At 43.2% G+C, this 144,179-nt stretch overlaps 2 protein-coding genes across 2 annotated transcripts; both read left to right on the plus strand.

The window, feature by feature from the left end:
- Positions 1-6,795: 6,795 nt before the first annotated feature.
- On the plus strand, positions 6,796-14,177 carry EPCAM (epithelial cell adhesion molecule). Its single transcript, XM_072140310.1, has 9 exons — positions 6,796-7,194; positions 9,801-9,911; positions 10,738-10,978; positions 11,435-11,497; positions 11,590-11,653; positions 11,890-11,997; positions 12,574-12,771; positions 12,965-13,006; positions 13,770-14,177. Exons 1-9 carry the CDS (start codon positions 7,119-7,121, stop codon positions 13,800-13,802), a joined length of 936 nt encoding a protein of 311 aa, XP_071996411.1. The 5' UTR covers positions 6,796-7,118; the 3' UTR covers positions 13,803-14,177.
- An 8,013-nt stretch (positions 14,178-22,190) lies between these two features.
- Positions 22,191-100,666, plus strand: MSH2 (mutS homolog 2). Its single transcript, XM_072140311.1, has 16 exons — positions 22,191-22,510; positions 24,036-24,190; positions 25,865-26,143; positions 26,971-27,117; positions 27,540-27,689; positions 32,936-33,069; positions 45,025-45,224; positions 55,235-55,344; positions 68,281-68,404; positions 70,814-70,964; positions 84,591-84,688; positions 88,349-88,594; positions 91,471-91,675; positions 95,484-95,731; positions 99,629-99,801; positions 100,362-100,666. The coding sequence occupies exons 1-16, from the start codon at positions 22,303-22,305 to the stop codon at positions 100,533-100,535; spliced, it is 2,802 nt and encodes a 933-aa protein (XP_071996412.1). The 5' UTR covers positions 22,191-22,302; the 3' UTR covers positions 100,536-100,666.
- Positions 100,667-144,179: the final 43,513 nt, after the last annotated feature.

Genomic DNA, 144,179 nt, shown 5'->3' on the forward strand with positions numbered 1-144,179 from the left:
TCGTGCCAGTATTGCAGCTCAGCTGTATTAAAATGTATGGAGCTTAGTTGTAATACCACACACCACCCATGATCAGGAGAGGAGCTGTTTTTGGAAGAAAGCAGACATGTTTTTCAATTGCTGGACAACAACCTTTAAAGGACATCTACCACCAGGATGAAGGATTGTAAACCAAGCACACCTACATACTGGTGTGCGCCCACTCTGGCAGGATCTGCTCTTCTTTTAGCTTTTTATGCCCTGCTTTTTTACAAAAAAAGGATTTGTAAATTATGCAAATGAGCCTGAGGGGCTCCAGGCTCCATAGGTGTTAATAGAGCCTGGAGCCACCCAGGCTCATTTGAATAATTTTTAAAGTCTTTTATTCTTAAACACGAGGGCATAAGAAGCTTAAAGAAGAGCAGATCCTGCCAGGGGTGGCGCACACCAGTATGTAGGTGAGCTTTGTTTACAATCCTTCATCCTGGTGGTAGATGTCCTTTAAAGGGAATCTACTACCAGGATGAATGATTCGAAACCAAATACACTTACATGCTGCTAAATGACCCCTCTGGCAGGATCTGCTTTTCTTTTAGTTTCTTATGCTCTTGTTTAAAAAAAAAGAAAAACTTTAAACATTATGCAAATGAACCTGAGGGGCTCTGAGCTCCATAGCTGTTAATTGAGCCCAGAGCCCCTCAGGCTCATTTAAGGATACTTTACACATACATGGTTATAAATTTTTATTACCACTGTTAGATATGTTTTCCACATTAGCAGTAAAAGCAGGTAATAAAATTTTTCAATCAGGAGATAACAAGGAGCAAACAGTTTTCCGATATTTAAAGGGGTATTCTCGTCTGGGCATTCACATTCAGTTTGATAAATCTGCCATATATAAACATTTCTTCAATTAGATGTTATTAAAAAAAATGTTCCTGTGTGAAGATAATTTCTCATAAATGTTGTCATATGGTCCCTTAGAAACAAGATGGCTTCCTCGGATACGGCCACCTCTGCTGGAGGCATTGCGCAAATAAACAAAAAGTTTTTATATATGAAATGTCCCGGAGTTACTGCAGGTCCCACAGCCGTCCTGTAGTAATGATCGCTGAATCCAGGAGGTCAGGAAGTGCTCAATAGTGCATGTCTGGCCACTGCTGCCAGAGTGTGAGGTGGTCGTAACCGAGGAAGCTATCTCATTTCTAAGGGACAACATGGCTATGTTTATGGGAAATTATCTTCACACAGGAACATTTTTTTTAATAACATCCAATTGAAGAAATGTTTATATATGGAAGATTAGTGAAACTGAATGTGAATGCCCAGACGAGAATACCCCTTTAATAACTGAATTAACTCTTCTGCAAATCTTTTTCAGGTTGCATGAAGAACAGGTTAAAGATTGCTGTGAAACGGATTAAAATTTGGTGACAAAATTTAGTTTTTCCCTCTGCATCCCTCAAACTGTTAATAAATTGGATTTATAGGGGGAGATTTATCAGAAGTGTCTGAGAGCAACCAATCAGAGCGCAGGTTTCATTTTATAAACAGCTGTTGGAAAATTAAAGCTGAGCTCTGATTGGTTGCCATGGGCAACTAGAACAGTTCTGCTCTCGGACACTTCTGATAAATCTCCCTTATTGTAATTTAGAGGGTTAAAGGGTACATAATATTTCCCTTCCCGCTGATTATTTATTATATGGTATATAATATAGCACTGAGATATCTGTACATTCACCATTCAAGCCCAATTCAGATGACTTACTTTATAACTTCCTTTTCACCATAACCAGTAGTAAAAACTGATGACTTAAAGGTGTTTTCCAGATCCCCAGGCAACTTTCACACTCATGACCTATAATCAGGGAAAAGCACATTGTGCTACACAGCAATCCAACAGTCTCATAGTTAAATGGATCATTGGGCCATCTCTGGTAAAGCCCATATAGTAGAATAGTGATGCAAGTGACATTTGTGCCAACATCTTCACATAGGAGACTTGGGATCCACACTCCTGTGATCGGTTTTGGGACCCTCGACCAGGGACGTAACTAGAAGTGGATGGGCCCCATAGCAGATTTTTGCATGGGCCCCCCCTTCACCATAAATTTTTTTTTACGTATTTGTAAACACATTTATACACTCATATACACATACATAAAGTTATATACACATTTATACACTCATATACACATACATAAAGTTATATACACATTTATACACTCTTACACACGTGTATGAACTCATACGCACACATTTATGTACATATACAGTATATACTTATACGCTCATACTTACATTATATACAAACTCATTGGGGCTTATTTATCAGGGCCCTGAAATAATCGCAGTTGCTAGCGTATCGCTAGCACTTGTAATTATTTTCTCCTGATCGCCACCTCCATGCCGGGAGGGGTGTGAAGGAGGGTGCAGCCAGCGGGGGAGTATTCCCTGGCCGCGCTTATTTCTGGTAGGACCTTCCATAGATATAACACATGGCGCAGCCACCCACTGGATACATCAAGGGGCCTAAGCCTTGGCGCGGCGGGGGTTATCATATGCCAGAACACCAGTGTATGATAAATAACCCCCATAAAGTATATACACACACACACATTATATACACATTTATACACACCTACAGTATATACACATCATATACACACATAGAGGGTTATTTATCACGGCACAGCCTGGCTTTGGCCTTGATGTGTCCGGTGGTGTCCTGCTGCGAGGCTGGGTGTAGAAATTATATAAAAATTTGCCAGCTGTAGCGGGTGAGCAGGCGCTGGGACAGGAACACCCCACATCAGACCACCACCCCCTCTCCATGCCCCTGCGCACCCCACTGGCGTGAAGGCGACCAATTGGGAAAATGCACAAAGAAGTCCGATGCGCATAAAATTAATCAACTATGTTCCCTCCTCTTCTTCACGTGAGGCGGACAGGGGGTTGGGAGCGGGGGATGCATGGGGGAGCCCAAGTACCGGGCAGCATAAAATGAATAAACTACGCTCCCTTCTCCTCTCCCTGCCCTCAGGGATCTCATCTTTGAGAACACATCAGGCTTAGGGCTATGTGAGCTACAGAAGCAGAGATACTTATAGATAAATAAATAGTTGGAAATGCAAGCTCTAGATAAAGATACAATTCTCGCCTATTTTTTAACTCCCTGTATATCCAGTTCTGTAGTTCACAGAACCATAAGCCTTAAGAAGTCTGAGATATGGGATTCTTATCTTTAATATGACACAAAAAGCATATTTCAGGAACCAAAGGCAGGGGCTTCTGGAATGACACTTCCCCTGCAACCACTAAACTTTTCCAATATACATTCTATATCAGTGATGGCTAACCTATGACACGCGTGTCACTGCTGACACACGTAGCCATTTTCACTGACACGCGGCTGCCTGAGAGTTAAGTTTCATCCTACATGATCAGGTGCAGTAGCCGGGAGGCTGAGAGATTGCACTGAGCTCCCAGCACTCCCCCCTACTCCTCCTCCCCCGGGCCGGCCCCTCCCCATGTGTGAGCTGTGCCTAGTGTCTCCAGTCAGCACAGGTATCAGCACGGGGCACAGCAGGAGAGGTGACCTGGCCGTAAACCAGGGAGACTCCTCTGCAGCTCCTGATAGTTGTGGTGGGGGTAGGATGGCAGCACAGTCAGAGGCCACATCGCTGCTGCCTTGTGTGATGTCCCAGCAGCTGCCACCTCTACACTGACCATCTCCACAGCAGGGACCAGGGAGGACAACCACTCTCATCATACAGTAAGTAAGGTCAGTGCACTGTATGATAGTAGACAGTCATCAAGGCTTGTGTGTCAGTTTTGTGACGTACAAGCCCTGAAATAATCACAACACCTTGCAAATCGCCAGACATTGCGATTATTTTGCTCCTCACGCCTTCTCCATGCCAAGAAGGCATGAAGGAGATGCGGACAGCGGCGCCTGCACCCTCGCTATAACCTGTGAACTTTCATGACTGAAAGTTTGCAGGTTACTAATCTTTTCCACACCTGTCTGATTGTAACCGATCTATTACAATGTGCGAATTACATATAATAATAGATGACCTGGAAAATCCCCATATACTGGAATACTGTTGTATGGCAGTACATGGTTGGATCAATCAGACAACCTAGGGTTAAAGTACCCTAGAAGTTAAATAATTATACATATTTGTTATTTAAACTATAAATATCATAAAATTATGTTTTTTGTCAATGTGACACACCACCTGAGTTATGCTCGGTTTTTTGGCAAATTTTGACACACCAAGCTCAAAAGGTTGCCCATCACTGACCTATATCAATTCCTCCCTGTCTCTGGTGCTCCCCAATTAAATGATTCATCGCACAATGCAGCTGTGATGGATACAGAAAATCGCTTGGTCTGGATCCAAAGTAGGTATGTTCCAGAAAAAAAATATTAAAAATCCACACTGACAATAGATATAAAACTAGAAACTTTATTTAATCCATATGATTAAAAATGTGACATCACTTATGAAAGTACATGGTAACGCGTTTTGGACAAAAACATAGACTTAGATCTCTGCTTGCTGTCATTCTATAGAAAGCTTCTATGTTTACTACAAGTGGACAGAAATCTGACCATGGTCACACAGGTGCACAGCTCATTAGTGTCATAGACAGTAATCAGAGCCGTGTGTTATAACGAGCCGTGCACCTGTGTGACCATGGTGAGATTTCTGTCCTCTGGCAGTAAGCATAGGAACGTTCTATGGAAGGACAGCAAGCAGAGATCTAGAAATTTGTAAGGAATTGATACAGAAAGTATATAGGATAATTGTATAACATTTATAATACAAATAATAATATTGATTTGTTGAAATGGTAATACTCCTTTAAAGGGGTGTTCTCCTCATTGTGTTCGGGGTTGGCAGGCAGCCTGCATAGTGTATAATGGGGAAAAAAATTGGTCACTAAAAAAATGGTTTTTGAGGGCACATTCACACATGACATTTGCGTAGCATTTACATTGTATTTCAAAATGCATCTCATAGTCACATACTCTACATGTGATCACTTATTAGAGTAAGGTTGGATTTACATTGCGTTTACACTGAACACATGTGACAGACGTGACAGAGTCTGGAGACGCCGTGGAGAGCGATCTGCTGCCTTCAACATCCTTCAGCATGACCGGTTTGGCAGTGGGTCAGTAATGGTGTGGGGGCTGCACAGCCCTCCATGTGCTCGTCTGACTGCCATTGGGTACCAAGATTAGATCCCCAAACCCCCTGTGCATTTGGCCCTGGGTTTCTCCTAATGCAGGACAATGCTAGACCACATGTGGCTGGAGTGTGTCAGCAGCTCCTGCAAGATGAAGGCATTGAAGCTATGGACTGGCCGCTCATTCCCCAGACCTGAATCGGATTGAGCACATCAGGGACATCATGTCTCACTCCATCCACCAACGTCATGTTGGTTGCACCACAAACTGCCCAGGAGTTAAAGGGAACCAGTCACCAGGGACCTCATTTTTACTATAGACAGCTTGTAGAAGCATAACACAGGTGCATTGCACATCTGCCTTTCTACTTTCTCTAAGCAATTACATTGGATGCATTTCAAAAAACAACTTGTGACTTGTCTGTGCTGCTCACTGCTCAGCTCTCAGCCCCCAACTTTGTGCTCCTGGACAGCTCCTCCCTCCTGCTCCTTCCCAGAGCTACCAGTGTGGTGAGCTGACATCAGTGGGAGAGGGAGGAGCTGTCCTGGAGCACAAAGGTGGGGCATCCAAACCAAATCCCAATCCCTAGGACTAGACAGAGGATTCTGTCAGGGCGCATTCATACAATGCGTTGTGTCGCCCTGTGCATTGCGTTTTTGACACATTTCACTGGCTTCAGCCTTGATTACATGATAAGGTTTCATTGCGTCTTAGCAGATGCAGTGGAAACGCAATGTAACCTTAGCATGTAATCAAGGCTGAAGCCAGTGGAACGGTCAAAAACGCAACGCACAGCGTGACGCAGTGCATCGCGTGAATGCGCCCTCAGGGTGCAAGGTGAGTTATAACACACAATTATATTGTAATGCAAATGCTCAGAAAAAGCAGAATGGAATATTTGCAATGCAGCTGTAATGGGCTCCTGCGGTCTTTAGTAAAAATGAGGTCCCTGACAGGTGACAGGTTCCTTTTAAGTCCAGGCCTGGGAGGAGATCCCTCAGGAGACCATCCGCAACCTCATCAGGAGCATGCCTAAGGGCGCATTCACATGTTCCGCTAGCGTCGCGTTCATAACTCGATGCTAGCGCACAGGGGGCGGGGCTTGGGCCGATCGCATATGCGTTTCCAGAGAAGCGCATGCCCCCTGTGCGTTAGCGTTGCATTATGAACCCGGAACGTGTGAACGCGCCCTAGGCGTTGTAGGGAGTGTCATTTTATGGACAAAGTATTCAATGAGAATATTTCATTCATTCAGATCCAGGAAGTGTTATTTTAGTGTTCCCTTTATTTTTTGCAGTGTATATATAACACATATAAAACAACACACAAACCATATTAACCCTTTGCATAGTTTACATTAGTGATGGTGTACGTACAGGTGAGTAATAAGTTTCAGCATCCTGTGGGGAGAACCTAGAGACAGTTTCCCTCTAGGTGGGAGGACCATGACATCACACTGAGCAGGCAGTGTATCCCTATGAGACAGGCAGAGGACTTCCCACCTTCCTGCCCAGGTGAGTCACCACTCCTAGTTTCATCCAGGTGATCTGTAACGTCACTGCTTTCCTCTATATAACTCACCTGCAGGAGGACTTAGGGCTCGCATTGATCTTTGTGGGGATCAGTTCTCTTAGCTGCTGGGTCTTACATCTGGATCCCAAAATCTGATCTCCCACCTACAGCACAAGTTCTAAGGATCGGTATTGGACCCACAGGGCACAGGTTTCGGTGGAGGAGGGGGTTGCAGGAGAGTATCCAGGTGTAACCAGAGAACAGTTACCAGCAAGTTTCGTCCTTGTTTGTGATTCAGGGAGGGACCTGTCTGACCGGTCTGACCTGGTATAAGTAGGAGGAGAAGGAAGTAGCTTAGGTGAAGACTCTTGAACTAGAGGATCAGACCTTACGGGACACTGACAAGGCAAAGGTGTTCAGAAAGATGAAGACTTCCACTGTGTTAAGTCTTGGAGCTGTCCTGCTCTGCTGTATCCTCGTCACACAGGCTCAAACCCCAGGTAAGTCGCTTTTTATGGACTATTTCTGAGAATTTCAGTTTGATTATGGAAAATTGTCTTTTTTTTGCCCTTGTATAGTGGTGAGGACTGGTGTATTGAGGATGTATTGACTTTGAGCCGCGTAGAACGTTGCAGGGATACAATGTATCAACATTCTAAATAAACAACACAATGTAACAAATGGTACGCTAATAATACAAGTGAGACTTTTTAATAAGATCTGGAGATTGGTCCACTATAAAGGCTCATGCCAAAGCTGAACCTGCTGGGTGTTGTAGTGCTTCTGCTTCTTCAGAATTGTTCTGTTTATTTGAAAGACTTTATAGTCTTTCAATCATGGGCTCCTTGGCCATTTGATCTACAAAAGTGCCGCTGCTACTTTTATACAATGGTCTAGAACCCTGAAAAAAGCACAGAAATCCAGCCCCATATTTTACTGTGAATTGTGGCCAATAACATTACGCAGCAGTCTGCGACTACAGGCTATTCTGCTGTCGGAAACGTTAAGCATGCTGGGGTCTGTAGTTACTACCAGATTACTTTTATTACTTACTTTATTACTATTATCTGATTGCTGGCTTGTATTCTTGTGAAGTCAACCTCCTTCAAATTAAAGGGAAAGTTCTCTTATTTTATCCTTTTATTGCAAGCCCAATGCTCACCCTGCCTCTATAATCAGAGATAAGCCATGTGTGATATGGAGGTGTATATGTAAGCAGTGTATCTGCTGATAAGATATCAGCTCTGCACCGTTAGCTCCTCCATAGTCTGCCTGTATATTATCAGTATAGACGGTGTATAATGTATTGCCGCACATGAAGGTTGCTTCCCGCTCACACTGCACTGTATGAGGTGCGGCTCCATGTCAAGATGGCGCCTTATCCTGCTGGTTGGGAGGGGGGGGGGTCTGGTGGCCCTGTCTCCCTCCCTACACCTGTGTGACGTTATAGGGAGTGGCAGTGACTGTACCTGAGGCTGTAGTATGGTGCAGACTTGTCTTTTGTTGTGATAGGGGGAGGGGATTTTACTGTCTGCTGTCACCATACACAGTTATGTATTAGGGCCAAGATCAGAAAATCTGGGAAAGATATTGATTGTCAGATGAAATATGGGGACATGGATGTTTTTTGGTTCTCTTACAATGTTTAAGACTAATGTCAGAAAATGGAATTTGTACAGATCTTGCTGTGTTCACGGTGGATTAAGATTTCCAGTAACATTTGGTGGCGATTGATCTATTAATTATTTTTATTTTTTGAGTAGTGAAGATGTTGATGGAAAATTGGGGTCCTGCTTGTGGGATATGGGGCTCCTTCCTCTGTATCAGTACCTAATGGGTTGTGTTTGACAGATCTTCACTAAACTTAGGAATTTCAATGTATTTGTTGTGATGGTGCCCACATACTCAGCGGGTTTTGGACAATGTCCCCTCTTAACTCCTGCCCCAGAATATTATGGTTCTATAGGGTAATATTTATATCTGATCTATGAAATGTATGGGACTTGCCTGCCATCTTTAGTATTACGAGGTGTGCACAAATACTTACAGCAGCAAACCTAAGGGGGGAGGACTTTATCCAGTAAGATTTGTTTGGTACGTAGTCTTTTCTGTCACTGGTGCATCTCTATGGGTGTTGGCAATTGTCTTTTAAGATCTCTTGTTGGGTGGGTGTCAATCTGTTCGATAATGGATAATGATTACGGTATCTTTTTATATAGCGCAATAAAATTCTGTTGCGCTTTACAAATCATAGGGCACATATACAAATAAGATACTACATGACAAACAGTCATATGGAACAATACGAGTGGAGGGCCCTGCTCACAAGAGCTTACAGTCTGAGGATGAGGGGGTGACACAAGAGCTTACAGTCTGAGAAAGAGGTGGTGATATGAGGGTGAGACGTGACACAAGAGCTTACAGTCTATGAGGATGAGGGGGGACGGCACAAGGTATAATGGCCCAGACATTCTTTATAAGGGAACAAAATAAAATAATTTGATACATAAAAATTCTGCTTGAACCAGCAGTGCTGATATCTTTCCAGTCTTCACTATGTTGCTTCTTCATTGAATTTCTCTCCTAGTGTGCCTGGAGACCTGAACGTCAGGACACCCCCTCATATTATATTTTTATTGTATCTGAGCTGTATACTCTGAAAATCTTACATGCTGTGACTACTGGCAGGGTCATGGGGTTACCCTTACTTACCTTTACTTTTGGAAAGGCTCCAATACAGGTACTCTCACAGCGGCAGGGGTGTTAAAGTATTAGAAAATTGCACATCCTTGTTCCAAGCTTCATAGCTGGTAGATCTTTGTATTGGAGCCATTACCGTAACGCTGATCCTAGATGGGAAAAATTAAGAATGCTGAACTTCACAAGTGTATTTCCTGAATGGAATTGCAGGTGTGAGTACAGTATAGAACAGGAGTCCTATTGGGAGGTATTAAATTGGAGTCTAGGAAATGCAGGCACAATACACAAATGTGATACTAATGGGGAAACCAGTATGTAATTTAAAGTTGTATTTGGAAAAAGGGAAGGGAATATCATAATTTGGTGCTTTATTGAATTTTACAGTATTGTGCATTTTCTTATGTAGGCTGCAAATGCAACACTCTCTTCGATGGGCAATGTAACGCTGCTGGTGGCCAGCCCTGCACATGTACCATGCAAATAGGCCCGGATACCAAACAGGTCAACTGTAATAAGTGTAAGTATCATTGTCTTTCCAAATAACCAGATGTTGTTTAAAATGCTGCTACCATCATGCGCACCATCCCGGCTTCGCAAATATATTCACACCCTGTTTAGTTATGTACCAGTAAACTAGCTCTAGGAACTGGGAGAGGTTACACAAGCTTTACCAGTTTAAAGCGTTCACCTAGTTAAAGACAAACCTCTCTGCCCCTGTGACCTCTGGTGAAGCTCTCTGGATGTTATTATAATCCCAGATGCCAATGATCAGCTGTAAGGTGTCTGTAATGAAGCTTTATTGATAATCCTCGGTCCCATTACAGCAAAAAATTTTGAAACTACAATTGTCACTGGGGCAAAAAAATTTGTCTGGATCTACAATTATAAAGTATACAGTTTCGACTTGCATACAAATTCAACTTGAGAACAAACCTATGGAACTAATCTTGTACGTAACCCGGGGACTGTCTGTATTGTGATAAAGTAACAATACATTATATTCTGTCACTGATTTCTCCTTTTATGACATTAAGGTCCCATTTCTCTTCCTAGCCCCTCTTGATATGCAAAAATGCCTTCAGCCAATCACTGACTGACTTTTAGCCATTGGTGTGACACGTGGTCACTACTTATGTGTGTCGAGATGGAAAGTCTTCTCATAACCAGTACTGAGCTACATAATAATTGCCAACTATAGTCTCCAATTTCCTCAATTTATACATTTTTTTTTTTTCTAATTATTGTCTCTAAGCATTGTTTGAGGTATGTGTTTCTATGCCTGTAAATTATATATAAAATATAATATATATATATAATTTTTTTTTTTTTTTTTTTTTCTGCAGTGATTTCAAAATGTTTGTTAATGAAGAAAGAAAGCCTTCCTGCAAAAATTGGAAGAAGAGTAAAGCCAGAAGGTGCTCTCATTGACAATGATGGCCTCTACAACCCTGATTGTGACAATGGTACCTTTAAGGCAAGACAGTGCAACAACACAGATACCTGCTGGTGCGTCAACTCCGCTGGTGTCAGAAGAACTGAGAAGGGAGACAAAAACAAGATGTGTCCTGAACTTGTAAGAACTAAGTAAGTATTCACCTCTTAACAGAACTTTATGGTGCATTTCCCAAAGCTGTTACAAACCTGACACATTTTGATTAGGAAATCGACCATTCCTTATAATTTTCATAAGATAATACTACTTGGACAACTGGGTGTTGCCTCTTTTGAAGTGTCCCCGGAGTCTTCAGCTCAGGCACTCACAATGGACACTTCTCCTTGACAATGAAGATTGAATTGCATAGATTAGGGCAGCACGGTGGCTCAGTGGTTAGCACTACAGCCTTGCAGTGCTGGGGTTCTGGGTTTAAGTCCCATCCAGGTTAACATCTGCAGAGTTTGTATGTATGTATGTATAATTTTGCAAGCTTTGTACAGCGCTGAGTAATCCAACAACCTCTGCCGGTAATGGAAGAGCAGAAAGCTATAAAACACTACAAACTAAAACTGTCCAAACTCAAGACTCTTATGTTTGCCTTACAGCTGGGTCATCGTCCAAATGAAGCGTAATAACACAGACCAGGTTTCCGAAGCAGATCTAAAACAGTAAGTTGGATATTGTATCTCCACTATTCATTATAATGAGCTGCATTTATTGAGCATTAAACTTTTATATTTTTTTTAATTCTGAAAAACAGGGCACTAAGGACCACAATCACATCCCGCTATGGCCTGCCTGACAAATACATTGATAACATTGAGGTAAGATGGTTTTCCTATTGATACTACGTGATGGTAATAGGCCTGTAAATGTTGACAAATTTGCATAAATTAATGGTGCATGTAATTACAAAATACTTAAAGAAAAATGTCTTCTCGCTCCACTTGTGTATGCTTTATTCTTTGCAATAGATCAGAAGACATTACATGTGTACCTACTGCTTTTGGAAGGTCATGTAAACCAGAATTATAATGGAGATTTTTTTTTTTTTTTCTAGTTTGAGGAGGATTATATCTTTATCGACTTGAAGCAAAATTCATCACAGAAAGCTGCAAACCCAGATGATGTGGACATTGTAGATGTTGCGTACTACATGGAAAAAGATGTAAGTGCATTTTGCTTCTGTATCTAAAGCCGGTTCCTCCCCAAAAGCAAGTTTGGCCCCGAGAAACTTTGGATTTACTGGAATGAACCTCAAATTGATGAATTCAGTAATCATTAGGTTTTATCCGGGAAATCCTGCAAATGCAAAGATTTGGACTGAACCAGCTCGAGGGCAACAGGCTTAAAGGGTGTTCCAATTTCGGCAAATAAATGTTTGTATAATGAAAGTTCAGAATTTTCCAATATACTTTCTGTATGAATTTGTAACAATTTTATAGATCTCTGCTTGTTGTCCTTGTATAGAAAGCTTCTGTGTTTACTTCCTGTGGACAGAAATATATATTATATTTTTGTCCACGGGAAGTAAACCTAAAAGCTTTATATAGCAGGACAGCAAGCAGAGATCTAGAAGACCATGATGAATTTATGCAGAAAGTATATTGGAAAATTAAAATATTATACAAACAATAGCATTAAATTGCTGAATTGAAAATGTGCCTTTAAGGATGAATGTATGGTCCAGGCAGTGTTGGAGTGGCATGAGATGTGCTAAATGTAGGTGCTCTCTCTCTCCTAGGTCAAGGGAATGAACCTCATGCATGCTGACAACCCGTTTAAGATCCCAATCAATTCCAAGAACTTCCTGGTGAAGGAGCCTCTTATCATGTACATAGACGAGAAGCCTCATGAGCTTTCCATGAAACGTCTGACCGCCGGAGTGATCGCGGTCATCGTTGTAGTGGTTGTTGCTATTGTTGCAGGAATAGTGGTCTTGGTGAGTCATTTGTTTACTGCCTGGGGAATTTATCATGTGCCGTTAATGGGGAGGGTGGGTAATGGTCCAAAACCCACCAAAAAACTACAGCAAATATCATGGCAAAAAGATCTACTGGTTGAGTTAATGGCTGGAGTTTGGGGAAATTTTTAGTTTTGTGCAGGATTAAATCCATGTGTCTGTTTCTTATCAGGTCCTAACAAGAAGAAAGAGGGGCAAATATGAAAAGACTGAGGTAAGACTTTGGCCTGTACAAAATGTAGCATCCATCTCTAACCAAGATTAAGAAAATCTGTAGCAGTCAGATGACTGGGGTGATGTTAACTATTACCCAAATCTAAAGTGGTGTAGTACAACTTGGAGAGTTGTCCCATAAATGAAGCTTTTCACCTAATGGCTGGAGAAGTCTGAGGCAACCCTCCATTATGTATTTGTCTAGTCCACCAGAGGATTCTCCAGTGGACCCAGGTTCTAAGTCAGACAGAAGATGACCCATTATGAAAGTTTATTTGCTAGGAGTTATTCTTGTTGCCCCCAACCCCTTTCTGGTGAGCCCAAAGAACCCCAGTCACACTGTCTCCATATCTGTTTAATGAGTGGTGAACCTGTGACAGATTCCTACGCAATGGAGACTTGGATCCTCTACTTCAGAGAATGTAGGATGCTCACAATATAATACCATGTCTAGCTTTTGCAATATAGAAAGAAAAGTGCTCATCATTGGGGTTCCCGGTCCATTTTGGACTCCCATGCACAATGTCATCACTTCTAGTCTTCCTGATGGCAACTGAGTTCCCCCCAGAGATCTGCTAGAACAAGTCCCACAGAAGTCTGAGCTTAGAAGTCTCCCATCTGCATATGTGGCCTCTTTGCTGCAGTTCCTTTACATTTGCATGAAGTTCTATGAGTTGCCAGTTTTGGAGAATTGGATGGAAATGTCACGATTTGGGATGTTGGGTTCTTTGTGATATTTGAACATTCTTTGTTTTGTTTGGCAGATGACTGAAATGCAGCAACAACTCAGGTCATAAATGTGTCCTAAAGAACTTTGGAAAAACTCTACAGAGGCCCAGTGGTGTCAATACTAATGTTTTGGATCCATCATGAAGTTGTACTGACCATACGATGGGATGACCATGTCCATGATCACCAAGCATATTCAACTCCGTAAAGTTTAGCTATTTATCTTGGCGATTCCTACACAGAACCTTGTACCCAACATTCATAGTTTTTGTCATCTTTGAGCCATCGTCAGTGAGTTAGTGGATGGTTTTTGTTTTTTAAAACTTTTTGTTTTCCATGTCCTAAAAATGGGGCAATTCACATGGACTCAGGTTTTATTGTTTAACTACTTGCAGGGGCAGGTCGGCCTAAGGTTTTGTAAAAAAGGGAGGGTGGGGGAGGGTTTATGGTTTTGCTTGGAAACAAACATTATTTTTTATGTAAATATCCTTTTGAGTGAATTTTTATAATGTAAACAGGATGAAATAAACAATGGAAAAACACCATTATTTTGTAGTCTGACTTTATTATAGCAACGCAGTAAGGATTATTCAGTTATATAACACTTGGTGCCCTAATTTAGGGGGCGTTGTTAGGGACATAAAAGATCTGGGGCACCCCAATGTATATGTACCTAATTTTCAGTAGTGTCTATAATGCCCCCCTCACGTGTGGATGAGCCAATAACTACCTAACTTTTACAACCAGTGACTGAAGGTGATGTATCCTTGGATTGTAGTTGTTCTCGGATCTTCTCCGTTGTGCCCAGCATCACCCGCCGGACTCCTCATCCAGCCATGTGCCTTCAAAGTCCTTACTTCGTGGTTCACTACCGGAGTTATCCTGCTAAAACCTGAAATTGTACATAAATACAACACAATTCAACATCAATACTACTGCAGATTAAAAAAAAAAGTTGTTCTCCTTATGGAGAGTTTTCCAATTAGGACTCCTGATAGTAGTGTGGGAATTCTGGGTGAGAAAAGGAAAAGCAATGCCTCTTTTAGAAACTGTCTGAAAGGCAGCCCCTTACCACGGAGGATGACTTGAAAGAAGCCTAATGATTTTTATTTTTACATGCTCCTCTTAATCTTGATCCCGGTGCTGTCAGTCGCTGAGTTCACCTAGAAAATAAAAAGCTAAAATTGGCTGCATAGAATGTGGGGACAGGATGTCCGGTGCTCCAAGAGCATGGGAGAGGGAGGTGTTGGGTGGGCAAAATTAGCAGGCCAGAGCGCCTGACATCTTGTCCTCTCACTCCGTGCTGCGAATTATAAGTTGGTTTTCTGGGTGATCCTGATGTAACAAGACTAGTGCTGGGATCAACATCAAGAGAAGAGGTGGGTGGGGTTTTTTTTTTTTTTTTTTTTGGTAGATTTCCTTTTAATACAGTTATTTTGGATCTCCTAGAAATCATTATTATCCCCCCCACACAGCAGCCAAGTGACTGTGCTGTAGTAGTTAGTCACAATATCCTAATATTACAGCAGTAATAACAATGTCCCTGGTAGCCAGTAGTAATATTACTCCCAAAATGAATTAGCCAAAAGAAAATCTCCCAATAGTAATAGAGCCCTCACTGTAGACGGATTGGTGCCTTTTACTCCTTCCCACACCGCACACTGATGACCTAATTGGGTGCATCACATGTTAACCCCTTCCCGACATTTGACGTAATAGTACTGCATCGCGGGAGGTGCGTTCCCGCAAAATGCAGTACTATTACGTCAAGCTTCTGGCCCCGGCTCCTGAACGGAGCCGGGGCCAGAAGCTGCGGGTGTCGGCTATATGTTATAGCTGACACCCGCCTCTAACACCCGCGATCGGAGATTTCTCCGATCGCGGGTGTTAACCCCTAACACGCCGCGGTCGCGCTGACCGCGGTGTGTTAGAGGCATTTAAAGTTCTTTAAATGTGAATCGGACCCCCCCGCGGCGCTTACCGGGGGGGTCCGCTCCTCCGATCGCAGCCCCGGGACTGCCGGTGCCCGGGGCTGTGCGATCCTCCTCTCGGTGCCGGGTCCGTGCCTCCTGGCAGGACCCGGCTGTAAGACACTGGGCATGCGCAGCATGCTCAGTGTCTTACATTACACAGTGCAATACATCTGTATTGCACTGTGTAACCTGTAAAATAGCTTGAACAAGTGATCAGAAGATCACTTGTTCAAGCTAAGATGTCAGTATATGTAAAAAAAGTAAAAATAAATAAATAAAGGTTTTTTACAGTAAAAATAAATAATAAAAGAAAGTGAAAGTCCCCCCAAACACCACATTTCCCTTTACACAAGTAATAAAGTATAAAAAACACTAAATCACGAATAAACCCCACTTATTTGGTATCGCCGCGTCCGTAACAATCTGTACAATAAATCCTAATCATAATTGGACCCACTCGGTGAACGTGGTAAAAAAAAAAAACCAAAAACTTGCCAAAAATTTAAACTTTTTATCAAATTGCTTTACAAAAAATGTTCTAAAAAGTGATCCGAAAAAGTTACAAGCACCAAAATGATACCAATAAAAAGAGCAACTTGTCACGCAAAAAATAAGCTTACAACCTGTTCCGTAAACCAAAAAATACTATAATTATGCCACTATAAAAATGGCAATACTAAAACAAATGCAATTTTTTCTATTCTAGTTTTCCTTCAATAAAATTGGAAAATAAAAATAAAACTATATAAATGAGGTATCACCGTAATCGTAGTGATCCGTAGAATAAAGATAATATATTATTGTTATGCTACAGTGAACAACCCCCCAAAAAAATGCTAAAAATCCAAAACAAGAATTGATGATTTTATTTTCCTCCACACGTAAAAAGTTAATAAAATTTCTTCAATAAGCTAAAAACCCACTAAAATTAAGTTTTTTTTTACAGTGCATCTCGTCTCGCAAAAAATAAGCCCTTATTTGTCTAAATTGCTTAAAAAATAAATAAAGATTGTATAGCCTATTCCCAACGAGCGTTGTTATAGAACGGTGCGGAGGGTAGTGACTTTCCAACACCGGTCAGGGTAAGACGGCGGCTGTTCACTGATCGGGGTAAGACGGTGGTTGTTCCTGACAGCCATCCATCCTGCCCCATGGACCAGAAGGGTTACGTCCCCCCCACACACCCCCAGTTTATTATCGCTGCTACTGGCTTATCAATTCAGACCAGCCGATAGCAGCGAATTTACTTATGACGTCAGTAATACCGGTCACTATTTCTATAGACACGGTGATCGGGGCAGGGTGGCGGCTGTTCCTGGCAGCCACCAATTTTGCCTTGCGGTCCAGAGGGGTTTTGTTGCCCCCCTCTGTCCATGTTTGCCGCTATTTGCTGGTCGATTTGGTCCAGCCTAAAGCAGCAATATTCGTCACAATGGGCATCGCTAGGGTGAATAAAAGCAACACTTGGTGATAATTTCCCTACTAAAACGAAGATTTGGTACAAAAGTGCGGGCCGTGTACATTGTACAGATTATGGTGTACAACTCTTACGAGCTGTTCCAATGTGCATGTCCTGCCGTATCATTTCTCCGTTTTCAAGAGGAAGATATTAGGAAACTAATATTGGGACAAGAAGGACGGGGCCCCAGTACCTCTGGTTTAGATGTTCCTGTGTTTTGCCAGGACAGCATTTTCCCGGTGAATTCTGCTGCTTCTAATGGTAGGACTCAATAAAGAGTCTGTTCCAAAAGAGAAGTTAGGATGGACACTACATACTACTAAGAGACCTGCGACACCTCCAGAGTGACAAAAGTTTAGTTGGTCCCCTGGTATATTCTACCTCCTTATACACTAGACAGTCACAATTCACGCCCAACCTATTGTGAATTAATTTCGGTAAAATTAATAATTGTAACAACTGTTGGGTCACGTTGCTCTCTATACCCCTCCATTATTTCATAAGGGGCGCCACATAACGGGCACTGAACTTTCCAGAAATAATTGCAATTTCCATCTTGGACTCCGTTGCACATCATATTTGGAAACCACCTACATGTTCAAATGCTCATTTCACCACGTGTATTACCCTACACCACATATTACACCTTGCTATATTCCCCAAGGGGTGTACAACAACAATTATGGTCACTTTTCGGGTTTTCCTCTGTTTTGGTACCACTACGGCTCTCCAAATGTATCCCGACACATGTGAAGGATTTCTTACAAATTTGGCCTCTAAAAGACAAACATCCCTCTTTTCCTCTACTGTGCGCCCATAAAGCATTTTATATGCACATGTGGGGTACTTCTACACTCGGGAGAAATAGTTTTACACCTTTTTTGGGGTTATTTAATATATTATCCCTTGTGGCTTACATAAATTAGGGGTAAAGTGACATTTATAGGAAAATTTTCACCTTTTTAATGATTCGGGCCTAATTGGATCATTCACCTGTACGGGCAAATACATATATAACACATTGCAAAATTCTCTAAGGGGTGTGCATTCAAAGATTAGGGTCACTTTTCGGATTCTTATCTGTTTTATACCACTAGGGTTCTCCAAATGCATGTCAAACATTTCTGTCAAATTTGGCTTCTAAAAGGCAAACATTCCCCTTTCCTTTTACTGTGCGCCCATACAACATTTTATATACACATGTGGGGTACTTCTACACTTGAGAGAAATAGGTTTACACATTTTGAGGGGTTATTACATTTTTTTATCCCTTGTGGCTATATAAAATTAGGAGTAAAATGACCTTTATAAGAAAATGTTCACCTTTTATCTATTTAAGTCCTAATTAAATCAAACACCTTTACGGACAAATACACATATTACACCTTGCTAAATTCTCTAAGGGGTGTGCTTTCCAAAATGGTGACACTTGTTGGGGTTCCCCTCTGTTTTGGTACCACTACGGCTCTCTAAATGCATCCTGACACATGTAAAGGATGTCTGTCAAATTTGGCTTCTAAAAGGCCAACGCCCCTCTTTCCCTTCTGAGCTTCACTGCGTACCCATACAACATTTTATTTGCATGTGTGGGGCAATTTTATACTCGGGAGAAATGCTAGTACACATTTTTTGGGGTTGTTTCATCTTTAATGCCTTATGGGATACAAAAATTAGCCGTAAAAGTGACTTTTTTGGGAAAATGTTCACCTTTTTCCTTTTAGGGACCTAATTGAAGCAAACACCTGTAGGGGAAAATACACATATTACACCTTGCTAAATTCTCCAAAGGGTGCACTTTCCAAAATGGTGACACTTGTTGGGGTTCCCCTCTGTTTTGGTACCACTAGGGCTCTCCAAATGCATCCTGACACATGTAAAGGATGATTGTCAAATCTGGCTTCTAAAAGGCCAAAGACCCACTTTCCCTTCTGAGCCCTACTGTGCACCCATACAACACTTTATATGCAAAAGTGGTGCAGTTCTGTGCTTAGGAGAAATAGTTTTACACATTTATGGGGTTGTTTCATCTTTTATCCCTTGTGGCTTACAAAAATTTGGGGTAAAAGTGACTTTTTTGAGAAAATTTTCACCTTTTTTCCCTTTTGGGGCCTATTTGAATCAAACACCTATTGGGGAAAATACACAAATTACACGTTGCTAAACTCTCCAAGGGGTGTACTTTCCAAAATGGTGTCTCGTGTTGGGGCTTTCCTCTGTTTTGGTACCACTATGGCTCTCCAAATGCATCCTGACACATGTAAACTTTTTCAGCCATATTTGCCCTGCAAAAACGAAACAACGCTCTTTCCATTCCAAGTGCCCCCCTGTGCCCGTACAGCAGGGTACAGTGACAAAATGGGTATTGGCATACTCAAGAGGAATTGCCCTCAACATTGTAAAATGCATTTTCCTTTTTAACCCATTGTGAAGGTGCAAATTTTAGTGTTAAATGAATCTATAGTAAGATAAAATTACATTTCTCTAATTTCACTTTTATTTATCTTTCACGCTCATGAAACGCTCAAAGGGTTAACAAAATTCCCAAAGGTTGTTTTGAATATTTTGAGGGGTGTAGTTTCTAAAATGGTGTCATTTGTGGGGGGTTTCTGTCATGTGGGCCTTATAAAGTCACTTCTAACTAAATTGACCCTCCAAAAGTAGGTTTTGATGATTTTCGTAAAAATCTGAAAAATTGCACCTAAAGTTATAAGCCTCCTAACATCCAAAATAAAGGAAAAGATGTTTGAAAAATGATGCCAAGTTAAAGCAGACATATGGAAAATGTTAGTTATCAAGTTATTTTAGTGCTATGACCAACTTTCCAAAAAGTAGAAAATTTTGAATTTGGAAAACATTGTTTTTTTCAAAATTTTTGCCAAATTTCCATTTATTTCATAAATAAATACTAAATATATTTATTAAATTTCTCAACCAGCATGAAGTACAATGTGTCACGAAAAAACAATCTCAAAATCAACTGGATATGTTAAAGCGTTCCAAAGTTATAACCACTTAAATAGACACATGTCAGATTTTAAAAAATGGTCCGTGTCAGGAAGGTGAAAAGTGGCTTCAGCGTTAAGGGGTTAAAGGACATCTACCATCAGATTACCTGCCCGTAATCTCGCCTCACCTCATCCTTTGCCCGTTTCCAGCAAGCTTCTTTTATCTTTTATAATGGCCGATTTTCGTCAAAAATGTAATTTTTACAATATGCAAAAAATCTTGCGGTGCTTTCAGGGCACCTAGAGGCTCTGCTGCAAACTAAATTATGCATACCCCAATGTCTCCTGGCACCGCCTACAGACTGCTATGAAATCTCGTGCTCTCCTTGCACTGCCAACAGGTGAGAACCCGTGGCTGGCTCTTCTTCCTCTATCTGTCAAGGTGTTATCGTGCATGCGCAAGATTTTAAGAGATCTGGTAACGTCAGCGTCTCTCATAGCGGTCCAGTCTCATAACATGACACAATCGGCGGTTAGGTGTAAAACAAGCTTGCTGGCAACAGGCACAGGATGGGTGATACACATTTACCATCATCTAATAATGTCCTTTTAAGAATACCTACCATCACTGGTGTTCCTAATAAGGTAGATCCGCTAGTAGGTTCATGCTGAAAGCCCCTTCCCTATAGTATATTTTGCTAATAAATTACATAAGCTTTTTACCAAGTTATACATATTTGCGTATGTAAAATTAGCGGCAGAGACTACTGGGTCGTGGAGTAGCCGCACTGCGGAGTGAGGGTCTATGCCGTCTACCAGATTCCAGCTGCGAGCACTCGTCTGGATAGTTTTTTAACCCGAGGCGGTGCAGCTAAACACAGCGCATGCGCATAGCTGTGCTCCTAGAAGCCGGAACTACTGCACTGCTTCCTGCAGCTGTGCGCTGAAGAGAAACTAGTAAGAAGCATCGACTGGGCCGCGAAGTAACCTTTACTCCCTCTCCACGTTGCGGCTACTCCACACCCCAGTACTTTCTGCTGCAAATTTACATAAAACGAATAATTTAAAAAAAAATCAAATTACACTTACAGTATGTTCTGTTAATCAATTAAATAAGGAAGGGGCTTTCAGCATGAACCTACCAGTACAGCTACCTTATTAGGTGGATCCGGGGTGGTAGGTTTCCTTTAAAGGCCTTTTCATGCCTATGACCTGTGATGCAAGGACCCCGACACAAGGTGATATGATGATGCCATCACTGCGCCATCCGGGAATTGTGGAAGGTGATACCTTCCACAGGGTAGCGGCAGGATAGCTTCCTACCTCTCAGGCCTACTGCATCCTGTGAGGAGGGAAGCCAGTTTGGGGTGGGAGACAGATCGCTGCCTAGCTTTACGGCAGCTAGAATATTAAAAATTGGCATGTAGAAGTGTTAAAGGAAACCTACCACTTAAGTGGTAGTTTTTTCACTACCACCGTTAATATAACGCCGGATTCTGAAGTGCCGGAGAGACGGTGACGTCACAGAGTTTTTCGGCACACTCGCACCTTCGCACGGGGAAACAGGCCGTGCTAACTTGCGCAGGCGTGAGTGCGGTGCGCCGAGATATAAGTTATATTAACATCAAAATCTTTCATACTGCCTTTATTATACTAATGAAAATATGTTCCGGCACCAGCTCACCCTGAGCTGGTGCCATGTATCTGTGTGAAAAACTACCACTTTTAAGTAATAGTTTTCCTTTAAGGAGATTGCACTGGTTTCGGACGCCATCTTGTGTGAATTTGAAATTCACCCTGCAATGGATTGGGGGGCGGGGTGGTTGTCAGAGCCCATCCCTGGGAACCAAGCCTTTTTTTTTTGTGTTAGTTATTAAGATGATAATAATTTTTATTTATATAGTGCACACAGATTTTGCAGCGCTGCACAAAGCATATCAAATTGGTCAAGATATTACATAATTATAAAAATTTGGTATCTCTGATGCTTATATCTGAAATTTGTATGCGAGAACCTCCACCAAGAACCATCTGTGTGGTTGAAATAAGCATGCCCGTATTCAAGATGGCTGCTGCCCACATCCAAAATGGCGCTTTCTCAGTCTGCGTAGGAGCGCAATGACGCCGCTCTTCCTGTGTTCTGTCACGCTGTGTGTTGCTGCTGTCCTGTGTGTTGGCGGGAGATTCCAGCATGGCCGTGCAGCCGAAAGAGAAGCTGTCTATGGACAGCGGGGCGGAGAGCGGCTTCATCAGCTTCTACAACTCCATGCCGGACAAGCCCGACACCACCGTGCGAGTATTTGACAGGAACGATTACTACACAGTGCACGGCAGCGATGCCTTATTTGCCGCTAAGGAAGTGTTCAAGACCAATGGGGTCGTCAAGTACTTGGGATCAGGTGGAGACTATCTCAATGCTCTAAACACCGTCAGGACTACAACTCCCAGCATGCCTCAGTAGGCACACGCCGCGCGGGGATTCTGGGAGTTGTAGTTTTATTTAGGAAATCAGTGTTGTGTGTGATGCTTCTTTCTGCAGATAGACTGCCCCTTCATCTGGGTTTAGCAGTTATCTTTGGCCCTAAATATCTGTGGCGGGCACAGTTTTATAATGATGAGGTCTGTAGAGTCTCACTGCAGTTAAAGGGGCATTCCATCTCCATATGGTTTATGGCTGCTCCATAGGGAAAGTGAATGGCGCTGATGGAGACCAGCAACACAGTGCCACAGTGGTCCCCCAACAAATACAAAGTGATGGGATGGGAAAATATAACCTCTTGAGATCGCTGATACACATGAGCATGTGTATTACCCTGTTGTCTTCGGAAAAAAAGCGTGCATTATCTTTTGCCATACGTATAGCCCAGCCGTGGGGGGAAGCGTTCGGTTGACCATTCATCTTGCTGCTCCATTCAATACCATGGGAGTGTTTAAGATTGCTGAGCACATCGCTCTGGTATCTCCAACGCTATTATTCGCTGTCTCGTTGAGTGCTGGAGATACCTGATGTGTTCTGCAATTTATGACACTCCCATAATACTGAATGGAGCAGCAGGACACAGACTCGACCTACTGCTTCATCAATTGGTGAGAACGGGACCCCAGTTCCCCTGTGATAGTTGAGGGTCCCAGGAATCAGACCCCCAACGATTATACTGTTATCCCATGTGGATAGAGGTAAATCAATCAAACTTGTAACAAAACTCCTTTAAGGGTGCGTTCACACCTTCAGTTTTTTTAGATGCAGTTTCCGATCTCCAAACCAGGAGTGGAGTGAAAAAAAGAGGCGGCGCGGCACCTCCCAAATATATGGTCTCACCCATTATCATCTAGATCTGCTTTTAGCATTAAAAACTGCATCTGAAAAACTGAATGTGTGAATGCACTCTAAAATTCCCATTCACCGTCATCTATCGGGGGTGGGGGGGATTTACAGAAAGAATCACAAATATAGGTGGTCCCCTACTTACTTGGGGTTCCAGACAGACCCCAGACTGCAATGATCAGCTGTAAGGTGTCTGTAATGAAGCTTTATTGATAATCCTTGGTCCCATCATAGCAAAAAATTTTGAAACTCCAATTGTCACTGGGGCAAAAAAAATTTTTCTCTGGATTTACAATTATAAAATATACAGTTCCGACTTGCATACAAATTCAACTTAAGAACAAACCTATGGGCCCTATCTTGCATGTAACCCGGGGACTGCCTGTATTTGATTATATTAATTCTACAATGAGTCTTATTTGCACTCCTAGACCTGGTTATACATTTTCTGATATTGGAGATAGGTCCCAATTCACACAGCAAAAAAAATGCAGCAGCGCAGTACAGTGAGATGTTAACAAATCCTAAGTGTCAATTTTGGGGAAAAGAATAAATCTGTACGTGTTCTAAGTGTATTTCCATTATTTTGCTGAATTTAGGAAGCAAGAAGCTGGAGAGTGTGGTCCTCAGTAAGATGAACTTTGAGTCAGTGGTGCGGGATCTTCTCCTGGTGCGACAATATCGTGTAGAGGTTTATAAGAACAAATCCGGAGGCAAATCCTCTAAGGACAATGACTGGCATTTGGCATTTAAGGTACAGACTTCCGTTTTTGATAATTTACTAGTTCTTGGCAGAAGACAGTGATTTGCTGATGTTCAGGGAGTGTCCATATATGGAAAGTTGCATCACTGGGACAAACACAAGGAATATGTTCAGCAGAGGCCGGGTATGGATGTTGTACAATGGTTTCTCATAGGCTTTCATGGACTCCATTTACCAGATCTCATTTTTTTTTACAGCAGCGAGCGGGATGAAAAATCATTGTCTATTCTTTAATCCTATGTCTCGTGCTGTGTATACTGACTGGATGGAGGATAAAACAATGTATAGTATTTGTCTAATGACATCAGGTGCTTTCCTTTCCGACGCCGGTTCTGTTTTGAAATTGAGTATAGTCTAAGGCAGTGATGGAGAACCTTTTGGGGACTTTTTGGAAACTACAAGCAAAAGCCACATATTTTTCACAAAGTGCCAAATGCCAATTTAAAGTAACTATAGTAACTCACAGGTTTCAAACGTATTGGCGTCCTGAGGACATTAATACAGTAGAAAGAAGAAGAAATTCTGATTATTATTGTAGTTTCCCTCTAACATCCCTTAACAGGATCAATCACAAGTCCAGAGAAGTGTCTACAATGATAATCCAGCTCTGTCAGCACCTCCTCGCTCCTTCTGCACTTCTAGTCACTTTAAAATAGCGCTGAACGTGGCATATCCTGCGCTGCCTGTGACTGCAGGAGAAGGTATTGAGTCCTAAATGGTGACCTGGGTGCCCACAGAGAGGGCTCAGAGTGCCACCTGTGCCATAGGTTCACCACCACTGGTCTAAGGTTTAAGGTTAATGTGGACTGTGCCTCACAAACTGAATACACTAGCGTACAGTAGAGTAGAGTGTGGTGACGCAGGGACCCCCCCCCCCCTCTCTCTTTGTTTACCTATTCATATGACCCCTCTTGGCTCCTGTAGCAGCAGATGGGTTAGTGCCCTTACCATATCCTTTCTGCATAAAGAATACCTCTCGCCCCTCCTGGCATGTCTGTTTTGGTAAATTGTTGTGCTCTCTAGGGCAAATTAATTTGCAAGTAAACTTTTTTCCAAGAGCCGTGTTGTAACTTTTCGTTTCTCTTTTTACTGTATGAATGAATTGCCTGGAGCTGTTTCCATACATAAGGACTCTGTAGAGACACACCTTGATTGGGCTAAAAATGTATTGCTGGTCTGGCACCACCCAACAATGATAATAATAGCTACACACCAAAAATAGTCAATATTAAAAAAAAACCCAGAAGTCAGAAATATATTGTATATAGATAGATATATATCTTTACTAATGAACGAAAAATAACAAAAACACATAAACCTACAAAGCTAAACACCTGCGCAATAAACCCAAAAGTGAAACCAAATGAAAATGCATAAGTTGTTGTCATATGTGGATTGTAATTGTAATATAAGTGACTTCCTCGTGGACACACCCCTTATTGGTAACACCCACTTGGCAATGTACATTTCATTCGGAGCCTATATTTGGCAAAAACCAAAATATCAAATGTTATATATCAATAGGGTTCCCTTCTCCCTATTGATATATAACTTTTGATATTTGGTGCCAATCAACATCAGGGTTGGGCGATATCTGTTCCATATCTAGAATTAATATTTTTGTAAATTTTTTTTAAGATCACATTTTATCCCTTCTTTTTTCAGGCCTCACCCGGAAACCTCACCCAGTTTGAGGAGATTCTGTTCGGTAACACTGATATGTCCTCTGCCGTGGGAGTTGTGGGTGTCCGGTTGGTCAGCTCTGAGGGGCAGAGGTTGGTTGGGGTCGGCTTTGTGGATTCCACATTTAGGAGACTCGGAGTGTGTGAGTTTCCTGATAACGACCAGTTCTCCAATCTGGAAGCTTTACTGGTTCAGATCGGACCCAAGGAGTGTGTGATGCCTGGAGGAGATGCTGGCGGAGATATGGGGAAAATAAGACAGGTGGGTCCATAGTGTCTGCTAGGAACGGGATGTTAAAATAAAAATCTATGGTTTATAGCTGTATTCAACCTTAAAGGGGTTGGCCACTTTACCTCATGTATTTTGTAATGTGTGGGGGGACAGGATATTAGGTAATTTACCAATATACATCTAGCAATAGTTCTGCTCCGCTTTCTTGATATGTTAAGTGAAACCTCCTGTCTTTTACCTCATCAGCCAGACATTCCTGTCCATAAAATGGCCGCAGGTGGAGGGTCATGTGATCTCTATCTGTCCATGAGCAATCCCCCTGCCAGGACCTTACTCTTATATTCATGAATACTATCATAAGGTCTTGGCAGGGGGATTACTCATTGACCATTAGAGATCACATGACCCTCCATCTGCCGCCATTATATAGTCAGAAATCTCCGTCTGAAGAGGTAAAAGACAGGAGGCTTCACTTTACGTACCAAGAAAGTGGAACAGATCTATTATTAGATGTATATTGGTAAATTGCCTTATATATTACTTGCTCCATTAGTATCTGTGCTCCTGTACTGTGTTTTAAAATTAACTTTAATCTTTATGTAAATCAGTTGGGAAGGGGAAAACAGTTTAACAGCCTGTGAAGCTACAGCATAGAACCATTCTATCAGTTTCCAGGGGTGACCACTAGATTAATAAAGGAGTTCTTCTACCATTTCCATCCTATGAGTGATCCTATGAATAAATCATACTTCTCCAGTATGTTTGGTGCAGTTCCGACGCTAAGGAAGGGGGGGGGGGGAGGATTATGTTTTATTTCTATGTACTAATATTTGTATTTTTATACTTGGTCATCACAGATTGTTCAGCGAGGAGGGATCCTTATCACCGATCGCAAAAAGTCAGAGTTTACCACAAAGGATTCTGTCCAAGACCTCAACCGGCTGCTGAAAGCCAAAAAAGGAGAGCAGATCACTAGCGCAGCTTTACCAGAGATGGAGAAGCAGGTATGTCCGCACCTTAAAGGAGGTGCTCATCCAAGTGACCTTCACCCCCGTGCTCAGGGAGGGGGTCGGTGTCTGACCATTGTGTTCAGGAGAAGAGGGGGCTACAAAGGGAGAAGTGTTACAAATACCTGTCCATCTTTGTAACATAATTGTCATAAAAGTACAAGTAAGGAATGGAGAGTTTAGGACGGAACAGTCGTAGGGTTACACCAGGTCAAGACGCTGTTCCGTGTAAGTGGTATCCATCTGGTGGTGTTGGGATCAATCCAGAACATCGGTAATTGTCTTCTGGTGATTGGTTTGTGTCGATAGATCCCTTTACCATCTATAGATCCCAGGCAATCTGTAAATGTAGAATGGAGGACACCCAAGGGATAAAGGTGGTCCGATTTCTTATGTACTAATATTCTATTTAATCTCAGGTTGCGATTTCAGCCCTGTCCGCTGTCATGAAGTATCTGGAGCTGTTATCCGATGAGTCTAATTTCGGACAGTTTGAGATCACCAGCTTTGACCTGAATCAGTACATGAGATTAGATAACGCTGCAGTCGGAGCATTGAACCTCTTTCCGGTAAGTGTCACTTTAGATAGGAAATGCTGGAATGTGATCTAGAATCTGGCCAATAGCTCTCCATGCAAGCCATAAGCTTAAACGCATCCAAACACTTGTTTGACCTGTATTAATAATGGTAATTTCTTTTATATAGCATACAGATTACATAGTGCTACACATAGTGTTTACATAGTTGCCAAATCGGTCCCTGTCCCCAATTGGGCTAATCAACCTACCAGTTTGTTTTGGAGTGTTGGAGGAAACCGGAGGATCCGGAGGAAACCCACGCAAACACAGAGAGAACATACAAACTCTTTGCAGATGTTGACCCTGGGACTTGAACCCAGTTCCCCAGCGCTGCAAGGCTGAAGTGCTCACCACTGAGCCACCGTCACACATACAGACACTGATATCTGCCATAGATATGTGTTCACATTAGATGAGTCAGTCATTGTGTCAATTTTGGGGGGAATTCACCCACTGTGTGTAGGGGACTGTATTTATAAGGTAGCTGTGGGAAACTGCTTGTTTGTTGGTTTTCACCCCCGACTCCGCTAGACACTTGCATCCTCTGCACTGATGAGCTGTGCACTTGTCCTCAACATAGAGAACAAAAGGATGGGGCCTATGAAATATTATTACACTTTCCCGATCTCCCCCCAACAGGAGCTAATTAGGGGGTCCACATATGCAGCAGATCTTCCTCCATTTGGTTGCTTTACATCTTCTCTGTATCGCCAGGTGTAACATAAGCCCCTGGTTTAGTGCCTTCTCTTATTCCCTTTATCCCGGTGCAGATGAGCGAGGAGTGTCTGTATACATTACTATTACTAGGAATTCTCTTATCATTTCAGACTTTTTATTATCCTCTTCTTTGCTTCATGTACAGTTCACACATTCAGAAGTTTTTTTTTTTGTTTATTTTTATAATTTTGTTTATTGCTAACAAACAGCAAATCAGATCATTAGCTTCTTAATTCTAGAATGAATGGATGCCAGGGCATTTCCTCCGGGTCCTCCGGTTTCCTCCCACACTCCAAAACATACTGATAGGTTGATTAGATTGTGAGCCCCATTGGGGACAGGGACTGATCTGGGAAGTTCTGTGCAGCGCTGTGTAATCTGTGTGCACTATATATATAAAGGAATGATTGTAGAACAAAATAAAGGCCATTGTGTGCCCACTGCACTGCGACTGGGCCCCCTAGACCTCTAGGGGGGCTGTTATATGGCCACAAATTGTGCGTCTGTATCATGGGCCCTCGTGGGTGCGTGCATGGGGCCTAATACTGTGTTTTGCACTGGTAGTAATGGTGGTGTGTACGTTGTATATGACTCCTCTGGTACATAGGTTGTATCCTGCACTCGCTGCGGGTATAGTCCTGCCTTGTCATGTTTGTATAAGAGCATGTACATAAAGGAATGCTTTGTACCGCGCTCCCCTGTGTAGCAGAGCTCCGGCACAAGTACGAGCAGGCCTGTCTGTTATGTGGGCGGTATAGCCCTTATGTTGAGGAATGCCCGCCACTTCTTCTCTTCTTACTAGATCTTACACGAAGATTTTATGTTCTCTCTTGTTTTATTGTAAAGTAAGAGAGACAGAGTTTTTTTTCGTTTGATTTTTTTGTGAACAAACATTGGAGCCTCACCTTTGTTTACCCGGTTAAATCTAATATTGTATATGTGATGAAGCTGGGGGGCGGGGGCGTGATGTCATAACGCCTGCAGATACAAGAAACTGATAGTGTGGGGAGACGGAAGGAGAAGACTTATAAGGAATGAGAGTGGAAAGCGGAAGGTGACCAAATCCATCCATCATCCGGGGCTGCATCAACAAACTGCTCAAGGAATGAAGGATAGAATGAAGGATAGAATGAAGGATAGAATGAAGGATAGAATGAAGGATAGAATGAAGGATAGAATGAAGGATAGAATGAAGGATAGAATGAAGGATAGAATGAAGGATAGAATGAAGGATAGAATGAAGGATAGAATGAAGGATAGAATGAAGGATAGAATGAAGGATAGAATGAAGGATAGAATGAAGGATAGAATGAAGGATAGAATGAAGGATAGAATGAAGGATAGAATGAAGGATAGAATGAAGGATAGAATGAAGGATAGAATGAAGGATAGAATGAAGGATAGAATGAAGGATAGAATGAAGGATAGAATGAAGGATAGAATGAAGGATAGAATGAAGGATAGAATGAAGGATAGAATGAAGGATAGAATGAAGGATAGAATGAAGGATAGAATGAAGGATAGAATGAAGGATAGAATTCACAATATCACACACTCATGGCTGTAGACACCTCTATCTCTGGGGGTCAGGACATGTGTTCACTGATTTTTCTGCAGTTGTCCCCTAAATATAATGTGTGGACAAAGGGGTTGTAAAGGAGCAATGCACTGCTTACAAGTGAGACACACCCCTTTAAATGTATGTCTTGTGTGTTACCCTAGTAAGAAGGCGGCTTGCATTTTTCTTTTTTTTTTCACACTTTTTTTTTTTTCTTTTTTTTTTTCTTTTTTTTCTTAAGAGTTGAAACATGTTCAGACACGGCGAGTGTCTATTCCAGCCAAATGGATTCCTAAAGCGATAAGAGAGCAGGAGGCGGATACTAGGACATGCGGGAAGTTATTTCTCTGCTCTGGAATTCACCCTCTGCTGAGATTTTACAGTTTTGGGCAATTACGGGTGAAATCAAAGCGGACATGAGCTGCCGGGATCTATGAAAAATGGGGTGGATTTATTTAAAGGGAACCTGTCACAAGGAGACCCACTCCCCAGTCCCCACAGAGCATAGTACATACACTGCCAAAGTGTTTTTGTATAAAAAAATAGGTTTTACAGAAAAAAAGATATGTTATATTGTACCTTTCATTAGCATGTGCTGTGTGACTAGGCAGTTGCCAAATGGGAGGGGCTGGAAAGGAGCAGTTCCCCCCCACCCTTGGGAAACATGTGACCTTTTCAAATATATGAATAACTCCCCACACTCGGGATTGGCTGTAGAGGAGCAGGGGGCGTCGCTAAGCCCAGTGATGGGTGTTTTCATATATTTGAAAAGGTCACATGGAGGAGCTGTTCCCCAAGGGTGGGGGGGGGGGACTGCTCCTTTCCAGCCCCTCCCATTTGGCAACTGCCTAGTCACACAGCAGATGCTAATGAAAGGTACAATATAACAAATCTTTTTTTCTGTAAAACCAATTTTTTATACAAAAACACTTTGGCAGTGTATGTACTATGCTCTGTGGGGACTGGGGGAGTGCGAAAAAGGGGTCTCCTGGTGACAGGTTCCCTTTAAGTAAAGTGTAAAATTGCAAAGTGGATGTGATGTTCTGAATACAGCGTCGCCCTATGTAGACTCTTTGGCACATGTAGGTTGGTCTATTCTATGGTTGACCCATTCCCCCCCCCCTCTTTGAACATTAGATTTACCTTTCACCATCTTATTTTATTTAACCCCTTAACAACCTGGCCCTTTTTAGTTTTTTCACCTCCATTTTTCACTCCCCACCTTCAAAAATCTATAACTTTTTTTTAATTTTTCCACCTAAAGAGCTGTGTGATAGCTTATTTTCTGCGTAGCAAATTGCACTTCATAGTGATGGTATTGAATATTCCATGCCGGGTACTGGGAAGCGGGAAAAAAAATTCCAAATGCAGTGAAAAATGGTGAAAAAAGCATGTGCGCCGTATTCTTGTGGGCTTGGATTTTACGGCTTTCACTGTGCGCCCCAAATGACAGGTCTTCTGTATTCTTTGGGTCGGTGCGATCATAGGGATAGCAAATTTGTATAGGTTTTATGTTTTCATACATTTACAAAAATGAAAACCTCCTGTACAATCATTTTTTAATTTTTTTTTTGATTTTGCCATCTTCTGGCACTTATAACTTTTTCGTACTTTGGTGAACGGAGCTGTGGGAGGTGTCATTTTTTGCGACTTTTGATGTGTGGCCGGCGGTCTCTCTCAGGTGACCCATGGTCAACATCTGCAAAGAGTTTGTATGTTCTCTCTGTGTTTGCGTGGGTTTCTTCCGGTTCCTCTGTTTTCCTCTCACACTCCAAAACATACTGTTTGATTAGATTCTGAGCCCCATTAGGGACAGGGACTGATCTGGAAAGCTCTGTGCAGCGCTGTGTAATCTGTGTGCACTATATAAATTATTATTTAAAGAATTTTTTTTATTTTTTTTTATTACCCCTGCTTTGTGATGGGTCAAAGTCCCAGCAATTCAGACCAGTATCCTGTGGATAAGGCATAACTTCAATAGCTGGTACAACCCCTTGATTGGATATGAAAGGGATACTGTGCTAAAGGAAACCATTTATTTTCTCACTCATCAGTAACCCTGAAAAAACATTTTGTTTTTTTCTCCATATATTTAAAAAATCTAAATTGGGGCAGGAAAAATAACGTTTAGTCTTCAGGTGTAATATCCGTCCCATGTCTGTTGTATGTTACGTGAATTCTACATAAAATATTCATGCTACATAATCTGTTGTGTAACCTCCAGGCTCTCACGTGAGGCCTCATCGTCCTGGTCTATTCAGAAGCAGTAAGGTTTAAAGGGGAGCTCTATCCACAAACAAGCAAAGTAGCTGCAGTAGCAATGCTCCTGTGTGGTGGGTGACATCACCATTGCTGCAGCACAGTCTTTCCTGATCTCATTGACTTTGTAGGTCCCTTTTATATGGGATGAGGAGTAGGGTAAAGTTTAGGTACTTGTGTTTTGAGGAGGTGCGTTGCTGTTCTTTGTCCTGTTCATGATTGTATTGATAGAGGATAAACTTACTCTTCATCACAATACAGTATTGTATCATTCAGTCTGTCTACTACTAAAGGAAATCTATCACCAGGATGAAGGATTGTAAACCAAGAACACTGACATACTGGTGTGTGCCCCCTCCTTTAGGATCTGCTCTTCTTTTAGCTTCTTAAGCCCCTTTTTTTTGTTTTTTTTACAGGATAAGGTTTTGAAAATTATGCAAATTAGCCCGAGGGGCTGCAGGTTCCATTGACATTTATTTAGTCTGGGCTCATTTACATAATGTTTAAAACTTTTTTTTTTTTTTAACAACAAGGGCTTAAGAAGCTTAAAGAAGAGCAGATCCTGCCAGAGGGGAGCGCACACCAGTATGTCAGTGTGCTTGGTTTACGATCTTTCATCCTGGTGTTATATGTCCTTTAAGTAACTGTTACTTTTGTGGGGTTTTAAAAGTTTTGATAGATTCTGTGTATTGTCTCCCCCAAGGGCTCTGCCGAGGACACTACTGGGACGCAGTCACTGGCCGGATTGTTAAATAAGTGTAAGACCCCCCAGGGACAAAGACTGGTGAACCAATGGATCAAACAACCCCTGATGGACAAGAACCGAATTGAAGAAAGGTAAATGAGAAGTCGGGTGAGCAATGCGTGCATCTGGCATCATCCTCTAAAGTTTTTATCATGTATTTCCAGAATCAATGAATAGTTTTATTTCCTGTTAGACGGATTATTAAACCATAGCTAAGAATAATTTTATTTTAATCACATCAATCAGGGAAACTTTGCCTCTTTCTTCCATTACCAATAATAAAAGGTAATTTACGTTTCCCCCGGTGTAGCCAGTAAGTAATCTGGTAATTGGCTGACTGGTGAAGGGGGTGGAGCCACACATTATAGCACCCATGTGCTTGTACATCAGCCTCTTAGCAGTAATGGGGAGACTGATGGAGAACATCTCTTTCAGTCTGTGCAACTTTTTCTTCATTAGGCCCCACTCTGTGACAACTTAGATTGTATCAGTCACCTTCAACTCCTCTGCAGCCCCCTCCCTCTCCTGCAGACTCTTACTGATACAGTACCTATACTGCAGGGACAAGGTACTATAGTAACCAAAGAAAGGAGCATCTGAAGTGACACGTCCCCTCCAGCCTCTAAACTTAACTCAACTCAGGCAAAATATGACTCTTCTCGTTGACAATAGTGTCCGTCAATGTGAGACCTAGTGAAAAGTGCATTCTTAAAGGGGATGTGTTTCAAATAGGGAGAAAAGAAACATCTACTTTACGATCATTGATGTATATATGAGGGAAGGGTTAAAGTCCAGGGAGGTGTTGGCTTTGGAGCTTGTTTTATTTGTGACTCGGCTTTATCGGCTCTTGGCTTCCTAGCCATCCTGCTTGGCTTCACACCCAGAAGCTTTGAGGTGTGCAGAAATTACCTAAAGGCCCTAGAGAAAAAAAATGAAAGCCCTGAGACGCCAATTGTTGCTTTGAAGCTTAGCCGGGTCATAGCGTTGCTTTGCATGTTGTTTAAAATTTTAATTTGTCTTCCGGCAGTTTTGCCTTGCAAATATAATCCCTGGACTGACGGACAGAAACTCAGCGAGATTCTGTAATTTCATAAACTTGTCATACCCCCCTGTTCTAGAATTAGAGTTACCTACTCGTTATTTGGTTAGGCTCCCCCTCCCTGTACAATGACCTCTATATAGATAACACTGACCCATCATTACATCACTACTGACAATAGATGATGTCACAGCTTATCTCCTCCTCCCTGTACAATGACCTCTATATAGATAACACTGACCCATCATTACATCACTACTGACAATAGATGATGTCACAGCTTATCTCCTCCCCCTCCCTGTACTATGACCTCTATATAGAGAACAATGACCCATCATTACATCACTACTAACAATAGATGATGTCACAGCTTATCTCCTCCCCCTCCCTGCACAATGACCTCTATATAGATAACACTGACCCATCATTACATCACTACTGACAATAGATGATGTCACAGCTTATCCCCTCCTCCCTGCACAATGACCTCTATATAGATAACACTGACCCATCATTACATCACTACTGACAATAGATGATGTCACAGCTTATCTCCTCCCCCTCCCTGTACAATGACCTCTATATAGATAACACTGACCCATCATTACATCACTACTGACAATAGATGATGTCACAGCTTATCCCCTCCCTGCACAATGACCTCTATATAGATAACACTGACCCATCATTACATCACTACTGACTATAGATGATGTCACAGCTTATCTCCTCCCCCTCCCTGTACAATGACCTCTATATAGATAACACTGACCCATCATTACATCACTACTGACAATAGATGATGTCACAGCTTATCTCCTCCCCCTCCCTGTACAATGACCTCTATATAGATAACACTGACCCATCATTACATGACTACTGACAATAGATGTCACAGCTTATCCCCTCCCCCTCCCTGCACAATGACCTCTATATAGATAACACTGACCCATCATTACATCACTACTGACAATAGATGTCACAGCTTATCCCCTCCCCCTCCCTGCACAATGACCTCTATATAGATAACACTGACCCATCATTACATCACTACTGACAATAGATGATGTCACAGCTTATCTCCTCCCCCTCCCTGTACAATGACCTCTATATAGATAACACTGACCCATCATTACATGACTACTGACAATAGATGTCACAGCTTATCTCCTCTCCCTCCCTGTACAATGTCCGCTATATAGATAAAACTGACCCATCATTACATCACTACTGACAATAGATGTCACAGCTTATCCCCTCCCCCTCCCTGTACAATGTCCTCTATATAGATAACACTGACCCATCATTACATCACTACTGACAATAGATGATGTCACAGCTTATCTCCTCCTCCTCCCTGTACAATGTCCTCTATATAGAGAACACTGACCCATCATTACATCACTACTGACAATAGATGATGTCACAGCTTATCTCCTTCTCCCTGTACAATGTCCTCTATATAGATAACAATGACCCATCATTACATCACTACTGACAATAATGATGTCACAGCTTATCTCCTCCTCCTCCCTGTACAATGTCCTCTATATAGATAACAATGACCCATCATTACATCACTACTGACAATAGATGATGTCACAGCTTATCTCCTCCTCCTCCCTGTACAATGACCTCTATATAGATAACACTGACCCATCATTACATCACTACTGACAATAGATGATGTCACAGCTTATCTCCTCCTCCTCCCTGTACAATGACCTCTATATAGATAACACTGACCCATCATTACATCACTACTGGCAATAGATGATGTCACAGCTTATCCCCTCCCCCTCCCTGCACAATGACCTCTATATAGATAACACTGACCCATCATTACATCACTACTGACTATAGATGATGTCACAGCTTATCTCCTCCCCCTCCCTGTACAATGACCTCTATATAGATAACACTGACCCATCATTACATCACTACTGACAATAGATGATGTCACAGCTTATCTCCTCCTCCCTGTACAATGACCTCTATATAGATAACACTGACCCATCATTACATCACTACTGACAATAGATGATGTCACAGCTTATCTCCTCCCTGTACAATGACCTCTACATAGATAACACTGACCCATCATTACATATCTACTGACAATAGATGATGTCACAGCTTATCCCCTCCCCCTCCCTGTACAATGACCTCTATATAGATAACACTGACCCATCATTACATCACTACTGACAATAGAGAAGTAGCTGAAGTATTACCTCTATTGTCACCCAATCTGACCACGTTGTTAAGAGCCAGAGGTCTCTAGAGAATGAAATGAGAGCCGCTTCTTTATTTTTTGTTAGGTGTCTCCCTCTAGTGGTACATTACAAGTTTATATGCGTCTTTATTGTTATTATATAACTTTTTTTTTTTTTCTGGGGACCTGGAGGAGGCGGAAACCTTTGCCTGGCCTTTAGGAAGGATGAGTGGTCTGAATAAACACCTATCTTTAAGTCTACAGCTATTGGCCCTGCCAGGATTGTCTAGGCTCATCACTGCCTCTGACCCCTGCCCCTCCATGCCTAGGCTCATTATAGCAAGAGAACGGGTTCGGGAAGGCACTGAAAGCACAGAACTCCGAAATACTTCCTCCTTTAATCAGGGTTTGGCATCACTGGCTCCCTCCTTGTCTTGTGGTGACATGATGTAATTGCAGGCTGCTCATAACAAAACTATGGGTTATAAGGAAGAAACCTGGAAGCAGGGAAGGTTGCGTCTACTAGGGAGTTATTCTTATGTGTTTTAATGTTTCCCTGGGTTTCTTCCGGCCCTTGCGGCGTCCATCCAGCTATCCCCAAAGCAGCTACCACATTGAGGACCTTCTGTCATCTTGTAACGCCTCCTCTTTTATTGGCTACCTTTTGCAGACTCAACGGCAGGGGGTGGGGGTTAGGGGGATGTATCATACACTGGCTCATCATGTGAACCCGGTGTGCCAGATATTTATCTAGCTATTGGACAGTTTTGCGTCAGGTCCTGCCGGTTGTACATATGTGCTATAGCCGGCGCCAGTTCCAGTAATGCCCAGTGCCAGTCCACATCACTGCTGGAAATGGGCTCTAAAAACCCTGAAAAACCGCTATATTTTTCTCCCTCCCTGAGTTGCTCTGAGGTCTTTGATGCGCTGAACACAGAAAAAAACTGCAGAATCTGCTCTGCGAGCCTCATAATGTCCGAGAAAAATGAGAGGACACATAAAATATAATTCCACCATAAAGCACGCATTCCGGAAATGTTAGATATCAAGCTCTTTGGGTATTTTAACGACCTGCCTGGAAAGCAGAACATTTCAAACTTTGAAAATGAAGAATTTTTCTCGAAATTTTGCCAAATTTTCTTTTTTTTTTTCCCCCAGAACGAAGCGCAAAAAGTTTTACAACTAAAATGAAAGTATAATTGCCTGGAAATGTTAAAGCGTTCTTAAGTTACAACCAATTATAGTGACGCATATCAGATTTGATAAATAGTCTGGTCATTGCTGAACACAAGCTCCGGTGATAAGGGGTTAAAATCTGGCCGACAGCCATTGATATCAGATTTTTCGTCGGCAATGCCCATGATAGCCAGAGGATCCACTCCTACGTAGTATGTGAGATACGTAGCATGAGAATCCTTATTATTCGCCTTGTAGTGTAGATCTGCCGTGTCCTTATCAGGTGTCATAGTTTTCTCCCCTGGGGTTAATTTCTATGATCTGGTTTCGCGCCTCGCTGTGAATGACATGGGTGCGGCAGTTTCACTGTGTGAATATGGCCGGGTAATAAACTTATATGGTACTACAGATAAAAGGAAAGAGGAAAAAGTACATGTTAAATTGTATTCTATCTGTCTATCTATCTCATATCTATCTTTCTGCTGTATCAGGAGGTGGCACTTGGAGTTATGTAAAGGTCCGGGGATATATCCTGATCACTGAGCTCATGACATGTAATATCTTTTTGTCTTCAAGGTAGATACACTATCCGTGTTCTATAAAGATACTTGTGTATTGTACAGGTTGTTTCATAAGTAACTTAAAGAGGACCTGTCACCCTCAAAAACTGCACTAGGAGCTGCTTACTAAGGTAAGAAGCTTCTAGTGCTAAAACAGATGCAGCAATGTTACACTGCTAGCGTTATCGAAAACGCTAACAAACACTGCTGCGCTGTACACTACAAGCGCCGGACCGCTCTCAATGTGGTCTGGCGTATTCATGAGGTGCTGCCTCTTCTCCGGACCGCCCCGGCTCGCTCCATAGGCCACCGGTGACTGCTGCCCCTGCCTGTAGTCACCGCCTCTAATCCCGCCCCCTCATGAATACGCCAGATCGCTTTGAGAGCGGTCCGGCGTTTGTATACGGCCGATATACGTCCCCCATACGCTTCTATGGGCTCACGGCACCGTACAGGAGCGGTACGGTGTAGCACACGTGCGGCACCGTACCGCTCCGTAGCCCGTAGAAAGATAGGACATGTCCTATCTTTCTACATAATACGGCATTGTGCGCTGTATATTCCATTGGAGAGGGGCGGGGTGAGCTGCGCTCATCCCCTGCTCCTCTCTGAAGCGCCGATGTATGCCCGCCTTACTATGGTACGGCGGGCATACATTGTGTGCGTGTAGCCTACCAATGTAACACTGCTGCATCTGTTTTAGGGTGACAGGTCCTCTTTAATGTAATCACAAATGCATCGCCTCTATGGGCTCACAGGCTGAACGCTTTTCATACATACCAGGTGTGACACCCACCAACACCCGTGATCAGTGCTGGTGGGTTTTAACTGCCACAGCAAAGCAGTGTAAGGTATGAGTGTTCAGATCTCCTAGGGTTTAAGTACCCTAAGGGGCCTAAAACCAACATATAAGGCCCCATTCGCACATGGAGGCACAAATTGTGTCCAGATCACGGCTGCAATTCTATGGCACCTTGTCGCAGTGCGGTGAGCACACAGTGCGGCACCATTATCGAGCCGGGTGGCCGCATGTCTTTATATTTCAACTGATTTGCGTTGTGGCTGCTGGGCTCACAATGGAGAGGGGAGAGGTGAGAGGTGAGGAGCGTTCCCTTCCCTTCTCTGGTCCACGCTAACACAGGGCCGTGTCTAAGGGAAAAAAAATCAAAAGAATAAACTTGTAAAGGTTCAAATCAAACCCCATTCCCTAGAATGCAAAGAAAATTAAACAAGTTATCCCCCAAAATGCCCCCATAAATATATAAAAGTGGCAGTGAACCCCGTTGTGGGAGACAAAACTTTCCATACTGTACGAATTGATGGTTATTCGCCATTACACAATCAATCCTGATCAAACAGTCGTAGCGTCCCCAACATGCGAGCAAAGAAAACATCAGCTCGTTCCAGAAAAAGACGTCTTACACCGGAGCATCCATGGAAGTCTGAAAAAGTTATTGGCGTCAGAATCTGGCAAAGCACAGATTATTTTGTTTCGAACCAAAAAAAAATATGTTGAAGCCTAATAAAGCCTATAGATAACGTGGTATCTTCATGACCGTACCAACCCAAAGAATATAGGGGTGGTGTCCTTTGACGCACACAGAGAAAGTTGAAAAAACGAGACTGTAAGAAAACGGTGAAAGTGTTTTTTTTTGGATTTGGAATTTTTTTTTTTCCCAATCTTTCCAGTACATCTCATGGAATGTCAATCCTGATACTAGGAAGTACAATTTGTTATAAAAAGGCAAAAGGGGAAGAGTGGAACTTTTGTAACAAACTTTACCTAACACGATGTAATAACAAGTCCATGTAAGACGCCTTGTAATATATGGCAGAAATATCAGATTACACAGAAGGAAGTAGAATCCAGAGGCGCAGACTCAGTCTGCTGGAGCTAATATTAAGTTTCTATCTCGCCCCAAGTGCTTTACACTCATCAATGCAGCTCTGTATTTCTCTTTAGTGTGTTATGTGACACTGCTGATGCATTTGAGAGGGTATTCTTGGGCAAATTCTCCTTACTTTCTGTGTGCAGTTTTATGAAGGTTTCATAGCAGGAGGACTGCAGCCACCAGCTTCAAGATGAAGTAATATTCGATCTAGAAAAACTTGGGGAAAAAATGCATATCAAATGCAGAATACAAGTCATATTTCAATTACATATCAATCAATAAAGCTGTATTGTATATATGCCTAGAACTAGGCTTATGTCTCGTGAACACACACTGGGCTCCTAATTTTTATATAAGACTTGTTCAACTGTTGGATATGATCAATGTCTAGTTCTGTGTGTATCTAGTACACAGCCTCTCTGCACATAATGTACAGACTAGGCCTTTGGTAGCAGTGTAAGTGAGGCACCACTAGATGTCACCGCAGGCACATGGAGCAGGACGAGCGTGGTCTATAGTAAAGTATATTTAAGACCTAAACCCCCACATTCCCAGGTCTTTCATTATGTTACATTCTTCACTTGTTTAATGCTAATTGATTGAGTGAATTGCTGGAATACATTAGTTTATTGCCTATAGATGTAGCATTGTGCTGTAAGAAGCTGCGTACAACTCAGCGATATGGTAGGACGGTCGCTCGACCTCACTGTATTAGGGAAAATGGGGCTTAGTGGGGGGGGATGTCTCAGTGGTTGGACCTCCATCAGTTGTATAGTTAACTCTTAAGCGTTACGTGGGACAGCTCCATTTTAAAGGCTCAGATATTGATTTTTAAGATTTTGACACCTGAAGGTGGCGCTAGAGATCCAGTGATCTTCTTACTGGTGAATATTTTGGATACCAGGAGATGGGAGAAAACAGGTGGAGGTTCCTGTGGTGCATTGTAGACAAAATAGTCCTAACAATGCAGGTGAGCCGATGACTTCTCTGCCAGATGAAGAAGATAAAATCTCTAAAATATTCTTTATATCGAGACCCTTGACCTTTCCCGCTCATGTATCTGACTCGTCTCTGTAAACACAATCCAAGGGTCATCAAAATCGGGAAAAGAATTGTGTCTGTATATATGTCTATCCATGTAGATTAGGGGCCTGTATCCCTGGAATCCCAGATTATCGACAAAATAGGGGGCACCTGTATTGAGATGTATTGTGCTGTATTCCAAGTCTGTGAGACTGATGCTAACGGTGAAGTACAGCGCATAGTCGTTATCGCTCCCATGTATATTGAGGCTGTGTTCACATCCGGTGGTTGAAGTGCATTTTTAATCACAATTCAAACGCACTGATCGTAGATACATTTTAGAGCTGATTGTGAACCGGCAGTTTGTGTATTAACGGGTTAATGAGGCAAAACATACTACAGGTTACTCCCCAAACACAAGCGATCAGATCTAAACTGACCTGTACTATGGACTAGCTCCGCCTTGATGTCTGAACGCGCCTCGAATCAGCAAAAAATCCACTGCTGCTGTGTACTAAAACTACTAACTCAGTCATTGCTAATAATCAAGCTATAATGGAAGAGGGAAGAAAATTCTACCAACCTGACTGTGTACTTATGGTCTCTAAGATTAAATACATAGATTAATAACACTGTCCTCCCAGCAGGCTAGCTGTGTGTCATATCATGCTGTGCTGAGGCATCATAGGATTTTTAGCAAAGTCCCTGGAAATACAAAAGTTTTTACTAGTTGGTCATTTGGGGGGGGGGGGTTAGGTTAAAATTGTGGCATAAATTCACATTTTAGCAGATATTAATAAGAGATGTTGTGTGATATCTTCGGAGGAGGGGAGCAGTGATGGAACGGTGCGATTTTGCAGGAGTCTTGCTAAAACTCGTTTTCTTGGGCAGACGCTGGCTGGTTTGCGACTTTATGGGTTACCAGTGGCTACGGGAGCTGGCACCCTTACTGCTTACATATAGCATAGACCAGTGGTGGCGAACCTATGGCACGGGTGCCAGAGGTGGCACTCAGAGCCATTTCTGTGGGCACTCAGGACATCACCCCAGGACAGAGTTCACCAAATAGGACCAAATCTTGCAGCAGTCCCAGGCAACCAAAGCCTCACTTCATTGCCTTTTTGGAACTGCGGGAAAAGTGAGTATGTGTTGACAGAAGTGCATTATCTTTGGAGGTCCTCCTGCTGGACCCTACATTCTTTCTCTACAGAGAGACCCTGGAGAGAAGCTACGATGATAGTCTGAATTTGCCACCTTCTTTCAACTGTATTGGTGGCCTCAGGGGGCCAATACGATTGAAAGATGTGGAAGAATAAGTTACTGCTTAAAATGCCATGATGGCACTTCACGGTAAATAAGTGGATTTTGGTTGCAGTTTGGGCACTCTGTCTCCAAAAGGTTCACCATCACTGGCATAGACCATACAGACTGTCCCCGGGGTATGTACAAGATAGGTTTGTATGTAAGTCGGAACTGTATATTTTATAATTGTAGTTCCAGACAAAATGTATTTTTTTTTTTTTTTGGCCCCAGTGACAATTGGAGTTTTAACATTTTTTGCTGTAATGGGACCAAGGATTATCAATAAAGCTTCATTACAGACACCTTACAGCTGATCACTGCAGTCTGGGACTATAGTAACATCCTGAGAGTTCACAGGGGTCATCTGTAAGTCGGGTTTCCTTAAATAGGGGACCACCAGTACTTACCTCTCCAGGGGCAGCAGTATAACATTACAGATTCTGAACTGTAGTTGCACTTTTATAGCCCTTGGTTCTTTACTGCTGCTTTTTTGTAGCACATTCCCTGTGGCCCTATGCCAATACCAGGGAATGTATAGGATCCTCTATGATTCCCCATTATGCACATTCACGCTCTATTACCCTATAAATAAGTGAGGGCTCCAGGCGTCTGCAGGATGATGGACGGGGAGGTGAGGCGCGAGGCTCCTTACTGTAATATCCATGGTGTGTTGTGACTGCAGTCCTCGCGCTTCCCCTCTCTGCATTGCAGTGCGGAGCCTCTGTGTAGGAAGAGATGACAGAATCAGGGCTGGTTACTGGATTACAGCCTCGGCCCCCCACCTCCTAATACTATACGTGTTTGTATGCCCCCTATACTAAACGGATTAGATTATAGACAAAAGCTATAAAACAATCCAGTACAGATTAAACCATCCGCAAGCAACTCTGTGCTGTAGAACTACAAGGCTCAGCATAACCCGGCACTACAAGACAATGAACATGTATGTATCACCACCCCTGATCCTACCGGAGTTTCATCCTGGAACATCTGTGCATTGAGCTGCTGTTCTGTTAATCCTCCTGAATGTTTAGGAATACATTGATAATTGGGTGTTAAAAGGACTCTTTCACCCATTAAACTAGCAGCTCCCTAAGGTGGGGTATGAAATGTCCCTTTTAGAATTCCATCTTTTGTGCAAAATCTCTTCCTATTTAAAAAAAATAAAATAAATAAATTCCTTAGCTAAGACGAGTCACATTTGCCTCAGATGAGTCAAGTTTAGAGGTTGCAGGGGGTTTGCCGCTTCAGACGTCCTTATCTTAAGTTCTATAGCACCTAGAAACGGCTCTTGGTAAAACATTTAAGATAAGAGTTTCATCTTTCAGATCTCATCAGGATTGTGATTCTGTGATCTACAGACTGCAGCTCACAATTCTCAATTATGTATTAAACTGCTTGTATTTATTTATTTATTTTTTATCTACAAAGCCAGAATCCGGTGTTATCTGAAATATGGGATTCTTATCTTTTAATAAGACACCAGCAATATTTTTCTAGGTACTTTAGAACTGAAGATGGGTTTGTCTGAAACAGTCCTTTGACAGCCTCTAAACTTGACCCATCTCAGGCAAAATATGGCTCTTCTCTGCTCATTTTCACATTACTTTGGAGGATAATTTTTTTTTTTAAATGGGTAAATGGGTGAGATTTTACATAAAAGATGAGATTCTTGTCTTTAACACAACGCCAGCATGTTTCTAGGTGCTATAGATGGAGGCATCTGAGGTGACTCTCCCCTTAAAGCCTCTCAACTTGATTCATCTTAAGCAAATATGACTCTTTACTGCTCATTTTCAGAGGAGATTATTCTTAGATGCATTTTGACATTTCACATAACAGGAAATTCTAGAACGGACATATCATCCCCTACCTGAGGGCGGCTGCTAGTTCAATGGGGGTAAAATCCGGGGACCGTCCTTTTTAACCTTCGACCTTGTCAGTGGATTTAGTAATTTCTTAGAAGAATAATGGAGGCAAAGTGTAAAATTTTACTGAAAAGAAGCTCCTGGTTATGAGTTCATTAAAATCACATTACTTAAAGGGGTTTTAAAGTCTCCCTGGGTGCTGCACCTGTAGGTGTCTTCACTGTAGAAATGGAGGAGATATTGTTGTCATTGGTAACCGTCATTGTATAGATATAGAATATCCTTCTCATTGCATATAACCATAAACTCCTGGAAAACCACATTACCATTGAGCTGTAGCATAGCGCCCCCAGAGGGTCTCCTGCGCCACTGATCTGAGACTGATGATATTTTCTATGAACTGATGACCCCTTTAAAAAAAAAAAAAGTTCACAGTGCAGGACATTTGTAATTGACTCATCTCATCTCAGACCTATGTGAGAGGCTGTAAGGGGAGAGTCACTTCAGATGCTCCGATCTTCCGCTCTATAGCACCTAGAAACATGCTGGTGTCGTGTTAAAGACGAGAATCTCATCTTTTATGTAAAATCTCACCCATTTACCTATAAAAAAAAAAAAAAAAAAATCTCCAAACTAATGTGAAAATGAGCAGAGAAGAGTCATATTTTGGCTGAGATGAGTCAAGATGAGATCTGGGGTCTGTAGGTAGAATAGGGAACCCTGATATTCCATCCACTCTTATCATAAGAGTTTATGGACCTGATGTGATTATTATAGGACGTTCTTCCGATAACCGTCTGCCATAGACCGGTCATTATTCAGAGCAAAGTGAATTATTAGTCCATCTGTTCCGCAGCCGCGTTATCGATTATGACGGCGACCTACGTAATTGTTAATGCGATTTATGTGCGTAATGTTACCTGCCTTGTACAACCAGGAATTTTAAAATCTAAACATTATCTTAATTCATAGGTTGAACTTGGTGGAAGCCTTTGTGACTGATGGAGAACAAAGACAATGTCTGCAGGAAGATTTACTCCGTCGCTTTCCAGATCTCAACCGGCTCGCCAAAAAGTTCCAGAGACAGAACGCAAACCTGCAAGATTGTTACAGACTGTATCAGGCCGTGAACCAGCTGCCCAGCGTCATCCAGGCCCTGGAGAAATATGAAGGTGGGAGTTATCATGCGAATGACACAGCTGCCCCTACTGGAGGATAGTGGTATTACATAATGATTACATAGTTTTTAAAGTGTTTTTTTTCTAACTTTTTAAGTTGGGGCGGTGGGGGGTAACAATCAGATAAGTGCTGGGACCCCCCACTAGTGATAAATCAATCCACGTTATCCAGATTACTTTTTTGACCAATGGGTGGAGATGAAGGGGCTGGCTCTAAGCTATTTCCGGTACGATCATAGACCGGGAATGAGAGTGCCGGAGATACCTTAGCGTTCTGCTCAGTAATTTGTGACTCTCATATGATTTAATGGAGCAGAGGAACACGTGTTCAATCTGACAGTCCTCATGTTAGTGAGTACAGGACCCCCATTCTCATGATCCTGGAGGTCCCAGCTGTCCGATCCTCACCGGGATGTAATTTCCGATCCTGAAATTAAGAAAGTCTTCAACTTCACTACTCACCCACAGGAATATATAGCTTTGTGTAGGGCGTTATAGGAGTCCACTGTCACGGCACTGTGCACAATCATGTCTGGGCATCCATGGATTCCAGGGGCAGAGGGGTTAATAGACGTGCATGGAAGATGCTATGTGCATCCTCTGCATGTCTGTGTGTACAGATCCCTATGGATCTAATGAGCTCTTACCATCCCTGCTACATGTCATCTTTATGTAAAACCAGGAGAGAAGAGATGTGTGCGACCTGCTAAAAGTCAGAAAATGTTAACTAACCCTAACCTCCCAATCCCCCCTTTTAAAAATCAATTAAATGAAAATATGCTTATGCAACGGAGCCTGTGGCATCTGCGACCTCCGCAGCTGCCTGTTCTTGGTGGGGCGTGCGACCCCTGGCGCTGCCTGGTCTGTGTTCGGCCTGCGATCTCTGCTTCTGCCTGATGTGGGTGGGGCCTGCGACCTCTGCCGGTTCCTGATGTGGGTAGGGCCTGTGGCCGCCGCCGCTACCTGATGTGGGTGGGGCCTGTGGCCGCCGCCGCTGCCTGAGCTGGGTGGGGCCTGCGACGTTTGCTGCTGCCTGCTTTGGGTGGGGCCTTCAGCATCCGCCGCAGCTGCCTGCTCTGGGTGGGGCCTTCAGCATCCGCCGCTTCCTGATTTGGGTGGGGCCTGCGACTGTTGCCTGATTTGGGTGGGTGGTGTTGAGTGTTGAATGTCATACTCCTCTCCGGCTAAAAATACTCCTCCGTAATGGTAAGAGGAATATTTTTTACCCTCCTGCAAAAAATGTTGTGCCACCTCTGTTCGCCAAGTTGGGACTATGTGTCTTTACAAGCTCCTGAACACTCGCAGGCGTCTTGTTAGCGGATCTTAAGCTTCTATTGATTTTAATGAAAGTTAATGCTCCGGCAGCGGCGGCGGTGACTGGCACTTTGACAGCTCGTTTCTCCGTTCTGCAGATCTCAGACGTAGAAGACACTGGAGGCACTAAAAATCGGGTCATAAATACTTAAGGTGATGGGGAATTTTAAAAAATAAAACATTGTTTCATTTACTGAGGGTAAAACGCCCATTATTTTTATAGGAAGGAGCTACTCATAAAATCCATCAATATGTTAATATTTAAGTAGTTCTGCTACGGATCATAGTCAATGTGTCCTCTACTGAGCCGCCTTATGTCTTTAAAGAAGATTTTCATTTTGGGGTTCTTGGATACGTAGTTATGATCTATAGAAACAAATCCTCAATATCGTATTGGTGGGGTTGGTTTGACAACCAGGAAGATGATAGTGCCTGGATCTATGAGTAAGTGTTCCTGTTTTATCATGGTACATTTTTCCTTTAAAGGAAATCTACCGTTTGTTTTTATGCATTGTGAACCAAACATACCTTGAGTATGCTGTAGCGACACTGATGCAGAAACATATCTTGTTTAACCCCTGAATTGAGTGGTTTTATTATAAAATTTAAATTATGATAATGAGTCTCTGTCACTCCTGTGGCTGCCTCTTTGCTCTCCTCACCCTAATTATGCACTGCTCCAGCCTTTTCCTGCCCAGCATAAGCCGAGAATACCTCATCACTATGTTGTCCCTGACAGGCAGAAGTAATCAATCGCTGCACCATCCCCCAGCTGCTGTGTAGAAGTCAACCAGCTCAGGTTGATTAGTCCTGTCTGGACAGTGCAGGAAGCTCCATGTAATGTGTTTATGTAGCTTTCCCATGGTCCTGAATTTTATTTATTTTTTTTTATAACCAAAACCACTCGAATCAGGGATTAAACAAGATCTGTTTCTGCATCTGTGTACTTACAATATTCACAAGGTATGTTTGGTTCACAATGCACAAAAACAAATGGTAATTTCATTTAAAGTTGATGTGTTGAAAGCAACAAAAGAGAGGTCACGTGGATCTGATTGACCTCGAGAAAAGCCAAATTGTGATGTCTGCAAGATTTGGGCAGAACATCTCCTCGAAAAAGATCAATGAGTGGACAGTGTGGACTTGGCTGCAGAACAACTGTGTCTGGTGAGGTTCAACAAAAGTTATTGTAGCACAATAATTATTTTGAGAACGTTTCGGTGAAGTTCACATCCTGCTCCGGCACATCTGTTGGTACGAGGAGACTCGCTCCATATAGTGTTATGGCTGATGGGTAAGTGATACATGTTGGGTAATGTGTGGCTGTTCTCTATGGTGTTTATTACTCGCTGAGTGATATTATCTCCCATTTAGAGGAGTTACAGCCCTGAGAAGTGGCAGCGCTCACCATCCATCATACTCTACAGCGACGTGGACTCAGCCATCGCTAAATTGAGTTGTTGGACCGGGCAAACGTCCAAGCAAAATGTCATTTGTTTTCAGATTTCGTCCTTGATCCAACTAATTCCAATTTTTTTTTTTTTCCTTTTTTGTAAAAAATAATTTTCCAATAGCTGCGTTTTCTGTAACCTTGAGCTGCAGTTCTCTCTTGGAAGCGACGCATGAGCAGGCGAGCGATAACATTAGCAATTCTCCCGCTGTATCCGATGGCTCATTTCCTACATTCAGGTTTTAATTTATTTCCACTAACCTTTCCGTCTATCGCACTAATATTAGAGATGGCGGTGACCCTGAATCTCTGAGGTGTAGAGAATTCCCTTCCTTCAGTTTTGTTCTTTTCAGCAAAAAAAAAAAAAAAAATGTAGTCGGGTTGAAGTTACGGGGATCGTAGGAAAGATGCAACGTAATGGGGTGTTATAGGCTCTGAATACATAAACGTTCCTATATATGGAACTCTACCTACACATATGCATGGTATATATTTATATATAATTATATATGTATGTGTGTATTTGTATATATATGTATAATATAGGATAGATAGGCAACACGGTGGCTCAGTGGTTAGCATTACAGCCTTGAACCCAGGCCCCAAGCGCTGCAAGTCCCATCCAGGTCAACATCTGCAAAGAGTTTGTATGTTCTCTCCGTGTTTGCTTGGGTTTCCTCCGGGTCCTCCCGTTTCCTCCCACACTCCAAAACATAATGGTAGGTAGATTAGATTGTGAGCCCCATGGGGACAGGGACTGATTTGGCTAGTTCTGTGCAGCGCTGTGTAATCTGTGTGCGCTATATAAATAAAGAATTATTATTATTTATTATTATTACCGATATATCCTTCTCCTGTTTTTTTCCTCCTCTTTTTAGCTACCAAGAATAGCTCTCTATGGGTGCTGGACTTGTACCTATCAGATACCAATGTCCTATCCTTCATATAGGGTATTAGTGTTTTGAGGCCAGAAAACCCATTTAATTTGGGTTTGGATAAAGGGGACATGGGTTCAAATGAATGCGTTTGGTCATGTGATCTACTTTAGTATGAGGATGACCTAACACATTAGATGTATGATGACCCAAACCACCACCCATCCGACCGTATGGCCCCGATTCTCCATGAGATTGGGTATGTTTGAGGTCTACTTGCCCTGTGTTTAGTTCTTGAGGAGGTAAGTCGCTGGCAGAGTGTTTTCTCCCATCTCCCTATTAGTAGCATGTTTACAGTTGACCAAACCAAACACCGACTTCATTGGGAGGATTGGAAGGAAGCTCTTGGCCTATTGGTTGAAGAAGTTTTTGGTTGTAATGTCTGCACAAGGATAGGACTTTCCATGAACCTGTCCAGGGTGTGGTGATCCATCACTATGGAGACCAGGATTGGCTTTTGTGGGAGGATCTCTAGATGGGTTTGGCCTGAATAATTTTTGGATCTACTTAATCCTAGTATGGTATGATAGCCTATTAAGTCAATTAAGGTAGACTCTCTTTTTGAGAAGTCATGTAAAGGCATTTCAGTAACCTGTCATACACCCACCACACAAATGAATCTTGATGGGTTATGTGATGCCACAGAACGAGGATTTGCTTTTTGTGCACCCCCCTTAATTGTGCAGTTGTCCATTGGGCAAAATTTTCCCGCCCTAATTTTCTTAAATGGGTCATTTATAATGACGGGGTCTTCAGTTTGCTATGAATCTGCTTAAATAATATTGGTTGAAGTTTTCATCCCTCACTTGGGAGTCTTGGGGCTTCTAGTAGGACAGTTTCTAAGCAACCGCAGCTTCCTTCCTTGTTTCCTTACAAACCGTGAAAGCTGCCAATAATAAGAACGTTGTTTATGGGGTTTTTTGTACAGTTTTTAGAATAACAGATTTGTAGTGTTTTGTTTAGTGTGTGTAGGTTTCTAGCCCTGAGCTATGTCACCAGAGATGACTAAATGTCCATAATGATTTGAAGGCTCAAAGGAGAATAGGATTGTTCTGCGACTCTTAGAAGAACATGGACTGCTTTTGGTTTAATTATTTTTATAAATTTTGCACAGGTTATGTGACGAATATATTCATGATATAAATCGGACATTTTTCTTCTCAACCATCGTTTTTGCATGCATTGCAGATTGCTCAGTGCCTCTGAGTGAAATCTATCATAAGAGGCTGCAGGACTGCTAGTCAATCACTGCATGTGGGCGGGGTAATTGGGACCCTCACTGTCAATCACTGTGTGGGCGGAGTAATCAGTACTGCCAATCATGATTTATGGGCCAGGAGTCACTGTCAATCACTATGTGGGCGGAGTAATACAGACTCGCTAGCAATCACTGTGGGCGGAGTAATAAGGACACTACCAATCACTTTGTCTGGCCAGCGTAATCGGGAACCTCACTGTCAATCACTATGTGGGTTTAAGTAATTACTCGCTGAAGTAATGGTGTGTAGGAGGGGTAATCTGGACCCTCACTGGTAATCACTGTGTGTGGGTGGGGTAATCATGACTCTTGGCCAATCATGATTTGTGGGCAGAGTGACTGTTAGCGCCCTGATGACTCTGCCTATAAATCAAGATTGGCAGAAGGTCCCGATTACCCTGCCCACACACAGTTATTACCAGTCAGGGTCCTGATTACCCCGCCCACACACAGTTATTACCAGTCAGGGTCCTGATTACCCCGCCCACACACAGTTATTACCAGTCAGGGTCCTGATTATCCCGCCCACACACAGTTATTACCAGTCAGGGTCCTGATTACCCCGCCCACACACAGTTATTACCAGTCAGGGTCCTGATTACCCCGCCCACACACAGTTATTACCAGTCAGGGTCCTGATTACCCCGCCCACACACAGTTATTACCAGTCAGGGTCCTGATTACCCCGCCCACACACAGTTATTACCAGTCAGGGTCCTGATTACCCCGCCCACACACAGTTATTACCAGTCAGGGTCCTGATTACCCCGCCCACACACAGTTATTACCAGTCAGGGTCCTGATTAATCACTGTGTGTGGGCGGGGTAATCGGGACCGGCACTGGTAATTGCTGTACAGGCAGTCCCCGGGTTACGTACAAGATGGGGTCCGGAGGTTTGTTCTTAAGTTGAATTTGTATGTAGGTCGAAACTGTATATTTTATAATTGTAGATCCAGACAAAAAAATTTTTTGGCCCCAGTGACAATTGAAGTTTAAAAATCTTTTGCTGAAATGGGACCAAGGATTATCAATAAAGCTTCATTACAGACACCTTACAGCTGATTATTGCAATGTGGGACTATAGTACAGCATTCAGAAAGCTTCACCAGAAGTCAGAGGGGTCTGTCTGTAACTATGGGTTGTCTGTAAGTTGGGTGTCCTTAAGTAGGGGAGCGCCTGTATATGGGAGCGTTAATCAGGACTCTAAAAAATAATCCGATAGTCCAGCCAGATTCCCAAAATATGTTCAAAGTTTATTCAGTGCAATATTTACATCCACAGTGTAATTCCTATATCTTCACCTATTCAGGACTCTCACAGTCAATCACTTTGTGTGGGCGGGGTAATTGGGACCGTCTCTGCTAATCACTGTATATGGGAGGGTTATTCGGGACTCTCACTGCCAGTCACTGTGTGCGGGCTGGGTAACCAGGACTCTCTGTTGGGGCAGCAAAAAATATCCAGGTTCTAATATTCTAAAAAAGCATCAGTTACACTTGGCTTTCCCCGACCTGGACCATTTTATTTGCATGATGCCATCTACTTTCATGGCCACTGGATACTCGCAATCTGTAGACCCCAGCTGATTGGACATTATTGACATGTTTTTTTTTTTAAATCTTTTCAGAAACATCTTTGACAATCCCCTTAAATGACATTGCGTCGGCTCTGAGCTGATGAAAGGTTTAGCAGAACATTTGATGTAGGGTTTATCGAGTCTATTATGTGGCTCTTCTTGAATTATAGTGTTGGCTACCGGTCCATAAGCAGCGTTGACCCTACAATTAGATATTGTGTCTTTCTTCAGGTTTGTGGTTTCGTAAGGTAATAAGCGCTGTTGTCTTAGCTAGAGACCATTGTCTCGTCTGTGTAATTTTCTCCTCGTGCCGTCTGCCAGCTCCGATCTGCGCAGTGCGGGCTCCGGATATCGCCTCATCATACCCAAGTGATGTCTCCTTCCCAGGTACCTGTTAGACTTTGCACTGAGCCATTTACTCTGCACATTATGGAATTGCCTCCTTTTTGCTAAATGAGCTGCTGAGTAAGTAATCGCTTATAAAGCATCTCATCTGGAGAACGGCGTCCCCCGCAGTGCAGACTGATGGCTGCAGCAGATTACACATAAGTAAGCTCGACTGGGTCAGCCTTACCTGATTGCTTATGTGGGCGACATCCATCCACCCCATTGCGGCGGCTTTTCTGAGTGGGCATAATTCAGGTTATTTATCTGCATATACTACCTGGGTGGTGGTCCCTCATCCGTCTAACTAGCAGGGTGATTTATTACAGATTACTAGGCTGCGGCATAACACTGCTGCAGTCCTGGATGTAGGGAGAGCGATATATCTCAATGTCCACACCGTTTGTGGATGATTCTATGGATATCATACATATTTTATACCCACAGCTATAACACATCTATTATAGATATGAGGCTTTCGGCTTTATGGTAGGTTTTATATGATATATACGCCAGGTTTTAGTTACCTAATTTTTATTTTTCTTTATTGCAAAATCTTTTCTCTTGTTAAATGGTAGACATGACATCTTTTATTTTATAGGGAGGGAACCTTAGACCTTCTCTGCTACCAAACCCTGCCTACAGCTTTGTATGGTCAAAAGATTTCTTCAGTTTTCAGTCACAGACCACTAGAAGAAGTTGTGTTGATCTCGCCTTACATGTTGTTTGCTTTTCCCTTGGGCGGCCTCTGCGCCGGGCCCCCGCTCTTCCCCCTTGGGCGGCCTCTGCGCCGGGCCCCCGCTCTTCCCCCTTGGGCGGCCTCTGCGCCGGGCCCCCGCTCTTCCCCCTTGGGCGGCCTCTGCGCCGGGCCCCCGCTCTTCCCCCTTCAGAGCTCTGTCCATAATGTCCCCTTCTCTCTCTTTTTCTGCAGCGAGCCAGGACTGGTCACTCATTTTTCTTGCTTTGCACTGGAGGGCATTGCTTCCTGTAAGCATCATGTTTTCTACCTGCTTCTCTTCTGTGGATATTGACGTCTTGGCGAGGATTACAATCCCTTCTCCGCTTTGTAGGTGTCGGAGCTGTCGGCTCAAGTATCTTCTTGAATGCAGTTAAATGAGATTTTTTTTCGGTGCCATTCAGCCTGCGCCGGTGTGTACACAAGCCCCTTGTCAGGCACGGTGTCTCCTTTCATACACTAACACCTTCCTCAAGTACCCGTGTTTCTTCTCGAGAGCATCTTGACGCTGATGGTTTCTTTCACCCTCCGTTTGCTTTTCATGGCGTTCTTCGCAGCTTCTCAATGTGTATCCTACGTATAAATATTTAATACCATGATCATCATTATCCAGGATTGTGCTTGTAAAACAAAAGGCGATCCACAGCCTTAGTCTTCGCAGTTCTCACTCCATTGGTCACTTCATTATTAAGCCGGGTGCCTAGAGGAAAACATCTGTTTGGGGGACACCAAAGAGTCTGCGTTATGTTTACTGGATTCATCGATTACTATGGTTCATGTAGGTTTTATGAGTAGAAAATATTGATTTATTGATGTAGAATTGGGAGTATGGAGGGAATGAGCTTACTGCCTCATTCTGTATAGGCGGCTGCTGTACAATCGGCGTTGCTTACGGTGTACGGGGCTGGATGTTGGTGCGTGTTGCTGTGCCATTGGGATGACCTTTCCCCTTCAGCCCAGTGTTTCTTCTCTACCTGCTGTGAACAATAGTCATTTACTTCTCTACAGCCGACCCCGAGAAAAGAAGCTACTTACTCTGAAAACCATCTGGCACGTTTACTAGTTTATCACTGAGCTGTACATCAGGGAACCTGTCACCAGGAATGTAATTTTTAGCTGGTGACAGGTTCCAATAGCCTATGCTATGCCGATTTTAAAATGCTTTTTGTTAGCATTCTGATTCCTTTCAGTAGTTTAAATTTTCACATTAGCTGGCTCCCTGCCAGCAGCATGTGGCGAGTCCCTGGGAAAGGTGGGGGACAGCTGCAGCCTGTGTGTGCCAGTGACTGTCCCTCATGCTTTCTTCCTCTCCTCCACACCCTCCCTCCCTAAATGCACAGGAATTGAAGTGGGGAGGGATTTGCATGAGTGAAGATGAGACTGAGACACAGGTGCACACAGACTGCAGCGGCCCGTCCCCCGGGACTCACCACACACTACTGTCAGGGAGCCAGGTAATAAAAGCTCTATAATTTACTGAAATGATTCAGAAGGCTGATAAAGGCATCGGCATAATCACCGTAGCATAGGCTATTGGCCATCCTAAATTTATCTTTGGGAGATGCAGAAAGTGGTGTCAACACATAGACTTGAGTTATTAGGAGGAGTTCTTGTAAATTAAGGGGGCAAAGATAACAGAAGGTTATGTAATGTACTTTATTAAATAACTCTGTCCTAAGGTGTTTCTTCCTCTGCCTTGATAAAGTTTCTAATAAATTAAAGGAAACTTTTCATCAAGTACAGTTACAATAAAGCTTGCCCCCCCTTCACACTGTGCCTGTGCAGGTGTCCCAGCTTAAATCTGCCTTCTCCCACCAGTACCTTCTCCCATACCCAAACAATGGGCTGTCCCTCAAAAGAGGGAGATGTGGTTCATGGGAAGAGAAAAAATGACTCTTCTTTTCAGAATATGACTCTTGTCTATTCATTTGCATATCCAAAAAATGGTTGTAATTAAGGTACAGGGCCTCTGTGGCAGATACTTATTGGTGATATGAGGAGGACTCTTAACAGTTTACCAGCAGGTATTACTGGTGTGGTGGGGCAACATTTTGGTGACAGCTCTTCTTTAGGGTGGGTGGCGCAGGGCCTGAAGGGTGGGTGAAATGGGCCCATTTTCCTTTTATTCTGTAGGTAAAATAATTAACTTTGAGCCTTTTATCTGTCTGAAGCCTCAGAAGGGTTTCGTATACACTGCTCACTACAGGACAAAGAAGCAGAAATAACGAGAAGCTGCTTTGCTATTTTCATTTCTGACATGAAGGAAAAAGTTTAAAAGATTTAGTTATATAAATATATTTTAAAAAAAAATCTGTATTTATTAACATGAATTATGTTTCATCTTTCCAGGAACTCACCAGATGCTGCTGTTGGCCGTGTTTGTCACTCCTCTCACGGATCTTTCGTCAGATTTTTCCAAATTCCAAGAAATGATTGAGACCACAATGGACCTGGAGCAGGTATGTCACTCATCCATATTGTATATAGGCTGCTCATGACGAACCTGGTTCCTGATTTAACATCTGGGAGAAATTTTCTGTCTAGAGTCATCTCATCAGATCTATTGTGAGGGACTCGGGGCATCTGACATGTTTCCTGCATGTGTGTAACAGTACATTGACGTGGCTGCTGTCAGCCTTCATTACCCATGTGATATCCTGAATATATTAGACCTGCTACTTGTGTAGCTCTGTGCAGTCTGTAGCATTTAGATTATTATTACTATTAAGTTTCAAAGGTTTAAAATTTAAAGCACAACTCAATTTTTATCCAAATCAAATGACTAAAAAAAAATCTGGTGGTTTGTTGCCACAATTGTCTTTCTTTTTCTAATGTAAACTTCTATGAGGCTTCAAGTAACTATACAACTTGTTGGGGCTTGATAGATGCCTTATTGAATAGTGCAGATGATGGTAACAAACTTTTTAATATACTGTATTAAAGAAAAGTGTATGTGTCCATTTTTCCCCCCTGCCTTTCTTCCTTAGTAGTGCATAAAATAGTCTTTCTCTCCCATACACCACTGATAGCTGATAAGATTCTAATAACTTTTTACAATCCCTGGATAGTGTAATATCCTCAGAGAGCTGAATAATCAAGGGAAATATTATCCAGGTATAGAAAGAGTTTAACTTATGCTGTGTATAGACTTCCAGAGAGAGTGTTCATATTTTATTTTTTACTGTAGCTTTAACAATGGACCTCTCCGCTTCGGTTCCACCTAGAAACACAATCCTGATATTACGTTAACTCCTTAACGCTCACTGACGGTTATATGCATCAGGGAGCTCTTAAGGAGGTATGAAGAGGGCTCACAGGGTTAACTCTCTTTATACAAACCTGGGGTATGATGCATATTGCAGCAAACGCCCATCGCTAACAACCACATCCATTGCGGGTGTGAACCCCTTGATTGCCGCTGGCAAAGACCACAGCGTCGTTTAAAAGACTCCATTTTATGGGAGCCACCATCTTGGTCGAGATCGCCACTCCCCGGGATGTCATTGAGGGGTCATGGCAATCAGTTGCCATGACAGACGGTTTCTGCAGATTTGTTACAATGTGCCAGCGGCAAATAGTAATGACTCCTGTGCAAAAACGTCATATACTGCAATACAGTAATATTGCAGTATATGGTAGGAACATTCAGACCATTGATGGTTAAAGTACCCTAAAGGGTCTAAAAAATAGTAAAAATAAAATTAAAATCTGTTAAATTCAATAAACTGAGCCCACAAGACAGTAATGAAATGTGGGGTATTTTTTTCTGCCTATTTCAACACATTTGGGAATTTTTTCCAGCTTCCCAGTACACGGCACGGAATAATAACGTCATTGAGAAGTAAAATTTGTTACGCAAAAAATTAGCCCCCAACACAGCTCAATACACAAAAAAAAATGAAGAAAAAATGAAAAAGTTATAGCTTTTTGATAATGGGAAGCAAAAAAAGACAAAACGCTCTGATGTGAAGGGGTTAAAGGGGGATATATGTATGTGTGTATGTATGTGTGTGTGTGTGTGTGTGTGTTAATCACAAATCTGTCGTCTTAGTATATAACGCAGCGCTGTCCTGAAATGAACAGTGAAAGTTACAAGCTGCTGACGCCGAGACATTGCCTACGACCCTTTTTGAGGAGATCGAAATTAGAATTGATCAGTTCCAGGCTGATATCTTGTGACTTATGGCGATGAGATTCTTTAAGGCAGTAATTCTTTCCTCCTATATTCCGTCAGCTCTAGTGATTGCTTCTTTATCAGTGCCGGAAAGGTTACTGAAAGTTTATCACCTCTGACACCCAAAACATACGGGTCTAATCGAGTCTCTGCAGGATAAGCAACTTTTAGTGTAAAGCATATGAAAAGGTTAAAAAAAAAAAAAAAGATGCCCACGTGTAGCTATTTAGCACTTGGATTGTGTCTTTTTACGGAGCAATTTAATTGCAGCAAATGCAACTGCGACTGGACGGCCTTTGGCAATGTATTAAAAAACCCAGTAAATTGGGAAAAACAGTCCATTTATACAATGTAATTGTATTCGCCGTCATCGCCGTGTGCGGTTCTTTATGGTCCGCTGTCTCATTACAAGGGATGAGCTCCACTGCAGGGGAAGCCTTTACCTGTATCTTTAGTAAGAAATTGTGCGTCTGTCAGAGAAGAGCGAGCGGTAAGTAATGTGTTTGGAAATCTGTAGCTGTAGGTCATCGGGAGTTGTGTGAAAACAATAGTTTGTCCTGTCCTGAGCATCTCAATAAGCGCGATCTTCTCTTTGTGTGTTATTCCAAGGACACTATGCACTGGGTGTACGGGATCTGGCCCCGATCCACCGTCCTCCGTAGTCTCTGCTGTCTACGGGAACATACAGTCTATAATAGTGTCACCTTTACTTGTATCTATGGAAAAACTCATCTACAACGTAATATATCATAAAGGCATATTAACGCCAAAACAAAAAAATATTTCCCATTTTTAAATGACCTCATTTTTGTTAGTAATAATGGGCTATAGTAGGGGTCGGGATCCTATGGCTCACAAGCTAGATGTGGCTGTTTTGATGACTACATCCGGATTGCAGACCCCCTCTAATAGCGATCGGCACAATGTGAGTCTAAGACGCACACAGCGCTGATCACCAGACCCAGGCAGCCATGTTTTATCCGCCTGCATCCTTTGTGCGACCCAGGCACTGCCTCCTCCGCTGTTGTTTTTTAGGCATCTGTCGTCCCTATCTACTTGGGGGACCATGTGCGCTGGCTGCGTATATACTTGTGGACCATGTGCTGAGCTGGCTACCAATCTACTTGGGGGACCATGTGCGGTGGCTACCTATCTACTTGGGGGATCATGTGCGGTGGCTACCTATCTACTTGGGGACCGTGTGCCGTGGCTACCCATCTGCTGGGGGACCGGGACCATGTGCCGTGGCTACCCATCTGCTGGGGGACCGGGACCATGTGCCGTGGCTACCCATCTGCTGGGGGACCGGGACCATGTGCCGTGGCTACCCATCTGCTGGGGGACCGGGACCATGTGCCGTGGCTACCCATCTGCTGGGGGACCGGGACCATGTGCCGTGGCTACCCATCTGCTGGGGGACCGGGACCATGTGCCGTGGCTACCCATCTGCTGGGGGACCGGGACCATGTGCCGTGGCTACCCATCTGCTGGGGGACCGGGACCATGTGCCGTGGCTACCCATCTGCTGGGGGACCGGGACCATGTGCCGTGGCTACCCATCTGCTGGGGGACCGGGACCATGTGCCGTGGCTACCCATCTGCTGGGGGACCGGGACCATGTGCCGTGGCTACCCATCTGCTGGGGGACCGGGACCATGTGCCGTGGCTACCCATCTGCTGGGGGACCGGGACCATGTGCCGTGGCTACCCATCTGCTGGGGGACCGGGACCATGTGCCGTGGCTACCCATCTGCTGGGGGACCGGGACCATGTGCCGTGGCTACCCATCTGCTGGGGGACCGGGACCATGTGCCGTGGCTACCCATCTGCTGGGGGACCGGGACCATGTGCCGTGGCTACCCATCTGCTGGGGGACCGGGACCATGTGCCGTGGCTACCCATCTGCTGGGGGACCGGGACCATGTGCCGTGGCTACCCATCTGCTGGGGGACCGGGACCATGTGCCGTGGCTACCCATCTGCTGGGGGACCGGGACCATGTGCCGTGGCTACCCATCTGCTGGGGGACCGGGACCATGTGCCGTGGCTACCCATCTGCTGGGGGACCGGGACCATGTGCCGTGGCTACCCATCTGCTGGGGGACCGGGACCATGTGCCGTGGCTACCCATCTGCTGGGGGACCGGGACCATGTGCCGTGGCTACCCATCTGCTGGGGGACCGGGACCATGTGCCGTGGCTACCCATCTGCTGGGGGACCGGGACCATGTGCCGTGGCTACCCATCTGCTGGGGGACCGGGACCATGTGCCGTGGCTACCCATCTGCTGGGGGACCGGGACCATGTGCCGTGGCTACCCATCTGCTGGGGGACCGGGACCATGTGCCGTGGCTACCCATCTGCTGGGGGACCGGGACCATGTGCCGTGGCTACCCATCTGCTGGGGGACCGGGACCATGTGCCGTGGCTACCCATCTGCTGGGGGACCGGGACCATGTGCCGTGGCTACCCATCTGCTGGGGGACCGGGACCATGTGCCGTGGCTACCCATCTGCTGGGGGACCGGGACCATGTGCCGTGGCTACCCATCTGCTGGGGGACCGGGACCATGTGCCGTGGCTACCCATCTGCTGGGGGACCGGGACCATGTGCCGTGGCTACCCATCTGCTGGGGGACCGGGACCATGTGCCGTGGCTACCCATCTGCTGGGGGACCGGGACCATGTGCCGTGGCTACCCATCTGCTGGGGGACCGGGACCATGTGCCGTGGCTACCCATCTGCTGGGGGACCGGGACCATGTGCCGTGGCTACCCATCTGCTGGGGGACCGGGACCATGTGCCGTGGCTACCCATCTGCTGGGGGACCGGGACCATGTGCCGTGGCTACCCATCTGCTGGGGGACCGGGACCATGTGCCGTGGCTACCCATCTGCTGGGGGACCGGGACCATAGGCATATTATATGTCTCTCACTCAATTAGATTTTACAACATGTGAAGTTCAGAGCTTTCTCAGCCGTCAGTCAGACTATATTTCATTACCCCCCTCCTGCACAGGCTTTTCCCTGCTCCTCATTTCCTGACCAGTGTGAATGGAGCAGACCTGTCATGCTTGTTAGGCCACCATAGAGGCATGTATTTGTTTTAATGTTTTGTAAGCTTATGTGAAATGAGCCTTACCAGACTTGCAGGTCCTTTCTGCTAGTTCCTGGAGAGCCCTTAAGGACATGAAGATATGTGTAATTTGGGTGAGGTTTCTCCTAATATAAATGGGGGGCCATTACCTTTGTTTATGTTCCATCGCAGCTCATGCAGGCACTGAGATAAGCAGCTGAATCTTATAGCATTGACCGGAAGGGTATAAAATGTATCACACAATGAGAAATCTACACTAAACATTGTTGAATCTCTTCAAACGCCCTAATATTCAGAATTTGACGTCATAAGATATTGCTAAATGATATTTCCCTTAATCCTTCATTCTTTGTTACAAAATGTGACGTTTTTCGCTTAAAGGTTTTTTGTTATATATTATTAGGTATATTACTATATTAGGTATGTTACAACATTATTAGGTATATTGCTACATATTCTGTGTGCGCTATATAAATATTTATAGGTATATTACTACATTATTAGGTATATTACTACATTGTTAGGTATATTACTACATTATTAGGTATATTACTACATTATTAGGTATATTACTACATTATTAGGTATATTACTACATTATTAGGTATATTACTACATTTTTAGGTATATTACTACATTATTAGGTGTATTACTATATTATTAGGTGTATTACTATATTATTAGGTATATTACTACATTTTTAGGTATATTACTATATTATTAGGTATATTACTACATTGTTAGGTATATTACTATATTATTAGGTATATTACTACATTGTTAGGTATATTACTATATTATTAGGTATATTACTACATTGTTAGGTATATTACTACATTGTTAGGTATATTACTATATTATTAGGTATATTACTACATTATTAGGTATATTACTATATTATTAGGTATATTACTATATTATTAGGTATATTACTACATTGTTAGGTATATTACTACATTGTTAGGTATATTACTACATTGTTAGGTATATTACTATATTATTAGGTATATTACTACATTGTTAGGTACATTACTACCTTATTAGGTACATTACTACATTATTAGGTACATTACTACATTATTAGGTACATTACTACATTATTAGGTACATTACTACATTATTAGGTGTATTACTATATTATTAGCTATATTACTTTGCAAAAAAACCCCAAAAATCTGACATGATGGTTACTGGGTTGGTGCGGGACCTCTCATACATCGCATGTTTTCCTGATACAGACTGTCCCCAGGTTACATACTAGATTGGGTCTGTAGGTTTGTTCTTAAGTTGAATTTGTATGTAAGTCGGAACTGTATATTTTATGATTGTAATCAGAGCCAGAACTTTTTGGGTCTCTGTGACAATTGGATTTAAAAAATGTTGGATTGTCATAAGACTCAGGATGAACACTAAAGCTTCATTACAGACACCTGTGATAACTGTTACAGCTGATTATTGTAGCCTAGGACTAAAGTACAGTAAATTACCAACATCCAGAGGTCCGTTTGTAACTAGGGGTCGTATGTAAGTCGAGTGTTCTTAAGTAGGGGACCGCCTGTATTTGTTGGGTTTTATTACATTGAATGATTCCTATATCTGCCCCTGTGTGAGGGAGGTCTGCTCCTAGTTGTAGTTAGTCTTCAGGATTTGATTACCCGACCTCTTATGGCAGGAAAGTGTCACCTTTGCCTTTAAGGTAATGAATTGGTCTTATTACCTTCCTGATCCCCCGTGCAGTCAGTTTCGGAAGCTAATTGGTCCCTGACCAGAGCCGGGTTCAGATGTTCACTGCTTGTAATTGGAAAGGATATTGATTAGTATTATCTATGTTTCTATTTCCTCCCATCATTCAATTCTCTGTGGGCAGAATGTTTTATTTTTGGTTTAATTTGTGAAAATATTGGATTTTTACATTGGGTTATGTGTTTTTTTTTTTCCCTCCGTTTCATTGTGTTGTGGGTTTCTTTGTTTGTGTAATGTTCGGTCGTATGGGGGGGGGGGAACAAAAAACAAATAAGTAATACAAAAATAAAATATTCCTAGGCAGTTAGGAAGTTACAGTAAAAATAATTACCAAAGGTGTAACCGTCATTTCAAAGGATTTTTGATATTGTATGGGGGGGAGGGTTGTATATACCGGCAGTCCCTGGGTTACGTACAGGATAGGTTCTGTAGGTTTTTTTTTTTCTTAAGTTGAATTTGTATGCAAGTCAGAACTGTATATTTTATCATTGTATCCAGGCGCCGTGACTGTGGTAATTTTATATTTGTTATCCATGGCCTCCGTCCTTCTGAAAACAAGTTATGCTAATAAACCAGAAGGGCTATGGCTGTATTACAGAAGCCCTCTGTGCTCTGGCTTCACGAGCTGATACACTGTGCAGCAGCACTTCTCAGTCTCGCCCTCCCCCCTGCTCTTCCTGTTATCTCAGCATCAATGAGCTCACAATTGGATGGAGGGAAGTGCTTCTTTAGTATGTAACAGCCTGGTGGGGCTCTGGTAACATGCCCACAGCCTTTTTGTTTTTGCTCCTCATTTCTAGAGACCATTATCTACATTATAATCTGTTCTCTCTCAAAACTGCCGTCATGTAATGAATGGGATGTTTTTTCCGCCAGATTTAACAAGCCGCCTTTTAAAAGTTGCGACCTTCATTACACGGTGCGGGTGAACGTTCTCTGACCTGAAGGATTGACGTGGCTGCGTTTTTTTTTTTTTTTTTTGTTTTTTTTTATTTATGATTTGGAAATTGAAAATCTGGACAGATTGAATTTTTTTTTTTCCCCCCCTGGAACATCAGCTTGTTATGTGTACATGTTTCCATTCAAGCGAAGGACATCTCATTTAAAGGGATTTTTGTGCTCTCCTCTGTCGAGATCCGTAGTTTCTAGAAGGCCGTTATCTAGAAAAGATCAGTGCTCCGTAAAGTGGCTTTTGCCCAAGTGACTTCTGGAATGTTTTGTAGCCATTTCTAATGTGTTTGTTATGTCATGATCCTGCATGCACCTGAAACCTAATCTAGGGACACGTTGAATGTCAAATATGTCAAAATAGCTGGGACGTGAGCTTAAAGGAAACCTACCATTTCAAAATGGTCATTTTAACCATTTAGGTTTACGTTAAAGGACAGATTACTTAATGGCAGATGCTTACTACTCCGCTCTCCATCCCGTCCTCATCTTCTGCTATCTTTTTAGTAAGCTTGAAAAAGCCGCATTTTGTAGAAAAAAAAACTTTCTCTGTGGAGCACCTCTTGGCATCCGCCTCGAAGTAATTTATCTCCCCTGCCAATCCGGTCGGACTGGCACACTTAAACAAAAGTAACATCTCCGTCTCTCCTACGGCAATTCCCGTGCTATGTGTGATCATAACATTCCCTCTTTTACCAGCCCCTTTAGCTTTCTTGTAAAGCAGCTGCCTTGACATCAAGCATGACCTACAAGAGACCTTACAAGGTAGCTAAAAGAGGCGTGGTTTTCCTTATCCCCATCCTAGAAAATTGAGCATATTTTCCCAGAATCCCCTAGTGGAGCACCCATGGCTATAAGACCCCACATGCCTACATGGCAGTCTTAACGCCAGTCTCCGTAAGCAGATCTCTTTCTTCCCGACCCTAGTCACAAGCCTGTCACTCAGCCAAACCAGTTCCCTACGCTGTACTAAAGAGACCCAACCGGGTCGAAACGGCGCTGTCTACAGTTGGGAATCTCTTCATTCTGGAATAGATACCCTGATTTGTTCTTAAAGGGAACCTGTCACCTGGGACTTCATTTTCACTAAAGACAGGTTACAAAAGCCCATGACACCTGCACTGCACATTTGCCTTTCTGCTTTATTTAAGCATTTGCATTACAATATAATTGTGTTATAACTTACCTTGCATCCTGACAAAATCCTCTGTGTAGTTCCAGGGGTTGAACTTTGATTTTCATGCATTTTAAAACTTAACATATGGCTTGTCTGTGCTGCAGACTGCTCAACTCTCAGCCCCCACCTTTGTGCTCCTCTACAGCTCCTCCCTCTCCCACTGATGTCATCTCACCTGGCTGTGAGCTATGTAAAGGAGCATGAGGGAGGAGCTGTACAGGAGCACAAAGGTGGGGGTTGAGAGTTGAGCAGTCTGCAGCACAGACAAGCCATATGTTGCGTTTTAAAATGCATGAAAATCAAAGCTCAACCCCTGGAACTACACAGATGATTCTGTCAGGGTGCAAGGTAAGTTATAACACACAATTATTTTGTAATGCAAATGCTTAAAGAAGGGAGGCATATTTGCACTGCAGGTGTCATGGGCTTCTGTATCCTGTCTTTAGTGAAAATAAGGTCCCTGGTGACAGATTCCCTTTAATCTTGCATCATGTCATTAAGCCTTGGGTCATGCTTGATGTCAAGGGAGCTGCCTTACAAGGTAGCTAAAAGAGGCGTGTTTTCCTTATCCCATCCTGGAAAACCTTGCATATTTTCTCTGGCTTCATGTCATCAGATACATGTATGGGGTACAGTTTGCTATTGTAAAGAGGCTAAAGGACCTGATGTCACTCTGGTCACATGAACTGTGACCAGTAAGAAGGCATGTGTTCAGTATTAGATGGGAGGGGTCAGCTGGGCAGGACCCTCCCACCCCTCTTAAAGAGATACCAACCCTTAAAGGGATATTACACTCATGACTTCTGGCTTTATATCTATTGCTTAATCCATGGAGTTGGTACCGGATGTACTGGTACTTACGGAGATAATAGGCTTCAATATCTTATCGAATGCAATCTCCACGTCTTCAATGTTTCCCCGCGTGTTTATCTATAGACCCAATCTCTCTCTTTGTCAGTGAAGCGTTTGATATCTAATAAAAGGAGATTCCGCACAATGAAATACGGCGTCTTGTACAGAGTAATTTTTCATTTTTATGATTGCTTACTAATAACACAGTCAAAAATAACTTTTTTTTTTTATTATTATTTAGAATTTTTTTTTTTTTGGGCCATTAACAAAACTTAATGTAGAGTGAAGAATCTCTCTCTCCTTTTGAAGCGTGTAAAGCGTTAAGGGCTTTGGATGTGAATTAGGAAGCGGCGGCTCTACGCAGAACGTTTTATTAAGTGACTTTGAAATATGGGACTTGATTTCCGCTGCTCTTGTGGATATTCTAATGTTCCTCTTTATTAGCGCTTGCTACGTAGGTTAAATACATAGTTTTGGCTTGCGGGGAAGAGATAAGAGATTCATTGGAATGTAAAGCAGAGTCGTAATTCCCCGTCTATAAGTCACTTTCATCATAAATATGCAGCGTATGGAAGTTCTCTGTTGGCCGTGTTAGATACTCGTAGAATTATAATAGGAAATTCTCTACTTTTACTATTTATTCTCCTTCTTTTGCTGTGGTTGAGGTTCTGTTCTATAAAATCGGGCACACGCATTTTCAAGTCCTTTAAATTTTCTCAAGCAGTTCAGACAGGAAAGGGTGCAGTAGTACTGCAATAGGGATCTATATATTTAAGGATTGTCCCGCTTAGAAAATATATACTGGGGTGACTGCTTATATTTTACCACAGTAACATCTTTTCTATGTTATGTGTGTGTGTGTGTGTATATATATGTGTGTATGTGTATATATATATATATATATATATATAAATATTTTTTATTTTATTTTTTTTAAATAGACATACTATTAAGATTAGTATGTTCGATTCTACATAGTGTCCTATCTGCCGGCAGCATGTTATAGGTTATAGAGCAGAAGGAGCTGAACACATTGTACATGATGTCATGTTATAGAGCAGGAGGAGCTGAGCAGATTGTGTATAGTGCTCTATCTGCAGGCAGCATTTTATAGAGCAGGAAGTGCAGAGTAGATTGTACATAGTGTCCTATCTGCAGGCAGCATGTTATAGAGCAGGAGGAGCTGAGCAGATTGTACATAGTGTCCTATCTGCAGACAGCATGTTATAGAGCAGGAGGAGCTGAGCAGATTGTACATAGTGTCCTATCTGAAGGCAGCATGTTATAGAGCAGGAGGAGCTGAGCAGATTGCACATAGTGTCCTATCTGAAGGCAGCATGTTATAGAGCAGGAGGAGCTGAGCAGATTGTACATAGTGTCCTATCTGAAGGCAGCATATTATAGAGCAGGAGGAGCTGAGCAGATTGTACATAGTGTCCTATCTGAAGGCAGCATATTATAGAGCAGGAGGAGCTGAGCAGATTGTACATAGTGTCCTATCTGAAGGCAGCATGTTATAGAGCAGGGGAGCTGGGCAGATTATATATAGTTGAATGTCTGGCATACACCATGACACCAAAACAATAGGCCTCCTCCTGAAATCTGACAGCCGCCACACGTTTCCACCTCTTTTTGGACTTGAGCAGGCATCCAGCTCCAGCCTGTTCTCCTTCCACATGAAACATTGTGTAGTGTCCCTCATGCCAAGGCCTTGATCTGTAGAAGCTGCAGCGCTGCACAATGCCTCGGCGCCGGTGAGATGTCTCCTTTATTTCGGTAAAGTTGATGTTAATGTCTCGTTACCTCAGGAGATCTGTGATGTCTCGGTGCGGTAGGAGGCGGCAGGAGTCTGTGGAAACTAATACAACACTAAATGTCATTTGTTTCCAGATGATAATTTAGGATTCTGATAAAACGTCTTCCTGAGAATAAAGGGAATGTAGAAGCCGCATAATTTTACATAATCTGAGCCTGGAATGTGCGCACAAGGCTCTTATTTCCTTTCCCCTTCCCCCGCCCCAGTTAGAAAAAGGTTTTTGGCTGAAAGTTTTTATAGATAATTATTAAAAAATGTTTTGATAGCTTTAACTTGGGCCCAGACTTTAGGGCTATGTCCTTTTTTTTCTTCATTTTATTCAATACTTGTAACTTACATAAAAGGACAGTTCTGAATTGTCAAAACTGGAGAATCACTTGATTCACGGATTTGGGTTTGGTGAGAGTCCCTCATGTCTGGTGCCGGTGGTCACTGTAGGGGTCCCTCCTTACTATTGCCGGTGTCTACAACTGGAATTCGTCATGACGGCTACTGCAAGGGGGCCCACCTTAATATGCCAGGTGTCTGCAATGAGGGGGTTCCCTCTTATGGTGCCGGCAGCTTCAGTGAGGGGCCCCCCTGACTGGTATTGGCGCCCACTGCGAGGGTGACCCTCCTTACTATCTACGACGGGGTTCCTCTCATGTTGCCCACTGCATCATGCCTCCTTACCATCACAATGAGGGGGTTCCCCCACTCTATGGCACTGACAGCCACACCGAGGGGGTTCCCCCTTACTTTCGCTGGTGGCCACGGTGAGGGGTCCCCCTGACTGGTGCCCCAGAGTAAGTATATTTAATTTGTAAATACATTTTTTGATTCCCACACCCCATAACTTTTTTTCTTTTGATTCTCTTAAATTCACTTTCATCTTGATAGTGTATCAGTCCTAAAGCCGCAATTTTAACTTGATCCCTTGTGATATTCACCACAATATTTTGATGGTCGTTAAAAATCCCTTCACCCTCCTGTCTTTTTCTTGCTCAATATTCTCAAAAAATGGTTTAAATTTAAAAAAATAAATAAATATTGTATCGTTCTCCCATTCTTTCAACATCCCATAAATTTTTATATTTTCGATGTATTTATATATTGTTCACAAGAACACAGCCGGCAACTTCCTTATGACAGCGATCCGCCGCTGCAGGAGCGGTGACCTAGGGCCCAGGCCCAGTGTATACTGTATAATCCATTATTTACAAGCTGTCCGCAGAATTCTGTGGTGGTTTTTCCCAATTGGCGCCGCCGGGTTTTACACTAAATCACCATCTACTCAGTGTACCACTACTGCCAGGGTGACCTCCCGCCAACACCAGCTTTTATCATATAGATGGGGCGAGGTGGGAAACCATGGACGGGCAGAGGGCAGGAAGAGATAGAACTGTATGTTCATGCATTGTTGCAATTTGAAATTGACACATTTAAAAAAAAATTGAAGATGATGATAATATATGCATATATATGTTTGTATATACGTGTATATATCTTAAACGAATATTTTGTTTAAGAAATCGTTTATTTTGAGTACTTTATTATGTTAATATTAATATTGAGTTCTACTTGTTCTTTGGATATAATATTTTTACCCTAGGTAGAAAATCATGAATTTCTTGTGAAAGCTTCCTTTGACCCAAACTTGACCGAACTGAGAGAAAAGATGGACGAGCTTGAGAAAAACATGCAATCTACTCTGAACAGTGCGGCCAGAGAGCTTGGTGAGTAGTGTGTGCGCAGGAAGCGGTGAGGTCTTTCTAGAAACGGCTGCGTTTTTAGGGTGCATTCACACGCGGTCCCTGAGGACGGCCATGTGAATGAACCCTTAGTCTGTGGCTGTTTCTGGGGTTGCGTTATACCTGAAGAGCTATCATTTCAGGATGGAAGGCTCCTCCCGTTGAGACTCCCACCAAGAACTAATTATTTATCCTCTAGATCAGTGGTGGCAAACTTAGAGCGTGGGTGCCAGAGATGTCACTTGGTGACCTCTATGTGGGCACCAAGCTCATTACCCCAGGACTGAATTCACTAGACAGGACTCAAGGCCTTCTGATGTAAGCCAAGGAAGCCCAGGACTTGCCATGCAAACTGCTATTTTAAAGCGGTACATATTTGGCTGCCTGGGACAACCAGAGGAGGGAGAAGGTTAGGAGAGCTGGCTTATCATTGGAGCTCCCACTCAGGGTCCCAGGATTATTCTCATTCTGGAGACCCTGGATGGAAGCTACAGTGATAATCTGAATTTCTTCCCCTTGTTGCTACTGTATTGTTGACCTTGGGATGCCAATACGGCTAAAAGCTGTGACAGAGCAAGGATCAGCAAGTTATAGCTTAAAATAGCATGTTGCTTCTTTGCGAGAAGTGGGTTTTGGTTAGTAGTTTGGGCCAAGGTTTGCCATCACTGCTCTAGATTAAAGGACTTTGAAAAACTTTAGGGCCAGTTCACACTTTTGTCTGGCCTCTAGTGAGCCAAAAAACACAGAACTGATGCATTATAATACTATTATTTTTATGATGCCTTCTCTTTGGAATTTTCCAAACCTGGATTTGTCTCACAATAATAAATGAAATGACGTGTGATATGACCACACAATATGCGGCTATACCCAATCGCAGTATGGTCAGCACACTGTGCGACAGGCAGGTACATGAACGCCTGGCCCGTCAGATTTACTATAGTCTCTGCTGGAAAACCAGTGGAGACTATGGCAAAAAACATAGCCAGTTCAAACCGTATCTACTAAAAGGTGGAGCCTTTTAGTAGATACAGGTTCTGGAACACCGGTAGGGGAAACGCCAGTCTTAATGAATTCCCCCAGTGTCTCACCGCATCGTGACCGGGGCGGCCGCGGTGCAGATTATAGGACCTGTCTTTCAATGTGACTGGAGTGGTGAGGTGTGCTCACTCAACCTCCCTCCTCAAACCTGGTCTGGGCCAGTACACAGTTGTGTGAATGAGGCCTAAGTATGTAGTAGCAAAATCTACAAAAAAGAGCCATCCAACTTTCGGGAAAAAAAACATTGAAAACATTCCGTTTGTTACATTTTGAGTAAAATCACATAAAGTGCACCATTACACTACAGACGCGTTTCGAACCAGGAGTGAGAACTGAATGGAGACTCATGCGCATTGTGTGATTTTTACCCGAGATGGAATAAACTGAACGTCTTAAGTGTTTTTTTTTTCTTTCCCCGAGTGCTGGATCTGCTGTTTTGGTTTGTTGATTACGGTTTCCGTCCCGACACGGGATGGAGCTCCGTGCACCGAGCTGCTACGATGGGAGGACGGTTTCATAAGCTATGGCTGCCGTGAGTGAGCTGACTGCTCAGATTTGTTTCAATTTGCATGTGATTTCATTTCTTTCCCACTTAAAAGTATATATTGGGCAAATCAAAGAATAACTGAGCTGGAGAGCTGAGCTTTTTTTTAGAAATTATTTTTTTAAATCTGCAGCTTAAGCAAGGCTACTTTGTGTCTAGATACATAGAGCGGCTGATGGTCCAGGAGGGTAAGATTTGGGATTCATATAACGAGCACTCTGGAGGGCAAGGAGATGGCATTCAATTGATTATCACTGCCGGCGGGCGCTACACTTAATTGATGGCCTTGTAATACAATGGGCGTGGAGGACCATCACCCCAAGCCACCCCCTCCCGATCATATCCCTTTAATTACTATAAATCTTCCGGCTCGTACATTGACTCCAGCTTCACCCCCGAGCTCTGTCATTGCCAGCTGCTCGGTAGCTCTTCACAATTCACCACTTTATTTAGTTTAATTATGGATTTCAGAGTCTTCTCACTAATGTGGATTAATAGAGGCTACAAGTCTGTGCACATCAGCGGCTCCTGACAGCGCAGGCATCGCCCGCTAGACGGTAAAATAACATCCCTTCTCATTGCACATTTGGCTGTGACTTCTCAATACCTTATACCGTATTCCCCGGAGACCTGCGCTGCGGAGCATCAGTCCTGTCAGATGATCTGTTTAATTGGCTGCGTATAAGGGCAAAAGTAAATGGATGCTGAAAACTTAGAATTGAAATGACAAAAATGTGTGTTCTGGTGGAGGTAGAAACTGGTGGTGATATCAGTGTGACAGCTTCCACTATGTGTCTTCCAACATGTAGGTCTGGATCCAGGGAAAAGCATAAAATTGGAATCCAACGCACAGCTTGGTCACTATTTCCGAGTGACCTGCAAAGAAGAAAAGGCTTTGAGGAACAACAAGAAGTTCACCACCATTGATATCCAGAAGAACGGAGTGAGGTTCTCCAACAGGTATTGTCCTCTGTCCTCTCGGTTCTGGCCATACTGATGTCACAGCTTCTGTGTACGTGTCTAAAGGGTCCGTTGTCGTAGACGCCCTGGAGATGCGATTACCTTCTGTCTATTTATAAGGCTATGAGTACGATTGAGCTTGTTAAACACCAAACCAGGGGGTGTAGCACAGCCCAAGTTTGTGCAAGCCTAATGCACGAAAAACAATATCAAACCAAGCACGATTGAGCTTGTGCTTTTATCGGGGACGCAAGTAGTGGACTCGTGCTCCATTATTTGTGACCCCACTCACATCCTGATAGAAAAGGACCGAGGCAGGAATAGACCCTGCTCCATACGTTGTTGTTCCGGACAGACTATGAGCCCATAGAAAGACAGTGGACATGTCCTACCTGTCCCAAAACAACAACGCTGCTTGAAGCCCAAGGCCGGCGGCACACGTGGCGTTTTGAACTAGTTTTTGGGACGTTTTTAAGAAGTCCTTAAAAAAAAACGGATGTGTTTTTTAAAAACGCGTGAGTTTTTTGAAATTGCATCCATTTTTGACCCGTTTTAAGTAAGATAATTGGTAAAACCGGTCAACGCATGTGGACTGCTTACATGTGCCGTTAGGGGCCTTAGGGGTGGATTAGTTGTTGGCTTTTCACAAAATTGGATTTTAATACAAACCTCATCCAACATGTAATGGTTATAATTACATTATATTGATAATTTGACCCTTTCAGGTGCTTGACCTCCTCTAATACTACCAGCTGTTACCTGTTTTGACCATGGAAGGTGCAACTTGCTAGATACTTTCTTTTTGGCCCCTTGCCCTTGAGGGTGCAGTCACACGACGTGTTTACCGCATGCGTTCAAAACCGCATTGGAATAGCTGAAGAGTGATTTGCCTAATTAAACGGCTGTTAACACGTGTGTTTACAAAATGCTACTGTTAACAAGTTGTTAACATGTATGTTAACATTGCGGTTACCGCATGCGTTTGTTAACGCACTGTTAACGCAAGTGTTAACAGCTGTTTAATTAGGCAAATCACTCCAGCTATTCCAATTCCAAACAGGTTCAAAACGCTCCCTGTGCCATCACCCTTAGGGTGGTGACACACATGGCATTTTTAGGCCGTTTTGGGGCCTTTTTTTGTTGCGTTTTCAGATCGGAATTTGGAATTAAAAAGCCATGTGTGTCACCACCCTTACAAGAGTAAGGGGCGTTACAAGAGTCGTGTTCCAAAGTTTGCAGTGGATACAGCAGGAAAACAAATGATGCGGTTTCTTATTAACTTAATGACGTCGCTACAAAGGCGGATTGCACAGTGGAGTCTCGCTGCGTCAGCTAATAGAAGGTGCAAAGTACAACTAGACATAAACTAATACGTAAACGACAAGTCTGACACTACTCCAGTATCAGACTCGTACGAATTTTGTGCGGCATTAGACTGTCTAGTCTTACTCTGAACTGAACATTGCGACACTTTCGATAAAACTGCCCCCCATGACCAGACAGAATAAAGCCCCCATTGCTATATCCAAGCAAGAGCTCAACTGTGCAATCCGCCTTTGTAGCCAAGTCATTAAGTTAATAAGAAACCGGATCATTCGTTTTCCTGCTGTATGCACTGCATAACACGACTCTTGTAACGCCCCTTCCTCTCACATTCTCTTTTAGGGCGCGGTCGGACGTTGGTTTCGTTTTGGTTGCTTTTTCATTGTGTATTGAAACGCATTAAAACCGCTTAGGAGAGGTCATTTGCCTAATTACATTACTGTTAACATTAGTATTTGCGAAACACAGTATAAACACATACGTTAACAATATGTTGACAAAATGTCGTTAACACGTGTTTACGATACACGATGTTAAATGTGATGTCATTTAGGCAAATCACCTCTCCTCGGCTGTTGTAATGCGTTTCAAAATGTGATCAAAACTCCACGTGTGCCTTTAGGGCAGGGGTCAGGAACCTTTTTGGCTGAGAGAGCCATAAGCGCCAAATATTTAAAAATATAATTCTGCGAGAGCCGTACCATATGTTTAAAGGGTCACTGACAGAACAATCGCTCCAGCAATCATTAGGACAACAAGGAGTGTTCCTCCCTGCTGTACTAAGTCACAACTGGAACAAAACAATGGTAATTCCCTTTAAAATAAAAAATAGATAATTTACATTTGCGCTTGTGATGCAGGACATCTCGCCCAGCACTCTTCCTACTTCTGCGCACGCCTGAAAGCTGCATCTCTCATCAGGTGGGAAGAAGCCAGATCCAGTCATGCCCATTAAAAAGAAGAAGCCAGAGTCCTGTAAGAGATGTCAAGCATCACAAGCTCCAATGTAAATTATCTAGTTTTTTATTTTACAGGGAAATACCATTGTTTTTGTCCAGTGGTGGCTTAGCACAGCAGGGAGGAACACTGTTACGCACAAGCCTCAGCTGCTGCAGAACCTCCTCATACATGCAAAGACGGTAGGAGTAAGACCTGTCATCTTTGCATCCCACACTGTCACTTACGATGGACAGTGGCGAGATAAGTACCATTCACCCCACTGTTATCAGATGTTATCACCCCACTGCAAAATTCACATGTGCATGTGGCCTAATACTGCACACACATAAACACACAGTACAATACATGTCACACACCGCACACACATAAACACACAGTACAATACATGTCACACCGCACACACATAAACACACAGTACAATACATGTCACACACTGACACCGCACACACATAAACACACAGTACAATACATGTCACACACCGCACACACATAAACACACAGTACAATACATGTCACACACCGCACACACATAAACACACAGTACAATACATGTCACACACCGCACACACATAAACACACAGTACAATACATGTCACACACCGCACACACATAAACACACAGTACAATACATGTCACACACCGCACACACATAAACACACAGTACAATACATGTCACACACCGCACACACATAAACACACAGTACAATACATGTCACACACCGCACACACATAAACACACAGTACAATACATGTCACACACCGCACACACATAAACACACAGTACAATACATGTCACACACCACACTAAACACACACACACAGTACAATACATGTCACACACCACACTAAACACACACACACAGTACAATACATGTCACACACCACACTGCACACACACACAGTACAATACATGTCACACACTGACACTGCACACACACACACAGTACAATACATGTCACACACCACACTGCACACACACACAGTACAATACATGTCACACACCGCACACACACCGCACACACAGTACAATACATGTCACACACCGCACACACATAAACACATAGTACAATACATGTCACACCGCACACACATAAACACACAGTACAATACATGTCACACCGCACACACATAAACACACAGTACAATACATGTCACACACCGCACACACATAAACACACAGTACAATACATGTCACACACCGCACACACATAAACACACAGTACAATACATGTCACACACCGCACACACATAAACACACAGTACAATACATGTCACACACCGCACACACACCAAACACACAGTACAATACATGTCACACACCGCACACACATAAACACATAGTACAATACATGTCACACCGCACACACATAAACACACAGTACAATACATGTCACACACCGCACACACATAAACACACAGTACAATACATGTCACACACCGCACACACATAAACACACAGTACAATACATGTCACACCGCACACACATAAACACACAGTACAATACATGTCACACCGCACACACATAAACACACAGTACAATACATGTCACACCGCACACACATAAACACACAGTACAATACATGTCACACCGCACACACATAAACACACAGTACAATACATGTCACACCGCACACACATAAACACACAGTACAATACATGTCACACCGCACACACATAAACACACAGTACAATACATGTCACACACCGCACACACATAAACACACAGTACAATACATGTCACACACCGCACACACATAAACACACAGTACAATACATGTCACACACCGCACACACATAAACACACAGTACAATACATGTCACACACCGCACACACATAAACACACAGTACAATACATGTCACACACCGCACACACATAAACACACAGTACAATACATGTCACACACTGACACTGCACACTCACACACAGTACAATACATGTCACACACTGACACTGCACACACACACACACAGTACAATACATGTCACACACTGACACTGCACACACACACACACACACAGTACAATACATGTCACACACCACACTGCACACACACACAGTACAATACATGTCACACACCACACTGCACACACACACACACAGTACAATACATGTCACACACTGACACTGCACACATAAACACACAGTACAATACATGTCACACACCACACTGCACAAACACACAGTACAATACATGTCACACACTGCACACATAAACACACAGTACAATACATGTCACACACTGACACTGCACACATAAACACATAGTACAATACATGTCACACACTGACACTGCACACATAAACACACAGTACAATACATGTCACACACCACACTGCACAAACACACAGTACAATACATGTCACACACTGCACACATAAACACACAGTACAATACATGTCACACACTGACACTGCACACATAAACACATAGTACAATACATGTCACACACTGACACTGCACACATAAACACACAGTACAATACATGTCACACACTGACACTGCACACACACAGTACAATACATGTCACACACTGACACTGCACACACACACACAGTACAATACATGTCACACACTACACTGCACACACACACAGTACAATACATGTCACACACTGACACTGCACAAACACACAGTACAATACATGTCACACACTGCACACATAAACACACAGTACAATACATGTCACACACTGACACTGCACACACACAGTACAATACATGTCACACACTGACACTGCACACACACACAGCACAATACACACTGACAGTTACTTCTACACACTTACATCTTCTGAATAGATCCCAAATCCCCCAGGATATCAGTGCAGGGGTCTGTACAGAGGCTGCATAGGAAGCTCAGGCTCTGCTCTCTGAGCTGGATCCCGGCAGACATGAGCTTCAGCCCCTCCCCCCTCCTCACACAGTCGGCTGCTGCTGCAGAAGAGGGTGAGGGACATCTCCAGCAGCGCGAGGCTCAATCCCGGCAGACCTCGTGGTCATGTGACCGGAGCAACAACGGTATGTACACAATTACTGGCTCCGGTCACATGACCATCCTTCGGGCGTAAGTGTCTGCCAGGACTGAGGGAGGAGAGAAGCCACAAGCTCATTTATACACTCGGGGCCTTTTTAAATGAGTAAATTTTTTGAACGCGATCTATGGATGCGGCCCTGGCCGCGAGCCAGATGCGGCCATCAAAAGAGCCACATCTGGCTCGCGAGCCATAGGTTCCCGACCCCTGCTTTAGGGTGCAGTCGCAACTAACGCTAGCAGAGCGATCATATGTGCATTTCTATGCAAACGATATGCTATCAGTAACCAGAAGCTTTAGAGGCTCATATGCGATTGGGCCGGGACCCACCCCAAGTACCCTCGGGGTGCATTTACACATGGTGTCTTACACATGCATTATCATACTCCTCACAACAGCTCAGAAGAGTAAATTTGCCTAATTACGTTGCCGCCAACATTGCGCACATTACACACTAAGAACTGTGAAAGAACGCACCGTGTGACCCGCACCCTTTGGATACCTGTAAGTTATTGGTGTTACTGTAAACGAGGAACACTCACATACTGCTGTGTGTCCCCTCTAGCAGGGTCCCCTCTTCTTTTACCTTGTTTTTACCTTTTCATGCCATTTTTTTTTCCAAAAAAGGCTTTAAAATGCAAATGAGTCTGAGGGGCTCCGGGCTCCTTTTACAGGTATGGATCATTTGCATAATTTTTAAAGCCTTTTTCGAAAAATTACGGCATAAGAAGGTAAAAGAAGAGCAGATCCTGCCAGAGGGTGCATCACATCAGTGTGGCAGTGTGCTTGGTTTACAATACTTCATCCTGGTGGTAGATTTCCTTTTACTTTTCTTACAATTTTTCCATTATCTAAAGCTAAATTATTTTAAGTTTTGATGCATTTTACATCTTGATGCACATTTAGATTTCACGAATATCTGTAGAAGTTTGTCTGCTACTTACAAAAGGCTCCGGAGCGTTGCTGACGGCTTCTCCTCTTAGATGTTAGCTCAGCCCTTCGGTTGCTTTTGAGTTTGTTCCTTTTGGAAGTACATCCAAAATGAGTCATTGTATTCTGTGAAGTTGGAAACACATATAAAGAGAAGCCATTACTGGATATTAAAGGGTTTATTCCGTTTTATTCATTTTAACGGCGGCCGATTCCTTCTTGTGATTCATCGGGAGGTCATTTGGTGGGTCATGATATCAAGCTGACCTGATATTTCATTTACACATTTCTGGAAGATCACAGATACTGAGCAGCTGTCATAGCTGTCTAACAGGACTAGTGTATATGTAGCCTTCTGCAGAGGAGTCATTCTGGATGGAATAAAATATATTATGAAGCAGGATATTTAGTTAAAATGTTTGAGCTATATATTATTATCATCAGTATCAATATCATTATTATCAGTATCATCAGTATCAATATCATTAGTATCATCAGTATCATCAGTATCAATATCATTAGTATCATCAGTATCATTAGTATCAGAATCATTAGTATCAGAATCATTAGTATCATCAGTATCGTTAGTATCAGTATCGTTAGTATCATCAGTATCGTTAGTATCATCAGTATCGTTAGTATCATCAGTATCGTTAGTATCAGTATCGTTAGTATCATCAGTATCGTTAGTATCAGTATCATTAGTATCATCAGTATCAATATCATTAGTATCATCAGTATCATCAGTATCAATATCATTAGTATCATCAGTATCATTAGTATCAGTATCGTTAGTATCATCAGTATCGTTAGTATCATCAGTATCGTTAGTATCATCAGTATCGTTAGTATCATCAGTATCGTTAGTATCATCAGTATCGTTAGTATCATCAGTATCGTTAGTATCAGTATCGTTAGTATCATCAGTATCGTTAGTATCAGTATCGTTAGTATCATCATCAGTATCGTTAGTATCATCATCACTATCGTTAGTATCATCATCACTATCGTTAGTATCATCATCACTATCGTTAGTATCATCATCACTATCGTTAGTATCATCATCACTATCGTTATGGCAAGCAGGACATAAACCGATTCCTATTGGCTGCTCAGCATTAAACAGGAGATTGTATGCAGCTGATTGCCTGCGGTTTAACTAGTCTCAAAAATCTTGAACCCCAAAAGTAAAAAACAAACAAAACGGGTACACAGGGGTCTTGTGTCAACAGAACTGTTTGAGCTATATATTATTATCATCAGTATCAATATCATTATTATCAGTATCATCAGTATCAATATCATTAGTATCATCAGTATCATCAGTATCAATATCATTAGTATCATCAGTATCATTAGTATCAGAATCATTAGTATCAGAATCATTAGTATCATCAGTATCGTTAGTATCAGTATCGTTAGTATCAGTATCGTTAGTATCATCAGTATCGTTAGTATCATCAGTATCGTTAGTATCAGTATCGTTAGTATCATCAGTATCGTTAGTATCAGTATCATTAGTATCATCAGTATCAATATCATTAGTATCATCAGTATCAATATCATTAGTATCATCAGTATCATTAGTATCAGTATCGTTAGTATCATCAGTATCGTTAGTATCATCAGTATCGTTAGTATCATCAGTATCGTTAGTATCATCAGTATCGTTAGTATCATCAGTATCGTTAGTATCAGTATCGTTAGTATCATCAGTATCGTTAGTATCAGTATCGTTAGTATCATCAGTATCGTTAGTATCATCATCAGTATCGTTAGTATCATCATCACTATCGTTAGTATCATCATCACTATCGTTAGTATCATCATCACTATCGTTAGTATCATCATCACTATCGTTAGTATCATCATCACTATCGTTAGCATCATCATCACTATCGTTAGCATCATCATCACTATCGTTAGCATCATCATCACTATCGTTAGCATCATCATCACTATCGTTAGCATCATCATCACTATCGTTAGCATCATCATCACTATCGTTAGCATCATCATCACTATCGTTAGCATCATCATCATTACTATCCTTCACCCAACGACCATTTGATACCCTTTTGTTTTACACCATATACTCTTGTAGAGCTTCCTAAGTTAAAGGTATTTTCCAGGAGTCGCTATTGATGGTGTAACCTCTGCACGAGCCATAACTTGTTGATTGGTACTCGGGCCAACTTTGCCCTAATCAAACCTCATTAATAGAGGCAATGTGTCTCTGCAGCACCTGGAAGTTGTAGCTACAACCTCCCATCCCCACCGTATCAACTATTGATGACCTTATATGAGGATTAGCCATTCAGTCGTAATTCCTTGTGGACTCGTCAAGATTTTTGATTGGCTGCTTCATCATTGAACAGAAGATAAGCTGATTGGCTGCAGACTAACTCGTCTCAAAAGTCGACTAAAACCCTAACCGTGATAAGGAAATCTGGGAGCCTGGTTTCAACAAAGCTGGTTTTAGTTTCCCCCGCAGAAGCTCCTATAGATCATAAAAGGATTGAAATCTAGAAGGTGCCTTCTGCTTGATAGTGGTTGATTTCCAAAGCTTGACTTTCCAGTCTCTTCTTTCTTCCCCTGCCGCAGCCATGTCACTGCAGAGGCTCCTTTCCTGGCAAGCAGGACATAAACCGATTCCTATTGGCTGCTCAGCATTAAACAGGAGATTGTATGCAGCTGATTGCCTGCGGTTTAACTAGTCTCAAAAATCTTGAACCCCAAAAGTAAAAAACAAACAAAACGGGTACACAGGGGTCTTGTGTCAACAGAACTGGTATCCGTTTTCTAGGATTATCCGACGACTAGTGTATAGAAGCTCGTAGAGATGTCGATTGAGTTCTAGAAGGTGCATTCTGCTTGATAAGGCACTGGTTGTGGTTGGTTTATTACATTAATCTCTGCTGACAGGTTCCCTTTAGTAATGTGGTGGAAAAACGCATTCCTAAAAAGTATATTTGCTCATCGCTGCTGATAAATTGTCCCCGGGCAGCTGGCTGTTCCTCCTCATTGCTTGTAACTACTATGAAGTGTCGTCTAACATTAGGGATTAGCTCCGGTGCGGTGGGGGATGATCTGATAAGACTATGTAGTCTATAGGTTTATTTGACCAGTCTGCTTACAAATAATACTTGGCCGATGGCTACACACTGTGTAAATGGGTGATTAATGTATCTCTTCGGAAAGGTTATTTCACTCCAAATGAGCGTGAATTGAGAATGGTGTTATTATTCCCAGGCGTTGCGCGGCCACCTGCTTGGAGCGCACTCGCTTTGTTCGGATGCCAGGTGCTCTGTGTATTACCCAGCCCTCCTCGTGTTATCTCAATAGCTATTTACACAGTATGTCCACAAAGCACAAATGAGACTTCGTTATGGTAACGCAACAATAGAAGGGAGCGATGACAGCGATAGCTAAATTATTAAAATTAAACAAATGCACGTTGTGCCTCGGGGGGGGGGGGGGGAAGCGGACTCAACTGCGTTGGTGCCACCTGCCGCTCCGTCACTCCACGGCCTGTATGGTGGAGGATGTGATACATTGCCACCTCATCTACAAAGAATGGAAAGGTCTGTCATTTATATCATAACTTCACTTCAAATGCAAGAGCCAGAATCTAAAAAATATCCGACAAATCCCAATGTATGATTTTTTTATTTTTTATTTTTTGCCTGTATAAAAAAATATTTTTTTCACCTTCCAACCAGCAAGACTTCTAGCTCTCTCAAACCTGTTAATCTTTCTTTAAGGAAATCCTCCTACTTGGTATTCATTACCTGTAGCTCCTCCTACTCGGCACTTATTACTTGTATTTCACCTGTTTTGACTTCTCTAGACATCTATCCCAAGTACTCAATCTCACTCCAACCTCTCCACCTTGGCCAAGACCAAAGAGCTGTCTAAGGAGACCAGGGACAAAATTGTATACCTGCACAAGGTTTAGATGGGCTACAGGACAACAGGCAAGCAGCTTGGTGAGAAGACACCAAGAAAAAACACAAGATGGCGTCAATCTTTATAAGTCTGGGGCTCCATCTTGCCTCATCGGACAAGCATGATTCTGAGAGAGTTCAAGAATCTGGCTAGAACTAAACTTGCTAACCTGAAGCAAGTCGGGACCACAGACCCAAAGATTATTGTTGGTAACACACTACACTGTTGTAAATTAAAATCCTTGAGGGCCTACAAGGTCCTCCTACTCACACAAGCCAAGCCTGTTTTGAGTTTTGCCAATGACGTCTGGATGATCCATAGGAGGAGAAAAGCTTATGTGGTCAGATGAGTCCAAAATATAACTTCCGCCTTCACCACGAAGGCACCAACCATACAGCGGGATCTGCCCTTGGAACAGGAAACCAGAGCACTTAAAAAAACCAAGCTCCGCCTATCTGGTCTCAGTGGTTTCCTGTCCCTGGAAGGGAACCTGAGTGGACCAATTGGGTCAAATCACTAAAAGAGGAACCATTCTGATGCTTTGAGTAGGGGAGTGGGAGTACGGAGACTTGGATGTCACAATACTGTGGGCCCTTCGATCAGCAAGCCACTCTCTCCATTCTCAGCATTTGGAGGATAAGGAGGGATCAGTATAACCCACACACCATCCCAGATTTGAAGAATGGATGTGGAAACCTCATTCTTTGGGGGAACTTTTCTGCAAAGGGGAGACGACTACTGCACCATATTGAGGGGAGGATGAATTGGGCCATTTATTGAGATTTTTGACAACAACCTCCTTCCCTCGGTAAGAGCATTTAAGTTGGGACATGGCTTGGTCTTCCATCATCACCATGACTAGAAACACACAGCCAGAGCAACTAACGAGCAGCTCTGTAAGAAACATTACAATCTCTTTGAGTTGTCTAATTAGTCTTCTGACCTGAACCCAATCAAAAATTTAATGGAGTAGCTGAAACACAAAGTTGCCCAACGACAGCCCCAAAACTTGAAAGACCTGTAGAAGACTGACACATGATCTAAGTGATACAGCAGCCTCTGGTAAAATTGGTCAAATATACCCAAATTATTAAGAGTTTAGAGATGCGCCAGTCTTAATAAATTCTCCCTATAGGCTACTAAAGGGGTGATCTCCTATTGAGATGGTGCCATCTGGGAGAGTATACGGTGCCACGTGGAGATATTCTGAAATAACACATGTAGAAATATCCCCAGGGACTGCATGTTCCATCGTATCGGGTCTGAGATTTTGTTGATTTCCATAGCAATGACTCAGTCCTGTAATAAGAGTCTCCGCGCATCTGTCCTTTTTACCCGGCTGCTTCCTAAGCGCCTATTAACTTTTTGCACTAATTCACGAGCCTGAATTACAGATACAGCGGAGCCGCCACACTTGACAAAATGCTGTAGATGCCAATATAATTAAATTACCTCTGAGTGACACAACATTGATTAAATAATGTCCATGTGAGATGTTTAATTCCAGGAGTGGAGTGAATGATTGTGCACGGAATATTATTGTATTTTCTATTACTATTTAAATATAAGTAGCATCTACAAAAATAACCGGTGCAGGCTGTGCACTCCACCGGCTAATAATATATCATTAGGCAGCTCAACGTATAGCATCTGGTGAGAGCTGATTATTATTATTTTTATATTTTCTTTTTCTTTCTCCCATCCCCCTTTTTATGGAATTTTTTGTTTAATATTTTAGGGGGTAGAGTTTAAGTAGGACTCTTCTCTTATAGCACCCAAGTAGCTTAAAGGGAATCTGTCAGCAGTTTTAACACTTAAACCTGCTGAAGGTGTAAGGTAGCACTACTGGCGAGCTTTGTGACCATACCTTTTTTGTGTGTTGTTAGTAGCAGCAGGACTGTGAAAAGTCAACTGAAGTTACAATCCAGCTCTGCAATTCTTGCAAGGGCTCTGGGATGGTCTTTCACCCTGAAGAGCTTTCTGTTCTCTGTGTTGTGCTGCTGCACAGCCCCTCCCCCCTAATAAGAGTAGGAGCTGTATCAGGATTCTGGTTGGAGACATACAGCAGCCACTCCCCGTCGGGGAGACGGTCTGTGAATCAGTTCACAGCAAAAACCACAAAGCTCTTCAGGCTGAAAGACCTGCCCAGAGCATTTGCAAGAGCTCTTAACCTGAATTCAAGTTCACAGTCCTGCTGCTACTTACTACACACACAAGGAATTGTTACGCAGATCTCCAGGACCTATATCTAGCAGTGTCTGCTGTTTGTCATGATCAAAACTGATGATGAATTTCCTTTAAATGGTTTCATTCATGCCTCACATTTTGCATAACAATCAAGTTTTTATGGTACCATTATTTGCTGTATGTAAATTTTAGTAAATTCTGGGGTGCACATTCAGGGATTGAGTTTCTCAGTCGTGCCCCCATTTCACTCCCAGTTGCGTTTCCTCCATGATTGCAGAACATATGTTGCACAGACGCGGTCAGGTCGGCTTCTCCTACTATTGCTTTGGAAGGAATGGTGCACATCTGTTTGCTGCTTAAAGAAGGAAGCGGTAGGAGAATCGGGCACAATGATGCCTGTGCAGGGTCTTCTCATCCTTTTCTCTCTAGCTTCAGGACTCAAGCGCATGTCGGCCAGTTTTTCCAAAGTTGGTGCCGGTAGGAGAAGTAGGCGCCACTGTGTCTGTGCCAGAAGCTGGGAAGGGCCATGACTAATTACTCACTGTAGTTAACGTTTTATCCTGTGAGGTCCATAATGAAGATGCTAGTTCCATTAAAGAGGTATCTCTAGACCCTTGGCTATTTCCGACACTCTTGACCTTTTTTAAGGGGTTGTAACAAGTTTTCTTGATATCTGCAGGATAGGGGGTAACAAGCTGATTGACGAAACTCCCAACTGCTGGGACTCCGACCAACTGAACGATCCCGAGACCTGACTCTCCAGCAATCTGGAGAACAAACGTCTTGTTATCAGTGAGAGGTCAAGTATGCGCCATGCTGCTCCATTTTTTAGTATGGGAGTGCCAGAGATACTGGTATAAACTCCTCATTGAATTTTCGACACACTGATTTATGAATGGAGCAGCAGAATATATGCTTAACCTCTCACTCTATCACTTAGTGATTGCTCTTATTCCTTATCCTGTGGATAGGGGATAATATGCAAACTTGGTGAAACCCATTTTAAATTAGATTGTGGTTTTTAATTCTCAGCTGTTTCATATCGGATAACGATGATCTAAAATTGTCCGGAGACCAGACAACCTCTTTAACACTTTGCGGTAGGAGTTACAAATGAGGGCTTCTTTGTTGCCCAAAATTCTCATGTGGACACATACAAACGCCACCCTTCAGTAATGTTTTGAAGTTCGGGTACATTAGAAATATGGTCAAAAATGCTCATAATGAAGTGTGATTTATTTTAGTAAGCTGAGCTCTTACAATGAGGAGTACATCCGACACCGAGAAGAATATGAGGAGGCGCAGAATGCCATAGTGAAAGAAATCATTAACATCTCCTCCGGTGAGTACCCGCAACATTATAGATTGTTACATTATCCCTCGTCAGCTCCCGGGTGCTGAGGTTCCTTCATCTTTTGTCTGAGAATTGGTGTTTTGGTGCTCTGTGGGTGTCACTACAGCTTAGAGTGAAGGTGCTGGATTATGATACTTGGTAAAAGTGGATGCGCCGGATCGCGTGGCCACACCCTCATTGCGCCACTACTCCTGGCCACGCCTCTGTTCGTCCCAAGTTCTCATTTTACATGTACATAAAAACAAAGTTTCCTGTATCCTTTTATGGTTCTACTCCAGAAAGACAAGCTTATGGTGCAGGACACTCCAACTACAAGACTCCTCCTTTAGTCATTTAGGGAGTTGTTAGCTGACAACCACGTTCAGTGAGATGCTGTATGGACCCTCCCTCAACCGTAAAATTGTCTGACCACTAGAATGGGAGAAGGTAGTAGAGGGGTGTGCGCTGGAATGGGGCCAGGGGTGGCTTAAGCCTGCCATGTACCCTGGGCTGTATGAATATTATGGCCCCTACAAGTCTGGAATCACTTCCTATATATGGTACTAGAATCAGCTTCTGGGGAATGGAGGATGTGTCCCTTTTGCCTGCTTTCAGGACCTTCAAAGGTCCTGAAATGGCTCTTGTGTACATGTGTATTGAGAGCAGGAACAGATGTATGAGGATTTCATGGGTGAATGTCCTTCTCAATATAATAATCGATGGGTGTGTTGGGAGGCCATGGGCCCCCTAGGAGGTCTGGGCCCCGGGCTACTGCCCAAACTGCCTACATTATAATCCACTAGTGAATAGATCTAGTTGTTCATGTACTCAATGCTAATTAAAGGGAAGGACTAGTGTGTTGCCCAATAACTGACCAGGAGTTGTAAAATCCAAAACCAAGATTATTTCATTTATCTTAGTCCAATTCTGTAGCTTTTACATTGGACAATCCCTTTCAGGGACTATATTGCAGTTCCAATAGTTTCAGAAATGGGCTCTAATAAGAAGCCGACCAATCACGTTGGGATTTGCTTTCCAATTAGAAAAAAAAAAAATGAATTCTAAGAAATGGAAATGTCTGGTTGAATAATAAAGGGGATCTCAGCAGGTATTAAATGAGGTTAAATTGCCACGAGCGTCGCGCCATCGATAGCTTTATCCTGCCTGTAAATTGCTGTCAAGTTGTTTGTGTTCTCTCTGCTGGAGACTCGCAGGATGATTGAGACGTGGGATATGTTTCACTAATGATCTCCTTCCAGCTGTGTCATAAGATGGCAGCAAAGTCCCGGGGGCTTCAACTCCTGATCTTCAACTTTATTACTACCACAAGCAGTAAAACAAATATACATGGGAGTTATAACAGGAAAAACACATAGAATTGTTTATGGTCGGGTTCTGGTGAGATGTTGGCCTCAGGCGGCAGATTTTTAACAAAAGAGAGTAAGTCACAAAGAGTTACATTTAGAAGAATCTGCCCGTCATCCGAAGGATGAAATAATACATTTACAACTGGGTTAAACAATGCTGATTGAACAATAGCGGAGCGTATGATAATGGTAACACCCATTCCTATGTTTATATTAGGAATGAGACAACTTTAAAGTTTAGAGTTCAAGGAAGAATCTTCAGATTTGTTAAATTCTGGGAAATCTGATTATTACAATTGACAAGTCCTGTTCAAATGAAGTGCATGACGTTGTGACATTTTTCAAGTTTTTAAAATTTTTCTTTTTCTTCTTTTTTTTTTTTTTTTGTATTTGTTGTTCCTCTATTTTCTGTGCAAAGTTAAATGAGCTTCCACCTTCCCTGAGCTCCGGTTTCAGCAGTTAGTGATGCACTTTACAGCAGTCTATTGTCCATAGGTAGCAACAATTTATAGCCGTATTATTTCTAGTCCTATTCTATACAGGAATGGGGTGGAGATAAGCTGTGACATCATCTATTGTCAGTAGTGATGTAATGATGGGTCAGTGTTATCTATATAGAGGTCATTGTACAGGGAGGAGGAGGAGATAAGCTGTGACATCATCTATTGTCAGTAATGATGGGTCAGTGTTTTCTATATAGAGGATATTGTACAGGGAGGGGGAGGAGATAAGCTGTGACATCATCTATTGTCAGTAGTGATGTAATGATGGGTCAGTGTTATCTATATAGAGGTCATTGTACAGGGAGGAGGAGGAGATAAGCTGTGACATCATCTATTGTCAGTAATGATGGGTCAGTGTTTTCTATATAGAGGATATTGTACAGGGAGGGGGAGGAGATAAGCTGTGACATCATCGATTGTCAGTAGTGATGTAATGATGGGTCAGTGTTATCTATATAGAGGTCATTGTACAAGGAGGAGGAGGAGATAAGCTGTGACATCATCTATTGTCAGTAGTGATGTAATGATGGGTCAGTGTTTTCTATATAGAGGATATTGTACAGGGAGGGGGAGGAGATAAGCTGTGACATCATCTATTGTCAGTAGTGATGTAATGATGGGTCAGTGTTATCTATATAGAGGTCATTGTACAGGGAGGAGGAGGAGATAAGCTGTGACATCATCTATTGTCAGTAGTGATGTAATGATGGGTCAGTGTTTTCTATATAGAGGATATTGTACAGGGAGGGGGAGGAGATAAGCTGTGACATCATCTATTGTCAATAGTGATGTAATGATGGGTCAGTGTTATCTATATAGAGGTCATTGTACAGGGAGGGGAGGAGATAAGCTGTGACATCTATTGTCAGTAGTGATGTAATGATGGGTCAGTGTTATCTATATAGAGGTCATTGTACAGGGAGGTGGAGGGGATAAGCTGTGACATCATCTATTGTCAGTAGTGATGTAATGATGGTTCTGTTATCTATATAGAGGTCATTGTACAGGAAGGGGGAGGAGATAAGCTGTGACATCATCTATTGTCAGTAGTGATGTAATGATGGGTCAGTGTTATCTATATAGAGGACATTGTACAGGGAGGGGGAGGAGATAAGCTGTGACATCATCTATTGTCAGTAGTGATGTAATGATGGGTCAGTGTTATCTATATAGAGGATATTGTACAGGGAGGGGGAGGAGATAAGCTGTGACATCTATTGTCAGTAGTGATGTAATGATGGGTCAGTGTTATCTATATAGAGGACATTGTACAGGGAGGAGGAGGGGATAAGCTGTGACATCATCTATTGTCAGTAGTGATGTAATGATGGGTCAGTGTTATCTATATAGAGGTCATTGTACAGGGAGGAGGAGGAGATAAGCTGTGACATCATCTATTGTCAGTAGTGATGTAATGATGGGTCAGTGTTATCTATATAGAGGTCATTGTACAGGGAGGGGGAGGAGATAAGCTGTGACATCATCTATTGTCAGTAGTGATGTAATGATGGGTCAGTGTTATCTATATAGAGGTCATTGTACAGGGAGGGGGGAGATAAGCTGTGACATCATCCATTGTCAGTAGTGATGTAATGATGGGTCAGTGTTATCTATATAGAGGCCATTGTACAGGGAGTGGGAGATAAGGTGTCAGTCTTTTCTTAGCCCTAGTGGCTAAAGTAAGAATAGCAGGATACAGTACCCTTCATAAATATTGATTTAACCTGCAAATATTTTCTTTTTTAAATTAAATTAAAAAAAAAAAAAAATCATCCTAAATTCCACCACCCTTCTCCTAGGATACGTGGATCCAATGCAGACGCTGAACGATGTCATCGCTCAGTTGGACGCGGTTGTCAGCTTCGCTCACGTTTCTAACGCAGCGCCCGTGCCATATGTTCGCCCAGTCATCTTGGAGAAGGGACAGGGACGGATTGTGCTGAAATCTGCCAGACACCCGTGTATCGAGATGCAGGATGATGTGGCTTTCATCCCCAATGACATAACGTTCGAGAAGGGGAAGCAGATGTTCCATATTATCACTGGTAATTTGTCAGCGCCTTCAGATTTTAACTCGGTGATCTACTAATTAGCAATGAACATGATTTAATATTCACCTGATACATAAGACGTCTTCAGTAAATTATTCAATTTCCTAAAAGGGGAAGTGAAATAATTTTTGTCATTTTAATGAAGAGTTGGGAACTTTTCAAGAAGAAAGTTGGGAAGTTTCTCCTCTACATTGGATCGGTGTGGTTTAGCTTAAAAGATATGTACCACCAGGATGAAAGACTGTATGCAAATGAGCCTGAGGGGATCCAGGTTCCATTAACAACTATGGAACCTGGAGCCCCTCAGGCTCATTTGCATACAGTCTTTCATCCTGGTGGTAGATGGTCCTTTAATATGGCAGAAATGAATCTTCTATTATTTTATGTTATTTGCATTTTTTCTATAAATCTGCGGGAGGATTGCAGGGGGCACGTGCCCTTTAAGAATAATCTTTGGTGACATTGATTCAATGAAATGGAAATTTTTTTATTCCGTGTTCCTGACAGCCGCTCCCTGTGGTGTCTCGAGGTGCATTCATTCACATAACGAAATGTCTAGGATGTTAAGTATTCCGGACCAATCTTCTCCCGGGTTATCAATATATGAAAGTCACTTGTAAGATATAAGGGATGCGGTTGTCAGACACTTTAAGGATGACTCTTTTATCACTTGTAGAAGGTTCCTCATCCTTCTTGAGATGTGTAAAGGATATTTCCTGTATGTTGTATTAAAGGGGTTGTTCTCTGTCAGTAAATGTTTTTATTAAAACATACAATTTCCCAAATACTTTCTGTATTAATTCTTCAAGGTTCTCTCAATCTCCGCTTGCTGTCATTCAACAAGAAGGTTCATACGTCCTCTGGTTAAGAATCAATCCCCTGTCATGTGATGTAACACAGGTGCACAGGTTTTTATATGCCTCATCAAGTAATGTTACACAGGTGCATGCCTTGTTATATGCCTGGTCATGTGACATCACATAACCAGGGATATATAATGAGCAGTGCACCTGTGTGACATGACCAGGGATATAACGAGCCATGCCCCTGTGTGACATCACAAGACCAGGGATATAACGAGCCATGCACCTGTGTGACATCACATGACCAGGGATATAACGAGCCATGCACCTGTGTGACATCACATGACCAGGGATATAATGAGCTGTGCATCTGTGTGACATCACATGACCAGGGATATAACGAGCCATGCACCTGTGTGACATCACTTGACCAGGGATATAACGAGCCATGCACCTGTGTGACATCACATGACCAGGGATATAATGAGCCATGCACCTGTGTGACATCACATGACCAGGGATATAATGAGCCATGCACCTGTGTGACATCACATGACCAGGGATATAATGAGCCATGCACCTGTGTGACATCACATAACCAGGGATATATAATGACAGTGCACCTGTGTGACATGACCAGGGATATAACGAGCCATGCCCCTGTGTGACATCACATGACCAGGGATATAACGAGCCATGCACCTGTGTGACATCACATGACCAGGGATATAACGAGCCATGCACCTGTGTGACATCACATGACCAGGGATATAATGAGCCCTGCATCTGTGTGACATCACATGACCAGGGATATAACGAGCCATGCACCTGTGTGACATCACTTGACCTGGGATATAACGAGCCATGCACCTGTGTGACATCACATGACCAGGGATATAATGAGCCATGCACCTGTGTGACATCACATGACCAGGGATATAACGAGCCGTGCACCTGTGTGACATCACATGAAAAAAAAATATATAACAAGCCGTGCACCTGTGTGACATCACATGACCAGGGATATAACGAGCCGTGCTCCTGTGTGGCATCACATGACCAGGGATATAATGAGCCATGCACCTGTGTGACATCACATGACCAGGGATATAATGAGCCATGCACCTGTGTGACATCACATGACCAGGGATATAACAAGCCATGTACCTGTGTGGCATCATATGACCAGGGATATAAAGAGCCATGCACCTGTGTGACATGACATAAACAAGGATTTAACGAGCCATGCACCTGTGTGACATGACATAAACAAGGATTTAACGAGCCATGCGCCTGTGTGACATGAACAGGGATATAATGAGCCATGTACCTGTGTGACATGACTAGGGATATAATGAGCCATGCACCTGTGTGACATCACATGACCAGGATCCGGTGTTTCTCCGCCGAATGTAAACAATAAAGCTTCCTGTTGAACGACAACCAGCAGAGATCTTGAGAACAGTGAGGAATTGATACAGAAAGAATATTGGAAAAGTATATAACTTTTCATTACACAAATCATCAATTATTTGCTGAAAGTGTCTGTCTTTGAGTCGATGAAGACTTCTTACATAGATAAGTTGAAACGTTCCAGCTCCGTTCAACCTTTTTACTTTTAAACACGTTGCATGGGTTCAGCCATATTGGATGTGGGCACTGCCATGCTTTATGGACGCTGAAAAGAAAGCTTTATTGGCTTTCCCACAAACAGCCACAGAATAGTGTATATATGTATGATCCCTATGATCCCTCGCCTTCCCTTCAGTCTGTGAGTGCTACATTCTTTCTTATAGGATGAATAGAGATGGGAAAGTCCATGGTTGTGCCCGTCCTATAGGTGTGGAAGGAGTGATGGTGATAAATGTGCACCCAGGGCCTTCCCGGACCCCCAGTCACTTCATCCTAACTATTAATTGGTTATGGGAATAGCTGTATAATAGAAAAGTGCTGGAAAACCAATCTAGTTTCCAGTATTACAGCTCCATAGGGAGACTCTGGATATGAAGGTACTTACTATTCTAGAAGATTGTAAAACATTGATTTTTTCCTATACTTTCATTGCAGGTCCAAACATGGGTGGGAAATCCACGTATATTCGCCAGACCGGGGTGATCGTCCTCATGGCTCAGATTGGCTGCTTTGTACCATGTGACTCTGCGGAAGTGAGCATCGTTGACTGTATCCTCGCCCGAGTCGGTGCCGGTGATAGCCAACTGAAAGGGGTGTCTACATTCATGGCGGAGATGCTGGAGACGGCTTCTATCCTCAGGTTTTACTCTTTGTTTAATTGCTGTCTTCTATATAGATGTTTCTGCAGGACCAGACAATCATCCAAGCTATTGAGACCTTTCACAAGTTCTGGTGGAGTTGGAAGAGTAATAGGACTCTCCTTCCTTTCCCAATGCCAAATGTTGGGGGTGAATGAAGGAAACTGTTGTGGGGTCCCAGAGCTGTGGACTTGTGTAAGCTCGGCTTAGCTTAGCATGCATGTACTGTGTATGGAGAGCGGGGAAGTCTCCTCCCGTAACCCTCTGATGGTATGGCTGTAGGTAGGACCTTAAAGGGCATCTACCACCAGGATGAAGGACTGAATGCAAATGAGCCTGAGGGGCTCCAAGCTCTATAAGTGTTAATGGAGCCCGGAGGCCCTCAGGCTCATTTGCATACAGTATTTTATCCTGGTGGTAGATGCCCACCACATGTATGTATTGACCAGATCAACTGGCCTGAGCCCGACTAAACTGAACTAAACGAACATATTACAACGCAGTCAGTCCCTGTTCCAGGGTCACAGCTCTCTGACCCCAACAGTCCAAATTCCAGTCCAAGCTGAAATCCAACTTGCTAGCACGGAGGAGAAACTCACTGAGGCGTCAGATTACAAAGAATCTCTATGCTGAGGGGAGGAGTGAGTCGCAGAAGCTATGTCTCTTTCCAGCTACATTTGGCAGGGGGCAGCAGTGAGTTACAGCGAGTTACAGCAGTAAAGTCTCCTTCCAGCTGCATCTGGAAGGGAGAACAGTATGTCATAGTAGCTAGGTCTCCCGGCTGCTTTAGGGGCGGGAAAGAGATTGCATTGGGGAGGGGAAGCAGTGAGTCGTAGCATCTAGTTCTCCTCCCAGCTGAATAGAAGGGGAGTAGTGAGTTACAGCAGCTAGATCTTCTCCGAGCTGCATTGGGGAGGGGGAGCAGTGAGTCGGAGCTGCTAGGTCTTCTTACAGCTTCATTGAGGAGGGGGAGCAGTGAGCGGCAGCAGCTATATCTCCTCCCTGTTGTACTGGGAAAGTGCAGCAGCAAGGTCTCCTCGCAGCTGCATTAGGGTCAGGGAAGCGGTGAGTTACAGCAGCTAGGTCTTCTTACAGCTGCATTGGGGAGGGGGAGCAGTGAGTCGACAATCTCCACTTATTAGCTGTAAGTAGGCTACAAACTACAGATAAAGGCGACAGTAATAAGAGCTAGAGAAGGCTGAGCACAAGTCACACAATGTACACACACAGGACTAGTGGTTCCTATCGAGTCTTTTGAAAGGTTAGATGCTCTTTATGTTTTATTAATGTGTCTTTTCACTCCTGGAATTAATTTCACAGAAGTTGAGGACTTGTGGCTTTTAGTTTGCACATGGGGCCGGCGAGCGTCACCAGGCGGCAGACTGGCATAACATTAGTTTTAGTGATTATTACTGTAGATGTCTGTACCTATTGTAATTAAATGAAACATGAAGCGTCGGTAATAGCTGGCGGCAGCAGATGTTCCTCCCTTATGGCCCATCATTGTATCCGTTATGGATGATTGGTGGCATAATACCAGCAGACAGTTACCCATGATGGAAGACCTGCGCGGTACTGCTCAGTATATCGTCTGCTGACTTCTCTATCCAGCGCGGCGCCCCTCACTGACAGCTAGTGGTTTGACCCAATTAGTAAGCGAGGTGAAGGGAAATTTAGGACGCAAGAGGCTAAATCATGAAAGCACGGATAAGGAGGAACTGGCGGTCCTGTGACACGCTGACCTCGGTGAAAATTAGTTTTTAATGATGAGTCTTAAGTAAAAGAAACCTAAAGTAACAACCACCAGTATGTAGTGTTCCACCCATATACAGGTATGTTACCTAGAGGCAGAATAGGCTCTCTGTCCTCCACTGTGCAGATATCTATAGAGACTATAAAGGTCAATGTGTGTATATATGTATATTAATTAGTGCAGGAATAGTAAAAGGCAGAGTAAATCCTAACAGGACTCCTGGGAGGGCAGGGTAAATCCAGATTACCCCACCCACAAATGGTGATTGACAGGAAGAGTCCTGATTACTCCACCAACACACACAGTGATTGACAGTGAGAGCCCTGATTACCCCGCCCACACACAGTGATTGACAGTGAGAGTCCTGATTACTCTGCCCACACAGTGATTGACAGGAAGAGTCCTGATTACCCCGCCCACACAGTGATTGACAGGGAGAGTTGTGATTACTCCGCCCACCCACAGTGATTGACAGGAGGAGTCCTGATTACTCCGCCTACACAGTGATTGACAGGAGGAGTCCTGATTACCCCGCCCACACAGTGATTGACAGGGAGAGTTGTGATTACTCCGCCCACCCACAGTGATTGACAGGAGTCCTGATTACTCCGCCCACACAGTGATTGACAGGAGGAGTCCTGATTACCCCGCCCACACACAGTGATTGACAGGAAGAGTCCTGATTACCCCGCCCACACACAGTGATTGACAGGAAGAGTCCTGATTACTCTGCCCACACAGTGATTGACAGGAAGAGTCCTGATTACTCTGCCCACACAGTGATTGACAGGAAGAGTCCTGATTACCCCGCCCACACACAGTGATTGACAGTGAGAGTCCTGATTACTCTGCCCACACAGTGATTGACAGGAAGAGTCCTGATTACCCCGCCCACACAGTGATTGACAGGGAGAGTTGTGATTACTCCGCCCACCCACGGTGATTGACAGGAGGAGTCCTGATTACTCCGCCCACACAGTGATTGACAGGAGGAGTCCTGATTACTCTGCCCACACAGTGATTGTGTGGGCGGAGTAATCAGGACTCTCCCTGTCAATCACTGTGTGGGCAGAGTAATCAGGACTCTCCCTGTCTATCACTGACAGGGAGAGTTCTGATAACTCAGCACACAGTGATTAACAGGAATAGCCCTGATTACCCCGCCCACACACAGTGATTGGCAGTGAGTCAGGATTACTCCACCCACACACAATGATTTACAAGGAGAGTCCTGATTACCCCGCCCACACACAGTGATTGGCAGTGAGAGTCAGGATTACTCCACCCACACACAGTGATTTACAAGGAGAGTCCTGATTACTCCGCCCACACGCAGTAGTTGATGGGGAAAATCCTGATTAGCCCTCCTACATTCAGTGATATAGCATATAATAATATAAATGTATATAGCAAGCGCTTTTTTGCTTTTGCAACTGGGTTTACTCTTCTTTCTGTCATAGGGGGTGTCTTTATACCCTAACGCTGGTTTACAATTTATAACATTTCTCTGTAGAGAAGCAGAACATCCGAGCTCTTTAGAAATGTCCGCGCCTGTCTGGTATATTAGGAGAACGCTACGTGTTTACGCTGCTGGATTCTTCTTCGGTCTTAGCGCGGATATTCCTCAGTCCGTGACATTTCATATTACACTTTAATGTTTGCATCTGTCTGCCGCTTCTTGTGTGTGTTTTTATTGCTGCTTATAATTGCTTTTGCCTTAATTAAGGGGGATGGCGGCCTCTGCAAAGATACAGGGGAATCCGAAATGTATCTGGAACAGTTGGGAGTTATATCTTGGCACCAAATTGGAAACAATTTAATTTTTATAAGACAGAAAAACATGTAGATGATGGAATACTTGTATCCATTCACATTATACGGGTGTAATTACCAAAATAAATGTTTAATTAAGATATTAAATAAATGGATATTTGATAACTATTCATCTGCATTTTTTAAGGGATGTCTCGCTCTTGCCTCGTCTCGGCTCGGCTCTGGCCTCCTTTTATATAAGTATTTTAAGTGTCCGTTGTAATCTTTGGTGCCTTTCCTTGCAGATCGGCCACAGAAAATTCCCTAATTATCATTGATGAACTTGGAAGAGGGACGTCAACCTATGACGGCTTTGGACTGGCATGGGCGATCTCAGAGTACATCTCTACTAAAATCCAAGCGTTCTGTATGTTTGCCACTCACTTCCACGAACTGACCGCTCTGGCCGACCAAGTACCTACCGTGAACAACCTACATGTTACAGCTCTGACAACAGACGACACGCTCACCATGCTCTACCGGATCAAAACAGGTCAGAACCCTAATGAGTGCATTACCTGTATGGTGTATACATTGTACCGACTAAGCCACCTGTACATGAATGTCTGCTGTTCTCTGGCCGCAGACAACGGAACCACGGTCTGTTTTTGTAGTTCTTGTGGGTCCACAAAAACTGTCCCTATGTCATTATTTTTTGTGTTCCACCCCAAAATTTAAGTCTGGCAAATGATGTCACTAGCTTGATTGGTCACATGATTTTGTTAACTAGCAAGTTATCTACAAATACGGACGGCTTGTCGATGATACCTGTCTTTCCCCAATGCGGCGTCCGTATTTTCCACGTAACCATAGACTTCTATGGTAAAGCTTGTGCTGCAAACGTGGGCCGGTATTGGACCTGCTCTGAGCTTTCTACAACCTCCACCAAGATCCCTCAAAGACCCCTTCATTTGTATAAGCTGATTGAAATTAAAAAGGTTTGTCCACTTTCAGAAAATAATTTGTTATTGTTTGTGTGATTTTATATAATTTTACAATATATTTTTCTGTATAAATTCCTCACGGCTCATTGTTTCCCTGGTCATGTGATGTAACAAACTTACATAGTCTCTGACATACTCTCTGATATTATAGAGAGTAATGTGACCTGTGATGTAGGGACCCGTGCAGCTGTGTGACATCACATGACCAGGGATATAACGAGCCGTGCTCCTGTGTGACATCACATGACCAGGGATATAACGAGCTGTACACCTGTATGACATCACATGACCAGGGATATAATGAGAAGTGCAGCTGTGTAACATCACATGACCAGGGATATAACGAGCCGTGCTCCTGTGTGACATCACATGACCAGGGATATAACAAGCCGTGCACCTGTGTGACATCACATGACCAGGGATATAACAAGCCGTGCACCTGTGTGACATCACATGACCAGGGATATAATGAGCAGTGCACCTGTATGACATCACATGACCAGGGATGTAACGAGCTGTGCACCTGTGTAACATCACATGACCAGGGATATAACGAGCCATGCACCTGTGTGACATCACATGACCAGGGACAGGTTTATATCCACAGGAAGTATACAATGAAGCTTCCTATAGCAGGATAGCAAGCAGAGATCTAGAATTGTCAGTTATGAATGGCTGCAGAAAGTATACTGGAACATTGTGTAACTTTTTATTACACAAACCATATCAATTATATGCTGTATTGCTGAGTTTGTTATATACAATCTCAAAAATAACAGATCCCACGCTGACTGTAACATTTCTGTGCATGTAGCCTTAGTCCTAGTTCTCACATACAGAATATTAGGGCAAAATTAGATATAGACCCAGATTCCTTGGTTGCAATTGTAAAACGACCCCATTAGACTTGATTGACTGCTGTACTCGTAGACCATGTAATGCGTCTATATATGTGATGGACGCGCTTCTGGTCATGTACCGGGCTAGCAGAAGTTATGTATGAACCATGTTTCCCCTAAAATAAGACATAGTACAAGTTTGTTCAGGCTTAGAAATATAAGGCCTCCCCTGAAAATAAAACCTAGCGGCAGCCATTGCGGCAGCTCCCCCCGCACCATACATTAGTATTCGCAAATCTTTTAGATGTTGCAGAAGGTTGTGACATGGAGATATGAAGGATAAGAAGGGTCATTTATGGAAAGTGCTTTTACTAAACATGAGAGACTGGGGCCAATGATTCTAATAGAAATGGAGTCACAAGAAATTCAGCATGAAATTCAGAGTTTGGAGAGTTAGAAGGAGGTTAGAGAAGTTGATTTTTTTTGTTCAACAATAAATGTAAATTCTTGTTCATGGAAAAATAAGACATCCCCTTTAAAATAAGACCTAGTGCCCGTTTAGGAGCAAAAATTTATATAAGACACTGTCTTATTTCCGGGGTATCAGGGTAGTAATCCCTGCTCTATAGGCTGCTCGGATCCTCTGGGGATCTTCAGTAATTAATTCCGTCCTGTAATAGTGAAACATGGCGTTCCGTACAAGGTCGCTGGGGTTGTGGTGTTTGCTCTGTGAGGAGTTTATAGCGATCTGATTGCTCAGCTTTATTTTACCGGTGTTGGGGCTTTTGATGACATTAAAATAAAGACGTGCCGGAGCGATGGCCATTGATCTGTTTGTTTTAGGACTCGCTGGTAATTGAGTTTTCTCCGTACTGCGGCGGCTTGTTAACCAGTGCGTGCCCCGAACGTACACCAGGCAGCGATACTTGGGATTTGTTACAAATCCTTTATCTGGAAAGAACGGCATATCATTAGTTAATGATTGGGATTCCTTTATTATCCCTTTAATCAACATATGAGGCTGTTACTAGTGGTGGTGGTGATATGCAGATAATCCAGGTAATACCAGCGAGTATTGTATTGTGTATTTCTTACTATGGCTTCCTCTGGCACCCAGTCCGCTTGTAATTTCATAAAAAGTTTTAGAGTAAAGTTTTTGCCTTGTTCAGATTCCAATTGCCAGGACCTTCCTTTTCTTGACACCATCACTAAAGTATGCATCTATTTCATGGGGTTCAGGTAAAAACACTTGCCTCTCTCTGGCTCCAAGTTCCTGTGCTAGATATGTAGATAAAGCCCTTCCAGGACCTTTCTCTTCTTGACCTCGCCATCTTTCTCTACCAGGCCCCACTGCCACCGCCCCCTTCCCCTTCTTGGCCCCGTCACGGCCTCCCCCTTCCCCTTCTTGGCCCCGTCACGGCCTCCCCCTTCCCCTTCTTGGCCCCGTCACGGCCTCCCCCTTCCTCTTCTTGGCCCCGTCACGGCCTCCCCCTTCCTCTTCTTGGCCCCGTCACGGCCTCCCCCTTCCTCTTCTTGGCCCCGTCACGGCCTCCCCCTTCCTCTTCTTGGCCCCGTCACGGCCTCCCCCTTCCTCTTCTTGGCCCCGTCACGGCCTCCCCCTTCCTCTTCTTGGCCCCAAAATTACCAAAGTACAAGTTATTGGATATTGTAGGCTTGTGTATTTGTTTTCTGATGATAATATAGATTCTAGGTTGGATTTGGTTGTTGAGATTCAAAGATATTTAGGGCTCCCTCTTTCCGGCATGCCCAAGCCCCTCCCTCCCCTGTGGGGGAAGCCCTTTTCCCCCACAATTCTACCAAGTCCAGTCGGATTGGACCAGCCTGTTTCTGAGCGGTTGCTGTGTGGTCGCTCCTTTCGAGTATCCTTCACAGGGACAGGGCTTTCGAATGTGGCCCAATCACTTACACCTGGTTTTGATGGACTTACCTAGAATTTTCCCTAGAGACCTTTTTTTTGTGTATAAAACCACTGGTTTGGTAGATGTGCAAACCTATAAACCTTAACTTACAGAGAATAGAACGAGCCAGAGGGATAATAAGTGGCCGGAGCCGGGAAGGTCAATTTTCTTAGCACAAGTTTCGGGCCTGGGCTGATATCGATGATTTATTGCTGCAGCGGCCTGGCCATATAATTAGATGTCACAAGGTTATAGCACATCCTCGGCACCGAGGCCATGTGTACATGGAGCATAGACCGGCTGGTTATGTCTCACCAAAGAGCAATAAGCAAGCTGTGTACAATTTTCTTTAAGGGGTTTGTCTAGTAAAAATGAAATATATGGAAAGGGGCTCTACAGGGGGCTAGTAAAATAAGGTAAGCGTTACGACTCTAATTTGATGCTCCTGGGTGGATATTCTAACATAAAATCATTGATTGGAACAGTTGGAACCCCCAAGGGGAGGAGGAGCCTCTCCTAGTGCTTCCTGTGTTGTTGGGAGACGCCCAGGAAGGGGCGTGGCAGGCACCAGGAGAAGCCGTAAAAGAACAACTAGTTCAGAAATCATAGGTGCTCCCATTGACTTGCATGGAGTTTAGCCCCTGCCCCTTTTCTCGTTTACTATTTGCCTTTTTGTTCCCCTCTCCAGGTGTTTGTGACCAGAGTTTTGGGATCCATGTAGCAGAGCTGGCCAACTTCCCAAAGCATGTGATCGAGAACGCCAAAGCAAAGGCCTTGGAGTTAGAAGAATTCCAGTTTGTTGGCAGCGGAGGGGACGATGAGGATGAACCGGCCTGTAAGAGGCGCTACAAGGAGAAAGAGGTCTGTGATGTAATATAACGCACAATGCTTTATGTCCTCTTTCTAAATTTTCCCACCTTAGAAGGAAACTTTGTGTTCCGTAAACAGCGCCACACCGGTCTATGGCTGTATCTGGTATTGCAGCTTAGCTACATTGAAGTGAGAGGGACTAGACTGCAATACTACGCACAGCCTGTGGGCAGGCTGGGCGCTGTTCTTCTAATACAGGAGACATGTTTTCCCAAAGCTTCACAACACATTTTACGCTACACAATTTTAAAGGAAATCTCCCATCATGATAAACCAGAGACACTTACTCCAAAATCCAGACACTGACTGTGGTTATGTTCTTATATATATTATCCATGACCTCAAATAAACGTGTGTGTTGTGTGGGTGGGGTGTGTGTTGTGTGGGTGGGGTGTGTGTTGTGTGGGTGGGGTGTGTGGTGTCCCTGGTTTATCAAGATGGTTGTTTTGGGGTTTTTTTTGGTAGATTTCCCTTTGTAATCTTAATAATATGTAGAGATCCACAGTCTTGAGACCTATGACTGTGACTAAAGGGCTCGTGTCTCTCCCCAGGAAGGAGAGAAGATCATCCAGGACTTTCTATCCAGAGTGAAGTCTCTTCCGCTTACAGAAATGTCGGAGAAGGACCTAAGTCTCAGACTGCGGCAGATGAAGGCCGAGGTTCTGGCCAAGAATAACGGTTTTGTGAATGAAGTTATTTCCCGCTCTCGGGTGTCGCCGCCCTGAACGTTTTCCCCAGGATCGGGAAGTGATGTCCCTGTGGCTGATATTCCAGCTCTTTGTTACACTGTTGATGATTGGCCAGTGCTATGTGCTGCCATACTGTAGAGGAAAATAAAGATGTTTTTGTATTTTTATGGTTTGTTACTTTGTAAACTGCTGTTTAGATTGGATGATCACAGTTGCACTCGCCCTGGGCGATTTTGGGAGCCCTGCACCTGTGTGATATCACATGACCAGGCATATAACGAGCCCTGCACCTGTGTGACATCACATGACCAGGCATATAACGAGCCCTGCACCTGTGTGACATCACATGACCAGGAATATAACGAGCCCTGCACCTGTGTGACATCACATGACCAGGAATATAACGAGTCCTGCACCTGTGGGACATCACATGACCTGGGATATATGGAGCCGTGGCACCTGTGTGACATCACATGACCAGGGATATAATGAGCCCTGCACCTGTGCGACATCACATGACTAGGCATTTAACGAGCTATGCACCTGTGTGACATCACATGACCAGGCATGTAACGATTCCTGCACCTGTGCGAAACATGACCAGGAATATAACGAGCCGTGCACGTGTGACATCACATGACCAGGGATTTAACGAGCCGTGCGCCTGTATGACATCACATGATTAGGGATATAGTGAGCTGTGCACCTGTGTGACATCAGATGACTCGGCACAAAGTGACTTTGATCAATTGTAAGTAATTAATGAAGCATCTATGGAATGACAGGAAGAAGAAATCTAGAAAACGTGAAGAATTGATACAGAAAATATATTGGGAAATGTAATAATAATATTTATTTGCTGATATGGGACGACCCCCCTAAGAAGGACTTGATACAGTTGTGTTTGGGGCGGTCGATCATTCCATCAACACTGAGCCCCATAATCTCTACACATCCATAGAAGACGCTATCCATGTCCTATCGGCATTGTGGGGAATGTCGGCTCCATCTTCTCTACATATATATATATATATATTTTGTCATTTCGCATAATAAAGAAGGGGGGGGGGGAGAAACCTTTGCATATTCCAGCTCTGGGCGAGGCAGAGAGTAAGAGTGATTTCACACGTCTTTACGCTCTTGTTCCTGTCGTCTTCCAGGTTGTGCTACGGCCCGGAGCCCTTCCCCAGCCGACTTCATCTAGTCCCATGATCCCCTGTGAATGTAGAGCCGCCGGACACGACGCAAATACTAACTTATCTCATCCGACTTACTGGAAACTTCAGTCATCAGCACTTGGAGATGTTCTATGAAGACTCGTCTTATAGGGGCAAGTGGACAACCCTTCCCGCTGTTTCGATGAGGTTGCATCTTGTCTCCGTAAGGAGAATTCTTTCTGCCCAACCATAGTCAGAAAACTCGCACTCAGCCAAACCAGCTCCCTATACTGGTTTGGCTTTAATCCAGGCTTCCTGAAAGTCATGCTTGATGATAAGGGAGCTGCCTTACAAGGTAGCTAAGAGGCAATGCTTTCCTTGTCCCATCCTGGAACACATAACAATGCAATACAAGGAGCAGGAGTAGAGAACCTATGGCTCGGGATACGGCTCTATTATTGGCTGCATCTGGCTCTCAGACAGATCTTTAATAAATAGTGATGGCTGCTGTGTGTCTCAGACTTATCACTGGACACAGGCAGCGATGTTACCACTGCTTACGTCCTTTTTGTGACCCAGACGCCATAGTCTAAGCCTGGGTCAAAGAGAAGAGCGTGGGAGCGATGAGCTGGCTGCAGGGAGTATTGGTAAGTGCATTTTTTTTTTTTTTTTGCTTTGACTACCTATCTACTGGGGGGCATGTGCTGTGGCCACTGATCTCCTGGGGGGCATGTGCTGTGGCTACCTATTTACTGGGAGAATGTGCTGTAGCTACCTATCTACTGGGAGGCATGTGGTGGGTGTCAGAATTTGAAGACCACCGCGGACAATGATGTAAGCAGACACCTGGGACCGGAATGTCAGTGGCACCTGATCTTCACCAGAGCCCGTCGCAAAGCAGGATGGTCTTGCTGCAGCGTGGTACCACCAGGTCATTCTACACATGCGACTTGTCCACTGGTGGCAGCCAGGGTCAAGGTACAGGATCACTAGGCAGTCTCGTGGTCAGGAACAGGCAGACGGTCAAGGCAGGCGGCAATGATGCAAGGTCGTGGACGGAGCAAGAGGTCAGGACTGGCAATGAAGGAGCAGAATCAGAAACAGGTCCGGGGTCACATAACGGGAGGTCAACACTTGGGAAGGAAACACTGTGGAAAGCTTCCTATTAGGCATGAAGCACTAAGTTACGGCGGGGAATGCTGGGAGCCGCCGGTCTTTATAGGAACCCGGGAAGTGGGCAGCGCTGGCCCTTCAAATCTGCGCGTGCGCGCTGGCCAGCCAGGACGGGAGTAGGAACCTGGAGAGGTGAGTGAGCTCAGAAAAGGGCGCCACCATGGAGAGGGGCACGGGTGTGCCTGTGATCCGAGACGTAGATCGCAGGGGCACCCGTGACACTGGGACTACCTATCTACTGGGGGGCATGTGCATATTGTACGGCTCTTACAGAATAACATTTTAAAATATGTGGCGTCCATGGCTCTCTCAGCCAAAAAGGTTCCAGACCCCTGCCCTGGAGGGAAATTATTTTGTGAATAGTGTTCCGGCAATTGCTACACAGAGGCAGGTTTAGCAATACAAATACATAAATACTTTGAGGCGCGTTCCTACATGTTACAAGTTCCTTGGTTGCATACAAAGAAGGGAGCTGCCTTAGAAGGTAGCTAAGATGCAATGTTTTCCTTATCCTGTCCTGGAAAACAAATTAGCATATTTCCCATAGTACCTAGAAACATGCATTTGTGTTCTATTCAGAGCTGGAGAAGCACATAGTTGGGAATGTGACCTGCACAAAAATATACCCAATTATGATTTTTTAAAAATGTTTAACTCCTGTATCTCTGGGTCTGTAGCATACCAAACATCAAGAAAGATACGATTTTGAAAGATGAGATATATATCTTTAATAGGACACCAGAATGTTTCTATGGGCTACAGAACAGAAGATGAGATCTAAAATGATCCTTCTTCTACATCCTCTAAACTTAACTCATCTCTATTAAAATATGACTCTTCTCTGCTAATTTAAACATGACTTTGGAGATTTTTTTTTTTTAATTAGCTATAATGGTGAGATTGTACAAAAATAAGAGGGAATCTTAGAAAGGCCATTTCATACCCTACACGAGGGGGCTGGTGGTTTAATGGTGTAAAATCTGGTGACAGGTTCCCTTTAATAGAAATTTTCAGTGGTTTTCTTTCATAAAAATACTGATGTAAAAAGAGTCTATTTTGCAAATAGAAAAACCCAGATCCACAGTATATTACGGCCGCTTCTCCTTGTCTCTGCTTATCTCTCCGGACCTTTACTCCTTATATTAATCTTGCAGAATCTGCATCCGAACATATTGTCTCTTGTTGACATGAACTTGTCAGTAGCCACAACCCGGATGATATCTACATAACCGCAGGGAGATTGTGATTTTCACCGTCTCGCTGGTTGTATCTACATTGCAGAACAGGAGAGGCAATGCGTGTTACAAGCGGATGATTAAAACATAACCCTGTACTCCTTGCTATAAACCACATTCACATAGAGCCATTTATAATGGCTTAGTTTTGCATCATTTGCATAAAATATGGTAATTTGGTAATAGATACATCCTCTTCAGGGCTAAAATACACATTGGGGAAATTCATCAGAAGTGTCTGAGAGCAAAACTGTTCTAGTTGCCCATGGAAACCAATGGAAAGCAATCAGAGCTCAGCTTTCATTTTTTAACAGCTGTTTATAAAATGAAAGCTGAGCTCTGATTGGTTTCTATGGGAAACTAGAACAGTTTTACCTCAGACACTTCTGATAAACCTAGCCCATTATATGTGCCGGGGATGGATAATTACATTGTCAGGAACAGCGCAGAAACTTGATAAACCAGGGACAATTAGGCTACATTCACACGACCATAGGGGGAACGTATGTACCGCCACAAGCTTTTGGCTGTGCATACGTCCCCCATAGGCCAGCAATGGGCGCGTGGAGCAATACGGTGCCACACATGTCCTATCTGTCCCCGTGTTATGGCTACGTGCATCGCTATGGAAAGGTTAGGGGTCACCACTCTTCCTCCCCATGGCACAAGATGTATGCCTGCCCCCGCTTACGGCCCAGTGGGCTTACGTTCGTGTGAATGTAGCCCAATTCATAGATCCAGGCGCTGTGACTGTGGTATATCTTCGTATATTTCTTATCCATGGCCGCCTTCCTTCTAAAAAATTTCTTTTAGAACCATGGTAATGAGCCTGTAGCTTCACAGACTGTCGCCCCCTGCTCCCTCAGCACTTTCCCCTTCCCTTTGACTCCTGTTATCTCAAACAGGAGGAGAGTGCCCCTTGCAGACTGTAACAGCTTGTGAATCTGCAGCATGGTGGGGCTCTGGTAACACCCCTTAGAGTCCTTCTGTCTGATTTATTAAAAGTTGATTTTAGAAGGAAGGAAGCCATGGATAACACATATAAGAAGATTACCATAGTCACGGTGCCTGGATCTATGCGTAATGTCCCTGGTTTATCATGATGGATTTTGATGGTAGATTTCCTTTAAGGTGCAAGGAAATCCCCGGGGTTGTGTTCTGTCTTTGTAGCAGAACCTTCACAAGTGTGAAACTGCCTTTAATCTACCATCAAAATCCAGCAAGATTATCCAGGCACCGTGATTGTGGTAATCTTATTATATTGATTATGCATTCTCTTTCCTTCTAAAATCAACTTTTATGTAAATGAGTCCCTCAGTGCTGAAGTTTCACAGGCTGTTACAAAGAGCAGAGCAAGTCTCCCTTCCACTGCACTTCCTGCTGATGCTAGTTTACACAGGCAGAAGTAGGAAGGGGAGAGCAGGTGGAGGGTGTCACATGTTCTGCTCATTGTAACAGCCTGTGAATCTGCTGCACTGAGTGGGTCTGATAATGCCCTCAAAGCCCTTAAGGCTCTTTGGCATAATTTTAATTTAGTTGATTTTATAAGGAAGGAGGTAAATGGATAACGAATATAAGAATATAACCACAGTCACGGTGCCTGGGTAAGTGTTTATTATGGTTTATTATGTTGGATCCTGTTGGTAGATCTTTCTTTAAAGGACTACACTTACATGCTGGTGTGTGCATCCTCAAACAAGATACATTCCTATTGCTTCTATTACTTTTTTTTTTTCCAAAATTAAGCTATTAAAAAAATAAATTATGCAAATGAGCCTCAAGGGTTCCTGCTTTTCTGCGTTTTCTGATGATTATTCACTCCTACAGTCAGCGTTTCTGCCCGATTGCTCCATCCCCTCCCCTGCTGGAGAGCTGGTGTGATTATATATCAGACGGCAGGGCCAGCAGGTGCTGCAGTGATGCAGCGTGGAGCCCCTGAGGCTCATTTGCATAAGTTTAAAAGACATCTTTCTCAAAAACTAAGCTTTTAGAAGCAACAAGGATAATGGATCCTGTTTTAGGAGGCATACACCAGCGTGTGGTAAAAGCCCTCTGATGCAGAGATCTTATAAACTTTGAGGAATTTTAAACTAAAATTTCAAAAATGGGAAAACTTTTTTTTTTTTTTTATAAACAAATTCATACATGTGTTTTTGTTAATCTGTAAGTAAACCCTCTCCTGGCGCCATTGATGGGTCACATTTCGCCTCTTGGAGCTGATTAATGTTTATTCACATACAGCTGCTGAGACACCGACTCCTGACTCCACATCCCTGTCCTCGTCCCATTATACATTTGCTTGTTGTGTGAATGAGTCCCTTTTCCTTGTACCTTAGATCTGGCTGAGCGACACTCTGATGTGGAATGTAATTAGAATTATAGATCACTTGCTATGTGTGTGCGCAGGATTGGCTGTGGCTTGGGAGAATCCAGGTCAGAAACCAGGTCAGAATAGTCTCAGCCTTCCCAGTGAGAGGTAACACCAATATATGCCCTATGATCCAAGTGGCATGTGCCCAAATTGCTTACACCTCCGGTCAGTGGGGAATGCCCCCCCCCCCCCCATTCAACAAACATTGTCAGGTCTTAGAAGATGTACAGGGATAATACACACAGTGATGTCACAGTACAGAGATAATATACACAGTGATGTCACAGTACACAGATAATACACACAGTGATGTCACAGTACAGAGATAATACACACAGTGATGTCACAGTACACAGATAATACACACAGTGATGTCACAGTACAGGGATAATACACACAGTGATGTCACAGTACAGAGATAATATACACAGTGATGTCACAGTACACAGATAATACACACAGTGATGTCACAGTACAGAGATAATATACACAGTGATGTCACAGTACAGGGATAATACACACAGTAATGTCACAGTACAGGGATAATACACACAGTGATGTCACAGTACAGGGATAATACACACAGTGATGTCACAGTACAGAGATAATATACACAGTGATGTCACAGTACAGGGATAATATACACAGTGATGTCACAGTACAGGGATAATACACACAGTGATGTCATAGTACAGGGATAATACACACAGTGATGTCACAGTACAGGGATAATACACACAGTGATGTCACAGTACAGAGATAATACACACAGTGATGTCACAGTACAGAGATAATATACACAGTGATGTCACAGTACAGGGATAATACACACAGTGATGTCACAGTACAGGGATAATACACACAGTGATGTCACAGTACAGGGATAATACACAGAGATGTCACAGTACAGGGATAATACACACAGTGATGTTACAGTGTAGGATAATACACACAGTGATGTCACAGTACAGGGATAATACACACAGTGATGTCACAGTACAGAGATAATACACACAGTGATGTCACATTACAGGGATAATACACACACAGTGATGTCACAGTACAGAGATAATACACACAGTGATGTCACAGTACAGAGATAATACACACAGTGATGTCACAGTACAGGGATAATACACACAGTGATGTCGCAGTACAGGGATAATACACACAGTGATGTCACAGTACAGGGATAATACACACAGTGATGTCACAGTACAGGGATAATACACACAGTGATGTCACAGTACAGGGATAATACACACAGTGATGTCACAGTACAGGGATAATACACACAGTGATGTCGCAGTACAGGGATAATACACACACAGTGATGTCACAGTACAGGGGTAATTCAATCACATGCATTTACACGCAGCTTGCATAAACACAATTCATTGTACCAGCATGGTGTTTATGTAGGTGCAATGATAACGCATGTGTGAACACGGCCAGAGGGTTTATTATATAGTCCTCGTGCACTGCACCAGGAGGTTCATGAGGCTCTGTACAATATGTGAGACATGCGGAGGAAGGAGGCTTTATGCTAAAAGTTTTACTTCTCTAAAAAAAAATAAAAGAAAGTTGCCTTCAACTTCTCCCATCAAAAGTGAAGTCAGGGAAGATGTTGTGTCTTCTCCTCGGGACGTGGTGCATATTGTTGTCAGATGATCCTATCTAATCTGTCTCCTTTACGCTGCACAGCTGTTATCTGTAGTCTGTTTCCGATCTGTCAGCAAAATAACTGCAAGTTTAACATGCAAACGTTCCTGAGAACAGCGAGACGAGAAAAGCTTCCCACCTTCTTCTTAAAAGTGTCCAACAAAATACACAGTATTCTCTTTTGTGTGTTTCCTTTCCAAAAAAAACATTGACTTTTATGCATTATGAACCAACAATACCTTAAGAATGCTGTATCTGCACTGACGCAGAAACATATCTTGTTTAAAACCTGATCCGAGTCGCTTTTCTGAAAAAAACAATAATAAAATTATGATAATGAGGCTTTGTCGCTCCTGTGGCTGTTCCCCCGGCGGTTCTCTTCTTACCCTAATTATGCTCTGCTCCAGCCTTGTCCTGTCCAGCATAAGCCGAGAATATGTCATCACTGTGTTGCCCTTGACAGGCAGAAGTAATCAATCCCTGCACCCCCCCCCCCCCCCCCAAGCTGCTGTGTATGAGTCATCCAGCTCAGGTTGATTAGTCCTGTCTGGACAGTTCAGGAAGCTCCGTGTAATGTGTTTATGAAGCCAGGCAGCCAGTATTCAAACCCAGCTTTCCCAAGACCCTGAATTTTATAATTGTCTTTTGAGCAAAACCACTTGGATCTGGGATTAAACAAGATATGTTTATGCGTCAGTGTAGCTACAGCATTCTGAAGGTATGTTTGCTTCATAATACATAAAATTGAATTGTCGATTTTCTTTAAGATGTTTATAAATATTTTGAGTTGCGCTTTATTTATATAGAATAGTCGCAGTACTCCAAATTTTTGTAGGAAGACGCAACAGGTCCATTACATTGAATAGCAATTGCTGCGGTCCAGGTCGTAAGTGCAGCAGTGGTCGGAAAGAAGTTACTAAAATAAGGCCCTTTATAATCTCAATGTACCATATTTTTGGACTATGAAGCGCACAAAAAATCCTTAGATTTTCTCAGAAATCAGAGGTGCGCCTTATAGTCCAGTGCGCCTTATACACGAACCGTACATACAGACAACAGCTGCCTTGAACTGTGCACAGGTCTGCCACCTGCTGGTCATTCATCCTCATAATCAGATGTGCCTTATAATCCGGTGCGCCTTATAGTCTGAAAAATACGGCAATGACATCATCACCTACAGGATGTCAAAATATGTCCAGAAATATTGTGATATTAGGAGACTCCGCACCCACAGTGCATTACGGCGTTCCAGCTGTAGCAGCTACAGTACATTTAGCCATTTTTTGAGGGGAATCTCGAGGGAAATCTACTTAGAATTAATTGTCCTCTACGGAGAAGTAACCATGGAGCCAACAAGAGAAGAAGACAATGGTGAGTCAGGATAATGCGCGTCAAAAAAACCTTTGTAGCGGCTAAGACTGACTGTGTTTCTCTTACAACAGACGCAATCACCGGCTCTTCTCGCTGCTCATTTCAGGGTTTTGTTCTCATGCTAAATATTCTTAAAATTACTGACTGTCGTCTTTACCGTTTCATAATCCATTTATATTATTGTAAAAATCATCCTTTCAGGGGTTAAAAAAATTTGGTGTGATGTGATGAATGGAATACATAGCATAAATGTTTTTACTCCCACCCCCTACTCAAATTCTTAGCTCCTCCCTACTAGAAATAGAAAAAAATGGATACTCCCCTATTGATTTACCCTGCCATGACAGAGGCAACTGGATTCCTATGGTATAGGAATCCAGCCCATAGTCACATGATGCAATGACGATCCGACTCTAGTGAGGTGGAGACCATGAGAAACATGAGAACATTGAAAAACAGTGAAAAGCAACTGCTTCCTGGTGTCTGACAAATGACAAATCCTAAAAGTGTACCACAATAATAATTCTTTATTTATATAGCGCCTACAGATTACTCAGCGCTGCACAAAGCTTGCCAGATCAGTCCCTGTCCCCAATGGGGCTCACAATCTAACAGTATATTTTGGAATGTGGGAGGAAACCAGAGTACCTGGAGGAAACCCATGCAAACACAGAGAGAACATACAAACTATTTGCAGATGCTGACCTGGGTGGGTATCAAACCCAGGACCCCAGCACCGCAAGGCAGAAGCACTGCTCACTCAGCCACCGTGCCGCCCAATGTGGGTGACCCTATAAGATACTTACCCTGTTAAAGTTAGGTATAGATGGCCAGCTCCTTTAATATTCATATTTCCTGGATATTCCCTTTAAGTATACCACAGTATATAGGATAACAGTATATTGGAAATCAGTCCAAAACATCAAATTCATAAAAATACAAACAATCTTTATTCATCAATAACAATTCTTCCAAACATAAAATTGTACATCTAAAACCACATAACGTGCATATCGTGGCAGTGAACTGCCCCATATCAAAAAAGTAACATCCGAGTATTGGTACAAAATGATCAGAGTAATTGATCATGCACAATCAAATATATCACGCACCAAAGCATATTGCATATTGCTTGTAACCACGAGGAACCACGAAGACCACCACCACGACCTCCCTACGTACATTTCTCCATCGCTTCTCTTTAAGAGTTTCTAAAAATTGTTTCTTTCTCCTGTTTCTTTGGCTTTTAACTGTCAGGCTCGAAGGTTGTAGATCCTCTGGACTCCTGCAGAGGATGACACAAGCCACTACCTGGAACCAGAGTCTAAGTGGTATCCGGTTTTCACCACAAGGTCGTTCCACAGATAAAAATCTCGTGGTCAGGTCCAGGCACAGGATCAGGGCAGGCGGCAGAGATGCAACATCAGAGTCCAATCCGGGGTCAGCAATGGGAGGTCCAAGCAGATGGGTACGGGAACACGGCACACAGGACAGCAGCACGGAGGAACACTGATACACAGGAACAGCAGCACGGAGGAACACTGGTACACAGGAACATGGAGGGACTCAGGAACGCAGGAGACTCACGAATGCAGGAGACACAGGAATCTAGGTGACACTGGAACGTAGGAGTCACAGGAACGCAGGAGACACTGGAACGCAGGAAAATCGCAATAGAGCTTTCTCTCAGGCTGTGAGGCACAAAGATCCGGCAGTATGTGATGGGAGAGGCAGGTTTAAATAGCCTCATGGGAAAATGGCCAGCGTCAATTAATGGTGCGCTGGCCCTTTAAATTTTCTGAGGCTGCCGCGCGCTCCCTAGGACACGGGGACGCGTGCTCACGGAGCGGGGACAGGTATGTGGCGCTGGTGCTGCGCCTGCGGGGGAGCAAGGGGCACGGGTGAGCCCGCAACCCGCGATATGGGTCGCTGGACCACCCGTGACATTAACGTCCTCTTAGTTGCTTCCTAATCCATTTTCCACTTTGAAATCTCTGCTGAATGTTGTCTTGCTAGCAAGTTGGACAGAAGCTCAGGTGTCATGTTACATAGAAGTTTATGGAGAGGGGAGGGGGGCAGTGAGTCAACAGCAGCTAAGTCTCCACCCGGCGGCTGTAATACAGCTGCAGAGTTACAGTCAGAGACTGCAGAGGTGAAAGTGGCTGGAAGAAGTACTCTACACGTCTAGGAAGCATCATTAGCATCAAGTCTTAGAGGGTCCAAATGCTTTTTGTGATAACACCAATATTATAAAGCGCTGCCTGTGCAGTATATAATACATGACATTTGTAAATGTACAAACCTGGAGATGTCATTTGGGGAATGGAGGAATATTTCTTCTTGTCATTTTTACATCAGGTTGTTTCCTGTATTTATGATTCCGGCATTGTAGTGGAGAATACACGATTAGAAAGTCAATGTGCTCTTTTCTAATATTGTGTCAGGTCAACAGACGGCTCATCCTACACAATGACAGCATAATGGCCGCTCTGCCGCTACCAGGCCGAATTCAATCTATCACATTATTTGCTTTTTGTGCCCGAAATGGTCATTGCCTTCATAATTCTTAAAGTCAGACAGAAAAGTAAGATGTCTTGTTTTCTGTGCTGCCCCTATTATGATCCGTTATCCTGGGCACAAAGATTACTAGAGTTAGGTTTTATGACTTTTTGGATTGGCTTTTATTTAAAGGGATATTCTCATATCCACAGCATATCCAAAGCCTATCAGTATAAAATAGTCGGATAGATGCAAAGGGAGGCCTCAATACCTCTTCATTACTCTCATGACACCAGTGAGTTGAGAGGAGGCCAGACATGTGTAGATCTCTCCATACCCTTAGGAAATGCCCCGGAAGCTCAGTTATTCTGGCTCATTTTCTGAGGGTCCGCGGACCGCAATTCAGTCGCGTTTTCCGAATATTTCCATTTTGCTGCGAAATGCCCTGGGTTTTTAGTGCACAAGCCGAATCCTAAGCGAGATGGGTACTAGCAAGAACAAGGCATTCCGGTAGCTATAGGGCCATGGAGTAGCCTTTGAACTCGAAGAGACTACTCCACACAAAGTTAATTTTTGTACATCTAGGATAAAGTTTTTTTTTTATAATTCCCTAGTTTCGCAGAATAGACAAAAACTGTTGGGGAATAAGTCATGCGGAAACAGCTTTATGTGCATTCACAATGGTAGATTTACTTTTAAACACAAAAACACAAAAAAACCCCTACAAATACTCATCTCCGGTCCTCTTCATCTTGATCCTTCATCAGGATCACTTAGAAAAGAAACGTATAATTAGCAGCCCGGAACACGGGAACAAGATATCCGGTGCTCTGGGATGCTAATTATGCACGCCCTCGCCACCTCCCTCTCCCACGCTTTCTTCCTATCCCAGGCTCCTAGTCCTTTAACCCTTAAAAATGTATTAGGTCTACCATATATGAATTTCATAAATTAATATAACATAATAAAACATAATAAAAGTTATAATCCTCTCCACTGTCAGAGAGGAGGTGCTGGAGCAGAGAAAGGGGTGTGTGTTGTGATAATCTTTTCAGTGTCTCAGTGTTTATCATAGCCCGTCCCCTCTGCACTAGCACCTCCTCTCTGACTGTAGAGGGGATACTGGGTCTGATATCTTAGCTACAATGGGGGATAGATAGAAAATATGTCTCTTCTACACGTGTGTGAGGTGGTTAAAATTTCTCTTATTTTGGGCAACAACTAAATAACTTTAATTTTTCCCAGTTTTAAAGGGGGCCTGTCACCAGAGTACTATTTTTTATCAGGAAACATGTTGCTATAGACAAAGTACTGTATATGGCGTATATGTTTTTTAAAAATGTCTCTTATATGGTATTTGAAATAAAGCATGTGAAACTTTACCTGGCTCCCTGCTAGATGCCTCAGCCTGAGTCTCAGAGAGGAAAATTTCAAATGACAACCCCCGTCTGTTCTGTAATATTTTTACTGCTCTCCTGGTCACTCCTGGCTCATGCCCCTTACTTGGCTTCCCACATCCTCTACTTGCTCACAGATGCTGGATAGAGAGGTTGTCTGCAGTGAGCTGACACTTCATTTCAAGAGCCAGTGGGATGAGCAGAGCAGTGAATATATTACAGAGCAGACTGAAGTTGTCATTTTCCTCTCTGGGACTCAGGCTGAAGCATTTGGCAGGGAGCCAGATAATGTGATTTGTATATTTAATTTCAAACACCATATAACACCGACATTTAAAAAAAAAATATTTGTCATATACAGTACTTTGTCTATAGCAACCTGTCCTCCAATAAAAGTAGCACTCTGGTGATAGGTTTCCTTTAAGTAGTCAGAAAAGTGTCAGATACTGCAATATACAGGGATCAGCAAGGGAAACATTAGTAATAAACATTCCTGTCTTCTTATTATATAACTAGATGACTCTGATGACTCAGTCCCTGTCTACTCAGCAAAGCTCCAGAAAACTCCAGCTTTGACTTCTCTTATGTCAATTTTGAAACTTCCGAAATTTTCACGGATTGTGAAGAAAATGATATTTTTCAAAGGAAAGCCTTAATGAAATATTCTACCATTGCCTTTAACAAGGTAGTAGGAAATATTAGGAGGGATTTGCATATGGTGAGCTGTAGGATTTGCTAGAATGTTAAGCGCTGCCAGGTCTATAGACATGTCCGTGTACACCGGAGGGAGCTGTGCAGAACAGGTGTAGTCCTTGTATCCAGACAGATGGTGAGTGCGGAGCTGCTGGGGCTTAACCCTGGGCACATCAAGATATTACCAGCTCCAGAAATGAAAATGTACAGTATGAATATTATCCCTATATACTGAGGTCCAGATTAATGTATTAATGTAAGGCTCACATCAAGGCTTTCTACAACCTATTTGTGTTCATTGTTGAAGCGTATCTGTATACAGGGCACACTATATACATTGGGGCACATTTACTAAGGGTCCGAATCACTCTTTTTCGTCGGGTTTCCCGAAAATTACCGCTTTGCGGCGAATTGGCCCGGGTTTTTGGCGCATGCGATCAGATTGTGGCGGATCCGCGCCGGCATGCATGCGACGGAAATCGGGGGCATGGCCACCGGAAAACCCGACGTATTTGGAAAAAAAACGCAGTGTTTTAGAAAAGAAAATGTGCAGCTTGGCATGTGCTTACATACACCCAGGATAGGTTGGTGAACTCCAGGTGTCGCTGCTGACGGACCTCGGCGCAGCAGCGACACCTGGTGGACATCGGGCGCATGACCTTACTGAATCGCCGGAAGACCCGAATCCTCGACGGAGAACGCAGCGCTGGATCGCGACAGGACCGGGTAAGTAAATGTGCCCCATTATGTTTCCGTTTCACTATTGTCTTCCTCAATAAATTAGTCAAAATGAAAAGATTAAAGATTTAAAACTTATACATAAAATTCCTTATGTTTATTACCCCTCCAATTCCAGCACTGCTGCTCTGGGCCTCCTTTGTCAGTCTACTAGGTTTCAGCTGTGACATTGAGGTCTGCGATTGGCTGCAGGAGTCATATGTGTATATGGATACTTTGGCTGCATTGCTCATGTATGCAGGGATTTTCCAGCCATGAGGCGAGTTGAGCCTCTTGCCTCAGGCGGCGCCATCTGCAGCAAGATAGGGGGCAGCATCAGGGGAGCAGTCACCTGCTACAAAGTAGAACTTGACACGGGTGTGAGACACTGCATTGAGAACCCACATACTGATAAATAACCTGATATATTACTGCAGTATGGGGTGGAGGGGCCGCCATTGTATTGCACGTCTCAGCAGAAAGTTCAGGTTCACCACTCTAGTCCAGTAAGCTGAAGCTGGCCAGGAGGACCTGAGCAGTGGTGTTGAAGTGGTGGGAACTAATACAAAGTTTGTATAGAGACCATGAGCATAAAGTAGTGGAATAAGCCCCGTTACCTCCATAAGCTATTGGATCTCCGTAAACCATCCAGTTACTTCAAGAAAAGGAAAAACGTTGTCGTAAATAAACAGTCAATAAGTGTTGATGGGAATTTTTAGTTTTTGCCCTGAAATCCTTCCTATAGAATGAATAGATTCCTCCAGCTCCGTGCATCGCTAATTTGATTACGAGATAATCCTGTTACGCTACGTAACCCATCTCTGCTTCTCATTACCAGCTCGCAAACCTGGTTACCTAAATACATGAGCGTGGGAGGAAACCAGAATTAATTTGTGGAAGAAATTCTACTGAATGTAAATGATGGACGTTGTAAGTACATTGATATTGCTTCATTTTGTTTCCTATCACTGTGTTACCGAAAGACGATCATTTACATTCAAGAGAATGAAGACGGGACTGAGCTTCAAACTAAGGGTCACTAAAAGGACCTTCTAAAATGGGTGTTCCGGGGCCAAAAAATTTAAACAATGTACCTAAAGAATACTAGGTCATAGTGGGGACATGACACCAGCCATCCCAGGCCAATCAGCTATTTTACACTACAATATAGAGCAGTGATGGCAAACCTTTTAGAGACCGAGTGCCCAAACTTCAACAAAGACCCGCTTATTTATCGCAAAGTGCCAACACAGAAATGTAATTTGTGATTTATACTTCCTTCTCTGTCACAGTTTTCATTGATACCAGCACTGAGGACACCAATAAAGCAGAAAATAGTCCCAGGTAGAGCTGTCACTTTAAAATAGCTCTGTGCACAGCAAGTCCTGGGCTGTCTGGGACCGCAGGAAGATACCTGGAGTCATCTCTGGTGATGGCCTGAGTGCCCACAGAAAGGGCTCTGAGTGCCACCTCTGGCACCTGTGCCATAGGTTAGCCATCACTGATATAGAGCATTGGTGGCAAACCTATGGCACGGGTGCCAGGGGTGGCACTCAGAACCCTCTATATGGGCACCCTTGCCATCACCACAGGGCAGTGTTCGCCCAGACAGGACTCAAGGTCTCTTGCAGTCCCAGGCAGCCCAGGACCCTAGAAGAAAGCTACAATGATGATCCAAACTTCTTCTCCTTCTTTCTACTGTATTGGTGTCCTCAGGTGCATACACAATTGTCGCATTGGCACTTTGCAAACAATACATGGGTTTTGGTTGTAGTTTTGGCACTCAGTGTCTAAAAGGTTTGCCATCACTGGTATAGGGTGTCCCACCCCACCGATCATCTATAAGTGACCCATAATTTTAACTTGTACAAGATGATAGGGATGGACTCTATATCCCCCTTTTAAGGTTTATTTGTGCTGAATAAATGTGTTTCATGAAGAATATGAATAGTGGTCTGTATAGATGACCGGAACACGATTACAATATTAATCTGATTTCGATGTATTTTTTGCTCTTTTGCTGACAGCTAATGCATAGATAAAGATTCCTTAAATCGGGTCCTTGACCTAGTGAGATGAAGGGACAGAGACAGAAGCTCAGGGATGGGGTTGGCTCCAAGTATCAGTAGGCCCCTGAGCGACAGAGCCTCAGTGAGCCCCTTTCCAGTGAACTCACATGGCGGGCGTACCAAACAGCCCCCTCATGGTTATTTTGTATAGAGCCTCCCTCACCCCCTATGGATTCATTAGATACAGCCCCCTCATCCCCATGGATTCCTTTTGTACAGCCTTATGTGGGCCCCCCCAGTAGCTCTGGGCCCAGGCTTTTGCCTGGATATGCCCAGTGCTAGCGCCGGTCCTGGTCAGAGACACAATGCTAAAGAATGGCCACGCCTTTCCGGTTATAACACACACTTTCCAATATTGATGGAGCACAGTGCCAAGAATAGTGTTGGGTGTACGAGCCTTGAGGTCTACGAATAATTTGAAAAACATATAAAGGCGTAATTATTACCCAAAGAAGAATCCAAGAAGTGGGTGCATGGCAGCCGCTGAACCTGGAAAGAGCAAGAGATGTCCTCTACATTAGTTTGTCTCTTTCTTTTTGATTTCATGATGCAAAGCATTGGCTCACGGAGATGAAGTGGACAATCTGCCTACAAATGACTAAATACATGGACATAAAACATCTAGAAGGACTTTTCAGCTCCTTGAAAACGAGAGGAGGAGCAAATGCTTGAACAAAGAACAATGGGGGGTTATTTACTAAGGGCCCGAATCACGTTTTTCCGGCGTGTTTCCCGAATATTACCGGTTTTCCCTGAATTGCCCCGGGTTTTTGGCGCACGCAATCGGATTGTGGCGCATCGGCGCCGGCATGCGCACAACGGAAATTAGGGGGCGTGGCCGTCAGAAAAACCCGATGGATTTGGAAAAAAACGCTGTATTTAAATTTTAAAAAAAATGTGTCACTTGACACGCACTTACCTGCACCCAGCCTAGCTTGGTGAACTCCAGTGAACTCCGACGGACTTCAGCACAGCAGCGACACCTGGTGGACATCGGGCGCACTACCTTAGTGAATCGCCGTAAGACACGAATCAGCGTCGGAGAACCCGCCACTGGATCGCAAATGGACCGCGTAAGTAAATCTGTCCCTAATGTCTCAATGATGCAGCTCAGAAGATCTGGTGATACCCTAAAGTGGTCAATACAGTTTTTGTTTTTTTATTTGCTGCTCCTCTTTTCTTTTTCAAAAAGTCAAAGCGTTTGTATAAAACATACACATAAAACAACACATAAAAATTCCTTTTACCTATAAAAATGTGCTAAAATAAAATATTAGCATTTATTTTATGAAATTCTTTAGATATTTCCCTGAAAGTGTACGATAATTCTATTATTAACCCCTTTTGAAGAATTTTTATTTTCGGAAATTCCGTAATATTCCAAAAATGTATTTTTTAGTTCTTAGCGTCTAGACAGACTTAGATGTTTTATCAGCCAGTGACCTTCTGTTCCCTTTCCCCAGATCATTGTGATAAAGATTAACATCTATGGATCATCATTTACTCAGATTTAGAAAATTAGTATTTTTTATCTTGTTCCAAAAATGGTTTTATTTTCGGGCATTTCCAATGTGAATAAATTATGTTCACTCAATTTATTTTTAGGACTTTCCCTTCTATAATCTTTTATGTATTTAGATAAAGGCAAATAATAAGCCCTGATCGCTCTGTGTATTATTTTCCAACGCGTTTTATTATTTTGCTTTTTCTTTTTGATCTTTTTTTTTCTTTCATTTTTTATGTATTTAACTATGAGCTTAGCATTGCTAGCAATGGAGCCCAAAATATGCATTACAAAAATAAGTAGACAAAAAGTTTTCGCTTAATTTTGGAAATCTAAAAGATGCAGAAAATTTTTGGCGTCCAGGAAGTCCCCGGGTTACGTACAAGATTGGTTCTGTAGGTTTGTTCTTAAGTTGAATTTGTATGTAAGTCGGAACTGTATATTTTATCATTGTAATCCCAGCCAGAACTTTTTTGGTCTCCGTGGTAATTGAATTTTAAAACTTCTGGGTTGTCATAAGAACCAGGATTAACACTAAAGCTTCATTACAGACACCTGTGATAACTGTTATAGCTGATTATTGTAGCCTGGGGCTAAAGTACAGTAGATTACCAACATCCAGAGGTCCGTTTGTAACTGGGGTTTGTCTGTAAGTCGGGTGTTCTTAAGTAGGGAACCGCCTGTACACCCCATTTATAACACGTGGGAATAAAAGTACTCTTCAATAACATATCAGAAGATACCGCATCTGGCTTGATAGAGGTAGGACACAGATATATGTAGGATCCATTCACCAGCCATTATCTAGGTATGTATGGTTGCTGAGTGTATTGAAGTACACAGATTGTAGTGTTAGATGAAGGAACCAGGTTCAGAGGAATAGTATACATGGGAGACAGAAAACAAAAAAGTGTTACCTTAGGAAGAGTAGACTAGATTGGTTTAATTAGGCAATGTGTTAGGCCTAAGTTTGACTGTAGATATTGGGTATCTTACCTTACAGTGAATAGTTGAGAACTGTGATTTACCAGTAACTTACATTAAATTTTCAGCAGCTATCATTAAAACAGTCTATCTCAAACAATGAATGAAGTAGCTCTTTCTGCCCCTCTCAGAGCGTAAATCCCAACACAGTCTAAAACCAGTTGTTGTTTTATCATATGCAATGAAACTTAAAGGGTGTGTGTCACCAGCAACAGACATGTGAAATGTCACAGCCTATCCCCACCTCCATGTACAATGACCTTTATATAGATACCACTGACCCATCATTACATCACTACTGACAAAAGATGATGTCACAGCTTATCCCCTCCCCCTCCCTGTACAATGACCTCTATATAGATAACACTGACCCATCATTACATCACTACTGACAATAGATGATGTCACAGCTTATCTCCTCCCCCTCCCTGTACAATGACCTCTATATAGATAACACTGACCCATCATTACATCACTACTGACAATAGATGATGTCACATCTTATCTCCTCCCCCTCCCTGCACAATGACCTCTATATATATAACACTGACCCATCATTACATCACTACTGACAATAGATGATGTCACAGCTTATCTCTCCCCCTCCCTGCACAATGACCTCTATATAAATAACACTGACCCATCATTACATCACTACTGACAATAGATGATGTCACAGCTTATCTCCTCCCCCTCCCTGTACAATGACCTCTATATAGATAACACTGACCCATCATTACATCACTACTGACAATAGATGATGTCACATCTTATCTCCTCCCCCTCCCTGCACAATGACCTCTATATAGATAACACTGACCCATCATTACATCACTACTGACAATAGATGATGTCACAGCTTATCTCCTCCCCCTCCCTGTACAGTGACCTCTATATAGATAACAATGACCCATTATTACATCAATACTGGCAATAGATGATGTCGCAGCTTATCTCCTCCCCCTCCCTGTACAATGACCTCTATATATAACACTGAACCATCATTACATCACTACTGACAATAGATGATGTCACAGCTTATCTCCTCCCCCTCCCTGTACAATGTCCTCTATATATAACACTGACCCATCATTACATCACTGCTGACAATAGATGATGTCACAGCTTATCTCCTCCCCCTCCCTGCACAATGACCTCTATATAGATAACACTGACCCATCATTACATCACTACTGACAATAGATGATGTCACAGCTTATCTCCTCCCCCTCCCTGTACAATGACCTCTATATAGATAACACTGACCCATCATTACATCACTACTGACAATAGATGATGTCACAGCTTATCTCCTCCCCCTCCCTGTACAATGACCTCTATATAGATAACACTGACCCATCATTACATCACTACTGACAATAGATGATGTCACAGCTTATCTCCTCCCTCTCCCTGTACAATGACCTCTATATAGATAACACTGACACATCATTACATCACTACTGACAATAGATGATGTCACAGCTTATCTCCTCCCTCTCCCTGTACAATGACCTCTATATAGATAACACTGACCCATCATTACATCACTACTGACAATAGATGATGTCACAGCTTATCTCCTCCTCCTCCCTGTTCAATGACCTCTATATAGATAACACTGACCCATCATTACATCACTAGTGACAATAGATGATGTCACAGCTTATCTCCTCCCCCTCCCTGTACAATGACCTGTATATAGATAACACTGACACATCATTACATCAATACTGACAATAGATGATGTCACAGCATATCTCCTCCCCCTCCCTGTACAATGACCTGTATATAGATAACACTGACCCATCATTACATCACTACTGACAATAGATGATGTCACATCTTATCTCCTCCCCCTCCCTGCACAATAACCTCTATATAGATAACACTGACCCATCATTACATCACTACTGACAATAGATGATGTCACAGCTTATCTCCTCCCCCTCCCTGTACAATGACCTCTATATAGATAACACTGACCCATCATTACATCACTAGTGACAATAGATGATGTCACAGCTTATCTCCTCCTCCTCCCTGTTCAATGACCTCTATATAGATAACACTGACCCATCATTACATCAATACTGACAATAGATGATGTCGCAGCTTTTCTCCTCCCCCTCCCTGTACAATGACCTCTATATATAACACTGACCCATCATTACATCACTACTGACAATAGATGATGTCACAGCTTATCTCCTCCCCCTCCCTGTACAATGTCCTCTATATATAACACTGACCCATCATTACATCACTACTGACAATAGATGATGTCACAGCTTATCTCCTCCCCCTCCCTGTACAATGACCTGTATATAGATAACACTGACCCATCATTACATCACTACTGACAATAGATGATGTCACAGCTTATCTCCTCCCCCTCCCTGTACAATGACCTGTATATAGATAACACTGACACATCATTACATCAATACTGACAATAGATGATGTCACAGCATATCTCCTCCCCCTCCCTGTACAATGACCTGTATATAGATAACACTGACCCATCATTACATCACTACTGACAATAGATGATGTCACATCTTATCTCCTCCCCCTCCCTGCACAATGACCTCTATATAGATAACACTGACCCATCATTACATCACTACTGACAATAGATGATGTCACAGCTTATCTCCTCCCCCTCCCTGTACAATGACCTGTATATAGATAACACTGACCCATCATTACATCACTAGTGACAATAGATGATGTCACAGCTTATCTCCTCCTCCTCCCTGTTCAATGACCTCTATATAGATAACACTGACCCATCATTACATCACTACTGACAATAGATGATGTCACAGCTTATCTCTTCCCCCTCCCTGTACAATGACCTCTATATAGATAACACTGACCCATTATTACATCAATACTGACAATAGATGATGTCACAGCTTATCTCCTCCCCCTCCCTGTACAATGACCTCTATATAGATAACACTGACCCATTATTACATCAATACTGACAATAGATGATGTCGCAGCTTATCTCCTCCCCCTCCCTGTACAATGACCTCTATATATAACACTGACCCATCATTACATCACTACTGACAATAGATGATGTCACAGCTTATCTCCTCCCTCTCCCTGTACAATGTCCTCTATATATAACACTGACCCATCATTACATCACTACTGACAATAGATGATGTCACAGCTTATCTCCTCCCCCTCCCTGTACAATGACCTGTATATAGATAACACTGACCCATCATTACATCACTACTGACAATAAATGATGTCACAGCTTATCTCCTCCCCTTCCTGTACAATGACCTCTATATAGATAACACTGACCCATCATTACATCACTACTGACAATAGATGATGTCACAGCTTATCTCCTCCTCCTCTCTGTACAATGACCTCTATATAGATAACACTGACCCATCATTACATCACTACTGACAATAGATGATGTCACAGCTTATCTCCTCACCCTCCCTGTACAATGACCTCTATATAGATAATACTGACCCATCATTACATCACTACTAACAATAGATGATGTCACAGCTTATCTCCTCCCCCTCCCTGTACAATGACCTGTATATATATATAACACTGACCCATCATTACATCACTACTGACAATAGATGATGTCACAGCTTATCTCCTCCCCCTCCCTGTACTATGACCTTTATTAAGCTAAAAGACATAAAAATGAGGCTAAGGACTAAACTCTTGTTTTTCCTACAAGAATAATCCCTATTTTTCTTATTCTATATCCCCCCCCCTGCTGCTTTATAACATAACCTATTATTAGGTCCCTGTTTTTCTTTAATGAATATCCTCCTTATCCATGAACAACCTTCCTGCCGTGTAACGATGCTCCATTCTTCTCCTTTATTTCCCTTCTAGTTGATATTAGTGATGCCACTTAGAGAGAAAATAGGAAATTACCGGCATTCATCTGGATAAATCCGCAGGTCTGCGCTCTGCGTTCCTTCACGTGTCCACGCTGGGTAATTCAGTGTGAAGGTCCCGTGTCTGTACCCGGGTGATTGACAGCTGTATGGCCCCCTGCTAAAGGTTGAGGTCGTTGTGATGTGACAGGTTATAGGCTTCCTGTAGAGCGCAGGCCGGCATCCTGCACCGAGTGCCCCCTCCCCGCCCGATGCTGATAATTGGCTGTGATTGCTTAAAGGATCTGTTCATATGACATATGGCGGGCACTGGATACATTTGGTTTTGCCTGGAGGATGATTACCGCATATCAATGCCTTATTTATTCTGACTTCTTAACCTTTCTCCTGCAGACGCGCCGCCAATGAGATTTGCTCTTGTTATGTAGCTTGGTGTATGATTATTATTATGACTTGTAATATTTCCCGTTGCAGGGAACAGAAGTAATAAAGGCAATTATCTCGGCGTGCCTATAGGTTTTCCCAATTTATCTCCTATAATATCGGAAGTGTCGGCCGCCAACGATACACCTGTAACTTGTTTTACATGGAAGTAGCGCAGATTTTTTATGAAATTCATAAACAGAGGACAAAAGGAAAAACCTTTGCATCAAAAATGGTAAAATTGATAGTAAATATTATACAGATGGGAAACAAGAGGCACGTAGTCAGGTCAGAGGGGAGGGGGGATGTGCAGACAAACACGGTAAATCAGACTCCTCTGAAAATGCCATGGCAGGCTTGTAATTAGAATATAATTTACATATTGCAAAGACCTCTACATATAACAGCTGCATGATATTAATATCATCACTGTAATATGACCAAGTGCTGTATAATGTACTCCACAGCTTTGTTTTAGGAACCCCTCACCAAGCCACAGGAAGGATTAAAAGACCCCAAATTATATTTACTTCATACGTGTTATTTATCATTGACTTCATTGACGGATTATGGGGCAGATTCATCAAAAATATCATGTTCAGGATATACACCAGGAAAGCTTCCAGTGTATACACCTAGGCATTTACTGGTAGGTGGGGGCGACCTTTTTGTTTCCGTCTGACCAGTGTCCGCCACATACTGTGGGAAACAAAAAATTGCAAAACACAACAAACCATGTCTTTCCATCTTGCTCCCTTCTGCTGAGTGAGTTATACACTCAGCGGAGGCCATAAGAGCTTGTGGGGGACGGATGCAGAGTATTGCATCCGTTCCCGGCATCAGCTGATTGTACACCAAGGGAGGACCCTATTGATTTCAGTGTCCATATAAGGGGGAAACACCCTGAATATATGCAGCAAGTTATTGGCTGTCGCCAATGTTCGCTCCTCCTCCCGATCATTCCACTTTATGTCTTATACCTCCGTTTTAGGAATCCTAAATACATATCCCTACAGAGTACAGTGTAACCTTGGTTTAGGAGCAGTATTCATACCGGGAACATGCTTGTAATCCAAATCGCTCATATGTAAGCAAGTTTGTAACACACTTGAACCTAATACCTTGGATTACAAGCAGAATTTGTGCTCCTTGTTCAAATTTCTCACATATCAAATCAAGTTTTCCCATAGGAAATCATTGAAGCGCAAACAATTAGTTCCACATCCCAAAAATATTTAGTCATATTTATAATTCTTTTATTAGGAAATTTTGCTTGGAAACCAAGTTACAATTTTTGAAAAACGCTTGTAGACCAAGTTACTTGTAATCCAAGGTTCCACTGCAGAGCTAAAATTAGATGTGAACGTTACCCTTATATTGCACCAAATTTATCAAGGTGCCGAATGAATAATCCAAGTTTCAGTAAAACTTAGTAAAACTTCACACCTACTTATTAGTTAGATCCTTTTATGCCAAAAAAAAGTTAAAAAAAGTGCATCACTTTTGATACATGCCCCTTTTCCTTCGGAGACACGCCCACTTTCATAAGGTCACACCCCATGAGGTTAATAGTCTGAAAAGTTTCTAAAAACTGTCCAAAACTCTTGATAAACATGCTGTAAGGCACTTTAGACATATCCATTTATCTTCCCCCAGCTACACGATATTTTCTTTGAGTTACCGAGATCGTGAGTCAATGCAAATTTTATTTTTTGCATTTAAAGTAAAAATTCTGTGAGGTATGTCTATCTTTTCTGCAAGCAGACAAAACTTTTTTTTGACAGTTATTAAAGATTTACATTGGGGCTTGAGCTGTGCCATTTTTTATGACTTCTTGACCAGTGCAGACTGATCAAGTGCCATAAAATCATATGTTATACCCGGCTCTTCTGCGTGGCAGGACATACGCTAACATTTTGCCGTGTCTGTAATTTACCCATATCCGCCTGTTGTGCTGTACAGACTGTACTCATCTAAAATTCTCATTCCCAGCTCTGTATAATCAGGTACGTTCCCTGCAAATACATTATAGAATATCTCAGACACTGGAGCATTATTTCTGAAAGACCCAAGGGCCCGGTTTGAGTAACTTTTTTGGGCTTAGTTTGATTCATGAAGTTGTAGCTGTTGGCAGGGCCGGCTCCAGATTTCACCCGATCCCTGGGCGACAAAGCCTCAGTGGGCCCCTTTGCAGGGATTTTACATGGCGGCATTAAAAATTCTGAAACCAAAACAGTCTCCTGTTCCCTGAAACATATTTATCATCCCAAACAGACCCCTCATGGGTATTTTATGTACAGCCCCACATGGTTATTTTATATACATCCCCCTCACCCCCTATAGTTCCCATGGGGACCAGTAGTGGATTATAACACAGGCAGTTTGGGTGGTAACTCCGGGCCCAAGCCTTCTAAGAGGCCTTCAAGCCTAAGAGGCGCATGACCACTCAAACCACCCTCTAAATCTTATATTGAGAAGGACCTTCTCCTATGAAATCCTTGTACATCTGTTCGTGCTCTCAATACACATGTACACAAGACCTATTGAAGGATTTTTGAAGGTCCTCTAGAGGTCCTCAAACTGCAGATTGAAAGCAGGCAGTAGGACTTGTTGGGGCTATAATATTCATACTTATCAGGCTCCTTGATTCTGTAGTCTTAATCCTCCCCTGATGGGGACGTAACCCTTTATCTATCGTAGTGGTGGGTATTTTTATTGACAAGGAGAAGCTGAGCTGGATCCATCACCTTTTGTCAGTGGATGTTCCTGTGTTATCTGTCCTAAATTATAGACTTTAATCTATAGCAACCATGGCGATATAAGTAGCCCTTTGTCTGTAGTAGTGTTTTAGATATGCTCATTGATAATGAGAATATTTTGGACATGATTACTGACAAAGAGAAGCCGAGCTGACCTTTTATGAGCGGTGGATCCTGTGTTATCTGCCTCCAGCTTCATAATAGAGGTGTTCAGGGCTGGCACAAGCACTGGGCATACCTGGGCAAGTGCCAGGGCCCAGAGCTGCTGGGAGGGGGGGCCCACATAAGGTTGTACAAAAGGAATCCATGGAGGTGAAGGGGGCTATATCTAATGAATCCATAGAGGGTGAGAGGGGCTTTATATAAAATAACCATGAGGGGGCTGTTTGATTTGATAAACTAGGGAATATTTTAGGGAACAGGAGACTGTTTCAGTTTCTGAATTTTTAATGTGACCACGTAAGTTCGCTGCAAAGGGGCCCACTGAGGCTTTGTCGCCCAGGGGCCTACTGACACCTGGAGCTGACCCTGGAATCGTTACATGCCATTGTAATCCATGTGTGCATTAAGAAGGACATGTCTACTAAGCATGCCCACATGTTCTGTTTGTTCACAGGATTGTCCTACAAAATGAGGTGGCAAAATTTAGATAAAAGCAGCCATTCTGGTCCAAATTGTTGGTGTTCCTAGATAAGTCAGGAACTGAAGTTAAAATAGTAAAACTGGTAGGCAAATTTTGGAGTTCTAGCCATGTACAGAAAGGTTAACAAAATGGGGCACATTTACTACGGGTCCAAATGCCCACTTTCGTTGGGTTTCGGGATTATATCCGTTTTGTACTGAATTGCCCCAGGTTTTTGGCACATGCAATCGGATTGTGGCGCAACGGCGTCGTCTTGCATGCGACAGAAATTGGGGGGCGTGGCCATCAGACAACCCAACGGATTCAGACAAACAGCGGAATTTAAAAAAGGAAAGACCAGGTAAGTTAATGTTCCCCTAAAGAGTTGTACATTTTTGGACAATGCCAAAATTTGATTTTGTCTATGTTGACAAATTCTTTTGTCTTATCTGTTATGTTTTATGCTTAATTTGGCAAAGTTGTATCCTTAGTACAGACTTGATCAGCATTTCTTATTGTTTTTCAGGATTGGTGACCTTTAGGCAGGTTTTATTAGATGAAGAGGGAAAACAATTAGTGGAGAAAAACATCCATTGCCTCGTGTTATTACACATAACAACATTTCATTCAGCGATGTGAAGTCTTTCTCTAAATCCAATGTTATTTTCCAGATTTGGGTGAATTTATAGATATGGAAGAAATAAACTTTGTGCATTTATTCCCTTAGTTCTTACTACTCACCTGATAGGGACAAATATTGTATGTCACTTGTGTTATGTTTTCCATCTTGCTTTGGATCCGCTCTCTCTCTTAGTGTATAGACTCCCAGCAGAATACTTTTATCTATTTCCCTAACAAGCTGAATGTTTCCATATATTGATTTGCTTGTTCCAGGACCATTACCTTATTACTGTAATTGGCTTCGCTCATTTATGTTGATTTCCTTCATAGGATCTCATCTGCACTGATGTATAAGAGCTTTTCTGAAATCATCAAGTAAATTGTACGAACCAAGCAAGACGGTTGCACAAGTGAAGATAAAACTTTCCTTCCACTATATTATACCTCTGAAAAGTCCGATGTCACAGAACAATGTACAAAAGAACACTCAACATATTGGGGTTCATTTACTAAGGGTCCCAAGGACCACACTTTCGTTGGACACCCCGACGATTTCCGTTTTGCGCCCCCTGGGACAGGCATTTAAAAGGGGTTTTTGGCACAATCACGCCGGCTTTCATGCCATACAAATGGGGGGGCCATGTGATTGATTTATTTTGCGACACTATTTGTTTTTTAAATTCCACGGTTTTTCTGAATCTGTTGGGTTTTCCGACGGCCACGGCCCCCTGATTTCTGCTGCATGAAAGCGAGATTGCTCAGAAATCCGATTTCGTGTGCGCCAAAATCCCGGTGGAATTCGGCCCAAAACGGAAAAATTCGGGCAACCCGCCCACTGTGTCAAATGTTTCCAGCCTTGCTGGAACGTTGAGATAGAGCTATGTTACATTCAGCACTTCATGTCATGTGAACATGGTCATCTAACGTCCTTTACCCCCATTTGCAAAACCTACCCCATGTACATATCTGATCAAATGAAATCGCAGCATGCCTCCATGGGGAGGAGTGGAAGTCCAGGGAGGCATGCCGTGATTTCATGTGATACATAAATGGGGTAGAATGTCAGTAGGTAAAGGAACTTAGATGACATCACCCTGGTCACATGACATGAAGGGCTGAATGGTGAGAAGAGGCATAATGCATGGGGAGGAGCAGCTGGACTGGGCTGATGAGGCCACTCCCCCTATGACTCACAGTTGCCAGATAGCAGAATAAAGTTGATTTTATGGGGATGTGAGGAAACCATTTTTAGCTAAAAGAAGGGTGGAACAGAGGATGTTGAGCAGCAGAAAACAGCAGGTTTCCGCACAACGCATGCCTCCCAAATTTTACATTGAGGTTAAAAGCTGAGGCTTAAGCCCTGCACCTTATTCTACCCGAATCCAATCCCATAGTGTACCCACACACACCTTAACAGTCCACACACTGCGTAATGTACCCCTTTACTTCTATAATTTGTCATTCTAACCAATAAAAGTCTGCTCACATTGACCCCCCAACTCCCTTTTTGCGTAAATCCCCCAAAAATTAATTAGTAAACTTACCTGTCCATATTCCACTGCAGCATCTCTACTCCCTTCTCTGTTGCTGCTCAAAACAGCTCTAAAACGGACAGGGGCAAAGCCAGCACCAAATACCAACCTTGGAGATGCAGAATGGTGGAACAGGGAACTTATGGCTCCCCACCTCACCATTAGATGATCTCATGACCAAACTTCCACAAGGTCAAAGCAGACCTCTAAATATGGACTGTCCCACTGAATTCGGGATTTTTGGGAGCTATGACAATGGATGGTAATGCAGTTGTTAAAGGACATGGATCAGAACGTATATATATAACATATATTAGACCTAAACATAGTGCATCGCCCTTCTCCGTGGCTTATACCTTGGTGGCAGTAGATTGTTGTGATCCAGGGGCTAGATGTTCATCAATCATGGCCGCTTCTCCCTAGAACTGGAGCATGTTCTTACATTTATGGTGATCCCCTGGAACTTTATGTGTCTCAACTAGAAATTCCAATTACTCACCTTGACATTTCATAGTTTATACGGTTGAAAAAACATTGTACCATGAAAATTGGGAAGTTGTCTTAATCCGCATCCCAGGGGGTTGGTACCTTCAAGGGGAATTTGCAGGGTAGAATTTTGCACAGAATATAATCTTAAATAACCCGGATGCCTCACATATCAGATCTACCCCATAGTCATGTACCGTACATACCGACTAGGCCACAAGCCTCCGAAGACTAAGAACTTCTCTCATCTTCCTTTTAAGAACATATCACAGATGAATCTTAAAATTTCAGGAGTCCCGAGGTAGTAATATGCAACGTCTGCATGACAAGTGTAATCTATGCTGCCTGCCAATGTACACAGGCACAGGGAATCCTGGGGCCTGGAATTAGGATCAATAACATCGGTTTCTTTGAGGAATTAGTGGATGTCAGGAACGGAGAAGAATCTTCTAAAGGTTTTTATTTGAAAACAGAAACTCGCTGTAAATTGTTCATAGGTCTTAAAGAGCTTCTCCTCACTAAAAGGGGAACTTTAAGGACATGGCCATAAAGGGTTAACATGAGGGGCCATTATTAAAAACCATGGCCATGCATTGTCATGACGTGACTGGCTGCGTAGTAATAGGCAAAATCTTAAAGGGATTGTCCACTTTCAGCAAATGAATCCTGTTACCAGGGATATAATGAGCCAATCACCTGTGTAGCATCACATGACGATTGATATAGCGAGCCATGAACCTGTGTAACATCTCATGACCAGGGATATAACAAGCAGTGCACCTGTGTGACGTCACATGACCAGCGATATAATGATCCATGCACCTGTGTGACATCACATGGCCTGAGATATAACGAACCATGACTAGAGTCATATCAAGCCGTGCACGTGTGTGATCTCACGTGACCAGGGATATAATGAACCGTGCACCTGTGTAACATCACATGATCAGGTTTATTATGAGCCGTGCACCTATGGGACATCACAAAACCAGGGAAATAACAAGCCATGCAACTGTGAGACATCACATGACCCGGGATATAATGATCCGTGCACCTGTGTGACATCACATGACCATGGATATAACGAGCCGTGCAACTGTGTGACATCACATGACCTGGGATATAATGATCCATGCACCTGTGTGACATCACATGACCAGGTATAATACGAGCCATGCACCTGTGTGACATCACATGACCAGGGAGATAACGAGCCGTGCACCTGTGTGACATCGCATGACCAGGGAGATAACGAGCCATGCACCTGTGTGACATCGCATGACCAGGGAGATAACGAGCCGTGCACCTGTGTGACATCGCATGACCAGGGAGATAACGAGCCGTGCACCTGTGTGACCTCACATGACCAGGGACCAGTAATTATTTAATCATTATTTAATCAAACCAGTAATCATTAAAGGAAGGATAATCTGCCGATTTTAGGAGGTTGGGACAACAATCTAATGTGTATGGGTTCTCCTGACTGTCTTCTAATGACAGATTATGGGGAAGGTAAAGATTATTTCATTGTGTAGGTTCTGTAAAATCAGATAAAGTTTAAGAAGCAGAAATGTAACAAAAAGTATGATGGTAAAATTGTGTCCTTGTTTTGTAGTCTGTAGTCTGTGGAGACACATATTTCTGCTGAAAAGTGTAAAGAATGTATCTTTTTTAAAAGATTACTTTCTTCTTTATGTTCTACATGGTGAGGACCCTTGCAGTGATGACCTAAACCAGGGTCGTATTTTTATATGGATTTAGGACTACCACCAATCAGAAGAATGAGGGTCTCGTATTCCCCATTTGAATGGAGTAGCTGGTATATTCATATCTATGGGACTGTTGGGGATGGCTCCTCCATTCATGGGGGGATGTGGGAACCCTGTTCTCATAATCACTGAGGGTCCCACAGATCAGACGGCTTTCACTCATCCTCTGTATAGATAGATAGATAGATATGAGATAGATAGATAGATAGATGTGAGATAGATAGATATGAGATAGATAGATAGATAGATATGAGATAGATAGATAGATAGATAGATAGATAGATAGATAGATCGATATGAGATAGATAGATAGATAGATAGATATTAGATAGATAGATAGATAGATAGATAGATAGATAGACAGACAGACAGACAGAGAGATAGATAGATAGATAGATAGATAGATAGATAGATAGATAGATTTTATATTGCTCTGAACATTTGTGGAATAGCTATAAAGTCCCTGGTTTATTATGAAGGGACGGATGATGGGAGTGAGGGTGCAGAGGTGAACCGCAAACTCATCTCAGATGTCGCCACAATAGAAGCCGTGCAAATGAAATCACTCAAGAGGAAACATTGATTGCAGCGTTATGGCCTCCAGTAAGTGGCGACACGATCATCTGCATTCACTGACTGCGGACTTCATGTTTATTAGATTCCGGTTATTCAGAGATTATATTGCTGGTTTATTCGCTTCTTTGATGGAAACACAAATAGATGTCTGGACATGGACAAAGCCTCTCTCTATTCTCCAGAGTTAATAGTGATCATGATTGTAATACTTTGTAGTCATCATTCCTCATTTGGACAGGACCAGAGTCAAATTTAGATCTTTTTTTGGATTTTCTAAACTCTTTTGATCAAAATCTACAATTTACTATGGTAAAATCGAAATCTAATTTACAGTTTCTTGACGTCAATGTACAACTTAGAAATGGTAGTTTATCTACTAAAATCCATGTTAAACCTACAGATAGGAATAACTTACTCCGTTATGAAAGTGGGCATCCGAGGTCAATGATCAAGAATTTACCTTATAGTCAATTTTTGCGCATAACTAGAATTACGAGTGATGCATCAGATAAAGAAATAGACTTCAATGTGATGTCTAAAAAATTTTTGGATCGAGGGTACCCACCAATGGTGATTGAACAAAATAAATCTAGAGCATTATCTATCACCAGACAAGAAGCCCTCTCTAGATCCTCCTCTAACAAAAGTGCAAATAGGATTCCCTTTATCTCTACTTATAACAACAAGAGTAATGAAATTGCAAATATCGTACGTAGACACTGGTGTATTTTGTCACACACTTTTTCAGATATCCCTGAATTTCAATGTCCACCCTTGTTTTCATATAGACGAGGCAGCAACCTCAAAGATAAAATTGTGAGGGCCGATGTAGGCTCGAGACAACGTACTATACAGCGAGGCATATTCGGATCCACTAAAAAGGGATGCTTCCCCTGCTTGTCATGCGTAAATTGCCCGTACATGATCAAGGGGAATTCATTTGAACACAGAGGCATCACCTATGATATTAGACACTTTTTAACTTGCAGTAGTGACTTTGTGATATACCTATTGTCCTGTCCATGCCAATTGTTATATGTGGGTGAAACCACACTTGACCTCAAGACGAGACTGAATCAACACCGGTATACGATCCGTAAAGGTGTTAAGGATCTGCCGGTGTCCAAACATTTCTTAGAAATGGGGCACACTGAGGGACAACTTAGATTTAGGATTATCGACCATGTACCCCCTTTACGAAGAGGTGGTGATCGCGAACGGCTCCTTAAAATTAAAGAATTAAAGTGGATACACAAATTGGGTTCCCTTAAACCTCAAGGGCTAAATGTGGATTTTAAATTAAATATTATTTGATTTGATATAATTTAGAATATTGTTATCCAATGCTTTGAATATGTGGTGTAATACTTTATGGACAGCTGTCCCCCTCCCAGGGATGTGTTTACCTTGGTTTTCCCTCTTAGTATATTAGAGGTATCTTATGTAACTTTGTATCTTATCTCTCGACTTATATTTGTCTTTCTTCTTTTACAGAACTCTCCTAGATATGGAAGAAGTTCATATGTCACATATCCGGGACTGGCTGGCGAAACCAACCTATATATATCACTGTTTTTCATATATGTACATATTCGCACTATGACAAGGGCACAATTTTTGTAATGTCTTTTTGCGTGTAGGTATATTTACAAATATGTTCATATAGCTAGGGTACCCCTGTTGCGGTAACTCTGGGTCAATGTGGGTGTTGTTGTCTTATATTGGATCGACATCCCACATACATTCCAGAGGAGGAGGAAGTGTCTCCCAGCTTGGGGATGACACTACCACTCTTCGTTCAGGCTGGTCAACCTAGCACTCTATACTTACCTGATACACGCTTAACTAACTGGTTGCCCTGAGCCAAAATGGCATATTGTACTAGGCTTCAGCATATGCGCATGTCTGCACTGGGTGGTCTGTTTCCCACACCCATGATGGAGGTTCATGTTCCTCGATACGACAATACGCTTGCGCGATTGAATCACACCCTTGGCCGGATAGTGCGAGCATGCGCAATACATCTGTTTACAAACCGTGTTTGACGGACCCATGCTTGGAAGTATGCCTGCCCATGCCCCGGTAATGTTTTTTTAATCACCTGCACTTTACACATACTAATTACCCTGTTAAGTGGTTCTTATACTGTTGTACACTTATATCATGTCATATAATGTATTTATATGCCCTTACAATATCTTTATACTATTGAACTGCACTGACATGAAGCACTGCACTTTTTTGATTATGCACTTTATACTGAAGTTTACACTAATTGTCATGCTGTATTAAGAGAGTATATATATGTTCACTCATTCTTGTAACCTCACTTGAGAAAGGCTCACGTGTATACGAGCCGAAACGTCGTCTTCTATGGATTAAAACCACCGTTTTTTTTCACCATAATTTTTTGTGCTGCCTTTTCATTATTCATTATTAGAGATGAGCGAACATACTCGTCCGAGCTTGATGCTCGATCGAGCATTAGCGTACTCGTAACTGCTCGTTGCTCGGACGAGTATTTCGCCCGCTCGAGAAAATGGCAGCTCCCGCCGTTTTGCTTTTTGGCGGCCAGAAACAGAGCCAATCACAAGCCAGGAGACTCTGCACTCCACCCAGCATGACGTGGTACCCTTACACGTCGATAGCAGTGGTTGGCTGGCCAGATCAGGTGACCCTGGGATAGACTAGCCGCTGCCCGCGCTGCTCGGATCATTCTGTGTCTGGATGCCGCTAGGGAGAGAGCTGCTGCTGGTCAGGGAAAGCGTTAGGGTGTTCTATTAGAATAGTGTTAGGCAGGAGTGATTCTACAAGAACCCAACAGCCCTTCTTAGGGCTACAATAACGTTATACTTTTTTTTTTTATTTGCTTGTGGCTGGGCTTGCTGGCACTAGTAGTGCAGCTAGTACCATATTGTGAGGAATTTGCAGGGGGACTTGCTACCGTTGTGTTTAGCTCTTAGTGACACACATATCCACCTCAAACACCAAAGTGGGAAAATTTATTAGGGGTTGTATTTCAATTAGGCACAGTCTGCCAGTTTCTTTTTATTTTACGTTTATTTTTTTCATAACTCAGCGTCATCTCATCTGGCATAGTAGTGTGCTATAATACTTGGCTAGAAAATAGCCATAGGAGAATCCAAACGGCTTACTTACGCCTACAGTAGCGTTATATATATTTGATTTCTGGTTGATCTGCTGGTGGCTGTAGTTGCTGCAGTGCATCTACTAGCAAATTGTGAGCAATTTGGAGTGAGACTTGCGACCACTGTGTTTTGCGCTTAGTGACGCACATATCCATCGCAAAGACCGAAGTGGGAAAATTTATTAGGGCCCGGGGTTGGATTTCAATTAGGCACAGTCTGCCATTTCCTTTTTTATTTTACGTTTATTTTTTTCATAACTCAGCGTCATCTCATCTGGCATAGTAGTGTGCTTTCATACTTGGCTAGAAAATAGTCATAGGAGAATCCAAACGGCTTACTTACGCCTACAGTAGCGTTATATATATTTGATTTCTGGTTGATCTGCTGGTGGCTGTAGTTGCTGCAGTGCATCTACTAGCAAATTGTGAGCAATTTGGAGTGAGACTTGCGACCACTGTGTTTTGCGCTTAGTGACGCACATATCCATCGCAAAGACCGAAGTGGGAAAATTTATTAGGGCCCGGGGTTGTATTTCAATTAGGCACAGTCTGCCATTTCCTTTTTTATTTTACGTTTATTTTTTTAATAACTCAGTGTCATCTCATCTGGCATAGCAGTGTGCTTTCTTACTTGGCTAGAAAATAGCCATAGCAATAGGATAGCATCGTTTGGTTTTAAAAACTAAAAAACACACACAAAAAAAAAAAAACACAAAAAAAAGTTAAAAAAAAAATTAAAGTTATAACTCTCATTTTCAAAATGTTTAACCCGAGGGCTAGGGGTAGAGGACGAGGGCGGGGACGTGGGCGTCCAACTACTGCAGGGGTCAGAGGCCGTGGTCCTGGGCGGGGTGAGACACCACCTGCTTATGAGGGAGCAGGGGAACGCCGCAGAGCTACACTCCCTAGGTTCATGTCTGAAGTTACTGGGACTCGTGGTAGAGCACTGTTGAGGCCAGAACAGTGCGAACAGGTGATGTCGTGGATTGCCGACAATGCTTCGAGCAATTTGTCCACCAGTCAGTCTTCCACGCAGTCCACCCATGTCACCGAAATCGGCACTCCTCCAGCTCCTGCACCTCAGCCTCCTCCCCCCCAGTCTGCCCCCTCCCAGCAAAATTTGCCATTTAAACCGGCATACTCTGAGGAACTGTTTTCTGGACCCTTCCCACAGTCACAAACCACTTGTCCGGTTGCTGATGAGCAATTTTCCGATGCCCAGGTTTTCCACCAGTCGCAGTCTGTGGGTGATGATGACCTTGTTGACGTACTGGAAGAAGTGTGTAAAGAGGTGTCCGACGATGAGGAGACACGGTTGTCAGACAGTGGGGAAGTTGTTGTCAGGGCAGGAAGTCCGAGGGGGGAGCAGACTGAGGGATCGGAGGATGATGAGGTGACAGACCCAAGCTGGGTTGAGAGGCCGGGTGAACACAGTGCTTCTGAGACGGAGGAGAGTCCTCGACCAGAACAGGTTGGAAGAGGCAGTGGTGGGGCCAGACGGAGAGGCAGGGCCAGAGCTGGTGCATCAGCGCCAAATGTGTCAACTAGTGAAGCTCCCGTGGCGAGGGCTCCTGCGGCGAGGGCTAGATTTTCAGAAGTCTGGAGGTTCTTTAAGGAAACACCAGATGACCGACGGACTGTGGTGTGCCACATTTGCCAAACCAGGATCAGCAGGGGTTCCACCACTAATAGCTTAACTACCACCAGTATGCGCAGGCATATGAATGCTAAACACCCCACTCAGTGGCAACAAGCGCGTTCACCTCCGGCCGTGCACACCACTGCTCCTTCCCCTGTGTCAGCTGATAGTCAGCCCCCTGCCCAGGACCCTGCCACAAAAACCCCATCGTCGCCTCCACGATCCTCCACAGCATCCACCAGCGTTCAGCTCTCCATACCCCAGACGCTGGAGCGGAAACGCAAATATAGTGCAACCCACCCGCACGCCCAAGCCCTTAATGTGCACATCTCCAGATTGCTAAGCCTGGAGATGCTGCCCTATAGGCTAGTAGAGACCGAGGCCTTTCGCAGCCTCATGGCGGCGGCCGCCCCTCGGTATTCGGTCCCCAGCCGCCACTACTTTTCCCGATGTGCCGTCCCAGCCCTGCACCAGCACGTGTCAGACAACATCATCCGTGCCCTGACCAACGCCGTTTCTGACAAGGTCCACCTGACCACGGACACGTGGACGAGTGCTGCCGGGCAGGGCCACTATATATCGCTGACGGCACATTGGGTTAACTTGGTGGAGGCTGGGACCGAGTCTGACCCTGCGGCTGGTCATATACTGCCGACGCCGAGGATTGCGGGGCCTACCTCGGTCCAGGTGTTTCAGGCCTACTATGCCTCCTCCTCTTCCCACCCCTCCTCCACCTCCTCCTCCGAACGACCATCCGTGGGCATGGCGCCATCAGTCGGTAGCTCTAGGCACAGCAGCAGTGCCGTCGCTAAGCGACAGCAGGCGGTGCTCAAACTGCTGAGCCTAGGCGATAAAAGGCACACCGCCCAAGAACTATTACAGGGCATCACGGCGCAGACTGATCTGTGGCTGGCACCGCTGAACCTGAAGCCAGGCATGGTTGTGTGTGACAACGGCCGTAACCTGGTGGCGGCTCTGCAACTCGGCAGACTGACACATGTGCCATGCCTGGCCCATGTGTTAAATCTGATAGTTCAGCGTTTCCTCAAGACATACCCCAATCTGTCTGATTTGCTCACGAAGGTGCGCCGCATCTGTGCGCATTTCAGGAAGTCCAGCACAGATGCTGCCACTCTCAGGGCAGCGCAGCGCCGCCTCCAACTGCCCGCTCACCGACTGTTGTGCGACGTGCCCACGAGGTGGAATTCAACACTGACCATGTTATCCAGAGTTTACCAGCAGCGCCGAGCGATTGTAGACTGCCAGATGTCAACTTCCACCAGAACTGGTAGTCAGGTCAGTCAGCTTCCTCAAGTCTACAATGAGGAGTGGACGTGGATGTCTGATATCTGTCAGGAGCTGAGTAACTTTGAGGAGTTAACACAGATGGTCAGTGGCGATGCCGCCATCATCAGCCTCACCATCCCGCTGCTTGGCCTGTTGAAAAACTCTCTGGTCAGCATGAAGTCGGAAGCTTTGAGCTCCTCACAAGAGACGGGGGAAGAAGATTCCCTTGTTGATAGCCAAAGCACCCTTAGGTCTGTTTCTCAGCGCATATCGGAGGAGGTGGAGGTGGAGGAGGATGAGGAGGAAGAGGAGGAGAATGTTGGCGAGACACAAGAGGGGACCATTGTTGAGTCCTTCACTGTTGAGCGTGTATGGGCAGAAGAAGAGGAGTTGGAGGAGTTGGAGGAGGAGGAAATGGACAGTCAGGCCAGTGAGGGGAGTGAATTCTTACGCGTTGGTACTCTGGCGCATATGGCAGATTTCATGCTAGGCTGCCTATCCCGTGACCCTCGCGTTCAAAGAATTTATTCCAGCACCGATTACTGGGTGTTCACTCTCCTGGACCCACGGTACAAGCAAAATCTTTCCACTCTCATCCCTGGAGAGGAAAGAAGTGTGAGAATGCATGAATACCAGCAGGCCCTGGTGCACAAGCTGAAACAGTATTTCCCTTCTGACAGCGCTAGCGGCAGAGTGCGTAGTTCTGCGGGACAAGTAGCGAGGGAGAGTAGGCGAGCAGGCAGCTTGTCCAGCACTGGCAAGGGTACGCTTTACAAGGCTTTTGCCAGCTTTATGTCACCCCAGCAAGACACTGTTACCTGTCCCCAGTCTCGGCAGAGTAGGGCTGATCTTTACAGAAAGATGGTGAGGGAGTACGTAGCTGACCATACCATCGTCCTAAATGATCACACAGCTCCCTACAACTACTGGGTTTCAACATGTGGCACGAACTGGCGCTGTACGCCTTGGAGGTTCTTGCCTGCCCTGCCGCTAGCGTCTTGTCCGAGCGGGTTTTCAGTGCAGCTGGTGGCATCATCACCGATAAGCGTACACGCCTGTCGACTGACAGCGCTGACAGGCTGACGCTTATCAAGATGAATAAAGCCTGGATTTCTCCTAATTTCCAATCTCCACCAGGTGAAGGAAGCTCAACCTGATTAATTTATCCACTCCTCCTCCTCCTCATTTTCCTCCTTCTCCTCCTCTTTGTACAGTAAAGCAGAGGAAACTGGCTATTTTTTGACAGGGCCCACTGGCTCTAGCTATAGTACTTTATGCATTTAATTTTTATGGAGGGCCACCGACCCAGTCCTCTGTTTTAAACAATTTTTGGGAGTGCCACATACAGGCACTCAATCTATTCAATTTTTCTGGAGGGCCACCTACCTGCTCCTCTGGTTTGAAAACTTTTTTGGACTGCCACATACAGGCACTCAATCTATTCAATTTTTCTGGAGGGCCACCTACCTGCTCCTCTGGTTTGAAAACTTTTTTGGACTGCCACATACAGGCACTCAATCTATTCCATTTTCCTGGAGGGCCACCTACCTGCTCCTCTGGTTTGAAAACTTTTTTGGACTGCCACATACAGGCACTCAATCTATTCCATTTTTATGGAGGGCCACCTACCTGCTCCTCTGGTTTGAAAACTTTTTTGGACTGCCACATACAGGCACTACCCAAATTGAATTGTCTCCATAGCAGCCTCCACACGTTGTCTCCATTGCTACCTCCAAAAGTCGTCCATATAGCTGCCTCCATACATCGTCCCTTTATCAAACGAGGTGTGTCAGGCCGAAATTTGGGTTGTTTCCATGGATTCCACATCAAAGTTGTTAACTTTGTCGCCACCCTGCTGTGTTATCCACAAAATACACTGGCAAACTTTTACCATTTACGGATATTATTTCAGCGCTTCTTGCGCATCTGTTTACATTCCCCTCACCCGCCATATCCTAAACTTATAAGAACGCTACTACACTTGATCTTATACAAAAGGTTCTTAGAAGTGCTGTTTGGGGAGTAGCCTAGAGACAGGGGCTTGGATTGGCGAAAGCTCGCCTGGCAGCGGAGCGCCAGCTCCATGCCAAGAACCAACTAACATAGTTTTAACTGCAGCACCTTTAATCTACTACTAGTTCACTGCCTCCATACATGGCCACCTTATCAAACGTGCTGTGTCAGGCAGAATTTTGGGTTGTTTTCATGGCTTCCACAACAAACTTGTTAACTTTGTCGCCACCCTGCTGTGTAATCCTCAAAATATACTGGCAAACTTTTACCATTTACGGATATTATTTCAGTGCTTCTTGCGCATCTGTTTACATTCCCCTCACCCGCCATATTCCAAACTTATAAGAACGCTACTACACTTAACTTGGTGCAGGCTGGGACCGAGTCTGACCCTGGGGCTGGTCATATACTGCCGACGCAGAGGATTGCGGGGCCTACCTCGGTCCAGGTGTTTCAGGCCTATTATGCCTCCTCCTCCTCCCACCCCTCCTCCACCTCCTCCTCCTCCGAATTACCATCCGTGGGCATGGCGCCATCAGTCGGTAGCTCTAGGCACAGCAGCAGTGCCGTCGCTAAGCGACAGCAGGCGGTGCTCAAACTGCTGAGCCTAGGTGATAAAAGGCACACCGCCCAAGAGCTCTTACAGGGCATTCCACATCAAACTTGTTAACTTTGTCGCCACCGTGCTGTGTAAGCCACAAAATATACTGGAAAACTTTTTTCATTTACGGATATTATTTCAGCGCTTCTTGCGCAGATGTTTACATTCCCCTCACCCGCCATATCCCAAACTTATAAGAACGCTACTACACTTGATCTTATACAAAAGGTTCTTAGAAGTGCTGTTTGGGGAGTAGCCTAGAGACAGGGGCTTGGATTGGCGAAAGCTCGCCTGGCAGCGGAGCGCCAGCTCCATGCCAAGATCCAACTAACATAGTTTTAACTGCAGCACCTTTAATCTACTACTAGTTCACTGCCTCCATACATGGTCCCCTTATCAAACGAGCTGTGTCAGGCAGAATTTTGGATTGTTTTCATGGCTTCCATGTTAACTTTGTCGCCACCCTGCTGTGTAATCCACAAAATATACTGGCAAACTTTTATCATGTACCGATATTATTTGAGCGCTTCTTGCTCACCTCCTTTGGTTCCTCTCTGCCACCCATTGGTTTGAAGCCTGAGTCCATTTAGGGTATGTCGCCATGCCACTCTCTAGCCTTCCGCTGCTGCCGCTGCCTCTGCATGCCGTCCCCTATAGTGTCAGGGTCAATTATTGGATGTTTTAGATGCTATCTAGCCTCATTCGGTCACTCTGTCATGGCCATGCTGTTGCCCATAATTTTGGCATAATGGTGCGATTAAGCAGCCTCAGAGGCATCCATGCATGCTGCCCCTGCTGTTTCCTGTCCATTTCCGTGGTGTTTCCATCCTTTTCTGAGGTTCCCAGGTGTTTGGCCAAGCTTCCCTGTGCAGAGCCTTGGTCCCCTTGAAAAATGCTCGAGTCTCCCATTGACTTCAATGGGGCTCGTTACTCGAAACGAGCACTCGAACATCGGGAAAAGTTCGTCTCGAATAACGAGTACCCGAGCATTTTAGTGCTCGCTCATCTCTATTCATTATTCATTAGATAGATAGATAGATAGATAGACAGACAGACAGACAGACAGACAGAGAGATAGATAGATAGATAGATAGATAGATACATAGATAGATAGATAGATAGATGATAGATAGATATGAGATAGATAGATAGATAGATAGATAGATAGATAGATAGATAGATAGATAGATAGATAGATAGATAGATTTTATATTGCTCTGAACATTTGTGGAATAGCTATAAAGTCCCTGGTTTATTATGAAGGGACGGATGATGGGAGTGAGGGTGCAGAGGTGAACCGCAAACTCATCTCAGATGTCGCCACAATAGAAGCCGTGCAAATGAAATCACTCAAGAGGAAACATTGATTGCAGCGTTATGGCCTCCAGTAAGTGGCGACACGATCATCTGCATTCACTGACTGCGGACTTCATGTTTATTAGATTCCGGTTATTCAGAGATTATATTGCTGGTTTATTCGCTTCTTTGATGGAAACACAAATAGATGTCTGGACATGGACAAAGCCTCTCTCTATTCTCCAGAGTTAATAGTGATCATGATTGTAATACTTTGTAGTCATCATTCCTCATTTGGACAGGACCAGAGTCAAATTTAGATCTTTTTTTGGATTTTCTAAACTCTTTTGATCAAAATCTACAATTTACTATGGTAAAATCGAAATCTAATTTACAGTTTCTTGACGTCAATGTACAACTTAGAAATGGTAGTTTATCTACTAAAATCCATGTTAAACCTACAGATAGGAATAACTTACTCCGTTATGAAAGTGGGCATCCGAGGTCAATGATCAAGAATTTACCTTATAGTCAATTTTTGCGCATAACTAGAATTACGAGTGATGCATCAGATAAAGAAATAGACTTCAATGTGATGTCTAAAAATTTTTTGGATCGAGGGTACCCACCAATGGTGATTGAACAAAATAAATCTAGAGCATTATCTATCACCAGACAAGAAGCCCTCTCTAGATCCTCCTCTAACAAAAGTGCAAATAGGATTCCCTTTATCTCTACTTATAACAACAAGAGTAATGAAATTGCAAATATCGTACGTAGACACTGGTGTATTTTGTCACACACTTTTTCAGATATCCCTGAATTTCAATGTCCACCCTTGTTTTCATATAGACGAGGCAGCAACCTCAAAGATAAAATTGTGAGGGCCGATGTAGGCTCGAGACAACGTACTATACAGCGAGGCATATTCGGATCCACTAAAAAGGGATGCTTCCCCTGCTTGTCATGCGTAAATTGCCCGTACATGATCAAGGGGAATTCATTTGAACACAGAGGCATCACCTATGATATTAGACACTTTTTAACTTGCAGTAGTGACTTTGTGATATACCTATTGTCCTGTCCATGCCAATTGTTATATGTGGGTGAAACCACACTTGACCTCAAGACGAGACTGAATCAACACCGGTATACGATCCGTAAAGGTGTTAAGGATCTGCCGGTGTCCAAACATTTCTTAGAAATGGGGCACACTGAGGGACAACTTAGATTTAGGATTATCGACCATGTACCCCCTTTACGAAGAGGTGGTGATCGCGAACGGCTCCTTAAAATTAAAGAATTAAAGTGGATACACAAATTGGGTTCCCTTAAACCTCAAGGGCTAAATGTGGATTTTAAATTAAATATTATTTGATTTGATATAATTTAGAATATTGTTATCCAATGCTTTGAATATGTGGTGTAATACTTTATGGACAGCTGTCCCCCTCCCAGGGATGTGTTTACCTTGGTTTTCCCTCTTAGTATATTAGAGGTATCTTATGTAACTTTGTATCTTATCTCTCGACTTATATTTGTCTTTCTTCTTTTACAGAACTCTCCTAGATATGGAAGAAGTTCATATGTCACATATCCGGGACTGGCTGGCGAAACCAGCCTATATATATCACTGTTTTTCATATATGTACATATTCGCACTATGACAAGGGCACAATTTTTGTAATGTCTTTTTGCGTGTAGGTATATTTACAAATATGTTCATATAGCTAGGGTACCCCTGTTGCGGTAACTCTGGGTCAATGTGGGTGTTGTTGTCTTATATTGGATCGACATCCCACATACATTCCAGAGGAGGAGGAAGTGTCTCCCAGCTTGGGGATGACACTACCACTCTTCGTTCAGGCTGGTCAACCTAGCACTCTATACTTACCTGATACACGCTTAACTAACTGGTTGCCCTGAGCCAAAATGGCATATTGTACTAGGCTTCAGCATATGCGCATGTCTGCACTGGGTGGTCTGTTTCCCACACCCATGATGGAGGTTCATGTTCCTCGATACGACAATACGCTTGCGCGATTGAATCACACCCTTGGCCGGATAGTGCGAGCATGCGCAATACATCTGTTTACAAACCGTGTTTGACGGACCCATGCTTGGAAGTATGCCTGCCCATGCCCCGGTAATGTTTTTTTAATCACCTGCACTTTACACAT

This window comes from Engystomops pustulosus, chromosome 3 (genome assembly GCF_040894005.1).
Source record: "Engystomops pustulosus chromosome 3, aEngPut4.maternal, whole genome shotgun sequence".
Classification (NCBI taxonomy): domain Eukaryota; kingdom Metazoa; phylum Chordata; class Amphibia; order Anura; family Leptodactylidae; genus Engystomops; species Engystomops pustulosus.

Coding starts and splice junctions, on each gene's coding strand:
- EPCAM (XM_072140310.1), top strand. CDS start 7,119: ATGAAGACTTCCACTGTGTTAAGTCTTGGAGCTGTCCTGCTCTGCTGT. Junction 7,195..9,800: donor CACACAGGCTCAAACCCCAG/GTAAGTCGCTTT, acceptor TTTCTTATGTAG/GCTGCAAATGCAACACTCTC. Junction 9,912..10,737: donor ACAGGTCAACTGTAATAAGT/GTAAGTATCATT, acceptor TTTTTTCTGCAG/TGATTTCAAAATGTTTGTTA.
- MSH2 (XM_072140311.1), top strand. CDS start 22,303: ATGGCCGTGCAGCCGAAAGAGAAGCTGTCTATGGACAGCGGGGCGGAG. Junction 70,965..84,590: donor GGAGTGAGGTTCTCCAACAG/GTATTGTCCTCT, acceptor GATTTATTTTAG/TAAGCTGAGCTCTTACAATG. Junction 99,802..100,361: donor GGCGCTACAAGGAGAAAGAG/GTCTGTGATGTA, acceptor GTCTCTCCCCAG/GAAGGAGAGAAGATCATCCA.